Source organism: Cyrtonyx montezumae, unplaced genomic scaffold (assembly GCF_038088225.1).
Source record: "Cyrtonyx montezumae isolate F1298 unplaced genomic scaffold, pur_monq_1.0 scaffold_36, whole genome shotgun sequence".
Lineage (NCBI taxonomy): Eukaryota > Metazoa > Chordata > Aves > Galliformes > Odontophoridae > Cyrtonyx > Cyrtonyx montezumae.
This window is the reverse complement of record NW_027072041.1, coordinates 7,396,098-7,540,276: the sequence shown is the minus strand read 5'-3', so window position 1 is coordinate 7,540,276 and position 144,179 is coordinate 7,396,098. Positions and strand designations below refer to the sequence as shown.

Sequence of the window (144,179 nt, the reverse complement as noted above, 5' to 3'; positions counted from 1 at the left end):
ACATAGTCATTGAGAGTCTGACTGTGAAAGCTCCTGCCTTTTCCTTGTGGAAGCACATGTCTCTCTGCCTGCTGTTCATCAGCCCTGATTTTGATGGGGTGATTTTTAGTCAGCTGTCTCTATCATTTTGGCACAGACAAAAATCCTTTAAAAAATGTTACACTTCATCAAAGTGTATCATGAGACTTCATGGTCATTATCTCAATGGTCGCACTGATGTGCTACAATTGGCAGGGTCACAGACGGTGGGGGGTGTATTAGAAGAAAGCCGGTGTTTCATGTGGAAAGCTGGCAAGCCTCTCCAAGCTTCTGTCAACAACTCAGTGGTCTGATCCGATGCACTGAGTGCTGATTATGCTCTTGTTTCTGTAGGAAGTAAACAAGAAAATGAATTCCACAGCACAACACAGCCTCTTTGTATTCTCAAAATGGTGTGGCTGGAAGCTGGCCAGCGTCATTGAAAGTTTGGCCATTTGTGTCATCAGGGTGCTGGTACTGATGGAGGCTTTGATTACAGCTTGGATTCAGCACTGAGACCTTTCATGGACGACCACTCAGCAAATAAAAGCATTGATAAGTTGTTGGGTCAATTTAGCCATAAGGGTGCAGAGCAAGGTCCTTTTCAAAAGGCTAACGGTTTAGCCGCACAACCAGTCCCACTGTAGGATCTTATTTCTCAAGTAACTTCATGACTGCTTTCCAGCTTGGCAGAGGCTCTCTTTCTCTAAAGCTAGCTTCAGCACGTTCTTGTTATCAATAGTGCAGCTCAGAGGATTAGACACAAAGAGCTTTACAATTTAATGAAAACAGCTGTTGAAACAACAATTAAGGCAAACAATAGTTTGCATGAAAAACTATTAATTATGCAAAGTTATGCAGAAAGTAGAATACTCTTTTATTCATAACTGCCTAAATGTGACTGACAGAAAGTTAGACACCTTCTCCACTGTTGATTTAAACGTGTCAGCAAATGGTGCTGCTTATAAAAAAAAATTAACATTTTTTTGTTTTCTTAACATTTGAGAAGCTAATGGTTTGAAGCCTGTTATTCTCTGTGGCATGGCTGCAGCAGGAACAAGTGAAACAGCAATCTAATGAGCTAATATTTCATGTCAAGGCACTGCTAAGCTCTGAAGTTTACTGTGCTACTTTATTAAGAGCAGCGCTTTACACAAGCAGTATATACCATTTCACCTTTAAATGAATCCTTCTGCACAGGCTGTTTCTTTTGCAGCTTTCCCTCTTCACAGTGTCTTCCAGCATGTGCCTTTTAGATGAGTTATTCACCACATGTTGCTCCAGCAGTAGTCACCTGATTTCCCCTTCACAACCATGGCTTTTCTTCTTCCACTGTACTATTAGCACCTTAGTTCTTTGTCTCCCTTCCCTCTCTTTTTGACTCAGAAATTCACTGCTTCTCTGTTTGCAGACTCCATCCTTGACTAGCAGTGCTGAGAATTGACTTACGGTCCTTTGAATACATTATGTTCCACATCTTGCTTTCTTACAGTACCATGAACCATTGTACCAAGCAGTCCCATTTAAAATGTTATTAACTTTGCAGATATAAAAATTGTCTTCTGCCTCCAACTACTGTTTATTTCAGGCTGCCAGTTAATTGGCATGCTCTAACACCCTTATTAAGCCAACTTGAAAATATTGCTTCAGAATGCCATGGGAATTTAACTAATTTCATGCTAGAACTTAATAAGTAAGATCCAACACTCTCTTTCATATCTTCAGTAATCCATTAGGTGACTGTAGCTTCTTTCAGCGACTGGATGAAAGCCTTATTAGTCATAGGGTTGCTACTATAAACACATCACTAGAATTTAGTACAGTATCAGCCCTAAAATGCAATTGACTTTCTGACTAAATAGACTTCCAGTGATGTCCTAGAAAGTAGTTTTGGATAACCACTTTGAAAGCTTCCTGCTAAACAGGATTATAATTTTATTCAACTATTCATTTATGTTTCCTTCAGAAATTTTAATTTAAAAACAAATGCATAGTAGATCCATAAAATGAAGTGAAATTATATTTATTACATATCCATTATATTATATTAATGAATCTCTGCCAAATTATTGTACTTCAGGTTCTCACTTTATATTTAAATCAATGTCTTGAATAGCTGCTTCTAAAATCCACTGCATAAGGTTTATTCCCTCCCTCACTTCATCTGTTAAATATCTTCCTTTTTTTTTTTTTATTTTCCACAAGTTTAATAAATGAAGAGTAGTTTTATCCATGTTGGCTGAAACATTAGGATGAGCTCTCCTGTTACCACTGAGACTCTAGAAGGCTGTAGAAGTTCATGAACACATTTCCTTACAGTTCATGTATATTTGTTTTAGATCTCCAAAATAATATAATTATGAGAAAATGCAAACTCATTTTCCAATGGTAAGCTAGACAGAAAGCAAATGTCCTGTACAGAAAGTTGTAATTTATATTTTGCACTAGAGACTTCTTAACAGCATCTGAAATTTGAAAGCAATTATGCCAGTTATCCAGATGTGATTTTCAATATATATATATTTTTAAGCAGTTCTTATTCAGTGGTACATCTCATAGCTGTCATGCTGGCATAATGCTCTTGTTTCTTCATTACTCATTCAGCTCATGGAGCTTAATTGGACAAGGCTAGAGTGAATTTGACAAACATCACAGCAGAAGAAAAAGCAATCACTCTTTCAAGATGAAAATTTGTTTGATGTCTTACTGTGTAACTCATTTACTCTCTTTGGGCATCATGTGACCTGAATGTTAAGCAGCCATTGATTGGCTTCTCTCTGTGGACAATCACGTGGCAGGAATATTAATGGACTGGGACCAGTAGAAGTACTGGTAGGCAATCTTTCGATTGGCTGCCAGGTTAAGATAGGGAGATAAGTGGGTGCTTGATGAACACTTGACAGAACTTCACAGAAAATTAAGGCCCTAAAATAGCATGAGAAAGTCTTGTCAAATCAAGCATGATTATCATGGAATGCTTAAGGAATTCATCATCTGCATGAAATTGATACACTTCAGCACCAGCAGGCCCTGCAGTCAGCAGGGACTCATCAGACTTTTATTTATATGTGTTCACCAAATCACATTAATTCTGAGAGCTAAAACATGCTAAGGATGAAGGTTATTTTCTGTTCAATCTAATTTATCTATGACAATAATCATCACTAATAATATGTCAAATTAGATTGCAGTCATTTTACGCATGCATGCTGATTTGGAAAATAATGTTAAACCATCCCGTAGTAATTAACAGTCAGTGAAGGTATGCAGGGCCTGAAGTCATCAGCCTAGCTAGATGGAAAACTACATTGTATAGAGGAGATTTATAGATACATATACTTTCTTAGCTCTGAGTATAAATTATAAACTTCAAAAGAAGATGTAATTTTTTTGTGATGCTTTAAGGACTAATTCTCATTGAGGAAAGTGTTAACCTCTCTCTCCAAATTATTTCAGGTCAAAACAGAAATGAGTTAAACTGTAGATTCATAAGAACTAACAAGCAATTCTTTCCTCTTCAGCCTTTTTTTTTTTTTTTTTGTGGGCTTATATTCTAATTTACCAACAATTTCTAGCTTTTAGTACAGATTTAGCAAGGTTCTCTAGCTATTTGTACATGAATCCATTCACTGTACAAGCACCCACCACAGCACTGGTATTGCAATTACATGTATTATAGCAATGCACATTCCGTAATACCTGACAATGTGATTAATTTAATACATGCAGATCTTAAAGCAATGCTAGTGTCATTTTTGTATGTTTACTTGCTTGTTTTATTTTTTTTCTTTCATTTTTATTTGTAGATGAAAGGTCAGAAATTGTGCAGATTAACACACTCAGAATCCTCTATTCTTAGGGAATCATTAAAGCAGAAACTGCTTCTGCTGAAACACTCTTAATAGAAGTTCTTTTTTTGTTGTTTCCACAGTAGGTATTTCATGGTACTGATTGCTTTAATAACACTTTTACAGTCCCTCGACTTATAAAGTATTAGTGTACTACAAAATACTTGGTTTAAAACTGTCAGCTTGGTAATGAAGTTTTAAGGGAGCATTTACTTTGTTTTTGGCTGCTGCGGTTACAAGAATTTACACACACACACACACACACAGAGTCACACTTTGGCTTACAGAATTACATTTTAAAAATAAGAGGAAAATAATCTCTTGTTTCTTATTTTCCCTGCCCTAATCTCTTGTGATCCTGGTACTGCCTCTCTCTCTTTGGAGGTCCTCTTTATTGATTAAATGAATCTGCTTGAAAGGCTGGTTCCCAGGCTCTTTGATCTAATCCGATCTGATCTTATCTGATCGCTTCAGCAGGACATTGGGGAATTAACAATAAGCAGCTTTACCACAAGTGTTTAATAACTCAACACAATCTCCTTATGGCTCCGAGCTGCTCATGTTCTCATCCAGTCAACAGCTCACGGTGTAACAGATTGGACATCCCTCTGAACCTGAGGAATTTTCATGCACTGTGAAACTAATCACTTCAAGTTCCTTCATAAATCACACAAAGCAGATTTCAGCATCTTAACAAATTGAAAAAAAAAAAAAGAAAAAAAAAGGGAGGAATGGGGGAGGGAATTCATCTACTGAGCTAAAGACCAGGAAGGGGCATGAGAAGAGGAGGAGGTATAATCTAAATTCTGTCATCTTATTTAATGTGTTTCTCATCTGCTTAACTTTCACAAGCATAAAATAATTCAGGCTAAAGCTTTACAACCCTTCAAGCCCACAGTGACCTTATTTTTTCCCCTTTATGATAGAAAACATGTGTTTTCTATAGCAGTTTTGTTATTCTTATTCCTGACACAAACCTTGAGATTTCTGGCATCATGCAATTAATCAGGTAACATGATATGGTGGTGAGGTATTTAATCTTCTTGTTATATGTACCAAGGTTCAAATGGATGAATGGAAGAGATGCCTTGATGCTGACAGGAGAAGTAGAATTTTGGAATTTAAGAGCAAGAGAAACACCTTCAGAACTGATCTATTGTGAGAGCTCTTAAATTCTTAGGCCTTTCCATGTCACAATCCTTCAAAGCAAATGAGTTTTATTTCCACTTTCCAAAAATCAGAAGAAGAATCAAAACAAGCTGTGACTGAATATCATCTCCAAATACTGAGACCATTAGGTCTGCACAGTGGTCAGGGGAAGGAAAGGGGTGAGTTAGTAGAGAACGTTGCCCTTGAGAAATAGTTCACCGAATGTTAGACTTGGGAGCCAGGCTTTTTGACTTCAGAAAGAAGGAAAACCTGGCAGTTTTGCTCAGGTGGACAATGACTTTGGAATTCAAAAAACTTGACTAGCTTAAAATGTATTCAACATCTCAGTGTGAAGTTCCCTATGTCCTTTTATGCAGTTGACAACTATGTCAACATATTCATAAGTTCATAAGGTTGGAAAGGACCTATAAGATCATCTAGTCCAACCATCCTCCTATCACTATCTCTACCCAACTACTAAATTAAATCCTTTAGCACCTCATCTAAACGCTTCTTGAACAGCGCTAGGGATGGTGCCTCAACCACCTCCCTAGGCAGGCCGTTCCAGTGCCTGACCACTCTTTCAGAAAAGAAATATTAAATTAGGAAATCTGAATTTATAACAGATTTTAAGTGTGATTGGCTCTAAATCTTGACATTTATTTAGCATTTGGTGTGGAAAGCAATTATCTACTGTTAGAAAATTCCTTATTAGATTCCTTATGATCAGAAATTAATGTTTATGTTGTGACTTGTAAGAAAGAATGGGTATAAAGGTCGGGTATTGTAAGGTATCTCTTCTTGCTCAGATCTGAGATTAATGGGAATCTCTCAAATCAGTGAATCTGCAATTCATATTCAAATTCACTTTTAAGTTCATTTAAAAAATTCAAATATCATACAGAAATTAAGATAAAATTAATTTATTATTTTATTACTCCCTTGTTAAAGGACTACTGAAAATATCTCTAGTTTGTATAAAGGTCAATGGCAAATTCTTTTGATCTATAGTTCAAACAATAAGCATTATGCAAATCTGGAAGATTATTTTATGTATCTATTGTTTAAGTTACTTCAGTCTTTAGGATGATGGAAAGAAATGGCAAAGTCACCTATAAATCACATATTTTTCTCTACATAGATTTGTTTTCCAAAAACAAAAAGCTATTTGTGCCTGGTTAATCTCACAGGACTAGCATGAAAGGAATATTTGGCTGTTATTTCTTGTTCAGTAGCAATCAAAAATGATCAGAATCTTTTTTATTCTGCATTTACTGGACTTTGGTATTAACTAGTGATATCATCTCAGTCATTGAAAATTTGCTGAGAATTATGATATGTTGATCTTTTCAAAACTATCCATAGAATCTCAAAAAAAAAAAAAAAAAAAAGTGTATTCATCCTGATGATTACTGGAAACCAGCCCAAGTTAGAAACAAAAGACAGCATATCTTCTTAAACTAATTTAGATGGAGATATTTCCTAGCAATAGTGCAGTATTTATAGAATTTATATATTATGCAGACACTTCAAGTGGAGAAATTGTTCTGTTGTTGCTGCGTTCAGTGTCTCAGGATTTATTACTGGATTATTACATTTGCACCTAAACATTTTCCAAAGAATGTTGCTTCAATTGGAGAATGCATTTATCAGATGTCATCAAAAGATTGTCCTATGGAAGTGAACATAAGAAAACCTTTTAAAACTCTTCCTCATAAAAATAACCACAAAACAATATGAAAAACAAACCACCAACAACAAAAAACAGCACTGAACTTGAAATACACTGTTGTACAACTGACACTTTGGAACTCTTATGACACTAGCTGAGAACTTTCCAACATTATAGTTTTTCAGAGCACCGATTTTATTAAAGATCTTGTTGTGTCAGAAGAGACAGAAAATGTTCGTTTTTACGATATTTTGATGAAATACAGGCAGCACTTCTTTAGAAAGATTTCTTCTCTGATATCACCCTCACTTGCTGTAGCCTTATAAAGCCTAAAGCCTAAAATCAGTTTCAGCAGCATACCTACTGTACAATGTACCACTAAGTTTCAGGACCCTGCCTCTAGACAGCTTGATTTGTGGATCTCATAATATTGTGAAAACAGAGCCTAGAAGCCTGAGAAATCTTAGCAGCTCAGCAGGAACCTTGGAGACCTCAAGAATGATGGTTTGAACTGAGATTCACATGATTTCAATGATGCCTTAAAGGGCTGATCACCAAATCTCTTCTCCTTTTATGGTTATCAATGTTTTGAATAATACAGAATAATTTTTATGGGTGATCCTCCTTCTTTTTTTTTTTTTATTTTAGTTTATTTTCCTTTCATTTTCTAGACCATCTGCTTTGTGTTACTTTGGGTAGTTGCTGTTTTGGAGTTTATAATTTATTTTTCCAGATTTTCCAGCAAAATAGAAATTCTTAGTTCTGATGCTTCACTTGTAGCTGTTGTGATCCAGTGTGATTGTGGGATTATGTCATCAAATATTATTTGGTATTCTCATGCAAGGCAGTAATGCCAATGCACACTTGCCTAAAGCTATTTTCCTTTTTGGTTACAGAAGAAGAAGAAGGAAGTGTTGGTATTTTGCCTTATTGCTGTGATCAATCTAAATGAAGCCTTTTTCTCTGTATAATAGACTCCAAGACTTATCAATTCTAAATCCTGACTCAACAGAAGACAAACTAAGAATTAAACTAAGAGCATCATCTGATGCTTCTTGAACATTAAGAGGCTGGCAACAGGATTGCTTCCCTGGGAAATCCACCCCAGCCCTCAGCCACTCTCTCAGTGAAGAATATTTTACTATTATAGTTTTGGGCCCCTCACTACAAGAAGGACGTTGAGGCCCTGGAGCGTGTTCAGAGAAGGGCAACAAAACTGGTGAGGGGCCTGGAGCACAAGTCTGATGAGGAGCGGCTGAGGGAGCTGGGATTGTTCAGTCTGGAGAAGAGGAGGCTCAGAGGAGACCTTATTGCACTCTACCACTTCCTGAAGGGGGGTTGTGGTGAGGAGGGGGTAGGCCTCTTCTCCCTGATAAATAACGACAGGATGAGAGGGAATGGTCACAAGTTGCGCCAGGGAAGATTTAGATTAGACCTGAGGAAGCAATTCTTTTCTGAAAGAGTGGTCAGGCACTGGAATGGCCTGCCTAGGGAGGTGGTTGAGGCACCATCCCTAGCGCTGTTCAAGAAGCATTTAGATGAGGTGCTAAAGGACTTAATTTAGTAGTTGGGTAGAGATAGTGATAGGAGGATGGTTGGACTAGATGATCTTATAGGTCCTTTCCAACCTTATGAACTTATGAACTTATGAACTTATTATCTAACCTGAACATCCTCTGATGCATTTTTTAAACTACATCCTCATGTTCTATCATTGGTCATGAGAAAAAAGAGTTCAGTACCTATCCTCTTGATGCCCCCTCATGAAGAGGTCGTGAGCAATGAGGTCACCCCTCAGGCTGCTCTCTTCTAGGTGGAACAAAACAAGTATCCTCACTTGTTCCATGTAAGTCATGCCCATGAGATCTTTCACTATCTTTGTTGCCCTCCTCCTCCTCCTTTAGACACATTTTATAATTTTTATATCTTTCTTATACTGTGGCACCCAAAACTGCACACAGTGCATAAGATGAGGCTGCACCATCTCAGACTAGAGTGGGACAATCCCTTCTTTTGACAAATTTCTTACACAGTGCTTAGTGCACCACAGTATACAGTTGGCCCTTCTGGCCTCCAGGGCACATTGTTGACTCACACTGAACTTACTATTGACCAAAATTCCAGATTCCTCTCTTCAGGGCTGCATTCCAGCCACTAGTCCCTCAACCGCAATGTACATTCAGGTTGCACCATCCTAGATGAAGAATCCAGCATTTGCTCTTGTTGAAATTCTAACGGTTGGATATTGTCCAGTGCTCCATCTAGTAATATCTTTTTGCAAGGCCTCTCTGACTTCTCTTAATTTACTATTGTCCACAAACTGTGCACTCAACAATTCAGTCTGGCTCATTAATGAAAATACTGAGGAGAACTGTCTCTAAAATAGAGTTCTGAAGCACATCACTATTGACTGGTGTCTGCCTGATCTTACTCCATCTATTACTACTCTTTGAGACAGATCCTTCAGCCAATTGTTCACTCATATTATTGTATTCATGTCTAGCTGTATAGTAAACATTTTGCCCAAGGGCAGTACCAAAAGCTTGGTTCCAAAGAAAACACATGCATCAAAATTGCAAAAAAGATCAAGACGTCAGTCTCAGAAAAAAATCAGTACTTTAAGAAAGCTACAATGAGGTCCTTAGCTGCACAGGCCATCATAAAGATATCTAGTGTACTGCACTCATAAAATTGGTTTATCAGAGAACATGGAGACAGGCTAAAGGTTTAGATCTCTATATTTATCATTCTCAGCGCTCAAAGTCTCACTGTAACTAAAAGATATATGCCAGGATAAAGACCATGACTAGCCAGTAGCCCTGGAACAACAGAAATTCACACTCTAAAGTCTAACAGTTACTAAAGAAATATTTTTTGTTCAATTTAGTGTAACAGTAAGTAAGGAAACTAAAGGTTTTCACAAATTTTATCATTTTCAACTAGTATTTTCAATAGCAAGTGTTTTGATTGCATTTGAGTATAGTAAAAATAAATCCTGCTAAACTGAAAGATTGCATTCTGTTTACAGAAGGAAGGGAAAGAGGAAACTACACATGCTGATTATTAGTCAGGTTTTTTTTAATGTTCAGCTGAAGGCAATTCTAATGAGAAAAGTGTAAAAATTAGTTGCAAAAATGGTTGGTCATTTATCCAGGTTTACTGACTATTTTTCCAGAAGCTATGTTTCTGTCCATAACCTATGGATGTACAATGATGCAGTCCAATTAAAAGGACAAGTTAAAATCATACAAGCCTGCTAACTGAATGGGCAGTGAACATGCTTTCATGCTTCTCAGTAAAGCACCAGTTAGGTGAGACTGCAAGTACGAAGCAGTGGCTTGCAGAGGTATAATAGTGAAATATGATAACTGGAACTGTACTGAAGCAGTGCAGTTGCATACTTGTAGCCCAGCCTGTGGCTACACAGCTGTTACACAAGACACATCTTTGAGTATGATGCAGATTCTCCTTGTATATGTATTCAAGGATTGCAAAATACCATAGCCCTAAAAAATACCTTTGGCCTTAAAGAATTAAAACAAAAACAAACAAACAAACAAACAAAAACACTGTACTTTTTCCTGCTTTTCTCTTCTCTTAATTTTTCCATATTCAAATCACTGAAATGTGGAGAATTTCTTCCAAGTATACTGACTGTTGTATCTGAACTGTTGCTTTAGCAGAAAAATTGCAGGGCGGCGCATCTGATTCTTCCTTTTTTTTTTTTTTTTTCCCAGTCTCTGGAAAGGAAGTCTCCTTATCAAATCCCATGGTATAAAATCCAGCAAGTATTTCATATTCTACTGTAGTAAAAATACAACTTTTTAAATTTAAAGTATCCTGAAAGATTTGATAACAGGCATTCTTTTCAGAGCAGAAGACCATGCTTTGTCAATTGTTTAAGCTTTAAAAAAATACTGCACTAGCATTATAAGAAAATTCCTCCTTCCAAGGCCACCAAATAAAACAAACAAGGTAATTGTGCAATGAGTAATTAAAATCTAAATTCAAAGTAAGCACCTCTGCCTATATCAGAAATGGCTGTGAACTGTACTCAGGGTTGTTAAAGCTGAGTAACGGGAAACTATGATCTGAGATACTGCTTATCAAATGTTTTTCTCCAGATCAACCTTGAACACTCAGACTACAGTACTGTTAGGATATGTTTTCTTCCTTATTAACTATTTTTATGCAATTTAAGTCATGATTTTTATTTATTTATTTATTTAACAAAATGTGAGCTCCAATATTTTGTGTTGAGGTAATCACTTGACTAAGTAGTAAATTCCAAGTTCTGTAGTCTTCACAAGGTTATGAGCCATGGTGCTTGGGTGCTTGTATAATGCCTGTGCAGTTATATAACAAAGCTCCACAGAAGTTGTAGGCTAGGTGTTCTAAAGATGTGCAGGTGCCTAAAAAAATGATAGAAGTAAAGCATATATATACAGGGTATTACTGTGAAGAACCTACAGTGTTTGAAAAGGAAACTAGAGATGGCATGAAGCTGTTCAGATCAAGCTGTCTACGTATAAGCTATGTTCTAGGTTTTCCTTGTATAGAGAGGCAATTGTCATTTCCCTCAAGTTATAGAAAATTTTTATAACAGCTTAAATGAACCATGTTCTAGAATTTCTCATTTCACTCCATGGGACATAAGAGATTTCTATGGCATAGACATACACAGTGTAAACCAACTACATAAACTGCTCCTCACTTTCAATGTCCACCGAATTTCTTGACACTACAGTCTAAAAAAACCTATGTTTAAAGCCCCTTTCTGACTCTTTATGTACTTAGTGAAAATTGATACTACTATCCAGTTTCCAAAGTCAGATTCATTACAGTCTATCAAATTTTACCAATTGATGATCTTAACCAGTACAACAATATTAAAAATTTTAAATTTATCGTAGTAGCATGTAGACACATTCTTGCCATTACATTCTACAGAAAGCATTCTTTCATAGAAGGCCACTGATATTTGTATGTTAAGGGGAATACTGTGTTATTAAAATATAAAAAGTAAAATATTCCTCCACAGACACAAGCCACAGATCGGAAAAGAAGCCTATAAAAGTGCATCATGTTTTATCTGTTTTGAAAGATAGCCAAACAAAACCATTAAATGGGGATTTTGTTGCAAGAAGTCTGTGGAATTTAACCACGAAGGCACTACACCAAGATAACTGTGCCAAACAAAATATGTCAGAATCAGTTACGCTCAGTAAAATCTCTAAATCAAATGAATGTTCAAAATGCTTAGAGCACTTAGTATTTTTCTTTCTTAAAGCCTGAAAGATTATAGAATAAATATTAATGGCAGATATTAATAATCTATTTTTAATTAATAGTGAGTGTAATCCATTTAATTGTTTTCTTTAACCTTTAGAACACTGGAACATTGAACTTCCCTGTGTGCAGACTTTCAAGAAGCTAACTGTTCACTTGCCACATTTAACTACCTTGTTCTAAACTCACTGATGACACCAGATTTTCCTCATGCTTAGAGCGCAGGTAAATGTGTTGTAGCTTGTTTAGATGTGAAGAAGTAATTTCATGTCACTCTATGTCAAGAAGTAAAAGGAAAATATAGATCAAAATTCAAGACAAAAGAAAAATAAATACCACGTAATTTTTCACTGAGATAAGGAATGTGTAGATTTTAGTGCATTTTTTAGCATATTTGCAGCAGTCAGGTGTACACATGGGCAGAAGGGCTGCTGTAGATAGGTCAGAATCTCCTTTACTTCTGATTAAACTTTCAGGCAGAAAAGAAGCAATAATGAGCAGTATGACTGAATAGTTTTTATGAAACATATATTATACGAAGTCTGAGGACAATAAGAAGACCTTAAATTTGAGAATAGAGACAAACAATGTTCATGTGTCATGACCTATAGCAGAAATATATATTTACAAAAGGCAACATTTGCAATTTCTTCAATACTCACAAAATGACTGAGAATGTAAGTAAACACTTTTACAGGTATGTAGAGGGCTGACACTGATCAGAAACTGACAACCACGTAGTTGTTTTCTGGGTCTCCTCTTTTCACCTAGAGGGAGAGGCAGAACCCATAGGCTGAAAGAAACACACAATCCTTCATTAGTGAAAGACAGAAAGTTTAGGGGAAAAAAAAAAGTGATGCAAAGACTATCAGTCCCCATTCATAGAATAATCATAGATTGGCCTGGGCTCAAAAGGACCTCAAAGGTCATCCATTTAAATCCCCCTGCCATGGTCAGGGTCACCAACCACTAGACCAGGCTGCCGAGAGACACATCCAGCCTTGCCTTGAATGTTTCCAAGGATGGGGTATCCATAACTTCTCTGCACAACCTGTTCCAGTGTGTCACCATTCTCTGTGTGAAAAACTTCCTTAAAACATCTAACCTAAATCTTCCCTACCTTAGTGTAAAGCTATTCCCCCTTGTTTTATCACTATCAACCCGTGCAAACAGTTGTTTCCCCTCCAGTTTATACACACCCTTCAAGTATTGGAAAGCCACAGTGAGGTCTCCCTGAAGCCTTCTCCTTTCCAAGCTAAACAAGCCTGGTTCCCTCAACCTTTCCTCACAGGAGAGAAGCTCTAGACCTCTGATAATTTTAATGGCCCTACTCTGTACCCATTCCAAGAGATCTGTATCTTTCTTATGCTGGGGACCCCAGACCTGGATGCAGTACTCAGATGGGTCCCCACGAGAGCTGAGTAGAGGAGGACAATCACCTCCCTCTCCCTGATGGCCACCCCTTTATTAATGCAGCCCAGAATATAATTTTCCTTCCAGGCTGCAAGCATGCACTGCTGGCTCATGATCAGCTTCTCATCCACCAGGACTCCCAAGTCCTTCTCTGCAGGGCTGCACTGCATGCATTCTTCCCCAGGCTGTATAAATACCTGGGATTGCCCCAGCCCGAGTGCAGCACCTTGTACTTGGTCTTGTTGAACCTCATTACGTTCATGTGGGCCTACTTCTCCAGCCTGTCCAGGTCCCTCTGTATTGCTTCCCTTCCCTCCAGTGTAACAGCTACACCACTCAGCTTGATGTCATCTGCAGACTAGATGAGGGTGCACTCAATTCCATCATCTATGTCACTGATAAAGAAGTTGAAAAGTACCGTTCCCAGGACTGACCCTTGAAGGACACCACTTGTATCCGGCCTCCACCCAGACACAGAACTGTTGATCACAACCCTTTGGCTGTGACGAGCCTAGCAGTTCTTAATCCATCAAACAGTCCATCGTTCAAATCCATACCATACCAATTTAGAGAGAAAAATGAGGTGAGATACCATGTCAAAGGCTTTGCAGAAATCCAGGTAGATGACACCTGTTGCTTTTCCCCTGTCATCTGGTGTCATCACTCCACCATAGAAGGCCACCAGATTGGTCAGGCAAGATCATAGAATCACAGAATCATAGAATCACAAGGTTGGAAAGGACCTACAGGATCATCTAGTCAAACCATCCACCCATTGCCATTGCTACCACAAGCTACTAAACTATAACTCGTAGCTTCTCATCCAGACTCCTCTCGAACACTGTGAGTGACAGCAATTCCTCTACCTCCCTGGGCAGGCCATTCCAGTGCCTGATCACTCCCTGAGATGAGTTTTTCCATAATGTCCATAATGTACATAAGTCCAATCTAAACCTTCTCTGGCACATCTGCCCTTGGTGAAGCCATGCTGGCTGTCTTGGATCACCTCTTCATGTGCTTTAACTTGGTAACCAGGAAGATATGCTCAGTGATCTTCCCAGGCACAGAGGTGAGGTTCACTGGCCAGTAGTTCCCTGGGTCATCCTTTATCTCTTTCTCATAAATGGGAGTAATGTTTCCCTTTTTCCAGTCACTGGGGATTTCACCTGACAGCCATGATTTTTCAAATATGTAGTACAGCTTGGCAACCACATCAGCCATCTCTCTCAGAACCCAGGGATGTATATCATCTGGCCCCATGGACTTATATACACTCAGTTTCATGAGGAGGTCACTGACTTGTTCCACTGTTACAGTGGGAGGGAATCTGTTCCTCTCACCCACACCTAGAGGATTGTCCTGGCAGACATGGGGAGTCTGGCCACCAATGAAGACTAAGGCAAAATACTTATTGAGCACCTCAGCTTTTTCCATGTCTGAGGAAGCCAGTTCTCTGTCCTCATGAATCAAAAGGGGAATACTCTCCTTGGTCTTTCTCTTCCTGATCTGTAGAACCCCTTCTTATTTTCCACATTCCTTGAGAAGTTCAGCTATGTTGTGCCTTGGCTTTCCTGTTCTTATTTTTACACATGCATACAACATCCCTGTATTCTTCCCAGGCTACACAACTCTGATTCCACTTCCTGTACATTTTTCTCTTTTCCCTCAGTTAAAGCTGCAGCTCATTGCCCAGCCATACCAGTGGGCTGCCTCTTCTGAACAATTTCTGCTTCTAGGGGTTGGAGATCTCTTCCACTTGCAGAAAGGTGTCCTTTCCCACATCTTTCCCATATTCCCCATGGTAAGTCTGGTATTCAGCCACTCTCTGACCAACAGCCACCCTGGAGAATAAAGAAAAGAAAAAAGAAAAGAAAAAGAAAAAGAAAAGAAAAGAAAAAAAGAAAAGAAAAGAAAAAAGAAAAGAAAACAAAAGAAAAGAAGAAAAGAAAAGAAAAGAAAAGAAAAGAAAAGAAAAGAAAAGAAAAGAAAAGAAAAGAAAAGAAAAGAAAAGAAAAGAAAAGAAAAGAAAAGAAAAGAAAAGAAAAGAAAAGAAAAGAAAAGAAAAGAAAAGAAAAGAAAAGAAAAGAAAAGAAAAGAAAAGAAAAGAAAAGAAAAGAAAAGAAAAGAAAAGAAAAGAAAAGAAAAGAAAAGAGAAAATCTTTTCTACTCTAATTTTACTGTGAGCATGATATCATGTGGTATGGAACATCCCTTTGGCCAGTTATCGGCTTTCCTGGATGTGTCCTTTCTAATTTCTTGCTAGTACACTCACTGTGGTCAAAAGGGAAAATGATAAAGCCTTGACACTGTGCAAGGACTGCTCAGTGGCAGCCAAAACATAGGTGTGTTATGAATGCTTTTAGTGACAAATCTGAAACACAACACTGTACCAGTGGCTATAAAGAACACTTCCTCCATGCAGTCAGTCCCAGAACAAACAAGAGAACAGGGACACAATTTATAATGCATTCAAAAAACTTCTTTCTTGGTAATATGTATGACTGCTCCACAGATTTCTGTCAATTACCTAGACAATGATTAATAAAAGCATGAATTATATTATATGTCTTAGTCTACTTCAGAAACACATTAATACAGTTACATGACACTCATTTTGACAGATTCTTATCCACCTGTTTGTATAATTCCTACTCCTGGCAGTCAGACAGCTGACCTTCCTGCCTATGCAAGGTGTTAAAATGGCCAACAGATTGGTTGGTAGTAACTGTTAACAGAGAGCCTACACTTAGCATCATATATTTCAGAAAACGATTTGCTCTTCCAGACACCATAATCAAGGCTGTCGTGTCAAATCAGGTTCTTGATTGTCTTTGCAAGGTTTTCTGTACCATCACATGTCAGAAAAAACTGATGATAGATTTGTCATTGAATTTCATTGGGCATTTCATGTACCCCTACCTCCACAAAGAAAAGCCTAAGTACTTACCTGTCTTTTTATGTACTGATGTAACAATTTAGGAATCACATACCTCATGGATGATTTCTTTTTTCACTTTGTGAAATATATAATTAAAGACTGACAGCTTCTTGAATAAATAAATCATTTAAATCAGGTCTTTTAAACTTTTTCTCTTAGAATTATACTTATGGAACCAAGCAAGGTTTCTGAAGCAGAATATGGAAGGCTAGGATTTACTAGGTGCATAAGAGTTTGTACGAGCAGTAAAAAGACCTATTAGTGGTGCTTCAAATTCTTGAAAGAGGTAGTGGCCAAAACACACTAACATTCACAGGCATCAGTTAAATAAATATTATAACTCTATGTCAATGGTATACAGGCTGGTTCAGTCCAGTTCCATAGTGAACGGACATGGCACCCATAGACCCATGCCCTGGAAAAGGGGAAGGGGGAAAAAGGGAGATGAGCCTAAAAACAAAACAGTGGCAATGACCTGAGGAGGAAAGCTAATTTACTAAATAAGATATTAGAATGCAAAATAACACAATATAATACAATATAATTGGAATTGAAGCTGATAAGTCAAATAAAATGAGAGAGAGTGTATCTGAAAACCAAAGGCCTTAAGCTAATGCTGCAGGTGAGACAGCTAGGAAGCACACTCTGCTGGGATTATATGAAAGGGAAAAGAGAAAATCTCATGACTTGCAAACAGTTTTATCTTTTCCTCTGAGTGGAAAATGGAAAAATGCAAAGTAACGCTAAGTCCTCTGGGAAACATAGTTCTTGTCTTCTGAGACAGGTATACCTGGAACTACTGAAGATCCACAGAACTGGAGCATTAACTCTTTAACTCCCACTGCACTACAATGTTATTATGTGGAATACCAATAACAAAAAGTCATAAAATAATGACACTTTATTTTATAGATGAAGCTGCCAACAAGCAGGGAGCCAAAGCTGATTTACACAAGTTAAATGTGTCATTATGGTTGTGAATCCTTTACTATTCTGAGCTAGAGTACAGGGATGAAATGCTGACCTAGCTTTCTTGCAAACCAGCAGATGAATAAATATAGTAGTCAGTTTGAGGAATATCTTGCATCTCATTCTCAAGAAAGGGGATGAAAATACTTATAGAGAATATAGTGTAGTTTTGATAATAAAATTCCCACAAAATGCATAAGGTACTGATATTTTTTGCCTTAATCTAGGAATGAAAAATGGTAACTATGTAAACAAAAACCTGAATAAAATTAATTAAAAAAAATCTATAAATCAGAATCTGATTTAGACTATTCTTGTGAGATGTGGGTTTGGTTTAATGAATAGAAAATAGCATAGCTGATAACAAAGTATGTTAAAAACTTACTTTGCAGATACCATTTTGAGAACATATTTATTTATTCAGAAAGCAACAGAAGTTAACATCTTCCCTATGACTTCCTAACATACATTCTGACATCTTAAGTTTCTACTTGTCTCTACTCATGTTCTACTAAAGATTAAAAAAAAAAAATTATGTGAAGGTGATTTCCTTTTATTTGCTGCTTCTGAAAAATCAGGGCATGAAATGCAGTATTGATAATAAATTAACATTTCCTGAAGTACTTCAGTGCATTTAGAGACTCCCATGGAGTCCTAGGCAACTAGAATATTTAAACAAAGATAAAAATATCCTGTTATCTCTTTTTTGCATGTGTAGGGAAACAGTCAAAATGACTTCCACTTTTTCCTGCAAACTTCTGTTGCACTGAATTAGGTGGCACTGTGATCTGACTCGTCATCTTCTCAACACTTCACCATCACTGGATTCCATGTTATAAACTTCAGATTACTGTGGTATCTCTTTTGACTTCTGAGTGGAGGACACTATGGGTAAATGAAACCCGTAAGGAATCGACAGGTGTTAACAGTGTTTTAAAACCTAGTTGTTCTATTCTTCCAGTGCAATAACTAACCTGCTGATACTTTAGATCGTAAATTGTAAAATTTCAGCTCTTTTATAGTAACTGTAAGCACACAATTTTGTCTTAATATGTTCACAATAGACTATAGACTAATTATAATGGATTATAGATTAATTAAATAGATTTTAAACTAATTGATTATAGACTAATGGATTATAGACTAATTGAAATCACAAACCAGTAAATATTTCTAATATGATATTCATAAAAACAGGATACTTCATACATATATTTAGTTGCATACAAGATATTTGGATTAATTTTTTTATTGAATTAAGTGAAATATAAAGGTCTCTTCTCTGCATTGCATCAGGATTAAGATGTAGTACTAGACATCAGAAAAGTAAATGAATTTGAACAGCAAGATTAAGACAACTGTGAATATAAGAACATGCATAATCATATTTCTCTTCTTTGGTCTTGTTAGCAACTTATACTACACAAAAAATAATAATTATCTCTGATACTGCAATGGTTGGTAGTTAGAGGCAAAATGCAATCATGTTTTTCTTGTCAATATTCCTAAAAATGTTTCTGTTTCAGTGTATATCTGTTGAGAGCTATATCCTCAGCTTCCTCTTGGTATATTGCTGCTCACAGTTTCCAAAAGGCAGCAGGTGGGATGTGAGATTAATAAATTTTCTAATTAAAATAAGAATTACTTATTTCATAGGAAATTAGTTTTCCTCTAAGAAATATTCTTAACATTTTTGCTTCTGAATGTTCACTGTGCTTTTACACGTGGCACATATTATTGTACATACATGATACATATATGAGGTTAGGCAAAAGTGGCAGTAAAAACCACTCAGCATCAATATAACTTTCAAAACACAAATCCACTGTACTCTTTTTTGTATTGCATATTTAGTAAGATTTGTTGTACTGAAAACACCAGGTACTTCTAACACTAAAAAAGTAAAAACTAACAAGCACAAATGCTGAATGTACACTAAGGCATCAGGTCGTCTTTTCTGAATTGCCTACAGCCTGTACCCTTGTCTGCTCTGCCAGCTCCAGGTGGTAGATCTTAGACACACACTCCCTAAAGGGATGTGTCCCTAAAGGCCCAAGTCTTCAGGTTGTACACCGACTAGTGTTTCCTGTCTGCATTCATTGATGTTGTACTTCTTTTCTCGCTGAGACACTTGCATCACCAATCCATGCTCAGAATAGAGTATTACTAAACTTCTGTCCATAGAGAAAATTAGCCTCACATCTGTAGAAATATTAAGGTTGTACCTGCATACACTAACTTCTTTCACTTCCATCTTCCCACATAGCCTAAGTTGTTCCTTAATGTACATGGCTATGAGATGTCAGCAATCTGCCAAAAAGCTGAAGACTTGGCTAGGGTATCTTTGGTTAGCTAATTGGTCAGCATGTGCTTCCAATATGTATGCTATTGGCTTAATTAGGTTTAATTAACAAATGTTTATGTCTGGTGTATGAGACAATGCCTATCTACTGAAGGCTTATTTACTGGCACCATATGGCATTCTGGTGAATGATTGCCAGAATAACTGTAATGAAACATTTAGAAGATGTTGTCCAGTTCTGAATAAGTCTTTTTGAATATTGAAAAACATTAAAATGCTGTTCAGATGTAGGTATAGCCTAGGAGGTGCATTTCTTTGGAAGTGAGCCTAGTGCTCCTCTCAGCATCTTGTGACCTATAGAAATGGGAGGTAGGAAGACTGTCTTAGTATTAATGTAAACTAAGAAAAAAAAAAGCATCCAAAACAAGATAAATGCCAGAAAGTATATCTAATATATATTTTTAAATGGCTAACAATTCTTTTCTACAAGTTAAAAAAAGTTACAGATGCCTTAGAATTTACACTGATAACCATACAAGTAAGAAATCCATTCACATTACATTAGATTTTAGCATTAACTTTAATTAACTTGTAAGGTAGGTCACAATTAGAAACCTATGCTGCTCATGAAACATGCATATTCCACATAATAAGAGATGCTGGTCTAAGCAAATATGTATTATTTAATATAAAAATTTTTAATGGGATTGGTCAGTAAAGCACCAAATTCAGAAAAGTTTGCCACTGAAATTAATCTTCTGATCCGGCACCAATGCTTACTACATTTCTGTCGGGACTTTACCAAAGAGGTTGATGGCAGTTATAAATAATAATATAAATCTTGTTTATTTTATGAATTTATCTTGAATTTTGCTGGAAACAATGAGAGTGTTAATCTTCATTAAAGCTCTCTTTATTACAACTTTGAATTCTTGCTCTCAGGCCTGTATTTGCAAAACAGCAATGGAGAAAGTCACACCAGTTCTGACATCCCTTTGGCATAAAGCAGCATGCAAACTGAATTCATAGGCTTCTGAGGTGGTTGCTTTATAAATGGAAATTTCTAGGAGCCATTTTTCATTCTACCTTCATCTTCCCATTGTCAGTCACATCTCTGACAATGCTTCATGACATGACCTTCTGGACAAGACAAGATAAACCTCCTGTCCACAGACAGCTTCTGCAGCTACTCTCTCCCTGGATCGCAAAAGCATGTGGTTAGTCTCTGTGGCTCTCAGGAACAGGCAGATTTTTGCATGCCACCCACAAGAGCAGGATACTCGACCACCCATGCATTATACAACTAAAATGACTTGCTTCCCTTTTCACAAAATTCTACATGTTTTATCTTGGCTATAGACTAGACAAGGGGTCAACAACTCTTCACCTTAAAAGCTAGAATCTCAATAGGTCCTGTTTCCCCAAGTCTGTGCTGGTTTTTCTGTACCTCAGCAGAAGGTATTCATGAACCAGCAGTGTGCCTTTCCAGGCAAGAAGGCCAATTAATGGTATCCTGGGTTGCGTTAGGAAGATCGTTGCCAGTAGGGTGAGAGAGTTGATCTTCCCCCTCTACATTCTCCAGGGAGTACTGAGTCCAGTACAAGAGAGACATGGAGCTCCTGAAGAGATTCCAGCAAAGGGCTATGAAGATGGTTAGGGACATGGAGAATTCTTCTCTGAGGAATGGCTGAGACATCTGGGCCACCTTAGCCTCTAAGAAGAGAAGACAAAGAGAGATCTTAAAAATTTATACTAATACCTTAAGGGAGGGAATTAATAAAGTTCGGACTGGACTATTTTCAGTGGTGCCCAAGAGCAAAATAAGAGGAATACTGGAAATTCCATCTGAATATGATGAAAAAATTCCTTACTGTGAGGTTGACAAAGCACTGGCACAGGTTGCCCAGAGAGGCTGCTTTGATGCAGCCATGTGCAGTCTGCTCTTAAGGTCTCTAATTGAGTAGGCAATTAGACCAGATGAGCTCCAGTGGTCTCTCTCATCTTCAAACAGTTTGTATATTTATATCTCTGAGCTGATTTCTAAGAGTTTTAGAGTAAATTTGACTACTTCCTTCAAATCAAAAAGAATCATGTTCACACTGTAGTTTGAAATACTGTAGTTAAACAATTTTACAACAAGAAATGCTCATGGCTTATTTCATGCTGCTAGTGCTTGAAGAATACTATTATTAGCTCTAATTTGAATGTAATTTAACGTGATGGTGTTAAATGAGACTGTATCTTTAGATTCTATTATTGATTCACTCTTCTGTACTTACAGTCTTTGCCTGTTTGTCCCCTTGAGCTATTCTTTCAGAGCTGCTCTCTGAAATTGCTTCATAAATACAGAATTTTGTGGTTCACCTTGTGTACAAGTAAGAGAAGAATCTTTAAAAAACTCTTTAATGGCAAAATCTTTACCCTTATCTGAGTTACTGTTATTTTACAAAGAGATACAGGCATCATAAACACTTGCTGGATTTTAAGAAAGTAGGAATTTCAAGAGGTAGTTTTTGGTTGTAGGGTAAAGAAGGATCATTACTGCTGCTTTACCAATTTAGTGGTCAGATTCTCTTCCCATCTGCACACATACAATCACTCACCATTTTTGCCTTTCAGACAAATGTTACTATTCCTGTATGTTTTTAAATACTGAATGGACAGAATTAGGTCTCCCTAGAGTCTTTTCTTCTCTAGGCTGAAGAAGCCTAACTTCCTCAGCCTTTCTTCATAGGAGAGCTGCTCCAGCCCTCCAGCCATCTTTATGGCTTCCTCCAGACTTGTTTCAATAGCTCCATATTTTTCCTGTACTGGGGTCCCCGGGCTTGGAACAGTACTCCACTTGGAACCTCACAAGGGCAGAGATGGGCAACCACCCTCCTCACTGTATTGGACAACTCCACTTTTGATGCTGCCCAGGATACTGCCGACCTTCTGAGTTTCAAGTGTATGTTGCTGGCTCACATCCAGATTATAGTTCACCAGAACCCAGCAGTCATTCCCCACATGCAGTTCTCAAATTCTTCTCCCACTCTATCTATATATGTATCTGGTGTTGTCCTAGCTCTGGAGCAGAACCTTGCACTTGGCATCACTGAACTTCAATCAGGGTCACACAGATCCACTTATCAAGCTTATCTAGATACCTCTGGATGGCATCCCTCTCTCTCTTTCTGTTGTATCAACCACACTCCCAGTTGTCATCCACAAACTTGCTGAGGGTGCACTCATTCCCCCGTCAGATTCATTGATAAAGAGGTAAGAGAGAACTCAAGTCTACCCTGAGGGATTATATTAACCTATTTATATTGTTTCTCTACTTTACAGATAATTCCACTGAAAACAGAGCAGCTATTCAAAAAGAGTAACTTCATTCAACGTGAGGGTAACCAAAATTATTCAGTATGTCTAATTATAATCTAGCAAACAGTGAAGTTATTTCCAAGAGTTAAACAGTGTCAAAAACTGGAATGGTGTTTACAAATGACAGATAATATATATTGATTTTAAGGGAATATGTGGTTCAGAGACTTACCCATAGGACATATAGCACATCAGTTTAAAGACTACTGGTACAAATGTGGACAAAAGCAGTCATAGGATCACAAATTCTATGTGATTATTTCTGTAAAGAGATTTTATCACTACATCACTTATAAAGAGATGTCATAAAACATGTAAATCATAGAAATTCAGCTAAGGCTAGCTAAGAAAAGTTTACATTTCTGTTTCTTGTTCTGCAAAAATACTGTAAATATTTACTCCAAGGGAGTAAAACTCACAAAACGGATTTTTATAATGCTGACAATATGCTTTTGAGAGTGAAAGGGAGAAACTATTTTCTACTAATTGAAATGCCATTATTCATACACAGTATGTAGGACAGTGTTGATTTTAAAACGATCACAGTCCTTCATGGCTTTAGGAGCTAATGAAGTGTGTGAAATTTAAATATTCAGGGACTGAGCAGCACTAAAAAGGAAATCCTGTATCACCATGCTTGATTTCAGTTGTTTACTTACTTGTTTTGATAAGTAGATATGAGGATTGACAGATAGCACAGTGTCAACAGTTTATGGGCTGATTCAGACAGGTTTGGAGACTAACAGGTCAGGGGACCCATAGACCCATTCCCCAGGAAAGGGGTAGGGGGAAAATGGGAAAGGGTAGGGAGATGGGCCTAAAAACAAAAGAACAGCAACGATCTGAGGAAGAAAGCTAAATTACTAAAGAAGATATTGGAATCCGAAATAACACAGTATAATACAATATAATTAGAACTGAAGCTAGTAAGTCAAATAAAATGAGATGAGTGTCCAAAAATGAAGGCCTTACTCTAAAGCTGAAGGTGAGACATTAAGGGGGCTCCCACTACCCACAAGCAGAAAAAAGACGAAATCTTGGGACTTGCATGAAGTTTTATCTTTCCGAGCAGAAAACAGGAATGCAAAGTCTTCTGGAGTATGTAGTTCATCTCTTCTAAGAACCAGGTACCTGGAAATTTGGCAGTCCATGGAAGTGGATAATTAAATCCCAGTGTCTCACATGATGCTGTGATGTGGAATACCAACAAAAAAATAATAAAACCATGACACAAAGTCATAAAAAAAACCTAAGAATCATGTTAAGAAAATCAGAACATATTTTTGGGGAGAAAAATTAGAAGAAAATTAGAAGACTTTTTTTGACATTGCTGCTATAGTTTGGCATCCAAGCCACTGCTACTATGGAAATACTTGAAGAACTTGAAGTACCCAGAAAATGTGGACATTTTCCTTGTCAGTTTTTTTCTGGAATCTTCTAACAAAATATGCTCTCAAAATAAAGAGTTTACTAGCAATATGGTAGACAGAAGCAGCTCAGCAGCTTTGTTATAGATGTTTGTTTACTTGATCAAATGCTATTTGAACTAGAAAAGTAGTTCTGTAAAATACATTCTTACTTGTAGAAGGGTTAGAAACATCTTAGAAAAGTTGATGAGATTATGAAAAAGTATTCAACCAGTAAATTCAGGAGTACTTTGGAGGCTGAACTGTAAACAGGGTTTTTTTGTTTGTTTGTTTGTTTTTAAATCCACTCAAAGGAAAACAAGGTCACAAACATAAACATAGGAAAAAAAATCATACTTGAAAGCACCATTATAGAAACATTATTATGGAAATCCTGGTTGCCAAAATTGTCAAGAAGCTCCAAGACAAATCTGTCATTACTATGGTCTCTGTCTCCACTTCTGAAGTTTGTTGATATTTTAATTATTTACTACTTCCAAACAAACACACTGGACTTCATAACTCATATATTTACCATTAACAGTGAAAAAAATGTCCTCCTTTCTGTTCTAACTTGCTGATCAACATGTTAGAGAGGTCCTTTGTACCTGGGCAAAGATGGAAAAAAGGCAAAAGTACCGTGACACAAGAATGGCTGTAAGTCCCCTAGAGGTGGAGCTAAAACTCCTCCTGAGGGAGCTCATCAGTCACTGACCTGAAGGAAGGTGCCATTCTGGAGCAGGGAAAAAAAATAATTCTCTTCTCTCTCTCTTTCCACTCAATACACTAAAGGCATTTCACCTTGCCTTCTTCTCATGAGAAAAGGTTGATGTACTCACTATCATAGTTGTAGTTGCACATACTCCATGTGAGAAATATTCTCCTGCAGCTCTGAGCCAAAGCATTGACTGAATGAGAAATTAAGACTTTACCATCCTGAAATCTTTCTGCATCTTGGTTCAGGTAATACTAATATTTACCCAGTGCTGTCAAACAGCCTCACTCTTCGCATGTGTTATACTGGTAGCCTGCATGCATAATGCAAAACCTTGTGTTCACTACAGATAAATTGGAACAAGTGCCTTAGAATGACAGTGTCCAGTGCTTATTGTCAAAGCTCCTAGATTCCTGCATGGAATATGACCTCAGCTCATGGGTAGGCCATATCCCTATCCAGCCCAAGTGAGGACAAAGGATGACTACTAAAGAAGTAGGGGAAAAGTGGGGGAAAGCATAGCTTAAAAACAAATCGAGTAAATGAATTTAAAAGAAGATCAATCTTGTCGTAATGAAAAATAACCATCTGGCAGTACTGATACACTGTAGCAGTGTACTACTTTGAAAAGAAACCATTCATTTTAGCTATCAGCAATTAGTCTCATACTCATAGTATTGTTACTTTCTTTGGAAAGAACTTGAGTTGTTATTCTTTCCCTAAGAGGATCAATAACATTTTTCCATAAGAAAGTGGGTGGTGATAAAATTGGAGTATATCCAGCGAAACGTCTTGTCCCTCTATTCAAAATTCCTCTCACTTACAGAAAATTATGTTAAAAAAATCTAGTATCTACCAGGAATTCAGTCCCTGGTGTCAGATTTCTGCCTCAGAGCAGTATTTCCATTTACCACTTCTTTTCTGAACATGTCAGGCTGCAAGGCAAGCACTGGTGCTGACATGACCCTGATATACTGACATAGAAACAGAAATAAAAAGTATGATGTTCAGTCCCCGCTCATTGCCTACATACCCTTACAGAGATACTACTCAGAAGGAGGGTTTACTGCTGAAAAAGTGTTTGCTCTGTATGTCTTGTATAAGACTTCACCATCACATTTTCTCTAATTCAAAGTGACTTTCAGAGGTTGTTTTAAATTTTGGAAAAGCAGAATTGTTATAAGAAGGCAGAGCAGCCAGGTCTTGGACTAAGGTGAAGGATGGTCTGCTCAGATGCAATCACAGTAGGTGCAGAAAAAGGGAAAAAGAATTTGCTTACCTCAGGAAGGCCCATACAGTCCTTGGACAGGTGGACATATCCAAATGATATCAATCACATACAGTGATGATCCAGTCATCATAAGGTCAGATGTTATATGAGATCTTATTTACATGCCACAGATGAAAGCATCTACCAGAAGAGGTGAGATATAGTCCAATTTCAATTTTTGAAATTTTGAGGCAGGAATTGTTTTGTATTTTACTGTGATACACTGTCAGAGAGAAATTTTAAACCTTGCCTGGGTTCACTACATTAAGGAGATATTAAGTGTTTTCTGTGTAAGACACTGATACACAAATATATGAACATAGAATTTATAGAAAAAGAAGGTATCAGAAAATAGCAGAAGAATACCACAGTCCAAGGTGACTAATGTACTGCCTAAAATATATTCACAACATGAAAGAATCAAAATATGAATTATATCAACATAAATTAACATGGCAACGGCAAACCCACAAAAAAATAATAGGTTTAATGTTATGGAAATATTAAGCTATAGTGATTATCTTAGAATCACAGAATGCTTTAGGTTGGAAAAGAACTTGAAAATCATCCCGTTTAAGCCCTTTGCTGTGCGCAGGATTGCCATCCACCAGATCAGGCTGCCCAGGGCCCCATCCAAAATGGACTTGATTGCCTTCAGGGATGGGGCATACAGACCTTCTCTGGGCAGACTGTGTCAGTGCCTTACCACACTTGAGTAACGAATTTTCCCCTTAGATCTAATCTAAATGCTCCCTCTTTTATTTTAAAGCCATTTCCCCTCATCCTATCATTATCACGCCATGTAAAAAGTCACTCCCCTTGTTTATAAACTTCTTCCAAGTACTAGAAAGCTGCAAAGAGGTCTCCCTGGGGCCTTCTCATCTTCAGGTTGAACAAACCCAGCTCCATCATCTTGTCTTTGTAAGAGAGATACTCCAGCCTTCTGGTCATCTTCACGGCCCTTCTCTGAACTGTTCCAATTGGTCCACATAGTTCTCTACTGGGACCACAGGCATGGATACAGAACGCCAAGTCGGGCCTCATGAGGGTGGAGTAGAGGGGGGCAATCACCTTCCTCGCTCTTCTGGCCATCTTCTTTTGATGCAGCCCAGGATACTATTGGCCTTCTGAGCATGAAGCATACACTGCTAACTTATGTCCAGATTTTAGTTCACCAGAACTGGGACTTCAGGGACCTTTAAGATCATCTAGTTTCTAACTCCCTGCTATAGGCAGGGATACCTCCTACTAGACGAGGTTGATCAAAGCCCGATCCAGCCAGGCCTTGAATGCTTCCAGGGTTTCAGTTGCTCCGACTAATGCATGACCTTCTTCTGTTGGGGGCTCCAGAACTGAACACAGTACTCCAGGTAGAGTCTCAGGAGAGCAGAATAGAGTAGTAGAATCACCTCCTTAGATGTGCTGGCCACCTTCTCTTGATGTAACCCAGCACACAGTTGGCCTTCTGGGCTGCAAGTGCAGACTGCTGGCTTTTGCAGAGTCTTTCATCAATCGACACCCTCAAATACTTCTCCGCAGGGGTGTTCTCAAGCCATTCTCTACCCAATCTGTATCTGTGCTTGAGATTGCCCTGACCCAGGTGCAATGCAATGAAATGCACCCTCGTACTTGGGCATCCTCAGTGTTGTTCAAGAGTCTCTTGAATTACTTACAGACAGCTGCTTTTCCTTTCCATAAGATATTTGGTGATTAAAATCCCCCACCATGATGACTGCCTGCAAGCATAATGCTTCTCGTAGTAAAAAAAAGGAAAACCTCACTCACAAGCTCCTACTTCCTACAGAAACCAGAAATTAGTTGCAACACTTACAAGAAAAGTATTTAAAATAATATATATTAGAAAAGAAATAATAATAGTAATAATAAAGATTTAAGGTAACTACAAGACTCATAATAACTTTTACAATTATTAAATTTGTGTTTTAAATTAAATCATCTACGACTCTCAAAGACTGACTCCTAGACAGACTTGAGTAGTGAGTCAAGGAGAATCTCATGAGATTCAACAAATCCAAGTGCAAGGCCAGGCACCTGGGTCGTGGCAACCCCCACTGTCAGTACAAGCTAGAGGATCTAAAGGTAGAGCACAGCCCTGGCAAAACAAGGTGGATGGCAAGCTGAGCACAAATTAGCACTGTTCCCTTGCAGCCCAGAAAGACAACCATTCCTGGGCTGCATCAAAAGAAGTGTGGTCAGTTGGTCAAGGGAGATGATCCTGCACCTCTACTCTGCACTGGACATAAGATTTTTTTTTTCTTTTTAAAGTGGAAAAGGGGTTTCTTTTTCTTTCTTTCTTATTTTATTTTATTTTATTTTTGGGGTAGTGAAGCACAGGAACAGTTTGTCCAGAGAGGAAATGGATGTTCCTAGAGACATTCAAGGTCAAGGCTCTGAGCAACCTGATCTTGCTGTAGCTGTCCCTGGTCATTGCAGGGGAGTTGGACCAGAAGGCCTTTAAGGGTTCCTTCCAACTCAAATGATTTTATAATTCTATGACTTTTGTTTTATTTAAGCACATTTAATTTACTTCAAGGATCTATCAAATCTCCATTGTAATATAGCATAGTGAAGTTCCATGCTATAAAAAAGAGCTTAAAGATGAATGTGGGCTTTTTTTATTATTATTATTTTAATATTAAATACAGAATTGTCAAGGCAAACAGTTAAATCTTATGATTCATGTAAGGATATTTTTAGGATGTGACGCATGTGGAAGCATGAAACTGCTGTGATCCAAGTAGTCTCTTTCAGTCTTATACACATTCCAATCTGCCTTCTTAGCACCAGATCAGCACAAGCTATTCCTCTCCACTCCTTCTGTCTGTTCCACACCCCCAAATCTCAGTACTGTAGTTTCAATGGTGGAGAGGACAGGCATAAAATAAATGTGTTTTTTTCTTTTACACTGGCAGTCAGACTTTAGGGAAATGTCATTAGCCACTTGCTTTTATACAGTCCAGAATATTAAAATACATACACACACACACACACACATACACACACACACACACATAACTTTTTCAGAAGAAAAGTATAACACAGACAAACAATATAGATAAATAAGTATTATTATTAACAAAAGGCATTGAGCATTCAAGAAAGTCATTCACTTTCTATAAAGGTAGGATATTTTAAAAACAGTGTTTACTTATAGAAGTGGATTACTGGAAATGAGAGACAGGCAATTGTTTCTTTCAGTGGTAAATGTAAATTATCACTTTGTTTTCCAAGCAGCTTCACATACTTACTAATAGCTGAACAACATGTAAGGTGAAGTCCAAGACAGAAAAGGTAAAAAAAGTTGGTTTGTTTATTTAAGGCTTACTGGTGAAGACAAAGGTATAATAGAGCCATACGTTGGCATCAGGCACAAACAGCTCAGGAACATTAGTCATGTAAACAAGGGAAAATAAGAGGATTAACAAGATAAATTATACCTTAGTTATCTCTACCTGAAAGTCTGGAATAAAATATTCTATTTAAACAGCATCTTAAATGCTCCACAAACAATGATAAAATGTGATAGTCTAGCTAATAAAACAAATTCTTACATCCAAGGTACTGATTAAACAAGAATGAAGTAAACATTCCTATTTTTGCAGTGGCATGTGTGTGTTTGGTTGCCCACTGTGGGGCATCTCTGTTAAGCAAAAATCAATTTCTTTCCTCATTTTAATCAATAATTTTCAAGCATTAAACCTAAAAGAAGCTCTTATGCAAATTGAAATTGTTGTAATATGATTTATCAATTGTTAAAATCATCTGAGCCAGGTTATCATAAAATTTTGTTTGCTTTTCTATCAATCAGATCAGATTTGGAATGTGTTAGCACTGGTCCACAGTATCAACAATTAAAATTTAATCTTTTTTTAAACATAAACATTTTATCTCTCTGTGTTTGAAAACTACTTTACACAGACTGTATCTTCTTTACTTTATTTAATGCCTGATTTCTCATCACATAGTTAATACAATATTTTGTCACTAACTACATGAAAATAAATAGATTTTCTTGGTATGGGATATCTGCAAGATGATACGCTTAATGAAGAAATACTACTGGTGCCTTTTGCAGAGATTTTGTTGAACACTGTTTGAAAGTGATCATGACTGAAGACAACATACCTTCTGGTCCCACTGTTTTTATCAATCAATCAATCAATTTATTTATTTATTTAAGTTCTAGGAAGTATTTTGTTAAGTATTTTGATAAAAACAAAAACAAAACCGAAAAAGTTTTATTTTTTTATACTTCTATATACTTATTTTACTACATTCTTCTTCATACATCTTTTACCACTTTTTTTTTTTTTTTTTTAATACTTTTTTCTCTTTTTTCCAAGGGAAAGATGTGCCTTCAGTCACACAGACTATGGAATCCTAACCACAAAATAGAAATTCTGTTTTTCACTTAGCTTCAACTGCTGCATAACATTTTGCCCCACCCAGCAGCAACCCTGGGCTACCTGTCTTCTGGGTATCCATTCAGCCTTGCAACAGAGTCAACATGTTCTGACAGAATTGTTTCATTTTGAAGAATCTACATATTGAGATGAAATGCTGTTGCACTGGAATATTTTTAGAGATCTTTAATGGATGCGTTTCTAATCTCACAGATCAACCACAAGAAACCATGGCTATTTTTTCTGCAGGTCATTCTCATGAGTACAGGCTTTGTGTCTTCATCCTTCTCCCAAACTTTTCACAGAAGCTTAAGTAGTTCCAATGTTGCTTTTCATTTTGATGTTGGACCAGGACTTCTCATGTCTCCTGCTACTTTCAGAGGCCTGCTCATACAGTCTGCCTTTGAGACTAGCCCACCTCACTGTGACAATCCTTACAAGACCCTTACAGGAGTGCTTCTAACAGGCAAGGCCTATGGAAGTAGAATCCATGTGTTCCAGATTACCCAGTCAGTAACCAAACAGTTATTTGTCCTGTTTTAGAAAGAATTTTATTCTGCATAGCCACCTTTGTTGATAGTCACTGCTTTGAAATTCTTCCAGGGTTCTCCAAGGGACCTAAGAGAGGGAAGCTTGCTTACTCACCCTCCTGCAGATCTGGTGAGTGGAAATAAGATTCTTTCTAGTTGAATTCAGATGGGCCAGGACCATTTCTGAGTGAATGGTGTTATAATATTTTTTATGGTCTTCTGGGATCCTATATATATTAGTTCTTTACAGCGTTAAAGACACGTGACAATGTGGTAAGATTCCTCCTCTAGTGACAGGAGTCTAGAGAGATCATTAACACAACAGAAGATACGTCTAGTGACATACTGAAATAAATTGGCATTTTCCACTAGCCAAAGCTGTAAAACTCATGTTTAAATTTACAGTCCCAAACTGAATCTATCTGTGAATCTATCATTTTCTGAATCAGACTGAATATAGCATGCTACAAAGAAAACATAATACACTACCTCATAAATACTTTACTCCTTTTTTTTTTTTCCTTTCATGACATTTAATTACTCTCATAGTAAGAATAAATAATAACACAAAATTTAGGAAAAAAAAAAAGTGCAAGGAAATACAGAAATAACATATGTTTCCATATAAAATATTTTTTTTTTCCAGAAGACTTAGCCTTTGAAAGAAAATAAGTCTTTCAACAGTTAATGTCTCTCTTGGACTACTGCACAACACAAACTATTACTTTTAATTGCTAATGAGTCCTCTGTGTGTATTTCAAATATGAATTAGTAGCAATGATGTTTGTATAAAACAAGCAGGAGATGACTCTAGGGAACATCAAAGTTTCTGAAAACTTTTCCTGTTGAAAAAGTGCTTTTATCAAGTTTAAAATTTTAAGTGGTTTCAGTCAATATTGTTTAAATCTGTTGACAGGAAAATGTTTTCAAGAAACAGACGTATTATAGTGCAAGATACAAAAACAGAATGTCTCTTATTTCAATAAATTTGAGTATATCTACATTTCTATAACTAACTGTTACACTGTTTATAAAATGTGTCCAAATAGTTGATTCCTGAAAGACTGGAAAGTAAATTTTAAGTAACAGCAATAATATGCCAGGAAGCACAGTCAAGCTCATTGAGTACTTCAAGCTGTGACCATTTACGGATCAATCTACTAATTCCAACTGAAAATGCTGTGCAAAATGTAGGTCTCAGTACTGAGGAAATATCCATGAATGGCAGAGAAAATTTTTTTCCCATTAGAAAGAGTCGGGTTTCCTGATTAGCACTTTGCTTTCCCTCACTATGCCTGATTTAAGAAGTGAGACTCTAAACGGAGAACACCCGGTAGAGGTCTGAAACAGTGTCGTGATAGATAGAGAACTGTAGAAGTGCAAAATAACTGAGTTTGATTTCTACCACATAACAGTAACTTGCAATCATTAGGATTCTTTCTTCCTTAAGCAAAACTTATCAATTCAGACTAAGCTTCATTCACAGGCTTGAGAAATCTGAATTAATACTTGTAAAAAGGATAATACAAAAATATATATATATATTCTGGAAGTTCCCTTTGTTAAATAATATATGACCTGAACATCAGCATAAAGAGAATTATACATTAAATGAGCTTTAATATTTTAAGTGTGTAAGCATTTGGGAATCACTGTGACTTGCTGTTTATGAAAAAGTTCAATATGTATCTTATTTAAAATTTAGATCTATTTTTTCATACTTTCTGTATTTTTATTACCTAAGTATTCTTAAAAGACAGCTTTTTCAGCTACTACACTCTCCTTTCCAGTCGGCTGTGAGCTAAAAACTATATATTTTGAAGCAGAATCTTACATGGAGTTTGTGAATAAGAGTTTAGTCACATGAATCTATGTTTCTACTTGTTGGAAGAGATGGTGAAAGAAAAAAAATGCTTGTTTTTTAGTGCTCCAAACCTATCCTCAGTTCTTAACTTAATGTCACAATAATCAGGTACGTGAAAATGAAGCCTAGAACTTTGCAAAATTCTCCAAATCAGTTATTAAAAAGATACTTTAAAATAAGCACTTACTCTTCTAGCAAACTTCTGCAATTTATTCTAGTTGCCAGAGATAAATCCCTGAAGTTAAATTCTATGTGATTTCTTAAAAAAAAGAAAGGAAAGGAAAGGAAAAGGAAAAGGAAAAGGAAAAGGAAAAGGAAAAGGAAAAGGAAAAGGAAAAGGAAAAGGAAAAGGAAAAGGAAAAGGAAAAGGAAAAGGAAAAGGAAAAGGAAAAGGAAAAGGAAAAAAAGAAAAGAAAAGAAAAGAAAAGAAAAGAAAAGAAAAGAAAAGAAAAGAAAAGAAAAGAAAAGAAAAGAAAAGAAAAGAAAAGAAAAGAAAAGAAAAGAAAAGAAAAGAAAAGAAAAGAAAAGAAAAGAAAAGAAAAGAAAAGAAAAGAAAAGAAAAGAAAAGAAAGGAAAAGAAAAGAAAGGAAAAGAAAGGAAAAGAAAGGAAAAGAAAGGAAAAGAAAAGAAAAGAAAAGAAAAGAAAAGAAAAGAAAAGAAAAGAAAAGAAAAGAAAAGAAAAGAAAAGAAAAGAAAAGAAAAGAAAAGAAAAGAAAAGAAAAGAAAAGAAAAGAAAAGAAAAGAAAAGAAAAGAAAAGAAAAGAAAAGAAAAGAAAGGAAAAGAAAAGAAAAGAAAAGAAAAGAAAAGAAAAGAAAAGAAAAGAAAAGAAAAGAAAAGAAAAGAAAAGAAAAGAAAAGAAAAGAAAAGAAAAGAAAAGAAAAGAAAAGAAAAGAAAAGAAAAGAAAAGAAAAGAAAAGAAAAATCAAAAGGGATAGAAAGCAATTTTGGCTAAGTGATTGCTTCCCTTTGCTTCCCTTTAATAACCTTCAACACCTACAGGTATTATAACTGGAATCTTTCTAGTTCACTTCTGAATTACAAAATTCTTCTTTTTACACTAAATGGAGAGCTCTCTTGGCAGTTAACAGCTAGTGAATCTTTAAGCCCTTACTGAGCTGAAAAGAACCACTAGACACATACCTAGACCAATATCCTATGTAACAGAGACCACTCAGATATTCAGATACTCGTGAATAAAATGTTGATAGGGGTAGGACTGGGCCCAGCCTACCTGCAAATAAAAATGATTAATAACTTTGGCTAAATCTTTCTTCTCAAATAATTCTGGCACATACAAATTTAAGTAAAAGTAAATTTTAACTGGTAAAACATGAACAGTTTTATCCAGACAGACAAAAACACAAATTTGAATTTGAATATTTTTAATGTAACAAAAAAAATGATCTTTTTTTTTTTTTTCTTGCCTAACAGAAACTTTCTCACTTCCCTTCATACTAAGTAGGTTAGACATCAAGCCAAAAATCTTTTTCAATCTGGAGCAAAAAGACTGGAAGAAATAGAGCTTTATAACTGAGGTTGTTTTTACCCTGAAACCCATGGATATTAACTGATGCATTAAAAAAAACCCACAACAACGTGATGCCTTTGTGAGACCAAACTAAGACAGCTAAATAAATGAAACAGCACCATCTCTGTATTGACTCACTCTATTGCTCTTTCATATGACCAGGTGAATATGCCATGGTGTAAGCTATGGGATTCCTCTAATGCATCCGCTAACTTTCATTATGGTGTATGTCTATTGGAGAACAAGACCTAACTTTTTCCCTTTTCCAGAAGGCAGCAGGATTAATGCAAATGGGAACTAAGTGAATAGTGTGTGGAACAGAGTTAGTGTTGCCTTAGAAAAGGCATCATATCCAGAGATAATATTTGAGTTTCAAATTAACAGAGGAAATATAGGCATATCACTATCCCATATACCCTCTCTAATATGTCATTCTTCCCTATTCCAAAAACACAGTCCAGTTCCAACTACAGTAGAAGTAGTCACCTTGCTCATGCCAAACAATCCCAGTGCCAGCTGTATGTAAGCCAACTCTGTGGTCTTCCCCTTTTACACAGACTATAAGTACATTTTTCTCATATTCCTGTTTAACCATGCTCAAAGATGAATATAAGTTCACAGCTTGTTTGTTTCTCATCTATAAATGTCAAACATCACATCAGACTTCATCTAATAAATTAAAGGATTTAGCGATTAGATAATCTTCATAATTTTTTCTATTCTGCACTTTGATCACAAATCTCGGTGACTCTCCATCTCTGCAATAATTATGTTTTGATCAGCATTGCATTAATTTATGTGAATACAGATATGGGCATGAGTATATTTGTGTGTGCTTATGTCTACACATGGAAGGAAAAAAAAAGATGAGCACCACATAAATATTTTTTTTGAAAACTTGAATATTATACTGTAATAGGAATTTGACTGTAGTGTATTGCTCTGAAGAAGGATAGATTGGCTAGAAAGGAAAGCATGGCAATAAAAAGAAAATAGTCTAGAGAACACTTTAGAATCAGTCTGGTAGCTTTTTTACATCTTAAATTCCATGTTAATATTAAATCCTTTGGTGAAAAAGGAGCGATACAACTTGTCATATTTTTTATAAATTTTCTGGAAAAAAGAAACAAGTATTGCTACACAAGAATATTTCAGAATTTTATGTCATATGAGAAATGTTTAAGATCCTTTGTGATATCTAACATTTATCTATGTTGAAACTACTTTTTAAAGTTATTTTTTTCCCTAAGTTTTTAGACTTCTAATTACAGAAATTATCTGAAGGGAGGTTTTTTTTTCCCCCACTACTCTTAGGCTATCAACATATACTTACAATTTAATTTAAATACATTCAACAAGCACTGACATGGTGGTATGAGCTACATTAATATGCCTGTTTACATAGATAGATGCATTTAAAAACAGATGATCTAATGAAGGTGGTATTCCTTCAGGCAGGCTGCTTGTATTTATCTACATCACTCCCATACCTCCCACATTTTAACACTTTCTCAGGTGCCACTTGCAGTTTGTAATTTATACTGAAGAACAGAAAGTATAAAATGGTGAAACCAGAAGACAACTTAATTCCCCAGAATCTGAGGACAACATTTTAAACATCCTAATTCCTTTTGAATATTATTTTGAAGAGTGATGGGAAAAAATGTGAGGTCGCTTCGTCTTGACTTTCAGCTAATCACCATATGAACTCGACATTTTACTCACCAAGTCAGATCCCCTCTTCCCATAGCTTCAGATTCAGATTCATTGAAGCCTATGAATTTTTGTGGCCTCGTGATGTTCATTAGATACATATAAAAATACAAAATAATAATTCCAAAAAGCAAATACCTGAAGTATCACTTAAAGATAAATTATGCTTCATTCCCCATTGCCTCATGCTTTTCAAATACTTACCATTCAGATAAATTTTTCCTTTGCTATTACTGGAGATTTACTTCAGAGTTTCAACTTCTTTCAATGATGTAATAATGCACTTACACACTGCGAAAAAACTAAGCTAATTCTGAAAGTATATATCCACTGGAAGTTAAAAATTCCATCAAATTAAAAATAACAATAATAATAAAATCTAAGTCTAAGTGATAGAAAAATGCTTTTATTCATTTATTCACTTATTTATTTATTTATTTTGTAGGGGGAAGTCAAACAGACACTGATGAGGTATTTTCTGATACTGTATTCTACATAAACTATATCATAGCACTTCTCTATGCAAGTAAGTGACAAGTCCCAGATGTATTTACCAGACAGCAAAATTATGAAATACTTTACAATAAGAAAGATTGGATAGGTGGAGCAAATATTCCCTACTTCAAAATTCAGCAGTCTATAGCCAGCAACAATTCTGCAGTTGCACAGTTTGTTTGAGAATAATTTTATGCTTCAGTTTGGTTAAGATTGCTGTTTCTGAGTGGTTGCTTTTTCTTCTCGCAGAATCATAGTCATTAGGGTTGGAACAGATTTCTGAAGATCATCTTGTCCAACTCCCCTGCTAAAGCAGGTTTCCTACAGGACAGCTTCCAGATAGCAGGTCTCCACAACCTCTCTGGTCAGCCTGTTCCAGTGCACTGACACCCTCAAAGTGGATTGTTATGGAACTTCCTGTATTCCAGCTTGTGCCCATTCCTCCTCAATAGGTCACTGGGTACAGCTGTAAAGAGTCTGATGCCATCCACTTGGCTCCCGCCCTCTAGATATTTATAAGCACTGTTCAGATCCCCTCTCAGTCTTCTCTTCTCCATGCTGAACAATCCCAAGTCTCTCAGCCTTTCCTCATAAGAAAAATGCACCAGGTACCTAATCATTTTTGCAACCTCCCATGTAGGTCTTTCCAGTAGTTCTCCACTTCGTTGAAGTGAGGAGCTGAGAACGTTCACAATACATATCCCAAGCAGAAAAACTCACAGTATGCCTTAAGATGCTCAGATTATTCTACTAGTGGTGTCAGGCATCTGGGAAGAAATCTCACCTCAGATGAGTCAATGGGAGCTATCAAATATGTAGAGCGTCATACCTACACAGTTATAATGCCCACACTCACATTTTTTGCATGTCATGCTTTGATAGCACTTCTCATACTATATGAGCCAGAGAGATCAGCCTGGTTTGTGATATTAAATAATGGAGGGTGATGTGTGGGGCAGGGACAGGGAGACAGGTGTTATAGCTGTGCTGCATATGGTAGCCTGCATTCAAAGCAAATCTCTGGAAGACATCTGTCTCTGTGCTGCACCCCCTCTTGCTTGTATGAACTTCTCCCCTTGTGTGGCCTTCTGTGTGGTGTCTCACAGTTTGGAACACAAGTAGGTTGGGAAATGTAGTTCTCATTACTATTGTTTTCAAACACGGGCAAAATGTGCCAGGCTTTGTTGGTCAATTTGCTTGTAGGAGTTTTGTTCAATTGAGGATTCAGAATTTGTTTTGTGGTTTGGCTGGCTAGCAGGCAGACAACCAAACAATATTCAAAAATTATTTAAAAACATGTGTGACCTTGTCTACACCATCTGGCCACTTCAGCAGGAGCTCTGTGTGAACCACTTAAAGAAAACTGTTTTAGAAGATGGCCTTTTCTCTCACCATAGGTCTTATATCAGCCTATGACAAACCTTAAGTTGAACAGCAAACTGATTACTTTTTTTCTTCCCACACATTAATTTGCTTTTTAAGTGGATTTCCATTATATGAAAAGAATCTGTGCAATCCTCTAGCTGAACTAGAGTACATGATTTAAAAAATATATAAAAAAAAAAGACAAAAATCTAGTCACTTTAATGGCAAAATGTGATAGACTTCCAGGCATCTGTCTACATACAGATGTATAATATTTTATAAGAAACACAGGAAGAATTAAGCTCATAAAGAAGGAATGTAAATAGTAAATAGTAAAAATAGTAAAAAAAAATAGTAAAAAAAATAGTAGCTTTACAGATTAATTAAATGATTCAAATGCCTCAATATTTTTAAGGGAGTTGAATGGAGATAACTACCCTCACTGTATGTAATACTTTCCACTTGAAAATTAAATGGCATTTTCTGAATTGTTCTGTATGACAGTAACATTTCCCCTTCAAAGTACACATAGAAAATATCTAAACTTGATACCTGTTTCTTTGTTTTGTTATATGAACATTCCTTCACTTCTTTAAGCTAAAAACCAAAGAAAGATAGAAAAAAAAGAGCATTTTGGCAGTATGTTAAGAAGCAACAATTTTTTCTTTTTTTTTTTTTTTTCCTTTCAGAAAAGGTGACCAGCCTTGTAGGATCTCATTAATAATGGTCTATGCAGCCAGGAGCTTCTATAAATGCCCAAATACAGTTCTTGCTTGTCAAGGACATCACAGTTGCAGATGTAAAGAGCCCTAGTATAAGTGCTCTCAGCTTGAACCACCTTCAGAGGACTAATCACCTCCCTCTCATTTTGAAATACCTTAATTTAAAAGCAAAATACTGACACTTAACAGCTATCTGTCCATGTAGGCAATATAAGAATACTTAATAGATAATTACACGAAAAGGTGCATCTGCACATCTGCATGCTTTTACTGCTTACTCTATGTCTTTCATGGTTTGCACTGATGAATTTTGCAAACTCTTTTATCTCAAACTGAATGAAGATGTAATGATTTCACTTGTGTGATTCAATTCATTCTCAAAGTACAACCCAGTGCCAGTTTCAGGGCACAGGCATTCTCCTGGACTATGCTTGGGAGTCATGTAACATCAAAGATTTAGTTCTGCAAGGGTGTTTCTGAACCTACACAGTAGCCAAGCACATGAATATGCACAAACACATTAGGTACCAAAGCCAGAGCAGCACATAGACCCACAGTCCTCCCCTCCTCACCCAAGCAATTTAGCAGGCTACAGACTATCTACAGTTTAATCACAAGGCCTGTGTTTTCAAACAAAAAGTTATTTCAAAGACTCTAGCTCTTTCCTCAACAATGAGTATTAATCTTGACTCTTCATCTTATTTTCTAAATGGTAAATGAGGAGATGTTTGGATTACTGGTGTGTGGTTACTCTGCTGTCTGTGTAATCATATCGTGGTTTGCTTGGGTACAGTGCTTATTGACTGGTTAAGGACTTCAATATATAAATCAAATTGCAAGGGTTGTATCCATTTTTCCTTTTTTTTTTATACCATTTTTACACCTGTAATGCCACTAATTACAAGCATTACAAGCATATCAGTTAATATCAGTAGTTGCAAGACAATTATTTTTTGGTGGGCATTTCATCTGAGCATTCACTGGTGCCATATGAGAGATAGCTCTAAGTGTATGTCAAACTACAGAATTTATGATTTCAGTTTTCAGGTAATGGATATGCTCCATTACCATGGTTGTGGTTACTTATTTGCTGCCTGAGACAAAATCTGAGACACCTGCACTGAAAATGAAGTGGAAGAGCAGCAAGTTTAGAGCATGAGGAGAAGCAGAGAAATAGAAGACAATGCTGGAGGAAAGAGACACTTATTTTTTGTTTATGCTGTGAGTAGCAGTAACTACAATCTGTCCTGAAGTTCAAGTGTTGTGGGTGTTTTTTGTTTTGTTTTATTGTTGCTGGTTCTTTGTTTGTTTGTTTTGGTTTGGCTTCATTTTACCCCCAAAGGAAAGTTCAGTTTTGTTAAGATGCATCAAGTTGGTGCTGAAATACTCCCTCTGCATATTGCTCCTCTTCCCAGATCTTCTACCTCAACTGTCCCTGTCCAGCAGCATCTCAAATCTCTCGGCTTCACAATGGATCCCAAAAGACACATTGAAAAATTAATTACCGGAAAAACATGGGAGTCCAGAACTTTGACAACATGAGGAAAGTTGGGAATGGACCATGTGCCTGCGTGCCACCAGAGCTGGAAGAGCATCTCTGCAGATGTCGTGGCACTGGCATGCCAGTGCATTACAGCATCAGCATTATGAAGAGACAGCAGGATAGCACAATCTGCTCTCATCTAGACTCCACCAGACTGAAATCTGAGGTCTGGAGCAGAAAGTTGGTATGAAAGCAGCTCATATGGGGCTTATAGCCTCAGTGTAGACAAGAACTCAAATTCTGAAGGATTGAGGCAGAAGTATTAGAGGAACAGCTGCAAAGTCAACTTCCAGTGGAATAAAATTCCTGTTGACTAACAGTCATGATTATGCACAGAATAAAATTTCTGCATCACATCTGTACTTAACTCCTCAAGGAGATTTCTTTTGTACTCTTATGGAGAACAGACATTAGGATAATGGCCAGGCTCCTGCAGCACGCCTGAGGAACCAAGCAGTTAATTATTCTCACCCTGAAACGAAGAATTCCTGGTGACATTTCTCCCTCTCTCAAATAATGCTTTCCTTCTGAGATGAAACTTCCTGTGCTCATTGGAATGGATGTTGTAGAAGCAACACTGACACAAAATTGTCTCAATGGTATTTATCTGTGTGTTTGGTGTATTGGTGTGTTTTGGTCTGTAGACTATTTCTAAAATGCTGACATCCTAGGAAAAAAAAAAAAAAAACAACAAACAGCCTATCGTCAGTATCAGAAGACACCATTTAGGGTACCATAATGTCTGGAATGGAAAACTTTTAGGATTTTGCAAGTCAAAGATAAAGTGTGTACTGTTCACTTGCAGTTATCTATGCCATTTCTTTTCAGGTGACTCTCAAAGAAGACATTAAAACTCAGTTTCTTATGCCTGGAAAGCCTTGTTATTAAGTACACACATGTTTTACACATGTGTCACCCACAACCAACATGCATGGAACAAAGCCCAAATCGAACGCAGAGATATCCTTTCTCATGCAGCATTTTCACTGACTTCAAAGTGGTGATTTCCATGTGACAATAGGATGGGGAACCACACTGCCCTCCACTCCCCCTCCCCCAACACACACACTGGAGAAGCTGCACAGCCCAGGAACTTTCAGAAGGTGACATGACACCAAGGTTATCGGCCAGAACGATGAAGTCTAAAGCAATGTCTTGGAGGATATTGTAAAAAGGTAGTAGATCTGGCCCGTTTTCAGACTTAACAAAGCATGGGAGATGAAAGTGTCTCCACGCCTCTATTCCCTGCCATCCATCCATCAGTGCATACCTCCTCTGTGCCTCGTCTGGAAGCAAGGTGCAGAAGCAGCAAAGTTGTGAAAGAGCTACTTTAATTATAAGTGCTACAGTAATGAATTCAAGTACACTCATTTATCATAGAGGGCTTCCCCATCTGTCTCTAAAGTATGCTCAAAAACGCTGTGTATTTGATAACATGAAGGTTGAAAATTTATCACATTCTAGCTTTAAACACTCCATTTTGGTTAGCTTTTTCTAAGACTGTGCAACTGCATTTTGACTGAAAGAACAGCTTGGTGTGTGTGTGCATGCACGCGCATGTGTGGTCTCTTTCTAATTTATTTGCACTTCAACCCATTGGGATCAAGCTGCAATCCCTGTAGGCAAAGGAAGATTAGGGAAAGCGACTGACTGTTTTTTCCCAGACACAGAAGGGAAGGCGACTTCTCAAGTACCGCAAGTTTTTCTGGCCAACGTACAAATTGTTCCTGAGTATGGAGAGTTTCCAAAAGACCTAATTAGCAATTCGCTGCAAACATTTCTTTGCATTAGCTAATGATCCGGCTACACTTGTAAGCAAACAGTACCAACATATCTAATCAATGCAGAAAAACCAACAGAATGCCTATTAAACATCTGGATGTAATTTTCTAGTTAGACTTAGAACAAAATGAAAACATATGCAGGTTTCTTTGATCTATGCCTCAACAAAGAAATTGTCAATAAAAAAGCACACTGGCCAGTCAATGTGTCATTTTCATAAAGCCTGGTCATTTCTCTTCAAATGTTCCCAGTTTAATTTTGTTGGTTTCCTGCAATCTCTAATTTTACCATATTGTGCGAAACCACAAGGGATTCTTTGGATTGGATTTTATTTGAGGTTTTACTGCTGCACGATCTGCTACTGACTTATTTTTTTAAGTTCAACTCAGGGAATTTTTAAGGGTGAAAGAATGGGAGGAGGGAGGGAATACAGATATAATGGTAAAATGACCTTCCGCAACTTTAAGAACATTCTTGCCTACAAGGAAAACTACTAATTAAAAAGAAATCAAATTACAAAGAGAGTATGCAATGGCTATTAGCCAAAAGATAGTGAATAATTAGAAATGCAATTGCTTTACTCTGCTCATATCATTTGCACTTCATAAATAAAGAAATATTTTAAAAGTGATATTGTTTTGCATGCCCTCATAATAATTATTATTCTTCCAGCTGTACAGGTTGCTCATTACTCTGTCCTGTACACTGTGTGACTCAGATGCTATTTTATTCCACTTGTGCTGTTCTGACACTGAAAAGGGCAAAAATAGAACAGTCCTCTTCCCTCCATGCATATATACGTCATTTTAAAAGGCATTCTCTGGTTCTCTTTGGTTGAAAAGCCAATGATCTCTCAATATCAAACTTAGAAGCATAAAATCTATTGAATTTTGTAATTTTTCCTACACTGATGTGCTCTGACTATATAGGTAAAACAATGAGAAAAATCACAAATTTACTAACTTGTTCCCCAGCCCTCTGGTACAGACTCTTGAAGATTAAGACCATCAACATTTTTATTATGTGTGTCAGTTTGGGGGAATTTAAAAAAATGTTGCTTGTAAATAGTACAGTTAACAGTGAAGAAAAAAAAAACACTGATAAATCTGAAGTCAGACAATAAGTCATTTCCTGCAGGAGCAGATGCTACATCTCAACCCTTCTCAGTATACTCAAACTAGATTTTAGATTTAACTTAGATTTAATATAACAAAAATCACAACACCATAACAATCTGATACTACTCTTTTTCACTCATCTCCAACTGCTTTTGGTGTGAACTTTGAGTATACAGTCAATGAAGGATGAGGCCTTCTGATACAGAAGGTAAGAACACGACATTAAAATTCCCACAGTGAAAAAAAAAAAAAAAAAAAAAAAAAAACTGGTTCAAAGAGCACAGCAGAACTGATAGTTAATCAGAAGGGTTGGGAGGGGGCAATCTTCTACTACACTTTAAAAAAACAAACAAACACAACATAATGATTTAAGAACAATTGTTCCTATTTCAGTTTGAATACTGTGTAGGGTAATTACAGTACCATGGCATAACAAACTGGCATAAAATACCACCTTGAGTCCAACACAGCTCTTTATAACATGCTTGGCCAAATGTTGGCCTATCTTTCACTAGCAATAGTATTGTCTGTTGTAAGGATGTTAAGTTTTCTGGGAATAATCCAGATTTATACCTATCTTACAAACAAGATTTTTTTTTTTTGTACTTCCATCAGCTAATGATGCCAAAGTAGAAATCAGTTAATTATCAGATAGTGTTCCTTACTGTTGATGCTATGTAACGTCAGTTACCTATGCTTGGAAAAAAAGAAAACCATGTTTGATATCATTGGTATTTTTGCAACTTTTCTGTCTTGATTGAGAAAATTCATAATGCCCTTAAGTGACTGATTCTAGGATCGAAGGGGGTAAAAAGCACTTGTTAAAATAAATCAGGGAAAAGAGAGCTTTTCTTCTTCTGTTATAACATGCCTTGGACATTTTAATGATGACAAATAAAGATTGCAAGGCATTTCAACTTTCATGTAGGTGAGCAATTATTAAAAAAAAAACCAAAAACCCTTCTGTTTACGTTCCAAAGCACAGCGTTGTTTTAACGTCGTATCTGCTAATATCTCATTAACAACTTGTGCCAGCAGGTTTAGCACAGTACAACCAAAGTTAGGTAAGTGTTATGTTATTACAGACTCTATAGCTGCTAGGTACACACACAAAGTATATAATAATGGTCTGCATGTTTATGGTAGCTTTCATCTGAGGATCTGAGTACTTTATAAGCATTAATTAATTAAGCTTTCCAATGCCATGAGCAAAGTGGTGAACAGGCTTGTCCAAGGCAACAGGGGAAGAGCTGGGAAGAGAACTCATGAGGAGCTTCAGTTATGCAAACGGGGTGCCAGGCAGATTTACAACCCCACCTTGGGAAACACCACCTCACAGCGAAGACATTTCCACTCTCACTTTAAAAACAGTGAACAGTCCTAATGTATCTGTACTTATCTATGTATTCACAAATGTGAATGCTCACGCAACATTGTCTAAACATACACATACACGCAGGCACCCGCAGGGCCGCCTGGACACGGACAGGTGCGCTGTGATGCGCAGTCCTGCCCCAGAGCCCAGCAGCCTCAGGGCGCGCGCAGGCTTCCATGTCTTTATCCTGAGGCCATTTTGACACACAACTGCGCGTGGCTTCTACCTTGCTACTGCCTCGCGCCAGGTTTCCTAACAAACTCCAAACTTTGGGCTTCTTATGCGCTCTAAGTGTCCGTGAGAAGCACCCGAAGGGACAACGGCACACCCCCCTCCGAGGCGCGCTCGCGAACCCTCACTCCAGACGCCCCCTTCGCACCCCCAGCGACCCCATGCGCGCAGGCGCCGCGCGCTGGGCGAGAAGCAACCCCGCCGCCCCGCCCGCCCGGCAGCCCCACGTTACTTTGACTGACAGCTCAGCCTCCCCGCTCCCCTTCCAACCGACCTTCCCCTCCTCCCTGCACTCTGCGCCCTCCCATTGGCCGGCACGGAGGGCTGCCGCCGCTCCGCCAGAAACGCTTCCCAGCGAAAGGCTGAGAGGCGGGTGGAGCAGCGCTCGTCCCGTTGGCTCGCTACGCCCGTCGCGTCACGCACCCACGTTGGCGCGGAGGCCGGCGACTGGCTGCTACCGCCATCTCTCCCCCCGCGCTGAGCGCTGTGGGCGGGGCCGAGCGGCTGGTTAGCCGGAGGAGTGTGAAACCGCGTGTTAATGCGACCGGGCGGTGAGCACGGTGCATCGTGCCCGGCCGCTCCCGTCCCGCCGAGCGCATCCCAAGGGGCTGCCGCGCTCCGCGTCCCTACGCGGGGAAGGGCCGTGCTCCTCGGTCGGGAGGAACTTCATTCACCTCGGCGGGGCAGCGCCGGGACGAGGAGAGCGACGGCGAGGAGGAGAACGACGATGGGGAGGAGACCGCGATGCTCTGCGTGCTGCTGAGGCGTGGGGCCGTCCGGGGCCGGAGGCCGTCGCCCGCCTGACCCCACGCGGAGCGGGCCTTCCCCGCCCTTTGTTGTGCCGTCTCCGCCGCCGCGGGGCCGCCCCCCCACTCGCCCGCCCCCCGCGGAGCCCCGCTCCGGCCGCCCCATGCGCTGCTGTCGGTCGGGAGCAGCGCGGCCGCCCCCGGAGGTTTCCCGCCCGTCCCGCTCGCTGTGACGGCCCCGCCGGGAGCCCGCTAGGCAGCTGCTCGCCCTCGCGACTCGCGGAGCCCGTCCCGTCCCACGGAGCCACAGCGACAGAGCGGCCGCGGTCGGAGGATGCTCTCGCGGCGGGAGCACTGAGCGCCGCGGGGCGGTGTGAGGCGCGTACGGAGCCATGTTCCCGCAGAGCCGGCACCCCGTGAGTAACGGCGCCGGACGGGACCGGCCCTGTGTGCGGCGGGCGCTTTCCGCCCCGAGGCGCGGGGAGCGGCGGGGAGGAGCCGGGCCGCCCCACTGCGGGAGTCGGCGGGAGGAAAGGGCTGGGGCCGGGGTCGCGGCAGGGACGGGGCGGGTGGCTGGACGGCCCCTCGCTGCGTCCCGCCCCGTCCGCGCACTCTAACCGTGCCTCTCTCTCTCTCTCTCTTTCCCTCTCTCTCTCTCCCGGTCCGTCCGCCCCAGGCGCCGCACCAGGCTGCGGGGCAGCCCTTCAAATTTACCATTCCGGAATCGCTGGACCGCATCAAGGAGGAGTTCCAGTTCCTCCAGGCTCAGTACCACAGGTGAGCGGCGACGGGGCCGCGCCAGGGACGCTCCGATCCGCTCCTCCCGTCCCGGGCGCGAGGTTGCAGCGAGCGGCCGCGTCCAGGCGGTGGCGTGCGGGGCCCCCGGGCGGGCGGGAGGGCGGCTGGAGGCGGCGGGTGTTGCGGGAGGAGGGCGGCATGGCACGGAGGGTGGAGGAGGTAGAGCCCTCTTCTGTTGTGTGCGGTGTTGGCTCTTGCGACGCCGAGGTGCGGTGCTGAAGGGGCCGGTAGGACGGCAACTTTGTAGTGTAGTGTTACCAATTGTTTGCTGAGGCCGTGAGGTGCTGAGGGCCCCGTAGGGAATGGATTCCTGTGTGCGGAGAGTGTTTTGCGCTAAGAGGCGTTTGTCTCTCGGTTCTGCGCCCCTGTGGTTGTGAGCGGTCAGGACGGGAAGAAAAAGCTGTGTTACTTTCGATGCTGAAAGTCAACGGGCTGTGATTGGGGCTTCCTTTTCCCATCGCGGTTTGATGCTCACTCGAGATTTTTGACCTGTCTGAGCCGCTGGTTACTTAGAAATGCAGTCTGAACTGTGCGTGTTCGGTATTGCAGCTGTAAGTGAAAAAGGCTACCTTCCACAGCATTGTTCCGTGGGATGCTTTCTGGTGGCCCTAAAAAAAAAAAAAAACAAACCAAAACAAAGTGAATGTTGCTGCTTTTGCCCGTAGTCAAAGTAATTACAGCGATGCTGCTGTTTGTGATCAGACAGTTTTTAATTTCTGAAAACAAACCTGCTAGCAAATGGTGGTCAGAGTTACTGCTGTCCGGCTGCAGGCAAAGTAACTCAAGTTGGAGGCGCCTTGAGGTTAGGAGGTACAGATATGCCCGAGATGTAATTCTAACTGCAAATGGTGTCGTTTGACTGTGATTCTGAGTGTTACGTGAAAAAATACTTCTGTCAGCTCAGAGGAACTTTGGAGAGTGTCTGATCTGGTCACAGCCCAACAGCCATGTCCTTTGCCTGGCTGTGTAGCGGTGGAGGCAGCAGCAGCTCTCAGGCAGCACCACAAAATACCTTCTGAATTTCCTGCTCAACCCTTGTGTTTGAAGTATGAATTAAGCCTTTATCTCTCTGTTTGCATGTGAGTTACGAGGTTTTTTAATTAGCCGTTTTTGTCAAAATACAAATAAAGTAAGTGGATGTCAAAACAAATTACATAATAGTTACATTGAAGTTTGATCTATTTTGTAGCCTTAAACTGGAATGTGAGAAACTGGCAAGTGAGAAGACAGAAATGCAGAGGCACTATGTGATGGTAAGCTTGCTTATTTTTCTTTATTTCAGTAAATATAGTACAACGCAAGCCAGTATTAAAAAGTAATATGTGCTCATTTTATTTGCAGTATTATGAAATGTCATATGGATTAAACATTGAAATGCACAAACAGGTATGGCATTTTTTTTTCTAAATGTCAAAAACTGCGGTCAGTCTGTGTTTAAATGTAGCTACTGTGCTTGTATTCGGATGACTGCATTGCATGTCTGAATAGACTGATTTGTAGCTGTGATTAGCAGGCCTATGCCTACCTGCTGTCATGTGTGGTGTAGGTTAGGTTTAGTGACATGGCTGTCTTGCTGTTGGTCCTGAAAGGTGATGTCAGAGGTAGGAAAGGTCTTGTCTCTGTTTTTAAAAGTATAATTCAGTGCTCTATGTGGTTCTCTTTTGTTGCTGGCAGGAGGGAGCCTTTGATGATGACTTTGTAGCATATGTAGTGATAGTTGCTCCAATACTTGTCATTTAAAGGTATGAAAAGGTTAGTGACTTGGAAAGCTCAAGTTATGACTATGAATTTTCAAGTTCCCATAAAATTCACACTTACAGCCACTATAATGGTGAATAAAAAGAGTGCTGAAGTAGAACAAGACACTAAAGACCTCATAAGAGAAGAAAAGCTAAATGATTGCTCAGCCCAGAGGACCCTCAACTAAGTAGTCATTGTCTGCCAAATAAAGCATTAATGGTGGGGTGTAAGTGTTCTGTAGATATGCTGACATTCACTTTTTCATCAAGATGCTGGTACAATAAGTCTTTCAGAAATCGATGGTCTCTTAAAAAAATTATCATTAGATGAAGTTGCACAGTTGGACACATTTCAAAGTGCAACAATACAACTCTTTCTTGAAGTGTATGTGCTATTTCATCTAAAATTCTTGTTTCATTAAATTAAAGAGCATGGATGACCGGTTAGGGCATAGCGAGTAAATTGATTAGTTCAGGCTTTGGATCTTCAGTATATTCAAAGGCTTTCATTAAGTAAGTGAACTGCAGAGTAGAATTCTTCTTTTGTAACTCTCAACTCTTTGATTTTTATTTTGTTTTCATTTAAAAATATTGTATTTGGTGAGGTGGTATGGTAGTTTCAGGATAACTTTGTTTACAAATTTAAGATAGCATTCCACAATGTTTTTTAGGGTTACACTTGTTTGAATCCAAAATGCTGGTAAAAGCAGGGATGTTAGACAACCTAATTGTTTTGAAGTGATTCACTGAATAGGCAGATAAAACAGTAGGAGTGGTGGCTGACTTGGTTCTGTGCCGCGGTGTGTTTTTTGTCCAGTCTGTGCTAGAAGAATGATACTTTCTCATTGAGGTAACTTTTTATCCTCCTTATCCTCTTTATCCTGATTTTTGTGATTCTGTATATTTAGTCTGTTGTAAAGCTCAGAATAAACGACTTGTGAGGAAGCCAGTGTCCACACAGGGGGTTGATTTGGTGCAAAATGGATGTTATCTTCATAAGATCTTGACTAAGTCAGGTGACTTCAGTAAACATACAAGGAATTAACTTTAAGTAAAATCAATTAAGCCCATGAGATTAAAGAGCCTCATAACTAAGGTTTCTACTCTGACCTTAACATCTGTGCATTGCAAAGGTTTAATGCTCTCTATATATGGCAACTATAATTATCTACACAGTATGCAGTGATACTTGGGAAGTTTCTAAGATTTATGGCAGAGCATTGTATCTGCATTGATCCTAGTGGAGGAAAACAGAGCACACTTACTCCCTGTGTGCAGTTAAGAGAAGAAAAAGCATTTGAAGGGATAAATAGTTTTCCTTGGTTGTGAGCCTCAGATACTATGCTTTTACGTGTTAGGCAATTCTGATAAAGTAGCACCTTCATATTAAAGATTTAGATGCCTGCAGTGAGAATGCATAATACTGTTAGAGTTTGGTATGTAGGTGGTCTCAGAGTGCAGGAGACAAAAACAAAGAAAAAAAAAAAAGCCACCAATGACTTCTGAATTTCAACTGCTAAGTTCTGAGGAGGCTTTTGTCAGATAGTAATCATAATTTGTATTAAAACTGGTGACGTCTAGCCCCAAGAGTGCAGCCAGGCTCAAATTGATGCTTTTTGCTGGCTGATCACCAGCATGGCCTAAGTGCTCATTATGTTGTAGAGAGGGCCTTTGGAGCTCTCATTACGTTTGACAGGAATTCTCTCTAGGGGGAAACTGGGCATTAGCTAGACTTCTGACAGGCTGAAATTATTCCTACTTTATGGCTTATAACCAAATGCTAGCATGGCATCATCAGGGGACATGAAAAATTGTCATTTCTGACAACATCTTTGTTACTGAAAAATGCAGTGATGGGGAAACTTTCCACTGAACAAGCTTTAACGTTCCTAAGGCCTACCTTCTATGTGGATGTGAACTCACCCTGTGTGAAGCCTTTCAGAGTGCTTGGGCTGTTGATTTGAAAATAAAAAATTGTACTGCAGTGGTGTTAGCTTGTGCAGTGTACCATCTACATCACTGTGAAAGGCGAGGTGACTTCAGTAGAAGGAAGTATTTGTAGTCTGCCTGCTGGTGAAAAGGTTGACCTGTGCTGATAAGTTGCATCAGTTGCTAAACTCTTCATTTAATTCTGTAATCTGTCATGGTTATAATTTGACTAAAATAGAGTTAGGACTTGAATAAACAGATTTGACAGAGGCAAACTCAACAAACAAAAGCAGCCGTACCTCAGAGTTTTCACACTGAATATGTTGCATTTCTGTCAATGAATGGCTGCAGGTAGGCTTTCTTCATGGCTTTAGCTTTGACTCTTTGTAGTGTTTAGGTTTGTGACAATATGCTTAGACCCAGGTACTGCTGTTGCATTTCATCTTGCTGGCTGAACACAGATCAGGAAATAATCATTAACATACTTGTGGCTGGTTTGTGTTCTCTTGATTTATTTCTGTTTTTATAAGAATTTCAGAAGTTAATTCTTAAGAGGAAGTTGTGTCTGGGTTTCTGTACTACTTTCAAAGATAATTATCTTAAGATATATAAAGTTACTGATTAACAGTGTCTCTGAGACATAAACAAGTTTGAGTATTTGCTGTGGATACGTAAGATTGATTCAGATATTTTCATATGTGTCATGGATTGATTTAACGGAGGAAACTGAGGACCACACAAGTAAGGTTTTCCCACTGTGATATTCGTGGCTGGTAAAGCAGATGTGTCAACTGCTGGTGCCAAGATATAGAGTCTTTTGGATGTTAAAAATCACACTGTGCTCAAAGGGTTACTGCCCTTGGCTGTTAGGGAGAGATGCTGAAAATAAAGAGGTGCTGCCCTGTCATCTTCTGTCATAAGTTGAGAGATAAGACTTCCTGTGTGTTTAATGCCTAGATTGTTCAGGTGCAAGATTAGCTCTTGTTCAGTGGCAGGCAGCCAAAGAAAGAAGAAATCATCACTGCTGAACTAACTGACAGACTGTATAAACTGCTACAGTATTTGAGTGTCTGCAATCCTGAAGGTGACAGCTGGTTTTCCTTCTCTTTGGGCAGCTTATTTTGTGATCTTTGTGACCTGTCTTGAAGCAGACTTGTCATTCAGTACTTTGCATCTTGTAGAGAAATATACAAACTCCTAAACTGCATAATGCTAACCAGTTGTGCAGGAATTAAATGTTTGTTATAGTCCGGAATGTTTTATGAAATCATTTATAATGCTCTTTGTTCAAGGACTGAATCTTCTACTGATATCTCATTAGAACATCAGTCTTCAGGAGTGGGTTAAATGGATGGGAATTAAGAAGCTTAGTTAGCTCTCTACAGCTCCTGAGTAGGATGGCTGTGCTGTTGAAAGGGATTTAAAGATAAATTATTTTTTTTCTTCTACTTGCATTTTAATTACTGAAATGAAAAACGTCATGAATCCTAAAGGTTTTGATGTTGTGCTTTGAGTGTTTCAAGAGGATTTTACAGTTGGATCTGCTATGTAAGACACGCAGAGCCTGCTTTTATTTTAAAAGAGAAAATGATAAGATTGGGACGTATTTTTCTGTCAAAAATTGTATTTATTCTACAAATACTGCATTTCTAAATGTTTACAGTTGTACCACCAGTATAGCCATTTAAATTACAACTGGAGTTCCTAAGTAATGAGGAAAGCCTGAGTAATGAGCTCAACTTTCTCAACTTTAAAACCACATTCAAGCTTGAGACTGACAGTAAGGAGTTATCTGACAGATTCAGGGCACTGTGTGAAATATGTCTTCATGTGGCTTTTAGATAACCATATTGTCAGCTACCATCTATTATGTCAACTTAACATACAACTTAATCGAAAAGTATGTCACAGTATAAACACACTACATATGTTAAATACTTCCAGATCATGCATTTTTGAATGGGTCTGCCAGATTTCAGGTTCATTGCAGGATTGTGCAGGGAAATGAGAAGCTCTTTCTACTAGTGACATTGTCAGACTTCCTTTGTATTGCTAGAACTTAAGTTGCTAAATTTGTTATTACACTTTCTGAATTGGCTCAAGCAAGGTTAAGAAAAAAATCTGGTATTTTTGGAGCAGAGAGTGGAAGATGAAGGAAAGCTTATTCTCTCACAGCAGTTACTGGGGTGAAAGGTAAATGCCTCTTTCTGCTATTTGTAATACAAACCAAACAGACAGGCTAGTATTTGAATTGCCTTTCATCTCTACTCTGGCATTTTAGTTCTGTAGCAAAGCAATAAATTGCATTTCATCTCTGCAAAATGGAAGTATCTTCTGGGTTTGTTGGTAGATCATCACAGGGATACACTGAAAGCATCTGAAAACAATTTCATGTTAACTTTCACTTATCGGACTACACAGTACTTACTAATTTAAAAATGATAACAGCATTGAGTAGAGCTAATGTTGGCATTCCACTGAATATGAGTTTAGTATATGTAATGACAGCTGTGTCAAACACTGTTATCATCTTTTGCATCACACTTATTAGGAGTACGCAGGTTTTAGCTTTTTGAACATCTCTAGTTGCTTATATGATTCCTTTTAGAGGAAAACAACAGCTGATAATGAGTACTTTTTTTTTGTGTGTGTGTTAACAACTGCAAACCTGTGGCTTTTCAAGTGCTTATAAACAGGTTAGTCTGAGGTTCAACCTGAACTTTTATGAAGTGTCATTCTTGAATATTTTTTGAAAGTCAAGTTGTACCACATCTCTGGGCAACAAGTATCACTGTTTGACCCAAACTTGATATGAAGATTTTTTACTTCACTGGCTGGGATTTTACCTTTTTACAGACTAGTGGCTGTTGCATACCTTCTCTTCAGCAGTGTACCACTGACAAGAGTCTGGCATAACTTGTCTGTAATCATCCTCTTGCAGCAATTGGATCCCTTAATAATTCCATTCTTGAATCTACCCAAGTCTGAGTTCTTCCTGATACATTGTATAATCAACTCTCACTGACATCAGCGACTTGCTCTTTGCTCCAGTTAGTCTTCTTTATTACCAAACATGGGGAAGGAACAGAAAGGAGAAGAATTGATTTTTCTTGATGTGTAGGTTTTATATTCTTAACCATTTCTTTCTCATCATCACATGATCATGTCATCATGCTGATGCATGTTCTACTTGTCCTCTCCTGCAAAACTTCTTTGTAGTGGGCTTTTCCCATTTCTTTTATTGTGTGGGGAGGAAGCTGTTGTGGGTGCAGGATAAGTTAGGCAATTGTGTTAATTTTTGGGGGCATGAGTTTAGGGGCTGGGGATAAAGATACTTCATTTGAGATGTTTTCTTTGTTTGATGACCCTTAGTTCTCAGCAAATGCTCGTAATTGATATCTAGCTGCCTTTTCCATGAGGTTAGAATTTTAATCCTCTATGTGTATTGCTCACGTTTGAATTCTTGCTTATGAACAATAAGGGCTCCATCAATTTATACTGAAGCTAGGGGTTGTTGCTCCTAGAATGTCTGTTTATGTGCACTGCTTAACTGCCCTCTTATCTGCCAGCTTGTAAGTCTGCTTTGCAGTTCTGTCTCTTTCTACTTAGCATCCTCTTGTGGAACTAATTTTCATACTCAGTGTGTGCTGTCTTCTTCAGCCTGTGTTACTGAACATAGTTATAAACCAGATTACAGGAAAGGTCCCTGAGATACTACTGCTGACCTTCCTATTTTGTGTGAGCTGATGTTTTTTCCCTTGCCCTGTTTCCTATTTTTTGACAATTATTTATCTGCTTAGGCATGGTGCCAGAGGCAATTGAAGAGTAGATTTGAGTTTACTAAAACATTGCCTGTCTGAGCTGTACTTCAGATCTGACTAGGTTTTAGAAATGAGTTATTTCCTGAAGTCATTTATTGTAGAAGAAGATATAGTGATGACATTTCTTTTACTTTTTTTCCCCCTCTGTATTTGTTAAAGCAACATGATTTTTGTTGGTTTTTTTTTTTTTTTTTTTGCGTGAACAAATGGAAACGACACTGGATTCTCTTAGAAACATTCACAGTATGCTTATATTTATATAAATCTGGAATGGAAAAAGGATTATAGCTTTATTTCATAAAGTTCTGGTGAGGATTATTTTAGTTGTTAGCAAGCCTATTATTACCAAATATACTTTCGGTATGTGGATGAAACTGTTCAAGAAATTAATCAGTTTGGTAGGTTTCATTGAAGTTTTTGTAATGATAATAGTATTTTGTGGCTAATGGTAAATTGAATAGCATTTAAGAAGGGGATTGACTGATTTGCTTTCACCTTTTCTTCATGTTCTTCAGAAGTGTGAACAAATTAGTACAGATGATTAAATTAGAAATTAAAGTTCTTTGAGAGGTGTTGAGTGGGTTATCTATCAGGGTTGTTTATCTGAAGATATACTGTACTACTTAAGTGACAGGAAGACTTAGCTACAGCCTTTTGGGCTGTGTAATCACATAACAGAAAACATATTTGTTTGGAGTTGTTCTTTTGTTGTTAGTGTGGTGGTGGTGGTGCCTCCATCTTCCCTCACCCAGGACTGATTTTTTTGATGGTTAGTCTTTTCTTTTTTAAATCTTGAAGGTTTTTGATGTTTGTGTAAACAGATGGTCAAAGTAACTTACTTGTAAGATGACCAGTCAGTGTATTGACAAGAACAGACACAATAGAAAACTGCATTAGGAGGCAAGCCATTTGGATTTGCAGTAAATACATTACAGAACACAAGTGAATTGCCGATACTGCTTGTTTAGCAGTTTGCAAGGGCAATGGTAGTATGGATTTTTGAATTAGAAGGGAAGGACTGTTCTTTCTCTGTGCTGGAACATCTAGTAGATGGCTGAGGATAAAATTGATTTAGAGAACAAAATGCTGCCACCTCTATTTTTTTGCCATTTTAGAGGATTCTCTATGGATTAGTAAGCAAAAACAAAAAGGTAGCTTTCAGTTTTGGAAGAGGGAGGAAAAATCGGTATGCTTGTTTAACTGCATCTTGATTAGGTATTCTAGGAAAACATGCTTTTTTCATATCAAGAAAAGCAAAAGCATCTGAAAGAAGATAGTTTTTATGATCTGTGTCAATCTTTCTATTTATGAAACTGTTTTTAAATATGCCAGAACCTCTGAGTTGCTGTGGTCTTTGTATCGTTATATGATGATCACAACCTCCTTAAATTCAGAAGTTTGATTTAAGACTTGGGAGGTGGGAGAGGAAGAAAACCCACATTTTCTTGGGGAAAAATAACTGATAGACAGATCATTCTTTTGTGGTTTTGACATAAGTTTCTATTTACAACAAAATGCGTTTTTATTTTTTTTTTAACTTAAATGCTTATCACTATTTTTTAATTTATATGAGTCTGGATGTAAAGTCATCCTGCATTTCTGCTTTCTTGAGGTTGCCATCCATTACTTTGCAGACATCTAGCTGTCTCAAATAAGGAACATAAACTGCCACCTAAGCAATGAAAACTCTTTTTTTTAACAAAACCATATGGGAAACCTTTAAACTTTTCCTTTACACTGAAACAGACACTGTCAGGTGACAGTTCTAGGGAGGATTTTGCACCTCCCTGTGTCCTAGCAGAATTAGTTCTAGCAGTGCCATTTCTGACAGGGTATTTGTCTGGTTTGCTGCTGAAGATTAGCAACAGCAGCCACTCTCAAACTGAGTAACAATACTTTTCTGTGACTGAAGTGCTTCTTCAGTTATAACCCTATTTTTTCCTTTTTCTCACTTTTTTTTAATTTTAGCCTTATTTTTTTCCCTGTGCATTTTTGTCCCCATAGATAGAAAAAGGTAATGGTTCCTTTTCCTTCCAGAAGTGTTTTGTGGACTACTGCAGCCTAATGTTCATTCTTTAAGTGGCTTTGCCCAGATGAAGAACAGTGCCCCAAATAAGTACAGTACTCAAGGGTAGGAGTTGCTGTGCTGAGTAGCACAGGAGACTTGCTTAGGTTACTGTTGACTGTAGTGGCAGCCTTCTTGCAGTGTGCTGCTTGTAAATAACTTCAACTTCTGGTCCACTGTGACAGGGAGATTGATTGCTTTCCTGGCCTCTCATGTCCTTACCCTTTTTGCTCCTGTCTGGGTATGCTGTGGTCTTTTATGCCATTTTGACACAATCCTTTTTGTTTTTTTTTTCCTAGTTTTTCTTTTTTTTTTTTTCTTTCACTGCAAAGTGAGTTCTGAAGCTCTTCTCTAGCATATTCCATCTTTGTAACTCTCAGCAGATTAAGGATTAGGGCAGGTAAGGAGATTTTTATGCTTATTACTGCAAATGTTGAAAAATACCAGTAATGTTATCCACACAGAACTTCTTGATACCTAGTTTAATCATCAAGCCGTTTTGCACATTCTTGTAAAGTTCTAGCAGATGTGTTGTTTGCATTGTACTTGAGAATGCTATACTGCTAGTGACAAATTCTTAGTGAAGAAGGTAGAGCACCTGTGTCACCTAGCCATAGAGGTTTGACCAGATTGGAAGGAATTTACTTGGTTCAGATGCTACTGACTGTTGTAAAGTCTATACAAACTGTAGTTTGTCTTCCTGCTTTGCATAGATATTGGTAGTTGAGAGGCATTTTGACGTCTCAGAGTTGAACAGTTGAATGAAGCAGAGGTATCTTTGCCTTATTACTTGATGTTTTCTCTCTGTTAGGCACTGTCCTTTATATGTAGTTTCTTTTCTGCTTGACACTTGAAGGTTCTGCAAGTTCACTAGCCCAGGCTTCATTCGTATGCTCTTACCACAATTCACTTGCTATGGTTAACTTGATCAGAGCATTCAAGTAAAGTGAATTGTTTTACTATCTGAGCTGCAGTGTTGACTTTAGGTAGCGAGTAATTTGTGTTAATTATGTTGTTTAAGACTGTCACATAGTTAAGATGGGTACAAAAAAGTTAAAAAATAAAAAAATAAAATTTCTGGCATCCTTGGAGGCTGTCTTTTGACCATCTCTTTCCTCCGCTAAATGGATTGAACCTTTTTTTGTTCTCCTTAGTATTTCATCTGGATGAGCACCAGCTTTGCTTTTGCATAACTTACTAGTGGCACATAATTCTATAACTATGTGCTTATGCTGCATATATTTGTACTGCTTCACCTGGCATAATTTTTACTTCTTGGATGCTTCCTTGTTTGCACAACCTCAGATAGAAACTTGTGATTATGATTCTTAGTATAGTTCATTCTTACCCTTCTTTTCCTGTCCATTCTTACTCCATTCTCAGATGTGTTAGCTTTCATGCGTATCCTGAATACTGTTTCATAATTACCCATCAGCTTTCCATAATGCATTTTTTCTCTAAGTAACAGATTCTGTAAATATGAACTTTAACAGTTGATGTCTGATTTCCAGAAGTTTTGGGAACTTTATTCTGCCTTGTACCAATAACTATAAACTATCTTATGATTGTCAGTCTCAAATTACCTTCTATCTGGTCAGTTTAAATCAGTTCTAGTCTGCAAGATGTAATCTAGATGGCATCTTTCTGTATTCTGTGAGCAGGAGGATATAAACAAACCATAAGAAAATAGGGAAGAAATTTGACATATCTCCAAGATTTTGCTGAAGGACTTTCAAATTGTTTCTCCGCATAGTGAAAGTTACCATTTTTCCTTCCAAATTGTATGGCAGCTAATACTGCGAACGAAGAAGTTGTCAGTCATCTTAATTTGTTATTCATTAATGAATCACCTGATAGCATCTGAGGCATTTATAGCACGCCTCTAAGGCCTTAAATTATTTCAGAGACTTGAGATGTTTGAATATCAGCTGTGAATATAGTAAATATTGTAAAAGTGTGAAGTTACATAAGATGCGCAAGTGGATGTGACATGTTTAATTAAACTCAGCTTAATTTCATAGTTATTCCTGAAGTCCTAGTGAACATAGTGTATTGTATTGATTTTTTTTTTTCCCTCATTTCCATCCCTTGTCCTCATTTGTGGTTCTGCTTATTTTGTCAGCTTGCATACTCATTGTTACACTGAAGATTCTGTTGTAGTCTTAAGTGATTATCGATAAGGACTGAATCTCAACGTAGAGTTTTGTTAAAGTCTTGAGTACTTTTAAGTGTGAGTGCTTGATTTGCCTTTTGCTCTTAAGTTTTGGAAGCGAGTTGGCTCCTAGGCACTGCCACAGTTACATAGTATCTCTGACATTCTACGGTCGTCCCAATGAAGTGGCACTGGTGAGTGCTGTAGGGATGTATGCAGAAACTTGGTTGTAGTTTGTGGAATTAAGAGCAAAATAGGAAGGCTTTTTGGTGTATATCGTAAACCAAATGAAAAGCCAAGGGGATGGGATTCCTTTCTGTGAGGTGTAGCAGTTATAGCTATTCCGTTCTTATGGCTATTTTTTTCACTATTCTTCTTGTATCTTTTGTACGTAGTGCTATGTTGCTCAACTGTTCTCATGTTAGTTAAGTTCTTAATGCTGCAATGGTAATACTGCACAATATGTTCGATAATTATGAAGTATTGTTTCTTTCAGTGAACTTCAGGTGTGGGATGGGAGGAGCTTACCTGGCTTACTGTTTTTCTGTGCTCTCAGTTAGGTTCTTCCTGTACTTCCCTGTACTGCTGTTACTTGATGGGTGCTTCTTGTTAGCCTGCTTAACTTGCTGATCTGCTAAGCTGGTCCTTTTCCTTTTTCCTGTAGAAATGTTTTCTGCTCAACTAGTGAGCTGAGATGTTGGACGAGTCTGAACATCTCCAGGAGTGCTTTTGGAATAAAGTGATCAATACGTGCCTCTGGAAATAAAGGTGGTGAGACTTTCTCTTTTGGATCAGTCAGCCTCTGACTTGCTCTGCCATCTCATGAAGTTTAAGTAAACGGGAATCGTGTGTGCCCTGAAACAACTGGAAAGAAAATTATAGCTCTGATCTAGGTTCGGAGTTTTAAATGGCTCTGAGTATTGAAGGTTAGCTTAGGCATGGAAACAAAACTGTGGAGTTAAGATTTGAATAAATGCAAGATGAACTGAAGTTGGATTAAAGGATAAATGTTATAATGGTACCTTTTGACCAAGTTTATGAAAAGTCTTAACATAGTGAAGATGTGTGAAGGGATCACTTGAACATCCTGGCAACAGCTTTGTTGTTGCCAGCTGACTTAGGTTGAACAAAATTTACAGCTGCAAATGGAATGGGCAGTTGTTTACAGTGGTTCAGTGAGAGCTGCACAGTGACTCTATTATAATAGAAAAGATGGAAATTAGACATCTGGAATATATCCAGTCATTTTACAGTTGAACAAATTTCAAACATATAGTAGTTGTTAGGTAAGTGTAGCTATTGACTCATGCATCAGATTCAGTTTGTTTAAATTAACAAGACCTTTCTGAAACTATAAACTAACATCTGAAGAGGCTTCAGGTAAATGTAGTTTTGTTAATAAATGCATGCTTGGAAATTATCTATCATTCTGCAACTTCTTCGTTTTGAGTTTTTGTTCTGTTAATATTTCTGTTGCTTCTTCCTTTCTGCACTCCCACCTGCAATATGGTCTTGGTTTTTGTTTTTATTTTTTTTCATAGCTAAAGATTTTTCATGCCAGTCTTCTGGGGTTTTAATTTCATCATTTTGTGGGTGGCCGACCTCACGATTAAACTGAGTAGTTCAAGCGTGGGGCAGAAGAAAAACTGTATTTGTTAATGATATGTCATGTTAAACTGACAGCTTATCCCCAAAATACAGAGATTGTTCTTGTTGCTGAAATGAGTGCTACCCATTGCTGCTTGTCAGATTGAATTTCAACTATCTGTTGAGAATAAACCCTCCCTCCTCCTATTGGTGTGAATGTTAGTAATGACAGCATTTATAATTTAAAATATAGTTTGAAGGCCAACTTCCACAGTTTGTCGCATGGTGGTTAATATCGTTGTAAAGGGGAGATGAATGTGGCTACTTCTCCCAGTGTGTTACTCAGGAGACCAGTAAATTTGATTGGCTGCTGCAGTTCTAGCAAAATCATTCGATTTGAGAGCAATAGAAAGATAAGATATCCAATTACTCAAATGATTTGCGGGGTTAGCCAACGTTGTCATGGAGACGCAAGTTGGAACAAATTAAATTTTAAGCAATAAAATAATCTTAAAGCACGTCTGGGAACAAGAAGATTTGGCAGTGGCACTTACCTGAATTGAATCTTAGCTTGACATGCTGTTGTTTGACATTGATATACTATGGGGGACTAAACTTCTAAATGGCATATTGCCTTTTTTCTTCCTTCTTGCAACCGTTGCCAAAACAGATTGTAGTGTATTAGTTTTAAATAAAAGGGCATTAATTTCTCAGTGCTTAATGTGGATTCAGTAACACATGAACAGCAAAGTTCATAGAATGCTAGCCTTAATCATTTGAGACTTTCGAATATTTAAATTTTGAGATTTAATCATACCTCCAACATCCTTTCTATCCCTAAATTGTTATCAATGTGTTTTTGTAATTGCATAAGCCTTTCCACAGCAAAATTAAAAGTTATGCTCTGCAAAATGTTGGTTCTTCTTTTTAATGTGATGTATGGATAGGTGTGATTTTTTTGTTGTTTCTGAAGGTCTGAATCACATTGAGAATAAAGGCTGCAACACTTAAGTGCACTGGTTATTCTTGTGTTTGTGCAAGAAACACAAAAATAAAGAATGGGTACTAAACTTCAGCTCAAGACTAAATTGTGCATTTGCAGTTTCTTATCCAAGGACCTTGTAGACATAGTTTTCAGCTGATTTCTGGTTTGTAGCAGGGATTAAAAATGGTCAAGCATGTTCCATAAAGAGGGCTTTTATCCACATGCCTGTTAGGCAGATGGAGATGAAAACTGGTCTGAGGTTAAGTCAGTTGCAGCATTCTCACAGCCTTCGATTTTTCTCCTCATCCCTACCACAGATCATCTCAAATCATTCAGTAATGACCTAAAATGCAACATCGACCTTTACTCTATACTGGGTTACTGTATTATATGGTATAAATGTCAAGAAGTCCATTTCCTCCTTCCAGAAGGAGTTCAGTGTTGTGTTTGGCTTCCTACGTGTTGGAAGTGTAAATGGAGGCATAGTACTTCAGCATTAACTTGTAAAGCTTTTGTGAATGTAGTTTGACAGTATATTCTTTTCTGTATATTAAAAGCAGGCTGGTTTTATTGAAAAGAATAGGATGTGCTTTTTCTTTATCGTAGTAACTTTGGGGTTTCATATTTTGCTTTTCTAGAGTTTCCTTTACTGATGCTTTCTCAACGTTTCTCCTAAGCTGTCTTCCTCCAAATTTAATGACAAATGTGATCCGTATGAAATAATTCAAGTAAGAATGTAATCGAAATGCAGATACTTGATCTTAAGAAATGGTGATGGAGTACTTTCAAATACTGTTCTAACCTTTGGCTATAGAAAATGCAATACACAAGAAAAAATAAGCTTCAGTGGACTCTTAGCTTAGCATTGTTTGGGAATGGTAGGTCTGGACAGCTTTGTGGAGTCTTATAACTCATAAAGCAGCAATTATCGTACAGCTGATTGTTATAATAATATCTTTTAAGATTTAATTTTTGCTTTAGATTACTGTATTTGTTATAGCAAAAGCATAGCTGTCGTTGAAGACTCTGAAGCGATAAACTAACTTTCCTCAGGTGTAAGTTGGATTTTTTCCAACACAGTGAGGGTGCTGACTTTTACAGTTTAGGACTTCTATTAGTGATGAAATACATAAGAGTGTTAAGTGTGGTGAGAAATCTGGGTAGAGATAAGGTTCTTGCTTCTTTCCACAGCAGTGGAAAAATCTGTATTTGCTTAAGAAATTGTGTTAAGTATGAGATCTTAGATGGTGTTTTGTAATGTACAGGGTATCAAAACATTAAAGGATCTGAAGTAGTCTACTGTACAGGAAAACACTTTGACACTTAAGTGAATATTTAGTAACTAGCCTGGCTGCTTTGTTCCTTGTCATTATGTTAAGAATTCGTTTTAGCAAGAGACAAATCTTAAGTATGAACACTTGAGTTTGGCAGTGTTAGGTCAAAACATTTAAGTCCTTAATTATGTGGAATGAAGACAAAAAAAATTGGATGAGTAAAGCCAAAAATAAGGTTCAATCTAATTTTACAAAATGGAGCTGAATTCCTTCATGTTAATTTTTAATGATACTTCAGAAAGGAGGGTGGCACTTCAGTCAGAGGTCTGACAAGCTTGTCATTTGCAAATAAATCAAAAGACAATCATTGCAACAGCAAGAACTACGAATGATGCAGTTTTGTCATTCTTTGATAGGTCCCACACTTGAGCCCTCTATTAAAAATAAATGTATTCAAGAGGTTCTGCATTAAAAACACAAACAATTAAGGGCTCTTCAGTTACTTTGCTAAGAGCTGCTGTAGAGCTAGGAGAGCTTTCATGAGATATGCAGGCTTCTACGGTCTGCTTTACCGAAGAGCTGAAGAACATATGCAATTAGACATAGTTGTCTATGCTCCAAGCAACTTTCTGCAGAATTTTTTGTTTACTCATTCTTTTGACTGTACTACATGACTCTCGATCAGCAATTACATAACAGGTATGTTATATGGTGAAGCTTCTGAAAGTAACTGTTAAGTACTTTTTAAGTACTAAGTATGTAAGCTCTAAATTTTGTTCTGTCTTGACCAACCAAGTTGTCTTAGACTCATTCAGGGGAAGAATGTATGTGAATACATATTAAAACTGATTCCATCTTGAGTAGTGGAAGCTCATATTGAACAGATTGATTTGTATTCAAATTAATAATTTTTTTTTCCTCAATGCTGAAAAAAAGCTCTTGCAATTCTTTATGGATAAGATTAAGTGAATTGTGCTGAAATATCTAATTTAATAAACTCATTAGAGAATAAATATATTTTAAAAACATTTATCAGTAAGAGTACTTCTTACTAGTTATTTGAGGTTTAAAAAAAATGAACAGAAGTTTTAGAGATTTGCTAGTGGATAAATAATTTTAAGTGCCTTATTTAATTATGTATGGGAAAGAGTGCCAGTATACAGGCTGCCTTCTAAAAATAAGCTGATTTTGGTTTTGAGATGTGGAATGGTGAATTTTAGTTTTCTTCCAGAGTGAATGTCTCTTACTTGGCTCTTGAAGTAGTGGAGGCACATCTCTAAACAAGCACTTGTTTATGATTTGTATGCTTAAATTTACCAACAACTGTGGATGAAAAGGAGATGCTGTTTATATGTGATGATTCCTTGCTTCAGAAGATGTTAGGAATAAATTCTTCAATTCACATGGTGGTGAGGCAGTAGAACAGGTTGCCCTGTGAATGCGTCATCCCCACAAGCATTCAGTGCTGGTCTTGTTAGGTTTCTGGGCAGTCTGATCTAGTGGTTGGCAACCTTGCCCATGACAGGGGCTTGAAGCTAGGTGATCTCTGAGGTTCCTTCCAAACCTAGCCATTCTGTGATTGAGACGGATACTTTATTTCAGTGCCACTATTAAGCTAGTTAGTTGTAGTACTGACACAATCAGATTAACTGAGGAAAGGGTGCACCTCTTGCTGGGTTCAACACTTAATTTTTCAACATACATACTGTCTAATGACTACTACAATGCAGAGCAGAGGCAAGTGTAGCTCTTCTTTTCTGTGTCTTGTATGTATTTCAGATGAAATATCTGTCTCTTTTCCTCTTCCAGGCTTGTTGACCCTTTTTGATAGGATTATTATAGAAATTTTAGAACTCTAATTGTTGTGCTTTGGGACTGGTAATTAGTACATGTTATATGCCTCATGTTAGCGTGTAGTTCTGTTTTTATACTCTCATAGTGAAGCTTAGATGCATGGGACCTTGTGAGAAAACCCAATAATGTATATGAATTGCATGTTTTATAGACTGTACTCAAAATACTTTTCACAGCTACAAAGGATACTTCTCAAAGTTGTGGGAGGGAGAGACTCTTGTATATCTCATACAGGCTGAAACAACTTTTTAGGATAAACCAAATTACTTCTGTCCTATTTTATTTATTTCCCCTTTTATGGCCTGTTACAATTCATCATAGCTTCAGAAGACAAAGCTAATTCCGTTCATCTAAGGCTAGCTTATTGGAAATTAACCACCTCATCTCAAACGTTAAGGCTGCTGTGTAAGTCTTCTCAGAGTTTAATACCTATATCCTTTAAGCAAGGAATGTGAAAAAATGCCTTTTAATACACAAATTCTCACAATCATCATACATATATTTTTTCATTAAGTTAAGAGTTGACAGATGTGTCAATAGTTTGGTCATACTGATAACTCCCTTATATGCTACCAATGAATAGAATGATTCATAGTTTATGGTTATGAACCAAACGAAACAGAAATAGACCAAAACTGCTTGCTGTTTGGTACTGTGTAAGAAGGAAGATACTTCTGTTGAGAACAGAGTTCTATTAACGTTGTTGTGAGGAGAGAGATTTGCTAGAAAGCAGCTGATTATTCATTGCCCATGCATGAGGAAGCTACTTTGCCTGGAAAGAAACTATCGCTGAAGTGTTCAGGAGATCCACCAGGCATGTGGGTATGCCAATAACTGACTTAGGCCGGGTGGGATACTTCAGCTTACATCAGAGAGAGAAAGAGTTTCACAAGTCTGTCCTGATGGGGAAAAAAGGTGTTAAAGCTTGTCTGTTGCATTTAGACCCCAAATCACATGTCTCTTGAGGCGCAGAAGCACTGTGGGGCTTGTGTTTTCTAATTACTGATTGTCTGATTTGTAAGCATCAGCACATCTCAGTGTCTTTGTAAGAAATTTGGGGTGATGGAAAGGCTTGGAGCAAAGGGTCAACAGATAAGTTAAAAATGTTTTCATCGGACTTGAGTTTGTCACTTCGTTCAGGTTTTTGCATGCAAGTTTGCTGACAGTTCTCAGTAGTGATTTCCCTCAGTCATGTCCTAAAACAAAACAGAAAAGTTAGGAGAACTGTAAATGGCTTAGTGATAGCATCTAGGTAGCAATTCTCTGCTACTATTAGCACAGGATTGTTCCTCCGTGATCTTATGTTTTCCTGCTACTTGTGGTTTCACTAATTTGCTGTTACTGACTACGTTGTTCTTTTCCCCCTGATGTTCTTACTGTAATTCTATCTTCGTAAGGATATTTTAGAGCCTGTGTCTTTCTTATCCATTCTTCATTGCTTCTCTTTTGGTATTTTGTATTCCTGCTGTTTTCTTTCTGTCAACAAAACTAAGATTGCCTTCTAATTGGCAGAAAAAATTGATCCTGAAAGAAACATTCTTCTTTCATGCCTGTCACCTCTATGTTAGGCTGCATGATAATTTGAGTAACAATAAATCTTAGTTTTAAAAGGCTTTATCATGGACTTAATGGTTTTCAAAAATGTTTTACTTGTCAATTAGCTGTGTACAAGGACCAGATTTGTGCCTAAATGTGTATACAGATTAGGTGCTTTAGACATAGCAGATGTCTCACAGTAGCTAACTAAATCTCTGCCCTCATTTGGGCTTAAACATTAACTATTTGTATTTGCAGTGGTATGAAGACATGGATTTCTATGTTATTTACTCCACAGTGTTAACTAATATGATCTTGTACAGTAGCTGATATGTGGGAACTAGCAGAAAACATAATTTTAATCAAAATGCTTACTTTTCCTCCATAGACAGAAATCGCCAAGAGATTGAATACAATTTGTGCACAAGTCATCCCATTTTTGTCTCAGGAAGTAAGTAAAACTGTTCAGCTGTTAAAGTGCAATTATGTTGCTTTTCTGTTCACAAATTAGCTAGTTTTAAGATGTTAATTTTATCACAATGCACAAGTGCAAGGAACATCTGTTATAGCTGAAGTGTGCAAACCCCCTGCTAATTTGGTTTACCGAATCTGAGTTCAAACTACTGACAATGGCTCAGCCTTTTTCATTCCCAGAGGAGAAGGTTAGTCCTTTTTTTTTTTTTAATAGAAAAAATCAATACAAAATGCTTTCATTTCTAATCATGGTGATTACTTATTTGATATTCAGTTGTTGAATGTGCAACCAGTGAAAATAAGTATGCTCACTGTCTATACTGTTTGTATCAAATTTTAGTGTAAAAACTGAGTATTTAGCTCAAATGCAAAATGCTGTTTAAGGTTGCAGACGCGTGTCTGTTCTGAATGACTGTGATTGTAGCATATTGTAGTCAGCTGCTGCTATGTGTTGAATGGTGTTATTTTGGGTATGCCTTTTCAAACTCTACAGTTTACAGAGTGTATTTGTAGTTCATGTTCGCATTCAGTGAAACATTTACTTTTCCCATTTAAGATTTCTGTAGGTTTTGCTGTGTGGACACAGTATTTAAATGCTGAAATTACTTCTAGTATGAAGCTGACGTTATTGTCCTTGCAGCTCTATTAGAAATTGATTATACATTTTTCAGAAAATTAATTTTGAAGTGGCACTGAGGGAGAGATAAATTGACTGCCTTCAGGGCTGTCATTTGCTTTTGATGGAAAGGAAGAGAAATGGAGTACTGTTCTCTTTTTACCTGTGTAAGGTATATCTTTCAAATAGCTTGAATCCTTCAGAGAAACTTCTTGTTCAGATATTTTTGTTCCTGGTTTTATTTGGTGCACAAATTCCTCTTCATACCCTTTCTTCTTTTAATAGCATCAGCAGCAAGTGGCTCAAGCTGTAGAACGTGCCAAACAAGTGACCATGGCTGAACTGAATGCCATCATCGGGGTACGTGGCCTTCCAGGTCTACCTCCTACAGTGTGTATAACTTGCTTTCATATCTTATTGCTTTAGTGTTTTTAAAATAAGTCTAATGTTTTGACGTACAACACTGTTTTGATGCTCAGTGTTGCTCAAGTATGTTTGTTTTGCTTGCACTGATTTTAACAGGGGTAAAGTTAATAGTTTGCTTAGAATGCTGTGTGGAACAACTTTTACTGCAAGAAGTGCAGTGATTAGGACAGTTGCTTGTTTATTTGTAAGTATTGTATGTCAGTTGAGGTAGTTACCTTTGCCTCATGCTTTTAGTCCTTAAAGCCTGTACAACTATTCATTCCTCTTTCCTTTGCCTCCTTGTGAATCTTTCATAAATTTTAAATTAGCAAGCTACTGAAAAGAAAATTCACTTGCTTTTGAAGTAGTAGTAATTGACTGACAGGGTGCTTTAATAGCCTTTCACCAAGTTTTTGCTTCTAAATGTCCTGAAATAAGTTAATGCTACTTGCTTGTGACTGGTTGTCAATCACAAGTCATTTGTTTTGTGTTAATGAACTTTCTGAACCATACATTCCTTCCACTGCATGAGTTCATTTCCCCCCCACTAAGTCTAGAATATTTCTCATGTTTTCTGCCCTTCCAGGCTAAGTGAAAGAAGTAGCTGAAACAAGAAGCCATCCTTTCTGATTTTATTCATATGTGAGCGCCTTGAGCAGATTCAAATTACTCATTTATCAATTTATGTTAATTGCTTGTGAGAAGATGCCCTGCTGGTCTTTATGGTTCCCTCAGACACTTTGTAATGATAATTAGACATGCTGCTGTATGGATTAACGGTGCCATAGTCCAATGACGTCTGCAGACAATGGAACCAGTTAATCCATCTGTGCTTAAAATTACATCCCAACTGGAGATGGAAAAAAAAAATAAGAGCAAGGGAGGATTAAAAGAATGAGCCTCAGCTTGAAAACTCTCCTTTCATCAGTTTCTCAATTGCAGATCTGCAGTCGGTTTGTCTGTGGTAAGCTATTGGCAGTCAATTAGGTGAAATAAACTGGGAGGGTGACCTTCATTTCCTCTTAATAGCTTTTCCTCCCTGAAATGGGGAGCTTCAGTGGATTTTCAGCTTAAATTTTATTCAAGCTGCTTTATTACACTTGACAGATTAGCTTTGCATAAACATACCCCTACCTTTCAAATCTGAGCTGTTTTTTCCTCTTCATATCAAATTTGACTGTTACTTAGTTGATTTGCTAATCATATTCTAAAAAAAAAAACCACACAATTACATCTGTATTTGTCACAATCTCCTCTGTTCTTTGCTTGTGTAATGAATTACTTTATTTCGAAGATCAAATCAGGTATTCATACAGCACATGTGCATTTGTGATATTTGATTAGCAAAGATTAGAGAACTGTACTTTCTAGCATCTTTTTTGAAATGAGTTCTTTAATGAAAATTGATTTGAAAGCTATTTTTAATGAGCTATTTTTGAAGAACATTATATGCAGCAAATGAAAATATGCATTAAAAGTATTTTTAAAAACAATTCTGCTGAACTTAAGGTAGTACTGTGTAGCCAAACAAATCTTACGTCTTGATCATATCATTCTCCTCTTTTAAAGTCTGCATAAAATAGTATTTTTAAAGCAATAGAGAACTACATGTACCATAGGCAATTAAGAGGAATAGAAATCTCATCTTTTTCACTTCTAAATAGGCTACTTTATAGATAATAGATAATCATCAGAGTAAACACTTTGTCTTCAGAAAGACTTCTGGGTTATGCCATATCAGTCCAAAACTGAGTGAGGAAATTATCACATTGAGTATAATTTCTTTGACCATGTCTGTATATGCATATGCATTTTTCTAAAATTAGATGTCACAATCATCTTTTACAGGCTTATGTGGTCAGTAATTATCTTGTGTTGCACAATAAGTTTCATGCTCTTGACATATGCTTGATTTTGTTAGAAAGGGGCTGTATGCATCCTGGAAAATCCAAATAGCATAAAATTGGGTTGACAATTCAGTGGACCTTTGCTCTCCCTCACTGAGCATGCAGTGTGTCAAGCCCTCTCCCCAGAGGGGGAGGAGACATCAGAAGCTTGTCTGTTCCTACACAAGGCAGCTGCACTGGAAGTAAGCATGGCCTGGTATGATAGCAGCTGTCAGTATTGTTTGGGGACCTGACTTTGTGTAAAGAACAGTGGAAGGACCATGCTGTTAAAGTGCAATGTCTTTCAAGATGAGAAAAGAAATACTAATTTAACGGTTTAGACATCTATTATGAGCATGAAAGATCACGAAACTTCTTTCTGAATGCAAATAGGCTGCAGCATTCTGTAACAGAAGATGATTGAGTACACTCTGGGGTTATACTACTGAGGATAGTGGTGTATAGTCAATTTTGACAATAGAAAGAATGCTTAAATTCTCTAGCTGGTGTCCACTTGAATAGTTTTCTCCTGACTAGAAAAAAAGCCTGCATTTTTGTTGGTGTTTAACTTTTTTCATCCTTTACTTCTTAGAAGGCCATATTTTTTTTAGATTATCCAAAAGTTTACCAGTCAGCTTGCCTAAATTACAGCAAAACAGCTCTTGCTGCTGCTGCTGGGCCCTGTTTGAATTCTAGAAGATAACAAAGTCCTTGATTAGTAGGAATGTTTTTTAAATTTTTTTTAAGCCATCTTTTTTTTATAACTTTATTTACAGTTGAAAAATTAGAGGTTTTTAGAGAACAGACTGTGAGGTTAGGAACTGTTTTTCTAATGGACCTGTCAGAGTCAAAAGTCAAAGTTTTGAGTCAGTGTATATTAAGGAAATATTAAAAACAAACAAACAAAAAAGACTAATTGATGCATTTGAAAAGAAATGTGTGTAGTATAGTTGGTCTTGATTAGCTTATGCTTTTCCTGCATGTTCTAGGAGGCTTCACTTTCCAGCTAGCTGTGTAGCAGTGTAACTTAAAACAAACAAAAAAGAAAACCCACCAAAAAACCCTGTATACTTTTTGTAGATGATGCTATTAAAATTTATTGTATTTAAAGTTGAAAAAAGTAACAGATTTACTAGGTAGTGGAGTAATTGGGAGCGGGGGGAGGGGAGCAACAATGCTACAATGCAAAGCCACTTTGGCTTAAAGGTAGTTACTTCTGTAGTTGCAACAAGTATTCATATTTGGGGTTAAGGGAGAATCCAGGTCGTATGAAAGATTTAATTAGGTAATCATGGTTTAACTTGAAGGGATTTTTTTCTCAGATATGATAGCCTAGAAAGGTTCATGCTGGGAATGTTAAAAGATGGTTATAATTGATCTGTCTACCTTAGATGTAAACAATGTAAAAATGTTAGATTTGTGTACTTCAAAATTAACAGACTAGAACAATTTCAAAATAGAATATTATGCAAATTTCTGAAATAAGAAACATAAGCAGAAAGCTGGAATACTTTTTTGCATTACATGTTTGATGCAGTGTTTCGATATATCGTTAGGGATGTCTCTGAGTTTTGAGGTGGGATGCTAATGGTTCTGTGAAACATACCTTCTGGACTGACAGTACCCCTGAGACTGATTGAGTTATAGGCCTCTTTGAGGCCCCTCTACTGTTGCATGTGGTGATTGGCTAAAGGATTAGCAAGATGCAGGATTATTTTTTCCTCACTTGGCTGCAGTTGCTGGCTATCTCTGGGATTGTAGTGTGTGAAGCTTAAGAGGATGAGGTTAACCTCTTGAGGGTTTATTCTTATGAGTGTGTAGTTAATCCTTAGAAAGCCTATAAATAACTAGGCTGTATGTTTCATTATAAAATAGAAATACAGGCTAGAGCAGAAATGAATGCAGAACTTAGTGCAAGGAAAGAGCTAAGCAGCTGTAGCATTACTTTAGATCCTCCTCAGCCGTGATCTGCATTATGCCTCAAGGGGAGGGAAACTGCCTAGTTGCTTTAAATTAAATAATATGAAATCTCAAGGTTACATACAGAATGATATAGGGCTATAAGTTGGAATACTTCAGAGTAGGAGAGGGAAGCAATTAGTGAATGAAGCATACAGATCTGAAATAAATAAAGATGTAGTCTGAAATGGCAAATGCTGTTGTAATAACATGAAGTCAGTGTCACTGTGCTGATAACGGTAAAGTTCTGTTCTACAGGGTAATTTGCAGGCATAATAAAACTGAGTTACTGACAAAGGCAGAGCCAGTATAAGCAGGAAACTGTGTACACATGTACTTGGTCTTCTTGAAGAACCTCAGCACTTTAGTGTGAAACATTAGAAATGTATGGGGAAACACCAGCTCACTATTTTTCTTGGAAGAGCAGTGCAGACAGTAGAGGCAGGGATCTGTAGAAGGGCTGGCTGGAGAAGAAGAGAGGGCTTGATGTTTGTTCTTGAATTAGGAGACTAGCATGGATGGTAAGGATAACTTTAGGAACGACTGAAAATGTGGCAAAATTACAGCTCATTACAGCAGTCTGCTGTATCTCTTCACAGCGCTAAAGAGTTTGCAGGATTCCTTATATCTGGTAACTCCATTTATTACTAATTTCTTCAGTTATCAGGGCTGCTGTTATTCTGCAATGTTTAATTTCCTGAGAATGTCCAGTACTGTTTTTAAAGGTTCTAGTTAACTGTAACTCTATCAAAATAAATCAAAAAGCACTTAGTAACACTACGACAGCAAAACCAGAAGTAGATTAGCAGAAGTAGTGCTCAAATATGTTTTCTGAGATGACTGGTAGAAAGGAGTTACTGCGGGTATGTATAGGGAATTTCCAAGAAGGTTGTCCGTGGGTTGGAAAATTGAAATGCAAATGAATGTGGTACCATTTCTTAGGACTAAGAAACTTTCATTTGTTATTTCTAAAAATATTTGTAGTTGCTAGTAGCTGGGACAAACAAGTGATTAGTCTCTAAAAAAACTATACTGAACTTTGGATTTTAATTTACCAAAAAAAAAAATTATGCTTTGATTACTACCTTTGTCCTCAGCAAGATTTAAATTTCTGATGAACAAAAGAGCCAGGAAAAAAAATAAATTCTTTACTGAACTCATGTATTAGTAGTAAAAAGAAAAAAAAAACTCAGTAATAAAATTTAAGTCATTTTCAAATTGGTGTGTGCTTGAATTGGTTGGTTTTGGCCATGTTGCAGTGGGAACATGCTTTTAATGTGTTTGGATGGTAGTGGCATGCTGCTGGTAACTAAAAATGCAAATATGTAGATTTGGGGTAGAAAGTGAGTAACAGTGGGAACTTACGGTTGCCCCCTGAAAAAAAAGTGTTTGCAGTATATTCAAACCAAAAGCAATGTGTGTTGACAGCTTCATTCTAGAGACTTAAGGTTTGCACGTGAGACTTCATAACAAGAAGTATGTACTTGAATGATTAAAAAAAAAGGGGGATGGGGGGGGGGCAGCGCTAGGGCTTTCTTTTCTCACACTGATAGCATTGAGAAGAAAATGACTCATTTCAGAAAGACAGCCATTTTCTTACCTGGATCAAAAAGCAGAGATTAAGGTTATCTTCTGTGGCTTTTAGACTGCAATTTTGAATTTGTTACTTCAGAATTGACAGATCATTTGAAGATATGTTTTCCTCCAGAAGGACTTTTTTTTTTAATACACTCTGCCTCTGTCCTTCTATAACTCATGCCTGCCCTGTGGCATCAGCCCTTTAGTAGATCTCTCTGAAAATAATGCCTCCTATTTATTTCCATGGAAACTACAACAGATGTAAAAAGCAAAATAATAGTATTTGACAGAGCAAATTCTCAGCTACAAAACAGTGTTTTTCAAGATAGCCACTGCCATTAGCTATGGATCTTTGCCAGTGATGAGCAAGAGTCTGCATGCTGTGCTTGTAAGCGAGTGCATGGCCATGCAGAACATCGCTTTTCTTTCATGTCACCGTTGCCACTGCTGAAATGCACCACCCATCAACTTACTGTGCCTGCATCTGCTGTTTAGTCTCCGTAAATGTTCAGCGAGTATCAATGAATGTCTTTGGGTGCCATTTTTTATCCAGGGAGGAATTCAGTGGCATGCCTGTACTTCATACATGCTTCCATATTAGATGCCACTTTGTCAGGCTGCCCTTCTGCTGCCATCGGTCACATTGCAACAATTTCTTGAGATATTAGTTGGAAGGTTCAGCCTCTACTGCCATGCCACCAACATTCACCTCTGACATGGACCAACATAATAAAATAAGGGGCATTATTTTCAGAACTTTCCTGGTAAAAGCTGCTGGTTCCTCCATTATTTCAATTTTTTTTCCTCCAGTACTAACTTCAGTTTTGCTGTTTGACTTAAGGGGGAAAAAAGTCATTACTAGTACCACCAGAGTCTTTAGAACTTGATCTTCTGTGACTTATTTCTAGTTTTTGTTATAGACTGCTTGGTATAGACTACCAGATCTAATATAAGATCTGTTACTAATTCAGAGTCTTATAAACATTTTCAGAAGAATTATGGTCACTGGAAAAATTTACATGTAATAAATGCACACAGGAACTTCTGTAATTTTATAATAATTGCTTATATAACTATAAAATATCGTGCATGTCTATACATATAAGCTTATATGCTAGCTAGCAAAAGAGCTTCATTTTTTTGTTCTTGCTATTTTGCTGGCATAGCTACTAATAGAAGCATTAACAATGCTTCTATGGGTCTGTACTTGTTGTGAGACAAGTTTTGGGCTTGCTTACTTACTTCCCTCCTCCATTACAGCCTGGAGGAGGGAAGGGAAATCCTTTCTTCTATTCTCAAAAGCCCTTCTGTGGATGTAGCTGCACCAGTGGAGTGCTAATGTACCTTGGGGAGAAGATACTGCTGAGCTGGAAAAATTCCATCTGCTGGCAGGATCCTATGTCCTCACTGTGGGGCTCTGCCAGCGTGGAACAAGCTACAGTGGCTCCCCAGAATAGCTAGGCTGCTAGTGCATGTTTGCTGTTGTGAAAGTGCCAGTCATTCTGGGAGGCCTATATAATTCTTCCCTCTATGTCAATGGAATGTTGTTCTTAATAGCTAATTGATGATGATTTTAGAAGAAAAACAGCTGACTGTTCACTGAGTGTGGTAACAAATCCATTTGGGTGGGTTCACCCCACATCTGTCATTCCAAGAGTGGTCTTTTTGAAAAGTCCTGAAGTGTAATATCCCTTTATCTTTCTAATTCTGATGCCTGGACTTGTCCTCTAAAATGCCAGAAGGAAGGGCAGAGAAGCCTAGCTGTTAGAAGTGAGACTGAAAAGCACAACAAATATTAGAGTTGCTGCTATTAGAGTTGCTGCTCAGCACAGAGCTAAGGAAAAGGTGAAGTACTTCTTTCTCCTCTGCAGTGTGTGTGTCTGATCTATATCATTAATGTGGGAATATACTAATGGTTAACAAGCTGCCCTTTGTTTTTTTTTTAATATTTGCTATTTGCCTTATATTGTAGAGCACTGAAAAGCTGTTTGTTCTTATAGAGCTAACTACCGTATTAAAAATGGGATCTTGTGATTTCACGGAAATACTGTGTGTACATGTTGATAGGCTGATAATGACTACAATACTTGAATTGATAGTAAGCCAAGCCTTTCTTGTGATTCGATGTCATTTTCTTTATTAAAAAAAAAACGAAACCTGAATTCTTCCTGATACATAGAATTTATTATAAAATATACTGGAGTATATATTTGATATCTGCTCATGGTTTTAATGAGCTCTCAAAAATTCTTCTAGTTATTTTAGTGGACAACTGTATTTAGAGTTTTGCTACCTAAGTTCAGGTTTCAATATAACTACTTTGGCCCCTGTTGAAAATTGTTATCCCTGTTCTATGCTGCAGGTTCTTTAGAGATGAGCTACATACATATATAGTTTGTTTTCCCAAAGAGAGGATATGTCTTCCCTTCTGTATTTTAATTTTTCCATGGAGTATTTATTTCTCCTGAAATACAGTGCTAATCATCAGATACATATATTACTGTTTCAGAGAAGTTGGTATGGCAGCTTTATGATTACAAATAGGTTTTTTTCTTCCTTTTGATAAAAAATAACTTTTAACCTTATAGAGGAAGTGTATGGGGAGTTGTGTTTACGGGAGTTGTGCTTATCTTTCTTTACTTTAGGGAGATTAAAGGATGTATTTTGGTCTTTATACAAGAGGGAGAAGAAACTGGCTCTGTAGTTGACAGTGTTCAGTATTTTATAGAAAAACTGCATAGTACAAATCTGTAGAAGAAATGTTTTACAGTGGAGCAGGTATGCATCAATGTAAAATTGTAGTTAGAGCACCACTGGACGAGGTGGTGGTGGTGGTGCTGTTTTTTTAATCTTCCTGTATCATTTGAAATCAGTCTTGTTTTTCCTATTTAAAATCTCCAGAAGAACAAAGAGAGATGAGACATCAAAGAGGATCCCATAGCAGAGAAATGAAAATGATTCCCAAAATGGAGAGAGATAACAAAGGAGGAATAGGGAGTCAGATCATAAGGATTTAAAAAAGGAAAACAGATATAACAAAAATATATACTTAATACTCCTTTACAGTAGTAGAGCACTTTTTACATGGTATTTTGTAGAGTATTTTGCTTTTCCCTGTTTTTTATATATGGATAACAACAACAGGTCTGAGGTTATTAGTGTGCTTGAAGTTGCTGTATCTGCAGAGTAGTGAAATGCAACTTGCCAGCCTTCATTTATTTCAGATGAAGTTAATTTGTGACGGGGAAAAAAAAACTGCTTGGGGAGTTTGTGTGGGGAAGCAACCTTTATGCCAGTATGTCTTGCATTTTCTGTACTGTGTGAGTCAATTTGTACAGTGCTGTACTGTTTCAAAAAAACTCAGAAAGATGTGCAGTTGAGATTCATAAGTATACTTTGAGTTGTTTGAAAAAGTGGAACTAAGAACTGTGAAAATTTTCCAAAGAGCATAATGTTCAGAAGTCTGACAGTTTAAAACAAATTCCTGTAATAAAAAAATACGAGAAAGAAACTTGAGTTATTAATCTTTTTTTTTTTTGGTACTGTGATATTTGCTTTCTGATATTTCTCATCTGCACAGTAAATTGTTTGATTTTTAGAATGGAACTGAAGATGAGTGGTAATACTCAGACATTATCTAGGCATTTTCTGTAATAAGGCATGAAAAAAGAATTTTCCCATGAAACAGTCTGGTCTTTAAATAGTCATGACATTGTCACACAAATTTTGTCTGAAATATGTATTTGGATAGATTTTGCCAATCTGTCCTGTGGACTTCTATCTATATAATAGAATGACATTTCATGTTGTATACAGATGGAAGAGGCTTCCTGAAGATGCTTTCTTTGTTCTGAGGGAAACATCTTTTCTTCCCTTACCTTAGCCACTGTGGCTGATGTACGTAATGGATAGTTTTCAAATAATGGTGCAAACCTACAAAGTCACCATTTTTGGCTCACAGGCTGGAGATGCTGTAGTGGGCACTTTCAGGTTTGTTTACCATTGTAAAGTGTAGCTTTCTATCTGTCAAAATTTCATCTTAATCTTTAGAAGAAAAAGAAGTAAAAAAATCCAGTGAACCAAAATAAACACAGATGTTTCAAAGGAGAGAGAGAAAGCAGTGATACTAGCAGCTCTCTTCAGCACTTCAACTCTAAGTAACTGAATTGTTTAGGAGCTGAAGTTAGCAGGGACTTCTGGGTTCTTCTGTTCCAACTTCTCTACTCAAGCAGGGGCACCCACAGCAGGGTGACCAGGCCAGTGTCCAGGTAGATTTTGGAGATCTCCAGGAAGAAGACTACCCAGCCTCTGGGTAACCTGAGCCAGTGTTCCATCATTCTAACTGAAGTGCTTCCTGCTGTTCAGGGAGTATATCTTGTGTTCTAGTTGTTTCCGTTGCTTCTTGTATTGGTACTGTACATCACTGAAAGGAATCTAGCTCTGTCTTTGCACTCTCCATTTGGATATTTGGACATCTTGGTGGGATCCTCCTGGGCCATTTCTCTAGGCTAGTCCCAACTCTCTCATCCTGTCCTCATAGTAAGAGGGGTGCTCTAGTCCCTGTTGTTATCTTCATGGTCCTTCATTGTACTTCTTGCAGTAGATCCAAGATCCAGACTCCTCTTGCATTTTGAAAGGAGCCCAGAACCGGATACAGTACTAAGATTTTGTCATCACCAGTGCTGAGAAGAAGGCAAGCCTTCTTATTTCCCTGGATCTGCTGATTATACTTTCTTTGCCTAGGGCAGCCTGGATTATCGTTAACCTTCTTAAGTCAAGAGATCACTGCTGGATATGTTCAATTTGATGTCTGCCAGAGTTCCTGAGATTTTTTTTTGCAGAGCTGCTTTCTAGTTGTGTGACTTTCAGCACAAATGTGCACCTGATGCTGTTCCTTCCCAGAAGCAGGACCTTCTTGAGTTTCCTGTCAGCTCATTTCCCCAGTCCATCAAATTCTGTCTGGATGGTAGCATGGCCCTGCAAAAGAGGAACCTAGAGCTGAGTTTTGCAGATTACTGCTGTTCTAAAGATTAGGATTCAAATAGGTCAGAATGAAACATCAGGGGATGTTCAGGTTGGATATTAAGTAAAAATTCTTCTCAGAATGATAAGACTTTGAAACAAGCCACCTGGGGAAGTGGTGGAGTCACTGTCTGTGGAGGTTTTCAAGAAAAACGTAGAAGAACACTGAAGGACATGGCTTAGAGGGTGTGGTTATTTTGGGTCAGCAGCTGATCTAGATAGATTTAGTAGTATACTTTATAATTAGTAGTATACTTTAAGATAAGAAGGGAGATTGTAGGACCTCATGGTCACTGTTAAAATACATGGAGCCAAAAAGAGGTGTGATATTGTGACCCATATTTCCTCATATTTCCTGTGTGTGAACAGAGACTCACTAACTGCTGCTGGAAGCTTGCAGTAGCGCTTGAAAATTAATTATGATTAAAGAGCTCCTAATAGCTGAAACTAGAATGTTGTACATGAAGAACTTTGAAGATTGCTAGGAGGTACGTGGAGAAGCAAGTGCTGTGCTTTTCACACATTAATTCTGGGGTCTTTACAGTCTGGTTGGGGGATTATAGGGAAAAAAAAAGAGGTAATGAAATCTCATTCTAGACAGCTGAATGCCCTATTTCTTTCCTCTGTCTGCAAATACAAAGAATTTCTGTTTTTACAACAAAATGTTGGCTGAACTATTGACGCTTTTAAAATCAATGCTCTGGCTAATTATCTCAGTGCAATTGCTTAGGTATGCATCATTGCTCTCTTCTCTGCTTCCTATGTCCCTCTGAAACTGGACACAGCCCTTCAAGTAATGATAATAATTGGTAGTAAGACATACCTGTTACTCATCCTTCTTTGAGCATGTTTCTTATGGCAGGTGTCTAGTTTTTAATTAAGTGCTAATGAACATACCTAGTGGACCATGATACTGCTGCCAAGTTCTTCAGTTTTATATCTCACTGCTACTAAGCTCTTAAAAGGTGACAGAATAGGCATTAGTGTCTTTGAAGTGACAGGAAAGTCATTATATGCATAATGTAATTGTTTCTAGGATCTGCAGTGGCAAATGTCTAGTTACTAAATACATCTGGTGAGCACTGCTGTTATCCATCTCCCCGGTCTTTGGCTTTTTTCTTTATGTGCAGCATATTTTTCCCCCTCCTAGAAAGAATGTATACACTCTTTAACAATTCAGAATATATAAATGAGAAAATAACAGGACAAGAGCTTCTGGAAAGGGTCATCTTTATCTGTGTATTAGGAACAACTTAAAGTCTATTACAAGTAGACAGAATATAAAACATAAGTCCATATACATCACTCTTAAACTGCATTGAATCTCAGATAGTAAACTTTAAACCCAAACTACACTACTGACATTAAAGACCACAATCAGGTTTTCAGTCTTAACAATGTTTAATGTTGTTGCTAATTTCAGTGTTTTTGCAGACCATTTTCTACTGCTGCCCTCAGTAACCATTTTACAAGGCACTAAGGTGTTGTGCTCAGAGGTGCATTTCCCCTTAGAGCTCTCATATTCTGTTCTATATATTAGATAGAGCATTGCTCCTTGGCTAACATATGCAATCCTATCAGAGAAAGCAGCTGTTGCCATTTTTGTCACATATTTTCAGCTTAAAGGTCTTTATTAGAATAAATTAATCTGTTCCTCATTTCTAGGGCTTGCAAAATACACTGGATGCATGTAGACTACAAAGCAAAGCTGGGATAATTGTAGATAACATGTCCCTAGCAGTTTGGTTACTAAAGACATCAAGCAATACTTCATGTAATCATGTGGATTTACTTGTTTGCTAATTAAACTGGGCAAGAGAGGTAAGAAAAAAGGGAATCTTCTTAAAGCCATAGGGATAAGAATGGAAATAATTTAACTTCATTTCCCTGTTTTGATTTTCATGTCCATTCTGCAGAAGATGCTAATTTGAGCTCACTGTTGGAGAAAAGAAGGTGGTTTCTCTCCACAAAACTGTTTCGAGGAAGAGAAATCACTTTCTGTTTTTAGCCAATTTCACTCCATAGCTAGGTGTGATAGTGCACCTGAGGACAATACCAAGGCTAAGAATGCATTACAGTACTGCTGATGCGTGTTGTTGCATGGCTTGAAGGACAAATGTCCACATGGATTAGGTGATCATAAATGAAGTGAATGAATTAAGGCAGGATGCCATTGGCCTTCTTGATCACCTGGGAACGCTGCTGGCTCATATTCAGCTGAGCATTGATGAATACCTCCAGGTCTGTTTCCTCTGCTCAATCCTCCAGCCACTCTGTCCCAGCCATGTAGCATTGCCTGGGCTTGTTGTGGCCAAAGTGCAGGTCCTGGAACTTAATCTTGTAGAACATCATCTTGTAGAACCTCAGACCTGTGATCTAGCCTGTCCAGATCCTTCTGTAGGGACTTCTGACTCCCAGGCAGATTGATGCTTCCTGCCAACTTGATGTCACATGCAAACTTACTGAGGGCATGATTAATGCCCTCATCCAGGTCATCAGTAAAGATAACAAACAGGACAGGGGCCCCTACTGACTACTACTACTACTAGGGATCACTACTTGTGACTGATGGCCAGCTAAATATGACTCCATTCATCACCACTCTTTGGACCTGGCTGGTTCTATACCCAGCAGGGTGTGTCTGTTTAAGCCATGTGGGAGACTTGTCAAAGGACTTTGCTGAAGCTTACTGTGTCAGCAACCTTTCCTTCATGCACAAGGTGGGTCACTTGACCATACAAGGAGATTGGTTTGGTCAAGCAGGAGCTGCCTTTCATGCAGCTGTGGTGGCTGGGCCTGATCCCTCAGTTGTTATGCATGTGCTCTATGATTTCAACATGATCTGCTTCAAAACTTTGCAAAAGATCAAGTTGTCCCCTGATTTGTGGAATTGTGTTGGAAATCACTGATAAAAGTCTGGGGGAAGAAGTTCTCTTTTCCCTCAGAGCTTGGATGAAAAAAACTAATAGGTTTCATTTCTGTCAGACAGAAATGAAGGATTTCTCTTTGTGGATATTTCTCAAGAAGCAGCAATGAAAGTTCACTACCAATAACTACTTGATTTTGTACAAGGTAGTATATTGTTTTAAAGGTTTCAAATAAAAGCAACTCTAAGTACTTCCTTCAGAATGTTGCTTTAGGTTCTTAAAAACATGAAAATAAATATGTGAAAGTCTCGTCTCTTACCTTGTCTTTAAAAGTTATGTATGAATGGAAAAGAATAGAGATGAGAATGTATGCATTCCCATGAAGACCAAATAAGCCTTTTATACTCTGTTTGAAAAGGAATTTGTGAAATTCTTGTGTGAGAAGCCAAAACATTCATAAAATTGTGGCTTTGTAGAGTAGCCTGAGGGGATTGTGGTATATTTTCTGGGGTTTTTGATACATGGTACAAACAAGTAAATGATGGCTGTTTGCAGCTGTGGACAACAGAAAAATGAAAGTGTTTTAGGTTCTGTCTGGAGTTCTGCACTATCAGTTGTTTATGTCTTCAGGCATTCTTAAACAGCTCGAGGTATGTCCTGGGAGGGTAATATGAGAAATGAAAGTATAGAGTACACTCATCTGAATAGTAATGACATTCTTATACTAGTAGATATTATGCAAGTGTTTTGTTGAGGGTTTATGATAGTCTTGGAACCTATGGAAGAATGTATTTTAGATTATTTAGGGCTGGGTATTTTGGAGTAATTTGTGAAATACTGCGAGCTTTATTCTACCTTTATTCTAGGTGAGGCTTTAGTACCTTCACAGTAATACTGTAACAATGCTAGCTGCTCTTACAAAGATTGCTGGTGCTCAGTAGATCAGGCTCTTGTGCCTAGCTGAGAGCATTCTATTCAGATATTTGCTTGTTTGACATCTGTTTCTTCCTATGAGTGGGGTGATATTCTTCAGCTTATTTCATGCTGTTTACTTTCAGCAAAGGAATGGTGGAATATGGCTAAAGGAGAAAGATTTGTTGTCTTCTGTTGATGTGCCTGGGCCCAAGAAAAAGGAAGAATATCTCTTTTCCTTTAGCAGTCTAAAGGGGAGCTATGACTAAGCTAAAGAAAGTTTTGAAATCTAATTTTCTGAATGAATCTGTGCTGAGCAATTTGCACAAAGTTAAATGGCTTACTGATCTTGAAAAACATTAGTAGAATCCTAACAACTTGAATTAGTAAATAAATCCCACATTGAGTAAATACTGAGATATTCCATTGTAGGGAATTTGTTTCTAAAATTGCTTAAAGGTTGTTTTTGATTACTGGGTTTTATGTCCACTCTATTGTACTGACATTGTCATCTGAGTTTTAAATAGTTTTTAATTCATAAATACCATGTGTGCTTTTAGAAGTTGCATTATATTATTAATACTATTAGAAATACCTGCTTTTTAGCTCAAAATTGATTCTAAAGCATAATGTTAGTTTTTTAATAATTTTCTTCAAAAGCTTAGCTAGAAAAAAATATAGATACATGTATAATAACTATAAAGTTGCTTTTATTTTCACGTTTGGGGAGCAGGATATTGCTTGGATTTTGTCAGTGAATTTTTTTTCTCCCCAAAGTGGTGCTATGCCTTCCTATAGAAAGGGGAAGGTAGTGAAGCCTTCTTTGGAATTCTGCAAATTCTGCTGCTGCTCTTTGTCATTGGTGATGACAAAGTGGCTGCCCAAAGCAAAGGCAACTTCTGGTAGTTTAGTGTTTTTCTCAGACTCTAGAGCAGGTAGAGCCTTCTTTGCTTTGCGGAATATGATCAGAGACATCCACAGATGGCATGATGTATTGCGGTATCTAGCGTGGTGGGATAAGCAGGAGGACCTAGGTTAAATAATAATAAAAATCCACTTTTGGTTATCAATAACTAACCAAACCTCTTTTCCCTTCTTCTTCCCAAATTTTATGCTATGCATTATTCTGGGGATGATGATGCCGCTGGGAGCAGCAGCAGCAGTTGCAGGCTCAACATCTTTCCCATGGCCATGGACCTCCAGTGCCTCTAACACCACATCCATCAGGACTTCAGCCTTCAGGAATCCCTCCGCTTGGAAGCAGTGCTGGTCTCCTTGCCCTTTCTAGTGCTTTGGGTGGTCAGTCTCACTTGGCAATAAAAGATGACAAGAAGCATCACGATGCAGAGCACCACAGAGGTGAGAGGCATGGCAGACCTGATTAGGACACTGTCACATTTGAGCATTTCTGCAAATTATGTGCATCTCTAAAGAAATTGAATTTTATAGAATGGCAACAAACTGCTGGCAAACTTAAAAATGTCTGCATATATGTCAGTAAAGCAAAATTTAGCTTTGAATTTTTCAGTATTTTAAATGGGGATCACTAGGTGTCATATGCTCTGTAGTTTGCAGAGCATTTTGACATCCTGGTAAATGTTTAGTGTAACACCAGTGGCCTGCACCATATTGTGAAAAACTGTTAAACTGCGTAAATGGGTAATTTTTTCAAAGAAAGTGATGTTGTTAAGTGGGTGGGTGGGATGGTGGGGGGGGAATGAGAAGTTAAATTTTGAAGTGAATGTGTTCAAACAAAAGATTTAGGTAATTGCATCTGTTACTTTAGTTTGTTAGGCTTAAATTCTAGTACACAATTACATATTGGGCAAAATTGCACTTGACTAATTTTTGAAAAGAAAATAATTTATTCTGTCATGAAATAAAACTAGGCTTTGTGTATGGTTAAATTGTAAATCATGTTTACAAAATACTGTAATTTTCAGGAAATCACTGTATTAGGAATGTGCAATGACTTATATAAATAAAAGCCATTTTAAAACTGTTTGCGGCTTGAGTTCTAATTTTTTTCCCCCCTTTTTTATTTCTGTTCTTGCCTCTGTGTCTGAACGGGCATGTCTGTGCATTTCTTGGTTACTACGGGAGCAGACAGAGAGCCAGGCACAGTAAGTACCAACATTCCCACTAATGTTTCCAGTTCTACATTAAGTAGTAATCAGAAGTTGTATTGTTTTTCTACAATTACAATTTTCTTTATTAAAAGAAAAAGAATGATATGGCTACAAATCAGACCTTTTATCGCAACTTAGTTTAAAGTATTTTAAACTAGTGATTCAGAGTTCAGATGTTTTCTCTAGGATTTTTAGTAATAGAGTTGCAGAACAGGTGGGAAATCTAGAATTCATTTGTTATGATTGTTTGTCCTTAGTAGTTTCTTTAATTGAATCTGCACAGGCTTCTTTACTACTCATTTTGCCCTTTTCTAGTGGCACTTTTTTTTCCCTTAGATACAAACTCTAGTACAGTTTGCCTAAGGCAATCTTAAAAAAAAAAAAAAATTAAAAAAATCATCCAAACAGCATAATTATTACAGCTTTTGAAATGATTGTCTTGAGTGATTATTACTATACAAATCTATTTATCTGCCAGAGATGGCCACATGCAGCTTTCACATCCAGTAACAAAGCCATTTCTGCTTGTTGATGCCATAGATGAATTTGAGTTCTGTTTTTCTATTTTTTTTTCTCTTCTCAATTGGAAAATACAAGAAACAGCTATTTTTTAACAGATAAGTGTATGGTACTAAACTCCTGATTTTATTGATTGGTCATTTTTGTTTTTGGTTTGATTTTGTGCTGTGGGTTAGTTGGTTTTCTTTTTGCTTGTTTCTGTTTTAATAAAAAGGTATGACAATTGCTTTTCTGAAGTTTCCCTTTGTATCTTTTGAGGCAGACATTTTCAGGTTCAGTAAGTGTTTTTGGTTACCAAGTAAAAAGTCTTTCTCAGTTTAACTGTGTAGCTGGTCTCAAGCTGTGTTTTCCTGGAGCCTTGAATCTGTGAGTGTGTGTTCCTTCGAATACTGGCCAAGAGTGGAATTCTCACTGCCTTTCTTAGGAGCTGAGGAAGAAGGCTTGTAGTGTGCGTGTGTGTGTGTGTCTGTGTCTGTGAGCATGTGCAGTTAGGAGATGCAATGGCTTTTGACATTTGACTTGATGGTTATGCTGTGTTTCCTGTCCTTGCTCTCCCCAGCCTTCTCCATGTATGTGATCATATGTACTGTGCTGTAAGATTTCATTAGGTAATGTCTTTAAAAGCATAATGCTGTTCTTACACCCCTTCTCTCCCTGTTTCACTTCAATAGCAAAATGTGCCAAGAGTTTTTGTGTTCCAAAATTTGGTATTCCACAATGTTGTGAAATTCAGTCTCATATAATCTAGCTGAGAATAGGTCTTGCCTTTGAAAGAACTGCCAGAATTAAATTTTCTTTTGTGTTGTGGGAAATATGCAGTATCAATTGCTTAGTTTAATATATATGTGATTTCTATTTACAGAATGTAAAATTCTTACTCCAGTTACTTCTGGTGCGTTTGTTTAACTTATGCTTGGTTATTATCTGTATTAGGTATGGTGATTGGCTTTTTTTATGCTGTGCTAGTACTAAGTGTCCAGTAAACAACTGCAGCTTTATTTCATAACGTCTTTTAATATGGATATATTGAGTTCTAGTTACTGTGCTACTGTGCCTGTCCTTTCTTTTTGGTCCCATTGTAGACTGTTTTGTAATTAATTCAAGTAGTTGACAACAGGTCAACTTAAACCTGAGTCTTAAATTGTTTAAATGTAGTGTCGCCTTGGAATCTTGATATAACAGAAAATGGAAGGTGGAGCATCAGTGGCATTCGAACTTGTGGCTAAAATGGTCAACTGGAAATGATTTGATCTTTGAGCTTCTCCAGTTGTCTTATATCTTCAATGAATTTGTTCAGTATTTAAAATATATCCTATGAGTAATATAAAATTGATCACAAACCATGCTAGCACGTCTGCTTAATTATTATGTCTGATTCCATTTAAGCAATGGGCCCTTATTTTGCTATTTGCATATTTTGTTACTGTATAACATCTGGTTCATCTCAAGATGAACTTGATCTTTTATTTTTTATTTTTTAATTGTATGTTAAGTGGTAATGTTATTGTCAGAAGTAATGATAAAAGCTTGCTTCTTTCATAGAAGAATAAAAAACCTGTACTATTAGTTACCAAAAGCAAAGGTAATGTTTGGTATTGTATTAATACAGTATGCTTGCCATTGAATATTGCTGGTGCAGCCTTACAGTATCATCAGTAGAGGCAGACAGCTTTATATGTGCAAGTTTGAAAGACTGCTTGCTATTCGTAGCTTGGTTGGTGTGTTAAAAAGCAAAGCAAACAGGGAAAAAAAAAACCACAACAGTTTTAAAAAAAATCTTTTAGTTACATCAGATTATGATATATTATTTGTTGTGGGGTTTTTTTTTTTTTTTTTTTAAGTGTCCTCAGGCAAACGTGCAGTTAGGAATTTGTACATATTGTATGTTGAGCAATACTTCATAATAAAGTGACATTCATAAATATAAATTAAGATGTAAAGATGTGATTGCACAGCTGTTGACCTTGATCAGTGTCCATTTTGCATAGAATCATAGAATGGTTTGGGTTGGAAGAGATCATAAAGATCATTTAGTTGCAACCCCCCTGCTTAGGCAGGGACACCTTCCAGTAGACCAAGTTGCTCAAAGTCCCATCCAGCCTGGCCTTGAATGCTTCCAGGGTGCATTCACAGCCTCACCGGGCAACCTGTTCCAGTGTCACCACCCTCACAGTAAGGAATTCCTTCCTGATACCTAGACTAAATCCACCTGGCCACATACTTTTGCTACATTTTTAAAAATAGTTCAGAGATAATATACTAAAATTATTTGATCAGAATTAAAGTATAGAACTACACTGGTAGCAGCTAGTGGATTTTGTCCAATGCATCTATAACTGTCTGAAGTTTGGGTTATGTTAGTACAGAAATACATGCTCTCCTTCAGTTCTGACACTGTCTGGATGCAGCCAATTAAACCAAGAAAAGTGAGCAAGTTTTACAGCTGAAGTTGTATCAAAAGATTTTACTTATTAGTAAAGATAACTTTGTGCAGTTTTCTCTGGTGAATATACTGGCAATATCTGTCAAAATCATTATAGGTGTTCATTTCACTTGTCTTCCCACCGTTCTCTTGCTTTCCAAGTAGGACATAGAAATGCAAATCTCATCAAGTGCACTACTGTATCAGTGATTCGTAGACAGTGAAATCTGACTTTATTATGTGCTTTGTATTTACATAAAGGTTAGTGTTTAGTTTATAGGGGTTTTTTTACCTCATAAAATGTTTTTGTTTTTTTTTTTCTTTTTTAAAACTTCAGAAGTACTCTTAAAAATTGCAATATTTATCCTGCAACTCTTGGTAGGCCTAGATGCTACTATTACATTTTAAACAAGTGCTCTGTTCTTAAAGCAGAAAAGTATTCTGCCCTTGGGTTTCTGTCCCACTCTTCACCTCTCAGTCATGGAGGAATGAGCTATGCACTACCCATTGATTGACACTGTATGCAAGCTGTTCTTGTTTTGTGTTTTAACTTTTTTTAAATGAAAAGAAAATAAATCTTAGGAGTTCTGTAAGCCTAGAGTACTTTTTGGTGTAACGTGTATGTACCTGCCTTTATCAAGAAAGTTGTACTTCTTGATAATGGCATGTAATTTAGGAATTTGACTTTCTTTAATAAAAAACATTTCATTTTTATTGGCTTTGATAAGTCCAGTTTTAGAGTTTTATTGATGCAGACCACAAGTTAGCTTCACCAGGAGTCAGTCACTTGCAGAGCTTGTAATGTTGTGCTTCAGTTCAGTTTGTAGCTGATGTAAACTAGCGTGGATCTGGTGACAGAATTCAGGGTGAGAAAATTGAGGTGGTCTGGAAAAAGTTCTTAAGCCTACCTATTTTGACAAATATTTGATAGGAAATACTGAAATCATTAGAAGCCTTATTCTCCTATTAATTTCTCTTAATTACTGAGTCAATATGGGGAGTGATGCAAATCCGTTTAGTCTTCCAGCTTTCTGTATTCCTAATATGAACATAATAGCTTAAATGTAAGTTTATATATTTGATAGGAGGAAAAGAGTTAGTAGTTATGCTTTGCCAGTTGGTTAAACCAAAACTCATTCACTTTACAAGTGAATTCTTAGTTGGTGTTTGTGTGTTTGCAAGAAGCATACTCAGCAAAAGGAATTAGATGGTTCTGGATTAAGTGTGGTAATTTTCTACTTTGGGTTAGGTGCTACCTTCTCTCTGGTTTGCCTGCTTTTCCTGTCACTGAGTCTTGGCATGGAGTAGTAGCACTGCTGGGTGACTGATGCTTTGGCTGTAGACGTTAAACCTGATCCTGTCTTGCCCACTCAGCAGAGGGTTGCATTTGTATCTTTGTGTATATGTATGAGGGCTGCATGAAAGTAATGTCTCCTAGTATTTAGTGGTGGCACATGACATCGGAGGTGGGTGTTGGTGGCATGGCAGTAGATGCTGAACCTTCCCATCAGTATTTCATGACATTTTGTTGTTATGCAACTGATGGCAGCAGAGGAGAAGTCTGACAGAATGGTGTCTGATGAGATTGTGTATGACGTAAAGGTATGCCATTTAATTCCCCCATGAAGAAAAAGTGGCATCCATCAACATTCATCAAAACTTGCTGAAAGTTTATGAAGACCAGTAGGTGTAAGCACAGTAAGGGGATGAGAGGTGTGTTTCAGCAGTGGCTACAGTGACAGTGTGTCACCTCTGCTGGTTTAAATTCTTAATGGGCACAGCAAGCAGGCTCTAATACATTGCTGGCAAAAATGCTTATTTAATACTGGTGTCTGTTGAAAAATAGTGTTCCATGATGTTTTGTAAATTTGCTATCTAATGGTTTTTATGTGTTCTTTGTATCTCTCATAGTTGCTATGGAAATAAAAGAGAGACATTATTTTCAAGCTACATATATCTGCAGATAGTATTTCTACATTGTGCAGCAGCCCTGTGGTGGCTGTACTGGTGTCTGAGCATACAACAAGTCAGTGAGCATGCCTGTGCCTGGAGGATAAGGAAGTGTAGGGGCAAGGAGACCAGCAGTAGAGAAAGTATATAACCAGGAGCACAGGTGTTATATCCGCGGTGTTGTTTCTATGTTGTAATGATCAGCAAAGCGCTTGTTATCATGTCCATATAGTCTAGGAGTTGTCTGTGTGGTATTATATATGTAATAAAATGCTGTACTAACATCTTATGGGCTTAGTCTGTACCTCTGACATACATGCTTTTCATTTGGAAGTAATTCCTACAGGGAGTTGCATGCCAACTAAAGAAGTACATTTGAATGCCATACATTATATTCTTATTAGGAAACATGGATCAACCTCCTCACTGTGCATGTGTGCATCTTAACTATGTTTTTCCTTGTGGGTTTTTTTGTTTGTTGTTTGTTTTGTTTGTTTTTGGTTTTTGTTTTGCTGCTAATGGTTTCAGTATTTTAAATTTTAAACGTGAAAAGTTGCTTTGAGATCCTGAGCAATGCAGCCTTTATGTAGGCTAGTAGAACTGATAGGAAAAGGAACTAGCTACATGTGGCTTTTTCCTTCTTTTGAGGATTAATGTTTATAAGCTTCGAGTCATTGGAAGAAAGCTAAAATGTTTGCATTACATTTATTTTGATAATTTGTTCTAAACTAAGATACATGATCTACAGATGTTTCATGGTAATCCTTAATAAATTGGATTCCTAAAAAGTGGAGCTTTCCTAATAATCTTCAATTATGTGTTTAGCATGTTGAAGTTAAGACAATAAAAAGCGTCATACAGTTTCTTTTTAGGAAATCCAACTATGTATGTATACTTTTTTCTTTTTTTCTTCTTTTTTGTGACAATCTGATTATCATTTAAGAGCAGTCCAACTGAAAGTTTATGTACTTCTAGTTGACTACTGCAGCTAAAAATAAAATTAAATCCTACTTTCGATAAGTCAAATGGTGGTAGAATAATTAAGTAGATGATTTTTTTCTTTAAAAAAGAGAAGGTAAACAAAACTATCTCACATTGCAAAGCTGTTGATGTCTTCTAGCTGCTCTGTGCTTGATAATGAACATTCAAAAAATATAAGCGGTGCCAGAGCTTTTGTAGAAAGGTGGCTTTTTTGTAGTCCTTGAAGTTTAAGTTACATCTAATGTTAAATCTATGGTATGAGTAGCCCAGGGCTTGTAGGAGTGTCACTTTCCTGGTTAATGTTTCCATTTCTGTTTCTTTCTATTGTTACTTTAGTTACCTAGATGTACTAAGCACAGCTGTAAAAGAAAAATGTTATTTCTGAATAAAATCTCATTCAACTGTTAGTTTTAATAATTATAGTGTCTTACTGTAGCAAGCTCTTTTTTTAATCTAAAGTTACCCTTCATCTGATTTTTTTTTCCTTATATTCATAAAGGAAATAAAAAGGTCTTTTTTTTTTTACTTGAATTAATGATAAATTTTGCCAGACTAGCATATAATATTCTTTCCAGCTGCCAGAACACCTATTGTGCAATGAATTGTTCTGCAATAAGGCCTATCATGGATTCTCTGATTCTAGAGAGGAGTGTGATAAATGAATACGATGTTAGAGAAACAATGTAAATGACCATTGGGGGAACAATTGGAAAATTCTGTTTCTCGGGACTGTAGATTAATATATATATGTTTACATGATAAGTAAGCCATCAGTCTTTCAACAAAAATCAGATTTCATATTCTTTTTGTATTTGGGAGATGGCGAGATGTATAGAATTTCCCCATGGTACTCCAGATACTGAAGTTTTTGGGTGTTTCTGGTTAGTTGCTTCTTGGAAGAAAGGTGTTTCATTCCAGTAGCCATCTTATTCTTGCTTTTTAACTGTGTGCAACGATTTCACATGTAACAAATAAGTGAATGTTACAGTAACTGTATGCTCATGTAAACAGGTTACATTTTTTCATAAATCATATATGGGATCTGAGTTCCTAGCTAGGTTTCTCATTATTGAAATCCTGAAAGACAAACTTTACAAAATATTGTCAGTATTGTGTAGGCTGGCTTTATATTAAAGTAGAACAAAAGTAAATTATTTAATTATACTTTATGCCAAAATTTGCAAGCTGATCCTTAGAATTCTGCATATTAACTTCAAATAGCAGGGTTTCTATGTTTTTCCCAGCTTCTGCCCACTTGACACTTTATTAATAGTTACTTAATTTTGAAAATCTAAGATGAAACTCTCAGTGTATACATCTTACTGCACTGAATTTCATTTTTTATTCTAATTAACACAATAGATTTTATGATTTTTTTAATGAAAATGTCTCTTGAAGAGAACACTACTTAAGAAAAGGCATTTTCAGTTTTCAAACCTGAATTTACAGCCTACTTCTTAAGATGTTTCAACTGCTACAGTCACAATGGATTCTATATTAATATGTTGAAGATGGATTTTAATGTTTTCAAACTAGTGAATCCCTGAGTCTATATGAATCTGGGAAGGAGATGAGGGGTTAAATTCAGACTATTTGTCCAGGCAATTTAGTTCGGTGATTCAACAACCCCACCTTATAGCTGAATAACATTGTGGTAAAGACATTATTTTGAGCTTCTTTATATTCAATTTCATTAGACTCTCCTATATACTTTATGTAAGCCTCTTGGCATTTATTTAGCTTGAGTAGTCAATAATAAAAGAGCTTAGAGTTGGCTTTAAAGTGCAGCTTCTGAAGTAAGAAAAAGAGGATTCAGATTGCCTTATGTACCCTGTTTTGTTTTTGTTCTCCTTGAGACTGAATACTGATGTCTGAGCAAAACTACATATTTAGAGTAAATATCTATGTCTCACAGGGAAGCATAAGTATTTTCATTGAGTTCTCTCACTTGCAGCATGTGTGTTGATGTTAGGCTTCTCTTTTGTAAGATACACACGTGTGCGTGTAAATACCTATTTGTATATCTGTATGAGCATATATTTATGAAAGCATGTATTTTGCTTTTAGGAACTAGTCTTCCCAGGTCTTTGTGAAGGGAAACTTTTTTCTCAACTCATTCGGTATTGTTAACAGCATTAACACATCAGTGAACAAATTGCCCTCTTGCATATGCTAATCCTACACTTAAAAGAACTCATTGTAACACGTTTTAATGCTTTAGCTGGAACGGAGGTGTAGATGAGAATCGCAGGCATGTCAAATAGTCGCGTGACTGAAAAATCTCTAAAATGCCTTTCTCTTTGGGTCAACAGTTGGTACTTACCATATCTGAATGAAAGTAGTCTGTGTAGTTTGAGGAAAAGATTAATCTTTACTTTTCTCTACTGTGTATGTATCTAGACCTCAGTTTTTCCACACCAAGTTTTTCCATTTAACATTTCAGTCATAATTTCACACTATTAGTAAATGTTATTTTGGAAGAAAGAATATTTGATTTTTATTTGCAGAACATCTGTTGAGAGTGTACAATTGTATTTTGACACAGATAACAAATGAGTATTGTGTAACCATATTTGGTAGATACTAATTAAAGAGTAAAAGGCAAACTGCCATATATCTCTCTGCAAGAGCGAACATACTAAAGTCTAATCTGATTATGATGGTTGAAAACTGGAAGTGTCTTTTATTTGTAAATATGATAGTTTAAAAAATAGTTTACTTGCTGATGAATAAACAGCAAGACTGATTTTCCTAATAAATGAATAAATTCCCTTGAGTAATAGATAGTGACTGACTATTGAACTAATCTTTTGATAGATGAAAACCCAAGCTTCTTAGAATGGGTGAAGCTGTGTATGTTTGCCTAGAGGACTTTTGAGTTGAATTAAATGGAATGAAAGTCTATGTATTTATCGCATTTCTAAAGCATCTGTCATATCTTGTTTGAATTTTTTGGCTTATGTGAAGGAATCTTGAAAGGAATTTTTGATTGACCTTGTTTTCTGTCTTTACAGAGTAATTCTATGTTGGTCCCAGACAGTCTGCGAAGCACAGATAAACGCAGGAATGGCCCTGAATATTCCAATGACATCAAAAAGAGAAAGGTGGATGATAAGGATTCCAGCCACTATGTAAGCAAATCTTTGTCAAATAAATGATTAATTTATTTGCAGATGCTGTGTTTGTAAGAGAGGTAAAATAGCTGTGAAGAACAAAACAATGTGTTTCCTGTGTCTGATACAGTGTGTGAATGTATATTCTGGAGGGACATGCTGTGGAAAAAATAGTGGCACAATAGTTTGGGCTGTTGCTGAGTAATAGACTTCAGCAGTGGGTAAGGAGCCATTTGTACATGTTTGGGATTCACAAGCATTCTAGGACATTTCTTCTAGCAAGATATCATTTCTAAACTGCCCTAAATCCTACAGTGTTTTGGTTTATTTGAAGTGGAAGGACTTGTTCTTTTGGGGAATCTAGGAGATTTCTCTGGTGCTAGCTATCACCATGCTGAAGAACAGTTCCTACTCAAAATTGACTGTATTGTAAGGCCATTCCAAATTCCTAAAGCTAGCTTTTGACTGATAAGGCACTTTCAGTAGAAAGCAACAAAATATAAAAGTATGCTGTTTGTACTCTGAATTTTTGATCAGAATTGTGTACTACTTGGTTTGCAAGAATCGCTTCAGCATAACAGTGTGGCCCATGTGAATCTGAAATAGTTAATGGGCTTTCAGTTTCAAGGCTAAAAAACCCAACCAAATCACAGAATGATCCTTGAACAGGCCATGAATAAAGATGGTTTGAAAAAGTACAGGAAAGCACATCTTCCAGCTAATAGATGATCTTATTTGACCTAACAAGAGTAGGGTGAAATATCTGATTTAAATGGATTCAGTCACTAATTAATTCCTAGTTACTGAAATCCAAGGGACTGGTGCCCTTTTATTACTCAATCTTGGCAGCGTAGTTTTTTGCCTATTGAGCCCTGGCATTAAGGTCCACTGTCAGTAACCCTTAAAGCAGAGCTACAAGCTCAGGGACTAATTTCCCCCTTTCTGCCCATTGTACTGGTGTAGTGTTGAGATTTTTCAAGCCTTATTCTCACCATTTTCTGATAACACAGTTTTGATTACAGGAAGGTCTGGTAAACTTCCTCATGTTAGTCCCTCATCTTTGAGAGTTCAATATTCTAGATGCACCTTTTCTTTCAAATTTGTAAAAAAAAAAAAAAAAAAAAAAAAAAAAAAAAAAGAAAAGAAAAGAAAAAAACGTAATCAAAAAAGAAATGAGCTTGCTTTGCTTGTTCTCCTAGAAATAAATGGAAAGGATATTGCACTGGAAAAGTATAGTTTAGTCTTCATTTTTAATATGCCATTTTGTTTGCTTTTCTCTTTATGTGCTTTTGACAGATGAAGTCAGTAACAAAATAAAAAATTGAACAAAACAAAGCTTCAGATATATTTTGATGTGAGAGAAGGGTTGCATCTTTGAAGTTTTTTCAATTCAGTAAATGAAAAACTGTTGAGTTCCAGCTCACTTTAGAGGAGGTTCCTTTAGGTTCAATAGGTGCTGCATTTGTCAGAAGGAAAGAACGTGAGTTGTAAGAATTTTCACACTGGAAATAAGATACTAAGCACTTTTTTTTCCCTTTTCTAACTTTCCTAGAATTCATGTTAAAATTTAGTTATAGTTTTACTCAATAGTTTCAATCTGTGTATTTGTTAAAGAGGAGACTATTTTGATATGAACACTTCCTCTGGGAGATGACTTTGATAGTTACAATAAATTTCTGTTTCTCAAGATGACCGAGTCAGATGAGTACGTTTAATTATAGCTTTGAAACTATTTTTTAGTATCTCACAGGTGGTGAATTCTGGTGAACACATGCTGTGCTACATGCTGTAACCTATTTTTGCTTGCTGTATACCGGGTACTTTTCAAGTGATAGCTGCTAATTGGAGTTTTCCTGTTCCTTCTTCTGTTGCATCCTTTGGTTGAACAGCTTTCTGAGTGATCAGCAGAGTTACAATTCTGCCTTTAGTCCCTATGTGTATGGTATTTCTTAAAGCAGTATTACCTGACAAAACAAGGGAAGTCTTGAGACTGCCTGTGGAGGTGCTTTTTTTTTGTTTGTTTGTTTTTTAATTTGTTTTTATATTTATGTTCTGGACTCAGAGGAAGAAAATGGTGTTTTACTTTGTCTGCCAGTGTTAAGTGTGGTATTCTAAACACTCTGAAAGCACTGCCAATTCAGTTCAAGACGTGTGAGACACATAGAACAGTTCCTAATGTCTGATTTGTTTGCCTAGAAACTTTTAAAGAAAAGTTTATTTGTTTTAAATGCCAAACTTGCCATGGGGGAGATTTAAGTTTCATCATTCATTTGATTTGTTTTCTATCCAGAGTCCTTTGAGGTTGAATCACCATGTGGAAAAATCACTGGACCACTATATGTTATGATACACAGTGTGTGTGTTTTGGAGGTTCATAGATTGTTTTGGAGAAAGAGACCTAGAGGCACTTGAGTTATAGCTGCAGTGGGGCAGCCCAGGTGAAAAAAGAACTATGCAAAGCAGAGTCAAAAAGCAGCTTGAAAAGCCACAATAAAACATTTCAATTTAAGAATGTCAAAGTGTTTTGGTTTTGTTAGGCTAAAATTTAGAAATACATTTCAAAATAGCATTTCTGTAGCTTTTTCTTTTACATAACTTTCAATTATCAACACTTTTCTTTCTGGAAATAGAGAAAAAATCTAGATGACTTTTGTCAAGATGACAAAGAGTTAATTTATGAAACAAATGCCAAAAAGAGAGTTCTGAGTTACATTTTTATTTGTTTTTTTAGTAATAATTCCAATAATGTGATGGCTGCAAAGAAAGTAATGCCTCCTATTTTATGATGTTGGGCCACTCATCAGAGGGAAATATTGGTGGTCTGGCAGTATAACTTTCCCATCAGTATTCCATTATGTTTTGTTGCTGTGCAACAGCTTGCAGCAGAAGGGCAGTCTGACCAAATGGCATCTGGTGTGATAAGGTATATAAAGCAAAGGTGTGGAACTGAATTCCTTCATGTGGAACAAATGGCACCCGGTGGCATCCATTGACACTTTCTGAATGTTTATGGAGACCAAACAGTGGTTGTGAAGCCAGTGAGATGAAGGGTGGTGTTTCAGTAGTAGCAACAATGACATGAAAGACAAGTCATATACTGGACAGCCATGCACATCTATCTCGCCATAAAATGAGTATTTACAACAGGTCATCTGCACAAACTGGCTAATGGTGGTGACAGTGTTGAAAAATAGTATTTTGTAGCTGAGAATGTATTCTATCAAATAGTGCTATTGTGCTGTTCATATCTGTTGTTGTTTCCATTGAAATTAATAGGAGGCACTGCTTTTGGAGCAACCTACATGTTAACAAATAGTGTTAGCATATGAATAGAATGAGTTGGGGTTTTTTTTGGTAGTATTTATAACATAGTAGAGAGTGGTCTCAGACCCTCATGAACTTACAGTGAGACTGCTACCATTCAAATAGTTCAATTTTATTTAGATTTTATTACTGAAGTAAAAGGAAACTGTTATGTTCCCATTTTCAGTATTTGCCCTATTGCCAATAAGTAATGAAAGGCTATTTGTTTTTCTCCAGAAAAAGTAAAAAATATTGGAGTAGATAACACCTCTCATTCTCTTCCCCTTCTCAACACATAATGTACTAACTGAACTATTTATTTATTTTTAATAGGACAGTGATGGGGACAAAAGTGACGATAACTTGGTTGTTGATGTATCCAATGAGGTAACTTTTTTTGGATTTGTATAGTCTTAATGTTTGCTGCAATGTTAAGGGAAAACTACATTTAGATCTAAAAACAAACAAAAAACATGCAACAGTTTTTTGTTGTTGTTCTATGCTGACTGTGTCTTCTTCCTGATTGTGTTCCTAGCTCTTCCTTCCACTGCTTTAGATAGGTCTGTTCTCTCCGCAGTTATTTTCTAACATTTCGCAGCTGTTCTGTAGTGGAGAGAGTTCTGGTGAGGTGCAGGTGGCTGAGATTTGCAAACTGGTGTTTCCAAATGAAAAAGGGAAACAGTACTTGACCTAACGTGTAATAGTAGGAGTATTATTGAAAATGCTTTTAGGAGCCTAAAGATTAGTAATATTTTGACTACCTACTCTAAAGGCAGCATTTTCTGTATAGGCATATTAGGATGAAGTCAGTAAAAATCAGAATGAAGTCAGTCCACATTTCGTAGAGGTAGTAGTGACTTTGTATTTTTCTCTCCAAGACTGAGATTTGGCCGTGCAGTCATGGTGAAGGAACTGACCTTCTGTTTCTTCATCTTTTATTTTATGTAACAAAAAGATGTAGGAATCCAAACTATGCTGGATAAATTCCTACGCTGTGAAAAGCATGGGGAGAAATGCTGGGAGGAAATGTCTTCAGTAGCTTCAAGAGCCCAGATGATGTCAACAAAGTAGAAAAATGTGTATCCAGTTTGGGATTTCAGTGATCATTTCAGAAGTCCTGGTTAAAATGAAACTGCTCAATAATTAGCCAATAGACTTATTACCTTCTAGTGAAGACTGGTTAGTCCCTGATGCTACTCTCATGAGCCAGAGAAGCTTGGAGAACCTACAGAGGATGGTACCGTAGCTTACTGGGTAGTCTATTTTGGAATAAAGTAAATGCAAAAGGTACTTCTGGAAGACAGAAAGATAATCACTTGAGAAGTGATTTCAGTTTTAGGTAGATTTAAGGATTGAAGGTAAAAGAATTTAGAAAGAAGTAACAGATATACTACATAGATATACTTTATGTACTATGATAATGAAGTCTGCATCTCTCTCATTCTGAATAAAGAGATGAGCAAGGGGTGTATTCCCTAAAAGAAAATGAAATTAAATGGATGTTATTCTTATTTGAAATGATTGTATTCACTAGCAACACAGAACGTACATGGAAGCAATGTAAGATTATTGCAGTTATTGTATGATTACTGTAGTTATTGTAAGTTACTGTCTTGTTCATGTCAGTTATGTGACCTGTGTAAACCGAAGTCCTAATTCTAAGGCAAGTTCTATGCTTGGAATCAATTTATGGTATGTATTTATGGTTTTTGTAGTGTAGAATAAGTCCAGACTTATGCACTTACTTATGTCTATAATTGATGAAAGGATTTAAGGGCTTTTTTTTTGTTTTCTGTAGAGATTAAAAGCAAACTACTGTTTTATTCAAATATACTGTTTGAGTTCTTGGGATTTTTTTTTCCCCTCATTGATTCTTCAGTTGTATTGAGTACCAGCTCTTAATGGTTCTGTGCTGCTCTTCCTTTTTTATTCTTCTAGGATCCTTCATCTCCACGAGCAAGTCCTACTCATTCACCACGTGAAAATGGTATAGATAAAAGCCGCTTGCTTAAGAAAGATGCTTCTAGCAGTCCAGCATCTACAGCCTCTTCAGGAAGTTCCACTTCTCTCAAATCCAAAGAAATTAGTTTGGTGAGTATTATAAGCATTCTGTTCTCTAGGGAAATGTTCTTTTTCCTGTAAGGTCTAACTCTGCATTCTTCAGCAACAACTTTTTTGCAGAGAATCTGTAGCTTTAGAAATCTGAAGTACTGTTCTTTTATGCCACTCTAGTACCATTGAGCTTTTCTCCTCAGGAATAATTTCTTCATTTTTATTTTTTGTATCTCCTGCATTTCTGCCAAATAAGCTGAAAGTTTACTAGAAAACGCATGATTCACTTTAAAGTATTGCTGAAGAAGAAACATGATTGTGCTTTAACTCTTTTATAAATCTGAATGTAGTCACTAAGACGTTCCCTGGGTTTTTATTAAGTTCTTCTAAATGAACTGCTGCTGAAAAACTTTTCAAGGAATAAATATCTTGGTAAGATTTTATGTTGCAGTTTCTTTGATTACTATCAACTGTGGTGGTGCTTTGTTTTTACTTCAATTTGCTGTATCCAATAATAGTGATTTCACACTAATGAATGTGATGATGTATACTGTATTGTCCTGAAAAAAAATCTGTTTTTTTTTTATGCCAGTGGAAGAAAGAAAAATAACATTTCTTCGATTCTTGTTTTCTGCTTTGTTTGTTTGTTTGTTTGAATTCTGGCAGTAATAAAAAGGTTAGCATTTTTTTTCATAAGTTAATGTTGTCAGCATTGCAAGAATTTATGAAAATTGGCTGAGGGACTAAATAGTAGGTGCCCAGCATCCCAGCTGCTGTTGTGATAAATTGCGTAATATGGTTTGGATTAAAAATAATACTAATTTAATTTGTTTAACGATACCAGCATGAAAAAGCCAGTACGCCTGTTCTGAAATCCAGCACACCAACTCCTCGAAGTGATGTGCCAACTCCAGGCACTAGTGCAACTCCAGGACTTCGTCCTGGCCTTGGCAAACCTCCAACGATGGACCCTCTGGTTAACCAGGCTGGTAATGCATTACCTCTCAAGATTTTATAGTTCTAAGATTAATACCTTATTTAAACATGCATTTCCATGCAAATGCTAACCAAATGCTTTTTTCTTGATGTTGAGAGAACTTGATGAAATGCAGATGTTTGGATTATCAAGAGTTTGAATATCTTTCTATCTTTCATTCTTCTTTGTTTACTTTGTCCTTTATCTTTTTTGAAATATTCTGCAGACTGTACGCAGTGAAATATTTCTGAGAAGCATCTAGTACTTAGTCTGAATGCAATCACTTCTCCAGCTCTTTGTTTGAATCTACTAATATTTGCTGCAGTGTACATCTTGACAAATGCAGAGGGAAGTTTACTTTTGCTATTCAGGCTGGTACAGCAGAGTTACTTCAGACATGAGCTGTGTAAACCATGTCTGTCAGCTTTAGTGCTTAATTTGGCAAAGGAGAGATTAATGTAAACAGGGAAATATTACAGAAATGGAAACAGGCAATGCTAGAAGAGGTTGTTAGAAGTAATCACTGCGTACTGATCTCAGTAGACCTTATTTACATTGAGTGAAAAGAGGTGGTAGAAATGATAAATTATGGGAATGTTTCTTAGCTGTGTGTGTGTGTGTGTGTGTGAAGGGAAGGTTAGGTACCATAAGGTGAAATAAAAGACCTTTTTCTTGCCTGTGTGCATGGAAATCCAATAAAAATACTTGCTTTAATTGTTCTGTAGCTGCAGGTTTGCGCACACCTTTGGCTGTACAAGGGCCCTACCCTGCTCCGTTTGGAATGGTGCCTCATGCTGGCATGAATGGGGAACTAACCAGCCCAGGGGCAGCCTACGCCAGCCTGCACAACATGTCACCCCAGATGAGTGCTGCTGCCGCAGCAGCTGCCGTGGTTGCTTATGGAAGATCTCCTATGGTAGGCCACACTTTGCATGCAATCTCAATTGTGTGAGTTGCAGGTCTCTGAGGAAAGCTGCACGCTTCATTTAGCACTGTTGAATTCCCAAGTTATAACACTGCTAGAGGCTTGACTGCCTCACTGTGTGTTTCACTTTGCTTTGTGGCAGAAGAAACAAATCTGTACCTTGAGAACAAAGAATCTCAGTGTATTGATGTTTCATTTTTTTCTCATTGGTGCTTTGTCTAATTAATAAATGCCAAACTGTTTGCTTATGCTTTAAATGTTTTGGTAGATACATATCTCTTCACTGGTGCTGTGAACATCTGCTTTTCATTTGCTGAGCAAGATTTTGTGATCTGTACAGATGAACCAAATTAATTTTTAAGTGTGTAAAAGTCTTATTTTATCTACTTCTCTCTACTTGTATTGTGTTCCTTCTGAGTAAATCAACATGAGGAGTCTTAAATTTTTGTGATAAGGTGTTTTACAAGTAGTTGCTGTTGTAGCTGTAGTCACCAAATGGAGCATAGCAGTCATTACTGCTATCGATCAGAATAACCTGCGAGCCTGATATGACAAATATATGCATAGACCTATGCACCTGTGAGTTTGGAAGATTGGTCTTAAGCTTGTTATATTCTGTAGATGAAGCTACTTTCTCAAACTAGGAAAAAGTTATTTGAAAATGTGGAAATTCTGAATTGCTTAAGTTCTTCTTAAAGCAATAAGAATTTTATTTAGTGTACACTGGTCAGATAGAAAACGTGTATGTGGTCAAGAATTCCTTTTTGATTTATTTGGTCTTCATATTTATTCTGGACGTAACAGTTTAGTGCAGTTGCAGTATATAAAGACAGCCTGTGTAGTAGTGTTTTTAAGCAGTAAGTAAATCCACAAGCACCTTGTAGTGCAACTCTGTGAGACATCTCCTAGCCGATGTACTCATGCAGCACAGAGCCATGCAGAGCTACTGGTGGGGACCTGAAGCTGCTTTTGAGTCACACACTGTGCCTGTGTGTGTCAGTGACTGCTGCCATCAGACAGTGTGGCTTCATGCAATGTGTGGGCCCTTCAGCTCTAGGGCAAGCTTCATGCTAACATGCCAGTCTGTGTATATGATGCTTACTGTTGTGAATATGCGATGTGCTTTATGTGTTTCTCTTTAAATATGAATACTTCTAGCAGAAGTATGTTGGGGTTGGAACTTCTTGTTTTGTCTGTCCCTACTCACTTAGCTAATAGTATTGGTAAAAGCTGTATTTTGGTTAAATGCATATCTTGGTGAGAAGTTTTGCTGAATTAAAAATTGCAAGTGTGATTTTTAATTTCTTTTCCATTGCCAGGTTGGGTTTGATCCTCCTCCTCACATGAGAGTACCTGGAATCCCTCCAAATCTGGCAGGGATTCCTGGGGGAAAACCGTAAGTAACTTCTTAACAGTTTTTGGTAACAACCACAACATTTAGAGAGAATACAGATGTCTTGTGTCTGTGAAGAAAAATTCCAAAGGACACAGTGTCTGCTTGTTCCCTTGAGATTCTTTTTAGACTTCTACTGTCAGTTGTTACAACATGCAAATTCTAGAATGGTAGTCACTGTGCCACCAAACAGGTGTGCAAATAGCTATTTCCAAGGAAAAGCTGTTGAAGTTAAATCCTATTTGTTTGTTTAATTTTCCTGTTCATAAAGGAAGTAAAAGGAAATGCAAACTGGAAGATAGTTGTAAAATGTGTAAGAAAAAACAGATTGAAAGTCAAGTTTTGACTGTACCAAGTATAAAGACTCTTTGTCTGGCACTTGTTTTAAAGGCATGAGTATTTGAAATGATTTAATTTAGCAACTGATGCACACCTCATATAATGGACCAAACTTTAAAAAATGTTTGTGTAAGTATGCAGCTGGAGAGCAAAAAGATGAGGAACCCTTTGTGTAATAGAAGGCACATAGATTATATGTTGGTTAACTTACACAGCAAAATCTTTTTATTGAAGAATTTTAATTATTAATTAAAGGGATGCTTAAATGAAATTCTGCTGTGATGACTTATAGAGGCAGCAGAAATAAATTCATGATAACACTTTGTGTCAACGTATTTATTTTCCCCAGTAAGTTAGTTCTAGTAGGATGGGGAAACTGAGATTATCTGTTTTCTTGGGACCACCTCATTTTTGGCCTATCTTCACTCTTGTTATTCAGTCCTGACTTGTCTTTCATCAAAAGGCTGCAGTTAGATTAGCACCTTACTATCTAGGTACATCATTTTGAAAACATCATTTTGAAACCAGCTTAACAATTCCTGCTACCAGTGCCTAAGTCATCTGCTGCATGCTGTCTTCTATACCAATCTATACCTATAAGATTTTTTGGGAATTAAATGGTTTAATTTTTCCTTCTGCAGCTTCTTAAACAAATCAGAATCTACTGTCTATATCATAAGAAACATACTGTTGAAAGTTATATGTATAAACACACATACTTGTTTGTCTTCATATTGAACTCAATACGTACTGAAAAGTTGTAGTGTAATATCTGATTCAATAATTCAAACATCCTTGGAAGTGTTCACCACTTTGCAGGCATAATATATGTGCCTTCTTGTACTCTTTTTCCACAGTGGTATGAAAGCAGAAGGCTTCTTATATTAGATTATCCATCCTAGGTATGTCTTTATTTTTATCCACCATTCTTCTGAGAACCAGCATAGCTATCTCTTGGCAATGTGAGAAACCTGTTAGGTCTTGGATTTACTTGAAGAAAACTTGGTGGTATGTTGACAAGACTACTGATGTGAGGATTCTGTGTTGGTGTTATGTATCAGATGGTAGTTTGTTTAAATTTAGCACAATAAGGAACATGCTTTGTTCTTAAAATATTCTGTTAAGGGTCAAACTTATTCTTGCTGACTTCAGCAGAATTTGATATCCTTACATAAAACGTTCTAAGAGATCACATAATGTGATGGCTGTAAGCTTTTACTTCTAACCAAATATATTCACAAGCTTTCAGTGACATTTTCCATTATTCCATGCCGGGCCACATAAACTATGAAAACTGATTTTTCTTCGTCTGGGACTGTTCTGTGACTGAATCCTAATTGTTGCTTTTCTTGAGGCTCAAAAACAGTGCTTGTGGAATATAAACCTTTGTATTATGGTATTTTATAGCCAAATTATAATCTGTGTTGATTTTTTAATTTAGTTTGTTCAGTACTTTATTTGTACTGCTTCACTGATCACTAGCTTTGAAATGTAGTCTCTACTCTTCTGTTGATTTGATTGATGTGTTCCATAATCTTTTTCATGGTCATAGGAGCCAGTCATCTCCTGTAAAGGAATTTACTTGCTTATCTTCATTATATGTGTATCAAATCTGAAATTTCAGACATTATCACTGGCATGACCACAGTTCAACTTTAGAATCATCTGTCTTCATCTTGTTTGTCTGCATCTAGCTAGATGCAGTCCTAGTTGCACATCCTGCAATGTCTTTCAAGTCTTCCTTATGCAAGTCTCCGGTATTGTCCATACAGAGTACAGGTGTTACTTACTCAGGCAAAATAGTCAAGAACTCTTGGTTTACTTTCAAAATCTTACCTAAGAGTAAACTAAGATGCCTCACTGAACTTATTCTTTGAGATCTGGAGTTTTAGTAGGTGGTACAGAACATTTCAGATTAAGCTACTTGTTAGTGAATATATACTCACTGTTGCATTTTTTTAACAACAACTTTGTAGAGACTGTTTGTTTGCCCAGCCTTGCTTCCAAGAGAAAATCATGTTTCTTCCTAAAGGAGCGACGCATCTGGTAGCATCTAATTTTATTTAATCCCTATGTATTCTGGGATCTGTTAGTAGCATAGCTAGCTAGAAATCAGTAGCCTCTGAAGAACCCTTGGTACTTGTGCATAATACACCCCTTGTGATCCAAGCAGAGATGGTCAGAGACCTACTCCTCCATCTGAACTGCCACAAGTCCATGGGACCACATGGGATCCACCCAAGGGTGCTGAGGGAGCTGGCAGAGGTGATTGCCAAGATGCTTTCTGCCATCTATTAGCATTTCTGGTTATCTGGAGAGGTCCCACAAGATTGGAGGCTTGCCGATGTGACTCCCATCTACAAGAAAGGCCATAAGGAAGACCCGGGGAACTACAGGCCTGTCAGCCTGACCTCGGTATCAGGGAAAGTTATGGAGAAGATGATCTTGAGGGAGATCACATCGCACATGCACGGCAACCAGGGGATCAGACCCAGCCAGCAAGGGTTCACCAAGGGCAAGTCGTGCTTGTCCAACCTCATCTCCTTCTATGACTGGGTGACCAGACTGGTAGATGAGGGAAAGGCTGTTGATGTAGTCTACCTGGACTTCAGCAAGGCCTTTGAAACGGTCTCCCACAGTATTCTCCTGGGGAAACTGGCAGCCTGTGGTGTGGACAGGTGAGGCCATTCAGAGGGATCTGGATAGGCTGAATAGCTGGGCTGAGCTCAATGGGATGAGGTTCAATAAGGCCAAGTGCCGAGTCCTGCACTTTGGCCACAATAACCCCATGCAATGCTATAGGCTTGGGGCAGAATGGCTTGAAGAATGTAGAGAGGAAAAGAACCTAGGGCTGTTGGTTGATGCTTGCCTTAACATGAGCCGGCAGTGTGCCCAGGTGGCCAAGAAGGCCAACAGCATCCTGGCCTGTATTAGAAATAGTGTAGCCAGCAGGAGCAGGGAGGTGATCATCCCCCTGTACTCAGCTCTGGTGCGGCCGCACCTCGAGTACTGTGTTCAGTTTTGGGCCCCTCACTACAAGAAGGACATTGAGGCCCTGGAGCGTGTTCAGAGAAGGGCAACAAAAGTGGTGAGAGGTCTGGAGCACAAGTCTTATGAGGAGCGGCTGAGGGAGCTGGGATTGTTTAGTCTGGAGAAAAGGAGTCTCAGAGGAGACCTTATTGCACTCTACCACTTCCTGAAGGGGGATTGTGGTGAGGAGGGGGTGGGCCTCTTCTCCCTGATAAATAATGACAGGACCTGAGGGAATGGCCACAAGTTGTGCCGGGGAAGATTTAGATTAGATTTGAGGAAACATTTTTTCTCTGAAAGAGTGGTCAGGCACTGGAATGGCCTGCCTAGGGAGGTGGTTGAGGCACCGTCCCTAGCGCTGTTCAAGAAGCGTTTAGATGAGGTGCTAAGGGATTTGATTTAGTAGTTCATTGGGTAGGGATAGTGATAGGAGGATGGTTGGACTAGATGATCTTGTAGGTCCTTTCCAACTTAATGAACCTGTGAACCCACTCATACTCTTTTATCTGCTCTTAACAAGGGAATATACTCTGAAAATCTTGTCGTTGTTTGCCTTGTTTTGTAATTATGCTAGATGTCTTTACTACAGTCTTTTTGTCTTCCTGAATGTGAATCTGACAGTTTTATTCCCTTCAAAATTATTAGCAATTGTATATTTGGGCAATCAATGTAGCAATCTAGAAAGCTTGAAGTCTTCACTAATTCCATATTTGTATAACTGAGCTAGGCTTTGCATTCAATAACAAGTAGTTTATTCTTGGTTTCAGTGTGGCTTCTTACCAGTAAGTTATTCTTCTCTTAGTAATTGCTCTTGCTTTTTGTTTTTTGTTCCCTCCTAACTTTTCAAATTGCCTTAAGCAATCATAATCTCATCAGTAATTACCTGTCTCTTTGTTGCTAGTGCTAGGGGGAAATCACTCCTATTTTGGACATAGACATTTGATGTCACTCATGCACTCTGGTTTTTGATGCATTTAACTATGTGTGGTTCTTGGTGTGTTGCTACAAACACGTTTCTTGCTTTGCATAGCCTGTCTAGAAAAGTAATAATTTAGCTTTCAGTATTCTTGAGGATTTCCCCATAATGTGAACCGCATGTTCTAATAGTTGGATGAGCAATCAAGCATAGATTTTCAAGCTTATGAATGAGACTTAAGTCCACAGTATTGTTCACCTGGTATCTATAACTTTGAGGTAATGGTTATATTAAGAACAATCATGTTTCTCAAAATTCATGCTTTAACTAAAATTACATTTTAATTGTTTTATACAGACACTGACAGAGATATTTTTTTTTCCTTTTAGTAGTAAAAGGGAATTTCGTTTGGTGATTGTTAGCTTTTGCAAGTTCAAGTTAAATGATGACTTTTCAGTGTTTTCAGAATAAGTATAGTATACTATTAGAATTGCTAGAGAGGAAAAAATAATTTTTTCTGTTAACCCAATCATTACATTTGTTCAGTGAATATACAATGAGAAATATTTTAAGGAGTGTTAATTTTATTGTATTCTAGAATAAAATATAGGTTTCCCACTTGCTTTTTGTCACTTTCTAAATGTTTCTAGAGTTCACTCTGTGGATGTGAGTACACTGAGGTGGTGAGTGGTGCCCTTCAGCAGTGATGACTGTGACAGGGGGTCACCTTCACTGGTGCAGAACTTTACGAGCTCAGCATGCAAGCTTCTGTTTGTTGCTGGCAAAAATGCATAGCTAACAGTAGTACCTATTTTGAAAAATAGTGTTTTGTGGCTGAGAATTTGCTTGATACTATTTGTATTATTGCGTTCTTTGCATCAGATGTAGTTTCCATGAAAATAAATAGGAGGCATTACTTTCAGAATGACTCATCATTCAGAAACCACTTTCATCAACAGAGGGAACTGTCAGCTTCTGTGTTCTGCAGCTAGAGTATTTTTGTGCCAGTTAAAGCATTCCATTTGAATTAGAGAGATGAAATGGGCGTCTTTTTTTTTTTTTTGTATCATAATATTTTAAGTTCACAGGAAGTGCATACCTTTTATCTGTCATTAAAATAATAGGTAGGTATTTCAGCTGTTTTGCTATGTTCTTGACCAGTGAGTTAATGTGTAAGCCTAAGTTGTGTAAAAATTTATTTGAAAAGGAGGAGGAAATGGTTCTGCCTCCTGTCAGCAAGTCAGAGAATACTCTTATAATTGTTCTTTCTGTTCTAAACTTTGTTCTGGAAATTGTTCTTCACACCAGTACAGATCTTTTATTGTATTATTTCAATATTTCCATAATAATTATCTATATTTACATTTGCATTTAAATATCAATTGATATATTCTTAGAATCTTGGGATCATGGATTTCTTTGGGCTGGAAGAGATGTTTTTGATCATCCAGTTCCCATGCCCTTGCTGTGGGCAGGAACACCTTCACTTGATAAAGTTGCCCGAAGCCAGATTCAACCTGGCCTTGAATAATTCCATGGGTGGGGTATCCACAGCTTCTCTGAGCAAACTGTTCCAGTGTCTCATCAACCTTACAGAGAAGAATAATTTCTTCCTTATATCTAATCTAAGCCTGTGTAGGGCGCATAATTCAAAAGGATGGAATTCAGAGGAGATATCACGGAAGATGGTACATTTCTGTAAGGCTTTATATAGATGATACACAGACTACTGGTAAGTAAAGGGTGGCTCACCTTTTACAATGGTTGAGGCTCACCGTTGACTCCACACAGAAGGGATCTCCAACAAGAGATCCTTCCCTGTTGGTGGTCAGCCCTTAAGTGGGTCTGGGAGAGGTGTAGCCAGGCTTCACCCCTTCCAATCACACAGGTATATCACCTTCACCTGTGCCCCTGCGGCTGACTCAGTGCTTGCCTCAGGTGATCAATCAGTGGTTCATGCCGTGATTCAGCAGTTCCCAGACAACCTGCCATCTTTTAGATTATAGAAACATTCCTCCTGGTATCTGCCCACATAAGAAGTCACTTTCCATCTTTTTTGTTAGTCCCCTCTAAGTACTGAAAGGATGCAGTGAAGTCTCTTGAAGCCTTGTCTACTCCAGGTTAAAACAGCCCAGCTCCCTCAACCTGTCTTCACAGGAGATGTGCTCCAACCCTCTGAATATCTCCGTGGCTCTCCCCTGGACCTACTTTAATAGCTCCACATCTTTCTCATGCTGGAGGACCCAGACCTGAATGCAGTACTCTTGAGTGGGGCATCACAAGGGCAGAGAAGAAGGGAACAATCACCTCCCTCTCCCTGTTGGCCACCCCTCTTTTGATGCAGCTGAGGATACTGTTGGTCTTCTGGACTGCGAGTACACACTGCTGGCTCATGTCCACCTTTTCATCTACCAGAACTCCTAAGACTGGTCTGCTGTCAAGGAAATCTTCCCTGACTAAGCAGAAGTTCAGCTAGAAGACATAGACATCTTTCCTAATCAACTAATAATCAACTGATGCAGTCATTATAGAGGAGCACCAAGCACGATCTGCCCTTGATGAAGCCATGCTGGCTATCACAGATCACCTCCATATCTTGCATGGGCCATGACATAGGTTCTAGAAGGATTTGTTCCATAATCTTCCCAAGCACTAAAGTGAATCTCATAAGCCTTTGCTTTCCTAGATTTTTCCTTCTTCTCTTCTTAGTAGTAAGAGTGATGGTTACCATTTTTCCAAGTATGGGGAGCTTTACCTAACAGCCATGAATTTTTAAATATGACGGAGAGTGACTTGCCAACTACATCAGCCAGTTCCTTCAGGACTGTGGAAGTCATGGCATCAGGTCCTATATGCCTGACCATGATGGTAAAACTGAAGCTACTAATATGATATATAACCAGACTTCGTGAATATACTAGTAAGATTATGTTTAATTAAAAATACATTGGGATAAATTTCTGGCATTTCAGAACAGAAAAGCCATCTTAATGCTACAGTGTACATGAAACACTTCAAAAATGTTCCTATTGTCTTTTTCCCACCCCATTTCAGCAAGAACTATGAAAGCTGTGCATATGCTCAGAAGCATTTCAAAACATGAGTTGTTTAAGTGCTTTGAATTGATCAGAACATTTACCTTGTAGTCACCTGTAGGATGGTTAGAACAAAAAGTACAAGTGGATTATTCATCTTGAAAGTAATAGGGAAAATTGCTCAATACTTGTTTAATTGTTTTTCTTCTGTCCATAATAATAATAAGGGCAGGATGAGACTTCAAAGTTTTGCAATTCTATGTACTCTGTTAAGAAATAACATATTGATCCGTAGCCTAGGTTTTAAGCCGCACAAATGCTGTGACTCTTTAGTTCTGTACCTGAACATAAGCAGGTTCAGCCTTGAGCAGTTTATTGCTATTTCTCTTCTTCCTCACTCATCCTTTGTCTCATCTGTTCACTGAATAGCTGCTCAGTTTTGTCTCATCTTTGCAAAAGCTTCCTCTGTAAGCCTTTATTGTTTTTGTAATTCTTTATACAAAAAAAAAAAAAAAGGAGGAAAAAGGGGAAAGGATTCCATTGGAAGAGATGCATCTGATACACTTCGTAGCTTGTATACACATAAGAGAGTAAACTTCCTTATCTGGCATTTCTCATCATTTTTATTTGTCATCTGTTTTGTTTCCTTATTCTCCATTTGTGTGTTCTCTGAGCATATCTTCAGTTCACTTGTCCAACCACAAAACATGAATAAGGTACAGAAATTGCGTGTGTATGCACTTGACTTCTTTGATTTATAGCAGTTATTGTCAACTACCTTTTGCCCTTCCTCTCTGATGAAGACTGTGGTATTGCTTTGTGCAACACTACTGTTATCTTCTGTATGAAATAAAAACAGAGTCCTCTCTGTTTTCTTCTGACTGTCTTCCTCTCAGGTCCTGAGCATACTCAGTTCCTTTAGGAAACAAGCCCAGGTACATTGTGATGTCTGTTACAGATCCAGAAATCTTACTCATTTCTTTCTTTCAAACTGTGCAATACTTAGAAACATGCAGTAAAATAGTTGAAAACTACTCGCTTAGCACAAAAAATTAAATTACCCACTGTTTGGTCTGTTGAAGATCAATGTAATGCTTTAACTTGAAGTGCAGGAACTGAAGATTTATGAGGAAGAAGTCCAGAGCACAAAAAATATATTAGAAAAAATAACAGTATAATTGGGAGAAGGTAACTTTTTAGTAAAATCATTACTTGTTTTTCACCACTTTGCTCCCTTCAATAAGAGTACAGTGAATGTAATAGCAGTGTCTCACCAGTATAATAAAAACAACTTAGTAGTAGTATTTTCATTATTTTTAAGAAGAAACGAAAAATACCAATCTGAAACCTTTATTTGTTGTTTTTTGTGCCCTGGTCTTCCTGTTGAACTGAACTGAATGCATATAATTGTGTACTTTCCCTGGGGAGTAGTGGTTTATTCATTGCGGGGACTCACTTCCTCAACCTTTAGTTTTCATATACTCAATACCATGCAGTATGTAGATACAGACATTGCAGAAGTGGTACAACTACCTGTGAAACTAAGCCTTTCAGCTGTTCCAAAATACTTATTCAAAGAAATATGTTCATGAGAAGATGGTGTCAGCATTTTCATGAAAGAGTGAACATGGACTCTGAATGTTTCCATTTTGTGTACAAAACTAGTTCCCAGCTGGAAAGAGAGATATTAACACAGCCAGTACTAATGTTGAAAATGAGGTGCTGAAATAGGTTGACGACAAGTTTAACTTATATCTTCATGGTAACAGATGCAACCCTCATGGAGTATATCTGAAAGTTGATCAGGGAATGATGCTGCAGGACTTGTGCTGAGGCTCAGAACCACTGGCTAGAAAGCAGCAGCTGAGATATCTGTTTATGGCCCAGGTGGCAGAGTAATGGCCATGACTGTGATCCATAGAGTTAATAGGAGATTTTAATGTGCTTCTCCACTGCACAAATAGTTTAGGTGAGACATGAAAGCTGCAAACAGCTGTTGTGAATACTGTTCTTCCTCTGAGATTTCTATTACCTCATGTTATTTGGCTTTGTAGCTTTATCAGTCTTTTTCATATGAAAATTAAAGAAAGAAAACACAAACTACTGTCTTATTCTGGCATTTCAGCACTATATCTTTGCTGATGTATTTTTTTTTCTTCTCCTTTCTTTCCCCAAAAAGAGCCTACTCCTTTCATGTCACTGCAGATGGCCAGATGCAGCCTGTTCCTTTCCCTCCCGATGCCCTCATCGGTCCAGGAATCCCTCGCCATGCCCGTCAGATTAACACTCTGAATCATGGGGAAGTTGTGTGTGCAGTTACCATCAGCAACCCCACAAGACATGTGTACACGGGTGGCAAGGGGTGTGTCAAAGTCTGGGATATCAGCCAGCCTGGGAACAAGAGCCCTGTCTCTCAACTCGACTGCCTGGTAAGTGAACAGGAACTAATATAGAAGGGTAACTTCTCCTTGGAGACTCAATAAGGAAATAGCTGTCCTTGTCTGGATTTTGTTCATATTATAAGGAAATAGCAGGCAGTTATGTTTCCTGCTTTATTATTTAACTGTCTTTCTTTTAAACACTGAACAGGTGGTGTTTCAGAGAAGAGGACTGGTTTATTTAGGGATAAATGTCATCGCGAAGGGTCAAATAATAGATAAGACTTCTGAGAAACTATGTGATTCTTTCCCTGTCCAAGTCATGCTGGTGGTTTTTGCACTTCATGGCTTTAAAAGGAAGCCTGTCTGAGACAGGGATATTCCATAATGTTTCGCTCATACCAGAAGCCACGGTGTTTTTTGTTATAGGAGGGTAGTAGCCACATGAAGAAGTAGTGTGACAAAGTAGCAAGATTACTTTGTGTTGCTGCACTTTTGTTAGTTTCTTTTCATATCTGGTAGGTGCAAGCTGATTTATTTCCAGTTAGTTGAAAAGCTAAATAAATAATTTAAAAATCTTAAATATAAGATGGTCCTTACACTAAAACATCATAGATATTTGGAAAGAGGCAAATCAGTGAAATGTTAACTGAGAATGTCACAAAACACAGTAATATATATTAGCAATTAAAGTAATTCTCACATGTTGATGATAGTAAATGTACTTGTTATTGTTTTTTTGAGCTTTTACTTCTCATTTGCTGTTATGCCCACACCAGTTGTCCAGTAGTATTATATGTATAGTTAAATACGTATTCTGTTTTGTGGCAGGTTTGTTGTTGGATGCTCAGTCCTAGCTGCCTTCATTTTAGTTACGGAGCTGTATGGCTGCCAGTAGCTAAGCTGACATTCTCAGCTTACTGTTTCCTCTGTGTGATTTTAAAACAAACAAATGAGCAAAAACACAAATAAAACCACCACTAACCACAAAGCAAACAAACAAACAAAAACCCATAGTAATAGAAATGACTTTGATTTCTACTTAGTGTTGTGGGTCTTTTTGTTTTGAGTTATTGATCCTATCACTGCATTTCTTACAGACTGTTACGATGTAGGACTGCTGATATGCTTAAGAAGTCAGCTCTGTAATATGTAAAGGTTGAAGTCTTTTCCACCTCTAAATCCTCTATAGTATTTGTGTCAGCAATAGTATCAAAAATGTGAAATCAGTATCAGTGTGACAGGAGTAATGCTGAGCAAGAGAACCAACATAAATCCAGTAGGAGAATATTATAACTCAATATTTTCACTTTAAAGTGATGCATGTAAAATATTATTTAAAAGAAAATTAATATATGAAAGACATGAGACTTCAACTGTGTTTCCATAAGTGGTTGCTTAGATATCACATGAGAAGTCACTTTGTTTTTTGAAAATACTCCAGTGATGCTGCTAATTGTAATTCATGGGAGTGCACTTTCTCAAGTGCAAGCTTACTTTGGCACTGTCTTAGTGTAATGAGATAGAAGACTTGCAATTCATCAGGTTTGAGAAAGTTAGTAATGAGAAGTCGACATTTGAAACCTTTTAGGGTATGCTGATTTCTCTTCTGTACTTTGGTACTGGAAAAAATTGCTTACTGTTTACTTAGATGCAGACAATCATATTAGTGGTCATTATTGGCAGGCATGTATTAACATAACGGAGATGATTTGTGTTGTACAGAACAGAGATAACTACATCCGCTCTTGTAAATTACTGCCTGATGGATGCACCCTAATAGTTGGCGGGGAAGCCAGCACATTATCCATATGGGACCTGGCAGCGCCAACTCCTCGTATAAAAGCAGAGCTTACATCCTCAGCTCCTGCCTGCTACGCTCTGGCTATCAGCCCCGATTCCAAGGTGTGCTTTTCCTGCTGCAGTGATGGGAACATTGCAGTGTGGGATCTGCACAATCAGACATTGGTCAGGTGAGTATTGCTTGTTTTCTGTAAACTTTAATAAATTAAATTTAGTCTTTGAGCAGCTAAATAAATATTCATCTCCCTGAATAATGGCTCAGGATAGCAATGTAAATAGTCTTTCTTATCCAAAGAATTAGGTTGGTGCTCAAGTTGGGCTACAAAATATTTCTGGTAGCTTCAGGCTGTCTTAGAAGATGTTCTTCGAGGGCCTTACAGGTTGTTTTGTAACCTCTTGAAGTCAGTGTAGAAGTTCTTGTTGGTTTCATGTACTGGGCTTTGTCTGCAGGTTTCAACAAGCAGCATTTCTGCTATGTAGGGAACTCTCAGAAGTCTCTTGTTTTCATTTATTTTAAGCCTTACTGAATAATAAAGAAAAATTTCACTTTGTAATTAGTGACAATAGGTAATAAAATTAAGCTTCCAAAAGTACTTGAAAACCTAGAACAGTTCTTTAGGAAAGATGTTTGATGTCTTCATAAAAGGAAGATACTTGAGTTTCTGGGGAGGATTTTGATCTCCAAAGCTATCAGAATGGTTTGTGGAGGCTATAATAAATATAGTGCTACATATGCTACTTCTGAAATACTTCCTTTAAACCTTAATTATAGTGTCTTGCTGGTCAATATTTAGCGTTAGTGCTATGACAGAAAAAACAAAACAAAACAACCCACAAATGTTTGAGTTGACTCTTAGCATCTGGTTGTGTGATTTTACCAGAAGGTGAATTTGGTTCAAACTTATCAAGATCATGATGGCTTTTACAGTATAACAAAAATGGAGAACCTAAACTGGAAAAGACCATGATACTTTAGAGGATTTGAATGTATTCACCAAAGAAGCTGCTTTGTCTGCTCCAGTTTAATTTATTTACTGTATATCAGTAGTAAGCCTATAAGCCTAAATCTATGTGCAGAGATCCATATTAATTTATGAGAAAATTTGACTTTCTGCTGAATTTCTATGATGAAGAAAACAACTTTAGTTATGTAGAGTCTCAAATTGCCTTCTAAGTGCTTAGGCTCTGTAAAGGGTTCTATCCATCTGTGATTGTTTTGAATGAATGTTAAAAGTTACTTTTTCTCACACTGTTTGTGATCTTTCTGGGTGATAACGTGGAAGCTATGAATGTGCCATGTGACCCTTCTGTGGCACCTCATAATGAGTCATACCTCACACTCCCAAGCTAGCTGCCTTTTTCTCCCTTCCCTCCACCTTTGATGCTGAGGCATAGAATTTTCCTAAATTTAATTGCTGATTAAAAACATGGATGACTTCTGCCAAAGGGTTAAGGAAAACATGACATTTTGGTTGCTGAAAGCTGGAATTTCGTAATGAGAAGATTTTGAAGCAAAATGTATTGTCTAGTTATTTTGTGATCTCCTGCCCAGAGAATGCAACTTTGCTGATTCAGCAGTATATGTGCATGACAGTCTGGGTCCTTTTCTGGATCCCCTCACTCTTTATCGTATTGCCAAATTAAAATACAGTAGTTGTTTTCTGAAACTGGGGGAGTTTTATTCCCTCAGCTTTTGTTTTGTTTTAGTCTATGCTGTCCTTTATTGCTTTTTAACTGTAGTTACTCAGAAGCATTTATTTAAAAAATATATATATTTAAAAAAAAAACCTTTTTGAAACATGAGAAAATATTTGTCCATCTAGCTATGATGCAATCGAATTTCTGTAGCACCTGGAAAATATTTTTGTTGTATTTCATTCCAACTTAGAGGGTGGGACTGATATTTGCCCATCAGCAGACACAGATGACACACATGCAGAGTCCAAAACCAACACCACAGTAGTGTTTACCTTGTGCTCTGGCAGGAAATCATTATTCAATCTGGTTTGTTTTATCAGGCAATTTCAGGGCCACACAGATGGGGCCAGCTGTATTGACATTTCTAATGATGGTACCAAACTCTGGACAGGAGGTTTGGATAACACTGTCAGATCCTGGGACTTGAGAGAAGGAAGACAGCTACAACAGCATGACTTCACATCACAGGTAACTGGATTTTCCTACAACTCACAGGGGAGAGGAACAGGCAAGCATTTATGAAGAAGACTGGGAAACGTATCCCAGTGCAACTGATGAATTTTAGATAGCTTGTTTTGTTTGCTCTGGCTATTGACAGCATGGTACTTTGAAGCTTTCTTAAGTTTAACTGCTTTGGAACAAAACAGTAGGCTGACTCTACTTTCTGTCCCTATTTTTCTAAAGTTAGTAGGTAAGAACGGGTTATTTAGTCACTAGAATTTTGACAAGGAGTCTCACTATGGAACTTTGACAGTTCAATCTTGCCCTTTTCTCTTCCTCTCCTCATTCATTTAGCACTATTAGGAAAAAATAAAAACTTTAAATGTTGTGTAATTTTCAGATATTTTCCCTTGGTTATTGTCCAACTGGTGAATGGCTAGCTGTGGGAATGGAGAGCAGCAATGTGGAAGTGCTACATGTAAATAAACCAGACAAATATCAGCTGCATCTTCATGAGAGTTGTGTATTGTCACTCAAATTTGCTTACTGTGGTAAGTTTCCATGCAGACAGAACTGCAGGTCTGCACTCTTAATTCATGCTTCCTTCATTAGTAACTTCACTGTCATAACTTCTGATAATCAAAATTTATTTATTGTCTCTGTTTCTTAGTTTACAAATAAATAGCTCTGCTTTATAAATATAAATATACTTACCTACAAATAACTGACTTCATTATTAATTTATTTGAAGTCTGCTGTAAAGTCTGAGCGGTGTATAAAAGGCTGTTTCTTTTCATAAGGGGATCTCTTGGATGTAATACACTATAAAAACATGATGTGTCCATGTTGATTGTAAGCAGAAATACTGTGCTGATTAGTGGTAAGAGCTTTGTGTAGCTGTAATTAGCCAACAGATTTCAATCTGACCTCACATCTGTCAGATGTCTGCTTCATGTGTTTTCACAGTTCCTCTCTTTCATACTCTAGGTAAATGGTTTGTGAGTACTGGGAAGGATAACCTTCTCAATGCATGGAGAACTCCTTATGGAGCCAGTATATTCCAGGTGAGGATGACGCTGCTCTTAAATAAATTACTAGCACTCTGCAAGTCCCAAGAGTGGACACAAATCTCTTTACCTATGTGATCTACCTAAAATGGGATGCTGAGATGAGGGTAGTAGCCTTTTTTTAATCATGTATTATATATCTATTTTTCTTCTAGTCCAAAGAATCTTCATCAGTGCTTAGCTGTGACATCTCTGTGGATGATAAATACATAGTCACTGGCTCTGGAGACAAAAAAGCTACAGTCTATGAAGTTATCTACTGAAAATGTGATGGGGATATAACTTTTAGAAGTTGAACTGGGCCAAAATTGTTCTTACTTGTAGAATTAGAAAGGTTTTGCCTTTTGAAAAGGAATTAAAGTATTAAGGTTCCAGACCTTGTGATGAAACTACTCCAGTTCTTCAAAACAGAAGGCAACATCCAGCAACTTAAGTATTGGCTGTGTGGACCAAACAGAACACAGAAGCAAGATGGACAGATGTAGCCTAGGTTTTTGACATAGTTTTAAAAGCCGAGTCTGCTAAAGAATGTTGAAGCCTTTTTATTTTATTTTTTCTTTCTTTATGACCTCATGCAAATTGTTCTCATTGCCTGAATATGGGGATAACCTTTCTGTTCCTTGCAATTCAATTTGCATCCTGTCCTGTGTAGAGCAGTGATGTCTCAGATGAACTTGTTTCCTGGTTTTGCATCTTGTGATATGTTTTTGTATTTTTGTTGAAGGTCAAACATTTGTATAAATTGTAAATATATTTAGTTTCATACAGTAAAGGCTTTAGTATGAACGACCACTCTTCTTTCCCCCTTCCTCTTCCCACTCTTCTTCCCTCCCACTCCTCACCCTCGCTTATTTAAAAAAACCTTTTTGGGGATATAAGTACCTTTTTAGAAGCAAAAGCAAACACTATGTATAGTTTGAAAACTGTGTCTTATTCTTTATAACTCTTCCTAGATTCCTTTATCGTACTTCGAAGTAATTGTTTTGACATATTAGGGTATCAAATCCAATAGATACTGTCTTGTGCTTCAGGAAAACTAAAAGGCAATTTTGTACTAATTATAGTGTAAATATAAAAATTGAACGTTTCATAAAGTTGTGCAGTTTATTTTAAGTTTATTGTGATGTCCCATGTATATGTTCTTTGGCAGATGCATTAATATGTGCCTGATCATAATTCTTCCATTCATCTCTAGAAGAGATTCCTTCTTTCTCCCTCAGCTGAACAGAATTCATGAAGGACTACGTTTCAATTAAGTACATCAGAAGCTTTATTCATTAAACTGAAGAATTCTATGATTAAACAAAGCTAGATAAGTTGTGTCCTTCGTATTTTACAGAAAAAAATAATCATGTCCTGTTTTTTAATGGCTTGTCTGTAGATACTCAGGTAAATTTAAAAAAAAAAAAAAAAGTTACCAAAGTGTGGGTTTTACGGGCTTAAATTATACTTAAATGATGTTAAATACTCGTGGGGCTGCAAGAGAAGTGAATTAACCTAAACTAAGTTAAAGTGGCTTCTTAATTTCTTGTGACCATATTAACAAAGGATTTTTTTTAGAAAACTAATTCACTTCTAATTAATTTTCTAGTGCCCTATATTAGACAGGCCTATACTTTGTATTCCTACTGAACAGTCTTTGAGTCCCTTCTACTGTTGCATCAGTGTGGATACCTCTGAAGAGCCATGCTGAGCAGCCAGTTACCAAAGTTATAAATCTTCAAATCAAGTTTTCTCAATATACTCAAGAGAAATGGATGAGTAAAGAATGTGTACATTTTACACATTCTTTACTCATCTACATTCTAGTACTGCTTTTTTTTTTAGTACATTCTAGTAATGCTTTTTCAAATTAGTGAATACTACTACTGTGTGCTGGACAAACCTAGTTATTATGCCACTGAGGACCATACGTTTCCTGTGTTCTGCAATCTAATTAGAATTTCTGTTACTAATGGTGACTGCAGAAAAACAGAAGGATATCTTCAAGCAGTGCTTAAAATTGCACAAACTGGCAGAGAGGTTAAGAATCACCTGTGAATAGCTGCTTTTTCATTTTGTTAACCTTTAACTGTGTCTTATCTCTCTGCTCTTAAAAAGACTCATAACCAGGAAGAAACAAGTTTGACTGACAGATGCATCATCTGGATATGGGATTTCTCATTTGGGGTCAAATTTTCTCTCCAATTCCCAGTCTGAAGAGACATCAGTTTTACTTTCAATTTACGTGACCATTCTACTGAAACCATTTTATAGCATCTAGCATTATAGTACCATTAAAATATTAACTTTGCATTTGGAATGTGAAATGTTAACCATTCAGGATAATCTACTTTCCTAGACATATAAAATTACTATTCTATCAGTTGGTATCTATAATTGTCTATTGCTGTAGTGTGAATATATATCAGTATGAAAATTGTAGACCAGTTTTAGGTGGTGATGATGTGCCTCTCACACATAGTGAGGCAAAAGCAGAATCACAAGGATTTTCAAAGAAATAATTGTATTTGCTACACTGAAATACTCTGAAGTGTCATGCTATTATAAAATGGGAAGGCTTAAAAAAAATGTGCACTAAGTTACTTGATTTTAGGATTACCCTGTTTTCATTTTGAAGTTCTTCCAAACATCTGACTCTACTGATAATAGTTGACTTTGCTTAGCAGCACTGGCAGAGGCCAAGGCAACCATTTGCTCCAGTTTGGAGCATTTGATTGTCTTCCAAATTACCATCAAATTGGCTTACATCATAAACACTCTTTTGTCTTTCTTAAAAGCTGATAGTAGAGTATCCCAGAATGCAAATATGATAACATGTTTATGTATATTTTGAAATTAAGTATGTATATGTAATGGTTCTGCCCTTAAGTTGCACCATAGTGCTTCTTAGTGAGACCACATTTTGGCAATCTAAGATATTCAAAATGACAGTGTCAAGAAAATCTTGATGTATCTTGTTCTTCTTCTTTACTTTTATAATGTGCAATGAGTCAGCATCTTTGGAACAAGACATTATTTATGCATGTGAATGAATTTAATCTTATTTTTTATACTGCAATCAATTTTTTTTTCCCCAGTCAGATCTACCTTATACCTTCGATCTGAAAATATGGCAATTCATCCTGTAGTAATTCTCTCAGTTTCTCATTTCATGTGTTTCACCTTGTATTTTATGAAACATTTTATTTTCATTTGTCATGGTTCAGTCTATTCCATATGCAGACACAATTTTTAATGAAACCGTGAACTGGGTAGAATATTGTCATGTATGTCTGGTTTTGCTATTGTCTACAAGACTTAAAACTTGAGACCTTCTGTGAATTCTTGTAGCTCTGTAGAAAGTAGTGGGTTGAAATAACAGCTTCTTGAATGAAGAAACAGACCAAAACAGACCAGCAATAACAGAAAGGGCACTGGGAAAAGGAAATGGAAAAAGAGGGTGCAACAATAACGATGGGGTAGGTAATTTTTATTTTCTTTCAATTTAATTGCAGTCCTAAAAGATTCCTTTGATTAGCCCCTTTCTGGGATAGTCTTTGTTCTCTGGGTGGCCCTCAGTGTTCTGAGACAGCTGAATGCCACTCTGGCAAAAAGTAACGCCAGACGAAGCAGAAGCAGGGAGTCCTTACAAATGACATATTAAATGTCAGTGCAAACAATAACTGTGATGAACTGGAGATTTGTGGTAATATCAATTCAACTGAACAAAATTCTTTATTAGTTCTAAATAGTGTTTTATCTGTGTACTAGACATCAAGTTTGATAAGTCAGTTGTGCATAAAATTATGATAATATTCCTTACAATACATTTATCAATGTGGCAGAGTGCTTTTTTTCATTATAATTCCAAGATATTTCCCCATGTCAAACCACAAGCTTTTAGTCCTTGAGAGAGAATTTTCATCTGCATCAATTCTTTTGATCAACTCATTTGGTGTTTCAAAAGCTTTTCCTTTTTCAAGGGAGGGGGGAGCACCAAAAGGAACATGAAGATCATATTGTTAGAATAATTTTTTTTGTAATAGAAACATCAAAGTGGAATCTGTCAGTTCATCACATGCATAAATAACTGGACATAATTTTTTCTGTCTCATCTTTGGATTGGTGATGGAGATTAGAATTTTCAGAAGCATCTAAGCGACTTTAACATAAAACTAGTCTGACAAATAGATGGTTTGTTTTTGTTTTGTTTCTTTGTCTTTTTTTTTCCCTAAGAAAGAATTGCCCACTATTAAGTTGCGGAATCATGCCATCTAGTTGCAGTCCTTCATATTTTATGTTATATTGATGCAATTTTGAGTTGATGTGAGAAGTTCCATGATTCTATTAAATGAGAAAGGTGGATTTTAATATTTGCACAGTAAGGAAGAGTTCTGAATACAGATTCCATACTTATGGAATGGGCCACTTAGCTGGAGGAACTAAACTGTTTCCTACTGTGTAATCTTCTCAAAACATTTTTTTTTCCCTCATCAAAAGTGTGTAGAAATAATGTCAGAGTGTAGGAGTATGCAGGACTTGAGTCATGGTGTACTGCCAAAGAAAGGTCAGTTTATTACAGACTGGGAGATTTGCAGCAGCTCAAGTGGGACTTAGTGATCGCCAGAATGGAAGAAAGAGTTAAACTCAGAGAATACACTGAGAGGAGAAGGGAGAAAGGGACACCCTTCCCTTCCAGCTTTTTCAGTGGTAGTTTTAATACAAAAATCACCTAGAACAAGGTTCCGGTATACAATTTCACCAACTACCACTGTTGTTGAGGTGTTTCCGCATGGTAATTCAAGGACACACCTGAGATGGATTGGACATTTCCATGACATTCATAAGCAATCATATAATCCTAAGAGGAAAGAGTGTTAAATCACAGCCAGTTCTTAACATTTCCCATTACCTTGTATTTTTGTAGCATAAACTCAGCTTTCCAGCAATTGATAATCCCATTTTCAGCAACGTGCTCCCAGATGTCCCATTGCAGCTTAAGTGCTTAGTGCAGCATGGTAAATTTTGCTAGGTAAACCAGACATACAGGAGCTGGATGTTTTAAAAATCTGCGTTGTGAATCTAACTTACTGACATTTCTGAGATGTCTACTCAGTTTCTGTTAAACTGTATAGGAGTACTCAACCACTCGTTTAAAATAAAGCATTCTCTACTGCAGCCAAAAAAAATTACGTACGTTCAGTGTAACAAAACACAAGGAGAAATAAGAGCAATGAATGAGGAGTGTTTTGTTTTCAAAGGACAAAATGTTCTTAGAGATGTTATGCCTTGAAACGAAAGAACCTATTGCTTATATGGTATATTAGTTCTTGAGAGAGCTTGTATCATTTGGAAGTGCTACTCTCAGAAAATAGAACACCGAAAGATAGGTGATATTGAGACTCACATTAGTTATCCTTTTCAAATCTGAGCTGTGTGTTTGTGGGTTTTTTTTTTTCCCCTCTTACTGTTTCTTGCCTTGACTCACAGTTTACTCATAGAAGCTGAACATCAGACTCTGCCCTTTCTGGCTTGTGCACCAGGAATAATTTTATCTTACAAGTCTCTTGGTGATGCATAGACCACAGGAAAGTCTGGCTGAATGTTTTTATGGATAGGTGGATAGATAATATCAGCCAATATGTTGTAATAATTTACTTTACTAAAGCAAGCACCTAGAGATAAGGTAGTATCATTGCTCAGTATTCATACTTTCAGTGTTTGTGGAAGTGCTGGTCAGTGCTGTTGACTTACTGTGGAAAAATCCTGTGGTGTTTCCTGAAGTAAAATGTTGATTTTGTGATTGTTTCTCTCCTAAAACTTAATATGCAGTTTTATCTGTGGTAAGATTATGCTGATTCAGAGAGAGGTGCTGCAAGAAGCACTAAACAGTTGCTATTATGTGGAGCTTGGCAAGGACTGCCTTTGTTATATTCACAGTACAAAGGTACAGTATATCCCGAACCTCGTTTCTATCTCTGTTTTATGCCAAGAACATGTTAGAGGCAAAGATAGCATGTAGTTTGGAGATTAAGTAATCAAACATACTATTATCCTTATCCCTTTTGTATACTTTGTCATTAATGTAGAAGTGGAGATGATAACTTGTAACTGAAAAATAATTAGTGCCAGTTTTTCTTCAAGGCCTGATTTTAATGGCAGTTAAAAAAAAAAAAGGTAACAAGCAGAATGAAGAGGTCATAAATGGAAGTTAACCCATAGCACTGAGAAACTTAGAAATCATTTGCTACTTCCATGGTAGTGAGCCTAATTTGTTTAAAATAAAATCCATCTGTTCACTTCACAGTCTTTGTTCCACTTCTTTACAGCAATCCACAGTGGATTACTCCATTACTTTAAAAATTGGCTGCAATTATGATAAGCTAATAACTCTTATTTTGTGGTTTGCTGTAGCAAGATACTTTGGAGTGCAACCAAACTTTCCTTTATTCTTAAAAATAATCGAGCTGTTAGTCTGATGCCAGAGTTTTTTGTTTGTGTGTTTGGACCTGAGTATTTTCTTAATTAGATTTTGAGTAAATATATAATCTGATGGCTTTAAGAATTGAAAGTATTTCTTAAGGTTGATGGATCAGCCAAACACTGCTGTTAAGCATGTAAATGACCTTTGTGTCACTTTGGTATTGGCTTAAGCATGCTGTGTGTGTGCCACAGGACTTTGAGGTTTAGCAGTACAACTTGCGTTGGCACATAAAATTTACTTCCAGAATTATTTGCTTTCTGTGCACAGACCAGTTTACTGCTGTGCTCTCCTATGTCACCTCTTGAATATATAATAGACTTCTACAGATGTTTTAACATCTTTTGCATGAATAAAACTCCTATTTTTCCATCTTTGATTGTTAATTATGGGAGGCATGCATTTCCAACACCAGTTGAGTGAATATTCACTAATCTAGGATATAGCTGAGTTTTTCAGTGTGTACCTCATGAAGTTTATAAAATCGTATAGACAAATCATTAATTTTAGTGTGATTCTCAAGTCCTGAGACTCTTTTGTTTCATCAGTGAATCTTTTTAAGGAAATGCAGGTTTTGTACTCATTTTGATAGCAGGTTTTGTTTGTGTGTGTGTGGTTTATGCAGATCATTTTCTTTGTTGAGTGCAAATTACTGACCTGTTACTCTATTTATATTTTTTCCCTATTTCTGCAATACTTTTAGCTAGCTGTAACTTATTAAAAACTACAAATATTAAATGGGGATATTAATAATGAATAGTTGAAATTTGAAAGTTTCAAAATGAATTTTAGAAAACTTTAACACTTTGTTCACCATAATTTTTCTGTTATTTAAGTAATTTAAAAAATCCTTACGGTTGAATTATAGTAAATTTTTATACAACTCCATACAGTACAAAGACTAATTTTTATCTCCCTGTAGACAGTGACAATTTAGATGGGATTTTTTTTATTCTACCTAATTTCTTTACATTGCGGGGAGAAAATTTTGCTAATTATTTTAACTTCATGGATATTGTTGGTAGTTTTTAACTATTTACAGGCCTTCAGAAACTTGTTCGGTATTTTGTAGTAAAACATACAGATATACAGAGTAGTGTAATAAAACATGTTTACAGTATTTGTGCCCCCTGGTTTCCCTGTAGTAGAAAGGGGGGAATTGTAGTGACAGATATAACTTGCAGTAGATGCTAGTGTTATGTGCCTTTGAATCATTGTCTTCTTTTTTTTTTTTTTGCGTGTGTGTCTTAAGTGAGGGGTAGCAGATTGAAATTAGTTTCATTTCTATTAAAATAGGCATGGTGATACATTCTCTAAGCCTTGCTAGTTTTACTAACTCTAGAGCATTTTAAATCTGTGAGGTAAATGGTTGGTTATATGGCTGGTCTTTAGTTGGTTGTCAGCTGTTAATTTCACTTTCATTTTTTATGTTTCAAGCACTGTTAGAGGGGGAACTTAGTTATATTTGGCTATTTTATGTTTTGATTTTGTGTACTGTATGTGATTGTGATTAGTAGAGAGATTTTTTTTTAAACTATTTTTAAACCACCATAGATGTGCCCACTGTAGCGGTATGTAGTTGATTTTTTTGTTTGTTTGGTTTTTTTTTTTTATAAATGTTCTCATAGTTTACACTGCATAATTCATTTGAATTGAGCTTACAAGTCAGTCCCTTTCTCCAGGCATCTGCTTTGTACCTTGACAAGTATGACAATAATCAAAAATATCACGGAGCATAAAAGTGAGATTGTATATTCCTAGTTCTGAGTGTGAATTGTGTTTAGCAAGACTTGTGTAGTTAAAAGGCAGTTAAACTAGTAATCACACACTATCCATTTTTAGCTGTCATTTGTAGAAGAAATGCTGCAGAGTGATATGTACTGATAACAAATGCAGAAGGAAAAGAATATGAAATTCAGATAGCAGCTTGTGTGATTTGCTGTTAGCATGGGGCCCACTAACACTACAAAGCTATAAACTCTGTCTTTCTAGATTGCCCAGTTAGGTGGCAGAGATGCAATTTGTCTTTTCTGAAGCCTCCTGCTGCTTGCTAGCTCCATCTCCTGTCACAGCCTATTAGCTCCCCGAGAAAATTGGTGGGAAATTGCCTGCAGATTGTAGGAAATTGCATCTCCAGGCCCTGGAAAAAATGTAGGATAGCACAACACTGACCCTCCCAGAGCAGCTATTAATACAGCAAAAGCTGACCTTTGGCATGGTGTGAAACGACTTTGCTATTTGCTGAATAAAGACTATATTATGTGTGGCTGAAGGAGGTTACAAATTATTATCCTGGCTATGCCTGTAGCCAGCCTGCTCCAGGAAGTTTAAGCATTAGTGACAGGTTTTGCTTTCCTCGCTCTTTCTTCATGGAAGATAGGAGATGAGATGTTAGAAGCTCATCCAGGAATTCCATTGTAAAGATGAGCAAAAGCTACCACATATTTAAATTAAGCAAATGCAGCTGGTAAGTAAAGGTTTACTGACAGAACTAAAAGTTGGCTTAAAAAGCTAATCTTGAGTAAGTTGATAATTGCCTCCACGTGCCTCAGCCTTGGTCAGAATAGGAACAGCTTTGTGATCATTTTCATTCTGCGTGTATATCCATACCGAGTATACAATCTGGGGGCAAATGTAATGAAAAGGAGCTAATCCTAACTATAGCTGCTGAATGTAAAAGTCATGGGATGTACTTCAGTTCTTACAGATTTTTGCCTGCAATTCCTTGCCACTAGGAAACTCATCATTGTCTTGTTTAAATAAATCCACATGCCCTTTACGGTGTGATATGCGATGAGTTTCGTCCTCTGCCATTCTACTTGAGTTACCTTCTAACTCTGTACTTCACCTGTCTTATAGAGCTTTTCAATCCAAGAGTTGACTTTTCTGAGAGGGAGTATGTAATAGCAGTTTGCAAAATTAAATAAATAAAGGCCAACGTTCTCTTTGAGCTTGTGATTTTACTTAGCTGGTGCAAAGCCTCTTGAAGAGGGTGTATGGGCGAGTTAGAGTGACGTATTGATCAGGAGGAGTATGTGCATGGAGGTCTTTAAAAAAGGAAAAAGTCATTTTGCAATCAAGAGCATTACTGTTTTCAAACTCAGCTGAACTCTGTTGGTACCTTGTGGCTGCCCAGGGATCTGAGTGAAATCAATATTCTCATTTCCTATTGTACTAGTGCTCGCTGATGTAAATAAGCTGACATGGCTTACTAACACTCATACAACTGGTTAGGGAAAATAAGTGGCCTTACTGAGGGAGTAGAAGGAGAGGAGCAAAGACCAAACAGGTGCTGCCATGTGATTTAACGCACACTTCAAAGGGATCAAGAGCACTTCACATTACAGAGCTCTCTGGGCCCCTACTTTGAATGCTGATAGTCGTGCATGCATGTGTTTATATGTCAGTCTGAAATGCTAACTTGTTGGGGCATTATCATTCAAGATTAATTATTGCACCTTTTGTGTAAATTATGCAGTTCAGTACCATGTGTCTTTTCTTGTGAAACACAAATACAGGAACTAAAAAGCCATGATGCTTGAGCATTTATTCTATATTTACAATAGTTGTTAATCTTCCAAGGTGTTACATACTCCTCCATTCTCAAAATAAACCTTGCTGTTCCAGAACAAACTTGGGTTTTCTGTACAGTCCAATGCCTGTAGTAAGCAAAGAATATTAAGAAGAGACAGAATGTGCCCCTGTTAATCACTGAGTTTGGCTTTTGTAGTGAACTAAATTGGATGATACAGTATCCAGAGATTATTTCTTCTGGTTGATGGGATTATGAACACCTTTACCTGCAAGCCTACTCCAGTTTTAATGAGGCCATACCCATTATACCACACAGCATGAGGAGGTAAGATATTAATCCTGTATGAAAAGCAGAAGCTTCTTGTCATAAAGTCAGAGTTGCAAGCTCTTTCTTTGTTATGGAATGAACAAAAATTCAGCCTTGTTTGTGAGGCATTTGGAGGATACCAAATGTCGCTCTGGATAGTTGGATGGCATGAGGGAGAACTGGTGGGGAAAAAACAACTCAGAAAAACCATCTCTCAGCCAGCACTTCATGACTGGAAAAGATGTGCAGAATGTAAGTAGCACCCTTCATCCTGGAACATTTTATGAGCTCCAACAAAAGACAAAGCACCTAACTGTGCTTGCTTTCTTTTTCTGTCATTAGTTCGAAGGCTTCATTGTATCCCTAAGCTCCCGTCAGTCTGAGTCAGGTCACATTTTTCATATCACATGAATACAGCCAATAACAACATTAGAAAAACAAAATCCAAGTTCTTTAACCAGTCTGAATCTTTATATATACATATACATATATATCTTTCCCTGCCTTCCTTTGCAGCACTTCTCACCATGCTAGGTGAATTTTGTGAGTGTCATTTTTCCAAGCCCCAGCAATTTATTCTTTTTTAAACCTGAGTCATGTTCACTGTCATTTATTGAAACAATTCAGATTTTTTTCATACATTCCATTAATTATTTCCATTGGATGTTAAATTTAATGAGACAGCTAACCTGAGCATTCCTAGGTTCTGCCAAAATATCCTGTCTCCTGCACTGTACCTTCCCAATCCTCCATATGAGCAAACCAGTCTTTATAAGCTTTTTGCTTATATAAAAAGTCTCTACAGGGCTATAGCAAGAGCATGGCCCTTCTTAAGGCTTTTGATGCTGGAACAAGTTGGATGATGGGAATCTGAAATAAGCGGCCTTTGAGGGAGACAAAAAGCTCTTCCTTTGAACAGATTTGTTTTGTGATCATTTATCTGTGAGATTGGAGGGAGTTAGCTGGGGCCCCTCTGGCTGCAGGAGTGGTCTTGATGAGTGTGGCCTATGGATGGGTCCATGTGCTTTGTCCCAGTGGATTCCTGGTGATGTTAGCACAATGAACAAGACATGCCTACTGGGTGGTGGGGTCAGGCATGGTTTCTGCATGCAGTCAGCCCTGGGGAGGGCTGGGGTGTTGGATGCTGTGCTGAGGGAGGGAGCGATGGCCTAAGCATCCCACTAAGAGAGGGGTCACCAAGAGGATTTCAGGAAGGAGGGTGTGGATAGTAGGAAATCATGGTTGGAGATGTGGTATAAATAATCTCTCCTGTATGTGGATGAGAGGATGAACAGATTTACATCCCTATCTGGAAGTGTTGTTTGGAGACTGGGATTGTTCCAGATGCTGCAGAGGTGAGTGAAGAAATAAAGGCCTGGAAAAGAGCAGATTGTAGGGTGGCATCGGGTGTTGGTTTGATATTGCTACTTCTGCACATAAAGTGTCAGCTAATTTAATGGCAATCTTGTCATCTCCCTCACCTCCCAGCAGCAGGCTGCTCTGCCATAGGTTTGAAGCACATCAGGGAAAGAAATGGAGTACCCCAATTCTACTCTCTGTCTCCAGCCAGGGCAAAGAACTGCTTTATATGAGGTTTATTTGTTGAAGAGGAAGGTTTCTGGAATGGACTGGAGAGGAACATAATGTTTCTGCCTGCAGGGAAGACTTTTCCATTTACAGAGGAAATGGAGATACGTTAGAAATAGCACACTCAAGCAGCAGTGAAGATCTAAAACCAGAAAGGTAAGCCAAGACTTTATACTTGATTGAAGAGAACTGGGTGGAATATTATGCTTGTATTATACAACCACATACAGCAAAGCCAGGACACACTGGTGGTTGTTCTGAATTTTTCTTAGTACCCTCAGGAAAAAGAAGGTAATGAAAGAGCAAATACCTAAGAAAATGTTTAGCTGCATGCTTGATAAGTTCCTGAGAAATGCTCTTATCCAGCCAGGAGATGGCTAACCACTGTGGTTAAAGCGTAATGGGTTTTTGACAGAGAACTAGATGGTCTGGTTCTCAGCCAGCTAGCTTGGATTGTTCTAATGAAAATAGGCTAAAAGTAGATGCAATGAAAGTCCTCTGTGTTCCTAGGAAAACAGTTTTACTTGTAAGGAATTTTGCCTGCCTCTTCAAGAATGTAATATCTAGAAAAAAAAAACAAAACAAAATGCAAACTTCCAGAGCAGATATGTAGATGATTAACTGTTTATCAATCATGCTAGAGAACTGGAAACCTGGGTATAGGTAATAGATGAGATATTTGCCCAGGTGAAGGCTCTATTTTTGCAGCATGGAAACTGTAATTTCAAATGATAAGGTCTGAAGTTTCAAGCCTGCTTTACTTCACATGGGAACAGTGTGAATTTTTTTGGTTTCTTGTTGCTGTGGACAAAGTTGAATATGAATGTCAGGTTATGATTTCATTAGGTTGTTTTTTGGAACTAATACAAGCTGGTGTCACAAACTGCTGAATGTCGTGTGGCATTCACTTTCATCAGGACTACTAAAGGTATTTTTGAAAATGCTTTTCCCCTTATTCTTGCAAACTGGAAAATAATACCAAAAATTGCAAGTATCACTCAAAAGCGCTGTTGCTTTTCTAGGGTTGGTACTACAGAAATCCTTAAAAGTGGGTTTCATATTGTGTGAGTTCTGTTAATCTCATATATAATGACAGAATCTTCTTCTGTCAGGAACAGTATAGTGCTCTGCTGCGTTACTTTGAGATGTTCTACAGTATGTGCTATCACGTCTTTCCCACTACACCACTACTTTAAAGTAGTACTTTCATCCGAAGCCTGAAAATATGCCTCAAGCAAGACATTCAATCAAAAGTAAAACATTGCCAGTTATTTGACTGTCTCTCCAGCTCCTTGGGAGGTAGCTTGCTGCTGTGCCAGTGTGAAGAAACTCATGTTACAAAAGCAAAATGAAAGAAAACAGAAATTAAACAATAAGAACAGCTTCAGCTCTGAGCAGCTGTCTGAGTATCCCACAGCAATCAAGTTTCCCCTTCTTGATAAGGAACTTTAATTTGATCTTTCACTGATTTATTTTCTGCTGCAGTTCTGAGCTTTTTGACTGAAGAATTTCCTTTTCAAATGTCTCTAATCAGAGATGAGGAGGGTTTTTTTTCCTGTCTTTTGTTTACTAGGGGATTGAACACAAGCACAGTATCCAGTCCTCTTGTATCCAGTACAGAGGGATCAGTATGATAAGTGGGTTGGGCTGCTGGACTACTCTGCAAGAATTCATAAATCAGGACCAGCCTCTTTAGATGAAATGAGTTAGAAATGGTATGAAATCCCACTCTGCTGAGCTTTGGCAGCTCAGAAAGCTACAGATTTTGGTATCTTGTTGTGCTGGAAGAAGGAGCTGTTTTGTTATTTCTGTTAGCTTTGCAATGAATGTCATGTTGTGCAATCAATATGTGCTTGATTTCCTGCTGTGGATAGAGAGATGCTGCCTCATAACTACCCACTCAGACATCCAGTGGGAAATCTGTTCAGGCAAAAAAAATTAACCAACTGGAAAAGTCTTTCTCATTAGCAGTCCTATTTGCTTTGCCAAAGGGAGACTGACATATGCACATCCACCAATGGTATTCTCCTTTATGCATTTTTGCCAGACTATTTACTCTTCAGCTTCTTCTCTTGTATCAGCCCCACAAAACCATCCCCCTAGCTGTGTAGCTTCAGATCCCATTTATTTATTTATTTACTTTGCTTCCTAGGCTCATGAGTAGGCCACTTGATAAAACTTAAGGAAGAAACGTTGTCCTGTTAAGCCTTATTAAGAAGGCTTCTGACATCCCATTAGCTACATTTCTCACAAAACAACTTCTTAATAAAATTACTGATTGATACTGAGAGGTCTCAGGTAATCAGTCATTTTAGATCAAAGGAGGTCTCTTTGATGATGTTTTGCACATCATCTGCTCAGATAGAGTCAAGATCTAAAATAGCTAGATTGCTTCTGACTTATTCAGATGAGTTCTGACTAACTCCAAGAATGGATACCACTGCTTATCTATATCTGTACACATATATATATCATCAGTCAGTTATATATAACCATATATATAACCTGTTCATACAAGAATGGTTGCTTCTCCTTTGGCTGTGCTTTCTTCGAGAGCTGTGTGCTGTCCTGATGGGCAGTAGTAGTTGGACAGGACAGAATGATATGTAGGTGGTTCTTTCTCCTGAGGAATGCCTTCTTGTGACCAGCAGAGCTGCCCTTCTCTTTGCTTCATTGTTCCACTTCTAGTCCTCGTTCAGTTTCTGTTGTGTACTACTCATCTGCTGTAGCGGAACAAGTGGTAGCTCGCACTAACTTACTACAGTGTATCGTCTGCCATCAAGAGTAGATGTATAGAAGTAGGCTGAATTAAAAGGAGAGGAGATTAGATAGGAAAGGGGAAACAGCAGTGAAGGTGCCAACCAGCAGGGGTGAGAGGAGCTGGAAAAGACAACTTGATGTAGAGGAAAAAAGAAATGGTAATTTTAACTTTTCCATGAGTATGACTCATCTTGAGTGGGCTGTAAATTCCTGTCATGTTTTTCCCCCTCTTTGTATGAAGAAGCAATTTATACCTTAAAAATACCACTGTGGTTTCCAACCTCTAGAACTCTTACAGTCCTGCTGTGTAAATCACTTTCTCAAATGCAGAAGCCAGGATGCCTTTTCCCTAACTGCAAACACAGCACTTCCACACAGGACTGGCTTTATGGAGGACTTATTGACTTATTTCTGGGTGAACTGTGAAAGCATTAGTTAACCTTTTTCATGCTGTTATTGTGCCTGAGTTGTTCTAAATGCTCTTTGTCTAACCTGAGCAGTCAGAGGACTAATGTATGCACTGCAATGAAACTGCTTATGACAATGACAGTGACAGTGACAGGAAACATGTATCTAAAATAAAAGCCATCCTTTCAGGACAGCTTTCCCTTGGACAGACTCAGTGGGGAAGACCTGGAAGAACTCTAGCCCTGCTGTTATTGGTGTGTCTGTATCAAGATGCAGTGTGTTGAACCAGAGGAGATTCTAAGAGAGCTGCTCTCTTCCTATGCTTTATTTAACCACTTGGAACTACAGCTATCATAACAGTCTCACTGTTTCTTGCCCAAATAGGCAATATATATTCTACTGTAGCATTGAGATGCACAGATTTGTTAGTTATCAATTGTAAGTCAAAGTTTCTCTGAGGTAGAAGCCCTCATTCTCCAGATCAATGACCATAGGCCAAAAACTGTGTGGATACTGTCAGTAAGATGAAGTGTGGCCTACTAGTTGAAGTGTGGTGCTTAATGTGGCTTCTAGACACAGCTGAACAAATTACTCCACAAGCTTCAGGGGTCACTGCAGTGTAAACAGAAAACAGGGGTGACCTATGCTGTGTTCTCAATACATAATAAATATATTCCTTGTGCTGCTGCTTACTTTCTGCTGAGTCAGGTATTTTTAAACACTGTGGGAATCCTTCTCTGGGCAAAGCTTTGAGACTCAACTTCCCATATTTCAAGCAGGATTTTTTTGTTATCCTTTAGAGAGGCTGCATTTAAGTGTGTTTAAAGCCACACAGTCTTCATGTGGTGCAGTAAGGTTCTGCTTATTAAATTCCTGCTTTTTGCAGCTGGCAAACCAAGCTGCCAGTTCCAGGAAGAAAAATGAAAGATTTTTTTAGTGATATGAGCCTTATGTGGTTGTAAAACATACATAATCTCGTTGTATTTGTTTAAGAGCAAGTAGCTTACAGTGAATGAAGATCTGAATTGTGGCATTAGCTATTGATCCTTTTCATGTCTTATGTGCTTTCTGGATATTTTTATTTGTTGGTTTTGTAATTTTTTCTTGATTATTTTTAATATAAAAAACATAGTTTGTCTGTTCCTTCTTTCAGTGAAGAAGAAAAAAAATGGAACATGCATCTGTCTTGAGGAGAGTGGGGAAAGTGTGATGAATTCAAATAAGCTCCTCTGAATTACACATTTTGCACTCCTAGAAGCTCATGAATAATTGTAGTCTTATAGGCACGTACTTTTTCTTTGTGTAAAATACTTGTTTTAGACACTAACTGGTCTGATATACAGACTAGGCTGTCTGCGGAGACTTATAGCTAAACATATGTTGCAGCATCAAGAAAAGAAAGAACAACAGTAGTGGCTATCTTAAACAGAAGAAAATAGAAAAAGAGGCTTTCTTTTACTGTCATTTATTGCTATGATTACCATTTGACTTCCCAGGTTTGGAGCAGGTACCAGCAGGCTTTAAAAAGAGCCATGGAGCCTATCACAGGTTACTGCTCTGCCAAATATGATGTTGCTAGACATATATGTGGGACTGAAGAAAGAAAAATACTAGCAATCTGCTTTAACTTAATCCAGATGGTCAAGTTTATGTTTTCTTCAAAATGCAAACTGTCTCCAGTAAATTCATTAGAACCATATTGTAGCTTTCTTTTTCTAGTATAATTTTAGTGGCTAGGTTAAAAAGAAAAGCTTAGGACTGCCAAACTAATCTCAAGTGCCTGGTTATTTTCCCTCTGTAGGGTTTAAACTGTTCAGTAATTCCCTCCTCCCCCACTCTCCCATTTTTATTATTATTAAGCCAGTGTGCAATCCTGTGAAATACTGGCTTTAGAGCATTTAGAAATAGATAACATGCTGATTTTGTTTGGGAATAATCAAGATGTTTGAAAAGCATGGATCTGTATTTGTGATGCATTAAATATAGGTATCTGCCTATTTGATCACAGATGGCTCATTTATTGAAGAAGAAATATTTGTCCTAAACATCCTAAATGTCTTTTTCTGTACATGCTTCCAGACAGCTTCTTCCTATACCACTTCTGATATGCTGTGGATTTTTTTTCATTTCTTTTCATTAAATACTTGCCAAAACACAAAATATCTGGGATGAGTACTGTTATGTTGTTTTTTGTTTGCTTATTTGTTTCATTTTTGTTTTCTTTTGTTTTGTTTTTACCCTAACGGGCCAAAACTGAAGGAATTCTGAGAAACATACATTTTTAGTACAAATGAATTCTGATAGAATTATTCTCTTAAATAAGCTCTTAACACCAGTGATTGTTTTTCACTCAGATGAAATTTTCAACAAGCAAACATGAAGCCATCAGATATTTATGCCCAGATAGCTCATGCAAGAACACCAGATGTTATTTTCTGATCTTTCTGATAGTGACTTTACTTAAACTAGGAAATCAAATTTCTAATGAAACAGAACAGGCATGTACTGGGACAATAGTAGGATACCCATGGACTCATCTGCAAAGGGACTGTGTGAATTTTTATACTTAAGAAAGAAAGGGGTAGAAAAAATATCTTTGTAAGATTTTTATCATTTATCCAATAAAATGAGCTTTCATCACTCTGTTAGGTGAAATATGAAAGAGCTGAACTCCTGCCATTTATAATGAGAAGATACCCTCCTGTGGGCTTTTCTCAATATGTCAATAGCAACACACCTCTTTTTTAATTTCTTTTAGGGGTTCAGATAGTAAATTGCTTGCAGTAAATAGTATCACTGTTCCCTGGATAAGGGAATATACAGGAGAAATATTGATGTGAAGTTAACTGTTGTCAAATGCTTTATAATAACACGGAACTGAAGGAAATATGTTGCTCATTTTTTATTGATCTTTGTTTATGAGGAAGTAGTTCTGGAGAATGTAATTTAAATTGATTGCATCCTCTGAATTAACTAATCTGAGTTTTGATTCACTGACAAAACATGAAATAAATATATAAAAATCGAAAGTCATATGATAAATTTTCAATCTGTTCATTTAAATAGATCAGGTATTAAGGAAAGCTGTTGAGTGCTAGGAACAGAGTTGGTTTTTCCTCTCTACAGCAGCTTTACAAAATATCCCCTTTGAATGTGACTGTCAATCCAGTTTAGAACTGGCTGCTGTCTGTTTTCTTGTTTTTCCTTACTGAATGCCTTTGAATGCACCAGGCGCAAAGTTGTGATGCTTCATGTGGATCATGCAACACAGCATCATCTCTAGACTGCTCATAGCCCTGTAACAGGCCAAAATCTGATCTGTGTTTTGTTGTGGTAGCAACACAGCAGGAAAATAAAGCACGGTAGTACCCACATCGACATAAGCTCTTTGTCATGTATGTGGTATCACAATAGTGAGTCAAAGATCAAGAGGAGGACAAGTCATGAGTAGAGTAGCAGAACTGCCATAATGTAAAACGTATTTGATAGAGTACAACTGCTTTTCTAATTATTTTTTTTACATTATTATTAACAGATTAAGCATTTTAGGAAACATTGTTTTATGTTTTACAGTGAATTTGTACTGTTTACACCATGTGACAGTGAGACACAGTTACCCATAACAATGTTAAAACAGTGTTTGCTGCAGCTGGTACAATGAGTTCATGTTTCTAAGATGATGTTTTCAGTTGTAGCATAATGTCCAGCAAGAATCAGCACCATAACTTCTGCGTGTTGAAAAAAGTAAACAAAATGAGTCCTATGCTAAAAATCACAAGTTACACATTGGAAAGATTAAACTAGATGAAGTGAGAAGAAAGTGGAGAGATAAGCTAGGTTAGGTATATTTTGGCAGTGGAAGTGCTTCCATCTGTAAGAATAAAAAAAAAATTCAATTTGTTAGAATGGCTTCTCTATACTTCAAGAGTGGTACGCACTTCTGTGGGAAAGATGTTTGCCCTTATCTTTGATGCAGCAAAATACTCAAGTAGATCATACCAATAATAGCTCAAGGAAGTGTTCTTCATATGAAGCTGGAACTTTTACAAGTGCATTTCAGATGTCATGGGTTGGAATCTGCTGAGATGTTGAGTAATTTGTCTCTGCTAGCAGATGTTTTCAGTATGTTATGCCTTGCGTTGCTGTTAAATGAGAAAGTCCTTTGGGCACAAGTTAAAAGCCCGAGGTAGACTGCATCTTGCAATAAGAGTGCATTCCCAGAAGTATATAGGTTTCAAATGCTGGGCAGCTGAAGGAGAGGGTTTTTTGTTGTTTGCTTGTTTTTAACTCTGTGAGAACATCCATAAAACTTGTGAAAATGTTCCCACTAACTTCAGTGAACCTGGAAATCTACTATGTTATCTATTCCATTATTTTAAACGTCAAAATCAACAGTACCTACCATATCTTCACTGTGTCCTTAAGACATGCCTGAAATATTCAGAAACTTTCAAATAGACATGAGATTTTTCCATCTGTTGGAATGTTTTGGTTTGTAATAAAAGGAAATGCTCCATGATGGTGATATACCCAAGATGGTCTAAATTTGTTGGAGTACTAATCAACTCACCCAGTTAAACCTCTATGTTGGGAATGATGCTATGCGCCAGGTCTCATGATGGAATCTTAAAACTAGCTCTTTTCCAACTGGGTGCTATTTTGAAGCCCAACAAATCATGTTTTAATCAAAATATTTTTGGACTCCAGTTCCAAAAGCCCGTACTTCTTTGGTGAACAATATTCACCTGGAGATTCTTTGTAGGAAGCCTGCTGATTTCTCTAAAACAGGAGTGTCAGCAAGTATAAGCCAAGAAAAGGCTAGGTTTGCTGTATACCAGGAGATGGCCCCAGGCCCTGAATGCTTTTTCCCACTTAATGATCTTCAGTTTTCACTCTGGCTCCATAGCCTGCAACTCTTTTGTGAAACAGCAGTGTAACAAAGACTCTGACGGCACAGCTAGTGCTTTTCATTTACGACTGTACCCCATACAACTTCATCTTTCTGCTTTTTTTTCTTTCCTGGCAGGAAAACAAACTGAATAGCTAGAATTAGTGCTCCTTGAGTACCAGTTCACTTGCCTAGCAATTTAATTCAGAAAACAGATGGTTCAGTATGTGAAAGAGGGCTGGTAAAGACCTCTGTGTGAGGTCCTTGGCAGAGTAATCTCATTCCAAAGATCTAGGTGGCTGAGATTCCCTCCCCCTCTCCTCTAATACAAATTCTTAAGTGTTAAGTCAGGCAGAAAATGAGTCTAGTCTACATTTATCTTACTGAATGGCAGTCAACTCCTGCCTAATCTTTCAACATATATTTGTTCAATGGATCAACAGATTGTGTAAGCAGCATGACTGACAGGTTTAGAAATATGTCTGCTTATGTTTGGTTTGTGCTGAACCATTGACCATTTTGTTTGTGAATTCATCATAAATTACATCTCCAGGTTACTCATGAGTGAGGAGGAGAAATACTTATTCTCACTGTGGTGAAAGGCATCTTACACAGCTGTCAGACTCCAGAAGGGAAGCAGAATTAGCATCAATAGTAGTTTTAGCTTTGTTTTCCAAAATCTTGATAAATATGGCTCTTCTTTCACAAGCCTTTTGCTGATTGCAGTGTTATTTCTTGTTGGAGGTAACATAAGGCAAGAACCAAGAACAGTTGTTGCCAAGAAAATATGTAATAATTTGGGAGCAAATATATGATAGAAATTGCGGATGTCATTTTACTGCATTAGACAAAACAGACACCAACCGACACCAGAAATATATGATTATAAACAGCACTATTCAAAGATACCAAATAATAGAAAGATTTTTTAGAAGGGAATTTGAGCATCTGGAAGTGGCAACACCTGGGAGAACATATTCACCAGCTATAAATGAAAATGTCCTTCATTTTCATCTGCTTTCTGCATTTCACTTTTATATTTGGAACACAAAAATGTACTTTTAGTCTTTTTCAGTATTTTTTTTTCCTGCAGGAAAAGTTCTATCTTGAGATATGATATTGCCAAGTGCTTCTTGATGTGAGTGAGCAACATAGAGCTCTGAAGACATGGTTATGGAGGGTTCTATTTCACAAAACCTGAAAGCAGACTAGGAAAATAGCTTTCTCAGTATTACGAAGACCTATGGAGATCTCTCAGGACAAAAACGTGGTCTGCATAAATGCTTTAGTTGACTCTGCAATCTGAAAATTATTTCTAACATAGTTCTGTGACTTCTGCTGCCTCATGTGGGAGATAGAGGAACAGAAGGAAGTTCTGCTCTTCTGCTTATGAGAAGAGCTTGCCTGGCAGCTGACAAAGAGCAGGGTACTTGGTGGCAGCTGTAGACTGGCCCTCCAGACAAATGTACCTTCCCAGCAACCAAAGGGGCACAAGATAAAAATTGTTTTCTGCCACTCTTGTTGATTTTGTTGGCTTCTAGCTGCTGCCTGTCCAGGAGGCATAGGCTTGTGACTGAGAAGTTCTTCCCTCATGTGGATGCCCTCGCATGAGTTGAGAAAAGGCTTAAAAAAATTAATAAAAAAAGACATAGAGCTAGTCATCTTCATTTCAGATTTGATTCCATGTTGCCTACTTTAAGCTCTGTTTAAATGAGTTTGCTCTGAAGCTAAGTGTATCTGGTAAAGAAAGGCAATGAAGCAGACTTGCAGAAGAAGAGATGACAGTTGGGAAAGGACTAAATTTCTTCATGTAGTCAGAAGGAATGAAACATGGGAGGAGGGTGATTGCTGTTATTTGGCTGTTTCAGATCATTATGTTTTCATGAGGGCAAGTTCTTAATCTTAAAGTTGTAGATTTAGGGGGATTTAATTCTGTATGCACTGAGTCCTTGTGGTCCATAGAAATATGATTTAATTTCTTTGTTTGAAAGCTTAAACTTCATTGGGAAGTATATATTCAATTCACTTTTTTTGTTGTTTGTTATTTTAAAGAAAGCACAGAAAGAAGTCTATTTTTAGCAATTAGTGCGTGATTACATTTATGTACCTTCTTTTTTCATATTTTTATAAATCTTTTATTTCTTAATCATAGTCATCTAAGAATAAAAGATGACAAAAACAAGAACAACAACAAAAAAAAAACCATTGCATTTATTTATGTGCAGATCTATTCAGTGTAGTAATTTATTGATTTGACTTTCTGCTTAGTTGTCTTATTTAATGCATTTCTTTTATATGGATCATGATACTGAAAGAAATTTCCTTTCCTTCCTCCTCCCTTTTTCTTAAGATGACATAGAAAATAGCAACTTAGAAATTGCTTCTAGAATACTGTATTTTCTAAAAATTAGTTCAGGAAATAAGAGGGCTGGGAACTGCTGAATTTGCAGAAATACTTAACGTTGTACAGTTTTGTTGTTGTTGTTGTTTTGCTTTTTTTGTTTTCCATTCTCTTTTCTTGAGATAAAATTAAGACTGGGATGGCCTGAATGTACCATCTAACGTGTCTTTAAACGTTTTGAATGTCACACTTTTATTTTTATCTTTTGTTTATTTTCTGCTTTTCCTCTCTTAGCTAAAAAAAAAAAAACAACAACAAAACTTGTCAATTTCCTAAAGTTTTGAAAAATTTGAAGTAATTTGTTGCAAATCAAAACAATAGATAAATAAAAAGACAACATAGCAGCAAATTAGTACGTGTAGCAACATATACCTACAAATGTGGATAGCTATATTCACTTCTTTGATGGCTAGTGCTTGCTATGTGAAGCTTAAGTCTAGTTTGCTGAATACTCCCACTTCAATGCACTTACATGTTATAAGTAAATCTTGAGGGGAAAAAAAAAATTACTTAGAAGCCAAAATTCATAATTCTATTAGTGCATTATATGTCATGCTGGCAAATTGAAAGTTATAATACAAGACATTTAGTAACTTCATCATTTGCAAAGTAATTCCTTTAGAAGTATATATTTCTTCCACACTGGTATAAAACTAGATATTGTTAATTGCTGTTTTACTGACTAATTGCCAAAATTTGATTAGAATAGGTGCTGGCCCTCTACAAGTAAAAAGAGGTCTGCTCAATATAGCTAAAGCTAGCTAAAAATCTGATTTTTTTGGCAAAACAAAACAAAATACGTATTCTATGTATAAAACATTTTCTTCGTTTAATTATTATATTTTCTCCAATGCTGCGGTTGTCTGGGTTCTCAGATTCTTCTGTTTCTTAACGCTTGCAAGGCATGAATGTGCTTCATTGTGGGGAGGGGAACACAACAGCTGTAACTTTCAAGTGATGCATCACAGATAAGCTTGGACTAAATATGACTGAATTATGAAGGACGATGTGAGAGTGAAATCCTCAAAACTATGAGCCCGAATGATAAAATGCATATATGCTTTTACTTTTTCCCCTTAAAAACATTTCTTCTCTGTGCTTCTTTCCTGATAAATTAATTCTGAGTTGTAAACATGAGTTCTTTTGAACTCTGCCATTGCCATGAAATTTTAAAATTCAAGGATTCAAAAGTGGATCTTAGTGTTTTTCACTTTATTCTCTCTGTGCACTCTATGCAAATTATGTTTATTCTCACTCCATCTACTTTTAAACCAGCCAAATCAGCTTGAATTAGCTCTTTGACTTAGACTTACTTAGACTAAACTATGTCATGTGTATCCCTTCTCTATCCTTAGCAAATTTATAGATATTAATGAGACAGAGGCAGGAGGGCTGAGGCATACGCACCCATGGGTAAAGATGCCAGAAAGTTTTATGGTCCCTCTGAGATTTATTTCAACTGTTCTTCAAGCATGCTAACATCTAGGCATTCAAAGCTCAGTGATGGTTCTCTCTCTGCTATGCATTTTCCTCCTACCATAGAATAACAAGAGTTTTACCTCTGTATATCTGAATCTGCTTTACAAACACTCTTTCTAAGCTGTAGTTGAAAATGTCTTTGTTATAAAACTTTTCACCAAGATGGCTTAAAAAGGTGTTGACTTTGGAAAGCGGAGGTTTAGCTGTTTTTCTTACGTCTGAAGGGGCATGAAAGTATGAACTACATATATAGTGTTCTCTCTAAAGGCTGCCTGAATGTGGTTGTTAGTTTGTTTGTCTAGACTGTCATCAGTTCTAGAGACAGTAATGAAACCTTCAGTATGCTTTAATGAAGGAAGATATTATAGAATCATAGAATATTCTGAGTTGGAAGAAACCTACAAGGATCATCTGGATCAAGGATCACTGACTCCCAGCTCCATCCAAAATACAGACCAGATTCTGAGAGCCTTGTCCAGATTCTTCTTGAAATTTGTCAGCTTGGAGCTATGGGGAACTTGTTCCATGCCCACTTTCCTCTGGTGCAGATCCAGTCCCTAACCCCTAGCTGCCCCTCCCCTGACACAGCTCCATGCCGTTCCCTCGGGCCCTGTCGCTGTCACACAGAGCAGAGCTCAGCGCTGCCCTCTGCTCCCTGTGAGAGCTGCAGCCGCCATCAGGACTCCTTTCAGCCTGCCCTGCTCTGGGATGGACACACCAAGGGACCTCCACCACTCCTAACATACTGTACCCTCTAGGCCCTGCACCATCTTCATAGCCTTCCTTTGGATGCTTTCTAATGGTTGTATGTCATTCTTCTATTGTGGCACCCAGAGCAGGAGGTGAGGCCACACAGAACAGAGATGACAACCCCTTCCCTCACCCCCTGGCAGTACTGAGCCTGGTGCATTCCAGTTATTGTTGGCCCCTTGAGCTGCCAGGGCACACTGCTGACTCAGATTCAGTTTGCCATCAACCAGAGTCCCTGGGACCCCTTCAGTGGGGCTGTACTACTACCTCTCATCTGCCACTCTGTATGCATACATATATATACATGTATAAAGACTTCTTCCATCTCAGGTGCAGAATCTGGAACTTTAAGGTTGTTGATTGCCTAGCCCTAAAGATCTCTCTGCCCTAAACAGAGTCAACATATCCTCATATATCGGTATCTTGTGCAAGCTCTCTTAGTATGTATTTGAGTTTTTATAAAAGCATTGACAGTTTATACAGAAACATACTGTGAGAGACAGTACTGAAAGCTCTGCAAAAAGCTCCCTCCAAAAAATCATATGTACTATATCTCCTTGCTCAGGAGAGAAACATTATCTTAAAATGAAATTATGTTAAACAGGACTTTTCACTCATGATACCTTATTGGATATGACCATTGACTGCAGTGTAAATCCAGTGTTTTCAATAACTCCCAGAATAGTCTTCAAAATTTTAGAAAGTACTCAAATGAGACTGAAAGACTTGTGATTATCAGGATCATCTTTCTTACAACTCTTGAAAATTGGAGTATGTGTTAACTTCCAGTTAACTACGACCTTTCTAGATACTCAGTACTGTTGAAAAATGTGGTACAGAACAGTGGACTGGAATGAGTGGCTAAAATCCAGTCTGATTGTAACCATATGCTAAAGAAATGTAGAGCAGTTAAAAATAGTTTCTTGCACTTTCATATGGAACACATTGTAAGTTAAGAGTCTCAGTTTGCAGGTAAAATTGGGAAAGTTTCCAGTGATTTCAGAAGTAGGATCAGATGTTAAAAGGTTTCAAAATATGGCACGAGGGTGTGCTAGATCTGAAAAGTGTTCCAGGTGAAATATCAATTAAAAATTTTTAGAACAAGACCAACCTGAGGAAACGTATTCCTGTAGGGAGCATCATGCAATACCTTCTCTCCTTTGCAACACCAGAAGCATAATGGCCATGATGTGACAAGAAAACCTCACTCCTTAGACTCAGATGCAAGGTGCTTGTGAAGGTTTACTGAAAGTCTAGAAGAATTTGTGCAGAATATTACTGGCCATGTTTTCTGTGTCTGGGAACTGCTTTCCTAAGCGGGCTCTGGCAGGCTGGTTTTTAACCATACTGTCTTTCAGTCTTTCCTGTCTATTAAATGGCACGTTGCTAACCATCCGCTGTTGTGTGTTTTGAGATTCACAGCTAAAATGCCATGTAAAAACTAGGTAGTACTAATCTACGGTGGCAGCTTGTTAAAGTGTCATGGTTTCAGTGATGCATTTGTAAGCATTCTAACATAAGATAAATGTGACAAGTGCTAATTTCAAACACCCACATTACTGAAACTGAGAATAGCTTAGCTAAAGCACTTTGAATTTCCCAGGGACGGTTGAGGTATATAGTTACTGCTTTTACCTGAAAAAATGAATATGTTACATTAGAGATCCAAGACTGAAAGACAATGGTTGTTTTAAAAGGGAATAGAGGATAAATGAGTATGCATGCATTTGAGAGACACACAAGCAGTTCTTAATCTTCAGAGTAAATGAAGAAAACAGGATTAGAATAGTTGTGCTTTAGCACAAAGTCATTTGTGAGTGTCCCTCATCATGGGATCTTTCTTTAGAAATCTATGTCACAGACAAGAGAAATACTGTGTGAGTAGGCCAGACAGAAGGAGGAAAACTGTTCTTCAGTTGATGTGCTGCCAGAAGGCACTAAGTGATATCCTTCTCTGGCTTGATGTGGAAGTCCTGTACAGGATAATCCTGAAAGGTAACCCCACCATTGTCCACTGAAAGCAATGACATTCACTGGGATTTGTAAATTTTTGTAAAATCATTGTTGCTGTGTTTTGTTCATTTTTACAAAAGAGAGGCTGCATAATTCACAAATGACTTTACCCATGGGTTTTCTTTGTGAAAAATGGGAAAATACTGAAAGGCTTGAGATTTAATTATAAGAAAGTACAAATGTAATGCAAGCACTGTTAAGTCATTGACAAAACAAGTACCTAGCTAGTTCTGAAGTCTCCAAGAAGGTGAAAGATCCCTGAAGTGCATAGGGTGTTTGTGGTGGTAGTATTACTGTGCAGGAGCAGAACAAACATGAGAAAGTAGGGGAAGTGAAATATGAGAGCTGAGTGACCAGTCCACAAAGAAGGCAGGATCTCAGCTATACTATGAAAGGTTTGCAGATTAAAATGTGGTTTGGACATAGTTACCTGAGAGGAGTGCAGAGCAAACTGCTGCTAGAGCACAGGAATAAAAAAGGCTATACAGATGATGTGCAAGCCATATTGTCTGGGGCATGCATTTCTGAAAAGACTGCAGAATCTTTTTCTGAACACTGGGACTACATGGGAAGCAAAATTCAGTCCCTATCACTAATACCATGACTTGATACTTTTTCATAGAATCACAGAATTGCAGGAGTTGGAAGGGACCTCATGAAGTCATTCAGTCCAGCTCCCCTGATATAGTGAATAGCCTGCAGCAGGTTGGCGTCCAGATTGGCCTTGAATATCTCCATAGAAGGAGACTTCTCAACCTTTCTGGCATACCTGTTATAGTACTCCATCACACTTACCATAAAGAAGTTCTCCTACATGTTAGTTCAGAACTTCTTGTGTTCAAGTTTTAGTTCATTATTCCAAGTCCTATTGCTATGTACTGGCCTTATCCATTTGCTTCCTACCTCCCCTTGGATATTTACAAACATTAATCAGATTCCTCTTCAGATTTCATTTCCCCAGTCTGAACAGACACAGGTCACTCAGCCTTTCCTCATAGATGAAATACTCCAGGCCCTTTATCTTCTTTGTGGCCCTCTGCTGGACTCTTTCTAGGTGTTATCTGTCTTTTTTGAACTCAGGAGCCTAGAACTGGACACAGTGTTCTAAATGTCGCCTCACCACTATCAGGCTTTGATTGATCTGTTCATTCTTGTTGCATCTTTCCAGGCCTGGACAACATTCTCATTCTTCTGAGATGAGCAGGACTATTTTCCACATTTTGTGGACCTTCTATTTTCCTTTTAGTTTATCCATGAGTTCCTTGCTCATCCAGGCAGACCTCTTGCCACCGTTGACTGTTTTTTTCACTCTTAGATGTTGTGTTGAGGGATATGGTTTAGTGGGAGCTATTAGTGATAGCTGAACAGTTGGACTGGATGATCTTTTAGGTCTTTTCCAACCTTGGTGATTCTTTGATTCTCCCTGAAGTCCAGGGTAGCAATTCTACTTACTGCTTTGTTTCTTTCACACAAGATCTTGAACTCCATTATCTCAGGTAGTTGCATTCCAACCTTCCCCCAACCATCACATCCCTGACCAGCCCTTTCTTTTTAGTAAAAACCATCAAATACACACTTCTCCATGTCAGCTTCTCTACCACCTGCATCAGAAAGTTATCATTAATGCACTGCAGAAACACCTGGACCATTTATGCCTAGCTGTATTGCCTACCCAACAAATATCAGGATTATATGATAACTCAGGGCCTGTGAGAGCTGGTTTACGCTTAAACACTACTTCTTCTCATCTCTCCCATGAGAACCAGTGCCAGAGATCACAAAGCTACTTTCAGCTGAAGACCTCGTCCTCTTCTTCATGCTGATTGGGTGGTCTGTAGTACACACGACAGTGTCATCTACATTAGCCTGCC

At 37.5% G+C, this 144,179-nt stretch overlaps 1 protein-coding gene across 3 annotated transcripts; it reads left to right on the top strand.

Annotated features, from left to right (window-relative positions):
* The first annotated feature begins 45,618 nt into the window (after positions 1-45,618).
* On the top strand, positions 45,619-116,812 carry TLE1 (TLE family member 1, transcriptional corepressor). Of its 3 annotated transcripts, none has more exons than XM_065745560.1 (20): positions 45,619-46,205; positions 46,466-46,566; positions 47,777-47,840; positions 47,929-47,973; positions 65,918-65,980; positions 66,905-66,979; positions 82,403-82,607; positions 83,355-83,371; positions 92,264-92,380; positions 95,999-96,052; positions 97,604-97,756; positions 98,562-98,706; positions 99,419-99,609; positions 100,938-101,014; positions 110,511-110,760; positions 112,435-112,682; positions 114,531-114,678; positions 115,052-115,202; positions 115,639-115,715; positions 115,874-116,812. In XM_065745560.1, the coding sequence occupies exons 1-20, from the start codon at positions 46,182-46,184 to the stop codon at positions 115,979-115,981; spliced, it is 2,313 nt and encodes a 770-aa protein (XP_065601632.1). In that variant the 5' UTR covers positions 45,619-46,181; the 3' UTR covers positions 115,982-116,812. The 3 variants fall into 3 exon arrangements, with proteins under 3 accessions (XP_065601632.1, XP_065601631.1, XP_065601633.1); XM_065745559.1 differs by having other exon boundaries at positions 66,905-67,009; XM_065745561.1 differs by lacking the exons at positions 45,619-46,205; positions 46,466-46,566; positions 47,777-47,840; positions 47,929-47,973 and adding an exon at positions 58,983-59,061 and having other exon boundaries at positions 66,905-67,009.
* Positions 116,813-144,179: the final 27,367 nt, after the last annotated feature.

What these genes read in the sequence shown, in the direction of transcription:
- TLE1 (XM_065745559.1), top strand. Translation starts at nt 46,182, where the DNA reads ATGTTCCCGCAGAGCCGGCACCCC. An exon ending in TCCCATTTTTGTCTCAGGAA is followed by an intron (nt 65,981 to 66,904) that starts GTAAGTAAAACT and finishes TTCTTTTAATAG; the next exon opens with CATCAGCAGCAAGTGGCTCA. An exon ending in AGCATGACTTCACATCACAG is followed by an intron (nt 114,679 to 115,051) that starts GTAACTGGATTT and finishes TGTAATTTTCAG; the next exon opens with ATATTTTCCCTTGGTTATTG.